The 144,179-nt window shown below is 36.0% G+C and overlaps 1 protein-coding gene across 1 annotated transcript; it reads left to right on the top strand.

The window, feature by feature from the left end:
* The first annotated feature begins 55,374 nt into the window (after positions 1-55,374).
* Positions 55,375-120,466, top strand: LOC121734173 (hemicentin-2-like). The gene is made up of 7 exons (XM_042124625.1): positions 55,375-55,455; positions 69,763-69,908; positions 83,903-84,039; positions 97,948-98,158; positions 102,244-102,343; positions 119,301-119,458; positions 120,012-120,466. Exons 2-7 carry the CDS (start codon positions 69,869-69,871, stop codon positions 120,272-120,274), a joined length of 909 nt encoding a protein of 302 aa, XP_041980559.1. The 5' UTR covers positions 55,375-55,455; positions 69,763-69,868; the 3' UTR covers positions 120,275-120,466.
* Positions 120,467-144,179: the final 23,713 nt, after the last annotated feature.

Genomic DNA, 144,179 nt, shown 5'->3' with positions numbered 1-144,179 from the left:
GTCGCCAAATTACTTGAACCAGGTGCTCCAAATTTTAATAAAATGTATTGCATAATTAGTCCCCGAGAAAATTGCGCTACATTAATGGTAAAAAAAATGTTATTTTTGTCCGAAATATAAAATACTTGTGAACAATACTTTTGCAACATGGAAAAGAATATGCCAAATAATGGTAGCAAGTTTTGAGCTCCTCTTGATTGCGTACAAACTTAAGTATACACAGCAAATTTTTGAGGTCCTCTTGAGGCTCTTGATTTCTTACAAACCTAAGTTTACCTAGCACTTACTTATAAAATGATTTTAATTGCCGCACTTACAGATGTAATGAATGGTTTGACAGAAAATATATAGAGCTGATACAAAAATAATAGTTAAAATAAAGTCTGAATGCGACCGTTAGTCAAGCCTAATAGTAAACATATCTATAGCATTGTATACCTATCGCTAAATGTATGACGCACTAATAACTAGATAACCGAATCTAGCTTTAATTTTGTAATCATTATATTGTTTTAATTAAAATACACACTATATTTAAACAGGTAACGAATGAATTGTTTACTAATTTAATTTAGATTGTAACCATAATATTGTAATACTCACTGAGCGTATCATTGTAGGCACGTGATGTTAAATAAATAATAAGCTTCCACACGCAACTTGCTCCATGTTGGCTTTTTCACTAGGCGTAAGAGACGTTTCAGTCTAGTGACATCCACTGCAAGTTTTGGGCTCTTTACATTGACTGAAAGACTAGCACGATCGCAACCTGTAATAACCAATTCAGTGCGACTTGCTTAAAACTTTTCTCTGTAGTAATGTAAGTACTATTTACACTTCTTTAGACCTATAAACACACACAACTCTATTTAGTCAGATATAGGTAACCTAACTTTGTAACAGCACGTGTTATCCACTCATCCGGCACTCGAATATGGCTAAACAAGCCATATTCATAATTTTAGATTTCGAATATAAATGTCGCTATATTCTCAGACCTCTGGTAAGTCTGAGGATATAATAAAAAAAAATAACTAAAAAAAAGAAACAAAGTTTTGTGAAAATCGGTCCAGTCGTTTTAAAGTTTGGTAACAAATCAAAGACTTCTATTTAAATAGAATTCTTTGTAACAAATACTGTATAACTAATACTTGACGTGACACGAAATTTTTATATGTTAAATTCAAATAGCGGAAATATTTTATTGATTTGTACCGCCCTATTAAGTTATGAAGACATATTTGGTTAGTTTGTATTATTTGTATAATTTTGGTTTGGTTCCGAAACTACTGCAGTGTGCGACAACCCTAATATTTACCTCGCGATGTGTCAGCAATAAACTTAAATGGCACAATTAGTAGTCTTTGACTGCAGCAACATATATCATTATGTAGCAGCATATATCATTATGTCAGTACGCGAATATTGCGGCCTCCTTTATATTAATTTAATTGGAATGTAATTATTTTAGTTTGACACAATTATAGTTGAGGAAGCTTGAACATTGCGGCTGTGAAGGTGATGTGAATTGTTTTACTGTGAAGAAATTGTATTTCCATTGTTATAGTTACAGTTCATTTTAGTAATTTTCCTAATGATTTTAATAGTACTAGTTTTTCAAATCACTATTTAAGAATAGAATAAACATGGCAACTGTATATTACATTTCAAACGGATTCAAATTAAACTTTTTGTGCGGAGTTTTCTAGGAAAGTTTTAGTTTCGATGAATCTTGGAACAAAGTTCGTCTCAGACCGAGGAAGTAGGATAAAAATAAAACTTATTTAGTTTTATATCGTAATGGTTATTGCTGTTTTCCGATATTAACTTTGCCGACTAGTTTTATCGTTATGTTATTGATTTATAACAAAATATCAATGATTAAGTGCGGCCTTCTTTGTGTTATGAAAGCGAAAGAATTTTGTCGAAGTAAGTAGGCCGGTCATATAAAATTATACTAATTTATAGCGTTATATTTATACCTTCTATACTGATTTATAGCGTTCAATATCAGCAGATATCACGTAGGTAGAATAGTAAAGTAGGTAGAAATTATGTAGGCTACACAAATAAAATTACAAGTACTCCGCTACGCCCATATACATTCCTAAAACAATTTCTGGGACAAACGGAAAAGCATGTTTCATACGCAATTTTAGTATTTAAATCGTACGACGCGACGTAAATAACTCAAGAAACATTACAAAAACACAAATTCTCGTGTGTAAAACGTTTACGCCTACGTCACGAAACGTGAAATTGCCCAGATATTGTTCCAGAAATACTCGGAAAAATCCTTACGGGGCCTAAAATATTTCTGTACATCGAGATCCGAGCCCCTTTGATGTTCGGCGAGCGAGTGCTCGTAGGCAGCCGGCTCCGCAATTAACCGCATTGACGTCCTCGAAGATTTTAACAAGTTCTCGAAGCGGCTCCTTCGTGTGAACTCCTTTTGAGCGCGATTCGAGTCCACAGTTTTGATTCCCCGGCACGGAAAGTAGATTCTTGACATCTGCCGCCGATGTGGGGTGTTCTAAAGTGACAGAAGGATCGATTGAACCTTCGCTCGGACTAAATTGTCTGCTAATTAGCTTAATAGATTAATGTTATTGGATTGATTGATGAATTATATTGTACGGATGTAGTCCTATTCAAGGACAAGTACAACACAATTCATTATAAGAAAATCTCATGTGTTTTTTCTTCGTAGGCTTTTAACGGAAAAAGAGGGCTTCTTTACTGTTTATATTTTATTTCCTATTTTTATTTTACGAAGAAACATTACAAGAAACTGCAATAAATAAGATTAAACGAAAATTTTAATAAAAAGTATAATATCCCGTACAAGGAAAATTTATCTTCATTTGGCAAATGAAAAAATGGCACCAGATGACCCGTCTTAATTTAATGTAAACGAAGGAGACACAATGAGTTCCGTACGAGGCTTTCAATTTGTCTTGTTCGTTTGTTTCCAGGGAATTTATTTTACAGTTCTCTTATTTTTTCGAAACTTTTTAATTTCTATAAAAGTTTCGTGCGTAAATAACCTGAAATCCCGCATACTTTCTTGAGGAAGATGTTTAAATACGAATTAATAATTTGTTACATTTTAATACTGTGTAATAAATACAAACACAGTATATCGACATAGGAAAAACTTTAGTTTTTTGGATCTGTCATCGGTTTAATACCCTATACCCAATATATAATTAAAACCGCAATTGAAAAAGTGTTTAATAAATAAATATAACTAGTAAAAACGCTAGTTTTAGCTTCCTTTTAACATACCTACTACATAATGTTCTTAAGTTTTCAGTCAAACTCATTTAACAAGAATTACATTGTGATAGATTTATGATAAATATTGAAATTCATTGTTTATTTAATACTTCTACCGAAGGGCTTACAATTATGTAAAAGTTCATAATCACTATGTAGGGCTAGAAGCGACTAGACATTTATCGATTGCGTTGTTTGTTTTGATATTCCGTTTCATTAGAGCTCCCTAAGCTAAATAGAGTAATTAGGTAGAAGTAATATCAAGTAACTAACAGCAAAATATTATTATAGAGTCCAAGGCTATCCTTAAAGGTACCGATCCGATTCCGATCATCTGCTCTGCTTTGTAGTGGCGGCATATCATAGACCAATATCGGTAAAAAAATCAAACTTATATCCTAGGTCATAGAGTGGCATTTTATTTGATTTTTTGTCGGTTGCGGTCGCTTGCTTAGTTGATCGGAAAGGTATCTTAAAGGACAGCCTTGGACTGTCTATATAGAGCCCAGGTCATAATGTGGCATTTTATATGAATTTTTTCTCTTGCGTTTGCTTGCGGCAAGGAACGGATAGCCACCTTTAGGTAAATTTATGAGACCACACGTCAATGGTTCTTACTCACGTGTCATGTAGGTATAATATCGTATGGCATTTCTTTTGAAAAATTAATAGTGATTAAATTAGTTTTACTCTAGAATCTCAGAGAGCTCACCTACGGTATTCGGTAGTTTATCACGTTGGCCGATCGCAGTTTACTGATTGTGCTTTATGGGCCCATCTGTCGATCTTGTACCCAACTGAGTAAGGGTCTGCCATAACACGTTCAAAATATATTAATTTTAAATTTCGCGAAAATACTGTCTGGTTTTTGGGGCTTTTGAGGATATCATGTATTCAAATGAATAACCTCATGTTAAAAAACTCGGCGACCGTAAATCTTACATATTTAAGGAGCTACTTAAAAAGACAAATTGCTCGTCCTTAATAGTTCATCCCGTAAATCTCCGGAGAGGAACAATGTAATAGTTGTAATGGGGCCGCGTGACATGTAGATTTAGTGCGCCCGATGCAGGTGCAAGCTCGCCGTTTTAAACTAGATCTGCCGTGTGGTTTACGATATTTTCGGGATTCTGGACTTAATGGAAATATTTTCGTGTGACCGTCTGTTATGTGCAATTGTATAGAGGTGTGAATCGTTGAAGTAACTCACACAACACGAACATAATATTACGTAGGTATAGTCTTTTTTTTAACGGGCTTTGGCCCACCACACGTCCCCACCACTCTAACTCCTGTGTCGCCAGGATCGACAGCGTTATCCAACAGCGAAAACCCTTTGATAATATGATCTCAAGGAGCCCTAGTGACATGCTATTGCTGTCTTGGGTTCCGCAAAAAAAATTAATGAGAAGATTAAGATAAGAGGCCTATGAAGTATCCAATTTTCCCTACCAATAAAGAGCGGGAGACAGCACAAATTTGCAGTGAAAGTCAAAGAACTAAAAACGTAGGTAGCTAGTAGTATACATAAATATATAGTATATAGGTCAACTCAAATAGAATAATCATGAAAATATTATTTTTCCGGGATAAAAAGTATCCTATGGCCTTTCCTCAAAGTTCTACGGAAAGTATCTCCATACCAAATTTCAGAAAAATCGATTCAGCGGTTTGGGCGTGAAGAGGTTATATATTATATCTTCAGCATTTATAATATTAGCACAGTCTATGGCACTTATGGGTTCTCATAGAATAAGAAATGATACTTTTTTACTCTATTTCCATTAAAATATAAAGAAATAAAATTTAAAGAAATAAGTTATTTTGTACTGAATTTTTCTTTAATCAATACTGTTCAATGGGTGTTTAATCTTTTGTAGTAAGACCGTTAATGTTTAAGAAATTAAAAAAGTATATTATGTGTCTATGCACTAATCTGGTAGAGGACAGAAATGTCTTAAGATTAATTATTATTCTTATAATATATAGCGCACCTAGCCCATAGAATTTAGGATACGCTTAACAAATCCATCCGGATCATTCGATAAGCCCTACACGACAAATTTCGCCTATAACAATGTTTGAGGTTTAGACAAAGCGCTACCTACACTATAAACCATTCAGAAACGTTTTACCTCTAAAAGAGGCTTTATTTGGACTACATAAGGATAAAGTTGAAGAAGTTCGAAGGTAAAACAACTGCGAACGGACCATACACTGTCCCACACGGTCTTACGCGAACAAAGCACCCCCGTACAAAGCAAATTGCCTACGGACAGTCGGTAGAGAAAAGCGTCATTGTACCGGCCGTTCCTTTTGAGCGATGTCCGCTTATCTCGTGCGATACTGCAACTTACACTTTATAAGAATTTCCTAAGAAAATACAGTTTAGCGTCGAGTTTTAAAATAATAATGTTGGGAAAGGCCGGAGTTGCCGGCCTAGATCTTGAGGAATAATGCCCAGTTTTTAAGGTTTTTTGACAGAAGCTTTTGTGTTCATTAGCTCTTTTGTTTGAAGAATGTTAGAAATGTAACCCATCGAAATTGGTAATTAATAGAAAGCTATAATAAATAATTGATCATGAAAATATCAATAAGTTGCACCATTAATTTGGGCAAAACAAATAAACACATTACTTACAAATGAATTAAGATAAAGTCCAAAACGCTCACAAATCATTATTTATCCTCTTACAAGGAGTTCGCCTACGATTTCTAATATGAGATAATTATTATATTAATGAAGCCCAAAGACGGTAAAAGAGTAAAAAAATATAAGATATTTTTTCGTAAAAAAGTATATGGGCCACTCACAAAAGATAAATTAACCTTGAGTTAAATGTTATGTAAAATATTTCATTTCATTTTATTTATAAAAATATTAGATGACGCCCGCAACTCCGTTGCGCCAAAATTCGTTTCTCGCGCAGTATTCGTTCAGTTTTCCGGTTACAAAAAATCCAATGTGCTTTCTCGGGGCTGAAAGTATCGCCATACTAAATTTCAGCAAAATCGGTTCAGTGGTTTGGGCATGAAGAGGTAACAGCAGACAGATACACTTTCGCATTTATAGTATTAGTATGGATATCGACGGTTAATTTTTACTCAGGTAAATTATTAAATATACTGTTATTTTCAAAGTTTTCTGATACTTCTTCAATCAATACTTTGTTTAGACTTACAGCGACTTTGAAAGTACATTTAATCTCTGAGAGATTTTCAACTTGGACCCTTGTTCAAGTTGATTTCATAATTGTTGAAGCTAGTTCGTGAGGCAACCGGTAGTCATTTACGGCCGTTCCCAATATTTGATCTATTTCTGGTTTTGCCCTACTAGAGATAGGAATAGCTCACATTAGACATTAGATACATATATTTTATGTCAATTGTGAGCTATTCCTATCTCTAGTAGGGCAAAACTAGAGATAGATCAAATATTGGGAACGGCCGTTAGAGATCTCGGCTAAAGGTGATTCCTCACTGGGAGCATTCGCTTGTATTGTAACATTTCAAAGGCGAGCATTACATCAGTGAGGGAGGAGAGCCGAGCATTACAATCAATAAATAGAAGTGTTTGATTACAATACGCACCTTTTAATGATATAGATTATAGTGTGTAAAATCTTGATACAACTTGTAACATCAACTAGCTATGGAATGCTCAAAGTCGAATGTTTCATTACACGCGAATGCTCGTCAGTCAGGGAGGTAGAATTGTTATCTAATGCTCAAAGTCGAATCTTTAATGTTAAATTATACGTGAATGCTAGCGGCGACGGAGCACCTTATGGACCCTGAAATTTCCAAAAACTTCTATTAAATAGAAGTCTTTGGAAATTTCATGTACAATTATTTATAAGTACTTTACACCACGCGTCGCCTAGATCGAAAGAGCTGAAGTGTTTGTAGAGTGAAATAGCATGTTCTTCGGCGTGATCATGAATATTCATCTACGTGTGTTTCCATTTGCGTAATGTATGTGATAATAGTTGCTCAGTGAAAAACATATACCTGACAGAGACGGTATGATAAATTATATACTTTTGTCCTTTTTCACACGAGAGTGCTCAGCTCCTCGAGACAGAATTCTAAATCACGCACATATTACTAAGCAAGGGTGCAATATTGTACCTGTGTTAAAATTAATAAATAATGAGTATTTTACATTTAAACTCATAGTTGTCGTAGCTATTAATATAATTAGCTACGAATAATAAAACTAAGGAATTGTAATTCCCATACTATTACCGTTTTAAATTTGGTTCCTTTTGATCTGTCATGTAACGTCAGCCTAGTACCGCTCAAGGTCACCTAAATATTGCAAATGTATTGAAATGTGTAGGTACCTAAGTTACACTTTTTTGACAAGTATTGTGGAGCATGTTTTTTGACGGAGTTACTTTTCCTTAGTTTTTATTATTCGTAGATAATTAGTATACCCATTAAGCTTCTTAATAATAATAACTAACTTAAAATGTATCTATATATTAATACGTGAGCCAAAAATTTTGTATCCCTTTTGACGAAAAATGGGGAAACGTAGGTGAATGAAATTTTGCACAGTTATAGTTTTTATGGTGAAGGAGTGTATCAAGCTAATATTATTTTGAAATTATGCTTTTATCATACATTATTTTCACAAATAAAACAATACACACACTGCAACACACACACTAGGAAAAATGACAGATTTTTGAGTGACAAGCCTATACATACGAATTATAATCTTTTATTTATGGTTGAAGTCTGTTGACATCAAGGTGACAAACTGAGATACTATTAGACAATGCTTACCTACACGGCCAATCTGAGATCAGCTGAGTCCCAGAGACTAGTATTAAAAAAATATATCATAAAGTCAATATTTTTTACAAAATATAGGTCTTAATGTCGAATTTCAACCATATAGTCAATATAATTAGTATACCTACGAATAATAAAAACTATAGTATACCCATTAAGCTTCTGAATAATAATAACTAACTTAAAATTTATAATTATAACTAGATGACCCGGTGAACTTCCTAATATTATAAAGCTTCCCTGGACTTCCACGATTGCTTCAAGAATGGCATTATTTTAAAATTAGCTAAATCAGTTTAGCCGTTCTCGAGTTTTCGACAAATATAATTTAAAACTAATCTTATATATAATATCACAGATACAATTAATGTAAATCATAATACTGCGAGTGCGGGGTAGAGTGGCAGAGTATAATATAAAATAGTGTATCGAACTGGCGCGAGTAATTGGAGCAGATTATGTAGGGCGCGCTAGATGCACTTCAAAATTAACATATTTTTTGTTAAGCGGCTCAAACGGAACAACTAGAACGAGATTATTTTTATTCAGTACATTTGTTCGGTTGGAAATCTGGTGAGGTTCAGGCACTCACAATATGTCTTCCCTCGCAGATTTCACCCGAACAAATGTTACCACAGTGCCCCCCATTGTAGCTCCCCCAAAATATGTCCATACTACTCTTATATATAAAATTTTCGTGTCACAATGTTAGGCCGCGTACTCAGTGGGTCTGAGAATCGGCTACTGGCTACTTTTTATATTGATAAGTGCATTTGTTGAATAAATAATAGTAAATTATTACAACTCGAGATTGACGGCGACCATTGTTTGTGCGACGGGATAGCGATGGACGTTGCCATGGTGACATACTTATTTAGTCACTTCAATAATACGGGCGAAATACTTTATATGGCAAAGAAACGTTTGCCGGGACAGCTAGTAATATTATAAATGCGAATGTGTTTCTGTCTGTCTGTCTCTGTTTCCTCTTCTCACCCAAACTGCTGAACTGGTTTTGCAGAATTTGGTATGGAGAAACTTTGAGTCCCGGGAAGGATATAGGATACTTTTATCCCGGATAAATGTACGGTTCCCACGCGATAAGTCAATTTTGGCGCAATGCAGTTGCGGGCGTCATCTCGTTACCTATTTTAACATGGTATCCTTACAATATTCAAATTAACTTTTGAGTAATGATAAGGATGTTGCCCACGTGGCAAAATCATAATGAAAGTAAGTACGTTTTTTCATAATAAAATTATGTAAGAAACACTTTGCCTCTTATTTATAAGTATGGATCTGTAAATATATTTTTTTTAACTCCTTTTGTCCTGCGATCTGTCCTTAGACATTGAGCTGGATTTTATGTAATTATGTTCTTGGCGTGTATGGAAAATATCCAATGATATGACCATTTTGTTAGTAGAACTCTGTTAAAGCATGTCTTGAGGGGCTCGTCTTTTGAGCCTTTTGAAGGTTCTATTTGGTTCTTTGCTCATTAGATTCTTAGCCAGGTGGTTGGGATGGTTTTCTATTCTTTTAGAGTATTTTTGTAGGCAGTTTTTTATTTCCTCCTTTACAGATTCTAGTAGAAAAATCTAGATGCCACACCAGCCACTGATTACTCTTTGTGGAAAGCAGCAAAAAATCTTAAAAGGCCTGTCTCTCACCAAGCAGCCATTAGAAAACCGGATGGTACCTGGGCTAAAAGCGACAAGGATAAAGCCGAAGCATTTGCAGAACACTTGTCAAAGGTATTCCTAATGTTGACTGCGGATCCACAAAGACGAACGATGTTACAAACGCACTTACACAAACTCACCAAAATGATCTACCAATCAATAAAATCACAATAAAGGAAGTAATCAGAACTATTAGAAAACTAGATGTTCATAAATCCCCAGGCTATGACTTAATTACGGCGAAAATCCTCAAAGAATTGCCAAATACAGGCTACAAATATCTTACCCAATTGTTCAACGCCTGCCTCTGGGGAAATTTTATTCCACCGCAATGGAAGGTAGCTGAAATAATCCTCATTCCAAAACCAGGAAAAGACGCAACTAAAGTCACATCTTACCGACCTATCAGTCTCCTTCCAACTCCCTCTAAAGTACTAGAAATTTTGTTTCTAAATCGCCTGGCTCCAAAAATCGCAGAAGTTAAACTGATCCCTGAACACCAATTTGGGTTTAGACCTGGTCACGGCACGATTGAACAGGTACACAGAATGGTAGAAAAAATCAACAACACATTTGAAGAAAAGAGGTGGTGTTCTGCCGCATTCTTAGACATCTCTCAGGCCTTTGATAGAGTCTGGCACGATGGACTGCTATTTAAAATCAGGAAGAACCTACCTATTAATTACTATCTCTTCATAAAAGCGTATCTAAGTGGAAGACACTTCTATGTAAGACAAGGCGATGGCGTTTCTAATTTGTACAAAATAGAGGCAGGGGTACCTCAAGGGAGTGTGATGGGTCCAACACTTTACCTGCTGTACACATCAGACTTACCACACACAGAACACGTCCTGACGGGAACATACGCTGACGACACCGCAATATTAGCAACCGACGCCGATACGCCAATATATCGCTGGATATTTTGTAATCTGCCAGAGTTTTCTAGCACCACGCTTTTCTTTTACTAGGTCTAGCATGTCTTTTGTGTAGTGTGTTTTGCGTCTTCATGCTTGGGAGTGGAGTAGCCGACCAGGCAGCTTTTTGAATGACGTCGTTAAAATGTTCAACTGCCTCGATCACGTCATCGTCTGATCTAAGCGGTATATTGAGGTTCAGAGAGTTTGTGACTTGTTGACGAAAATGTAGCCAGTTTGTCTTGTTATTATGCAGCTTACAGTTCTTTTCCATGTTTTTCACTGAGGAATTGACGTAGGCTATGACTGGTGAGTGGTCAGAGGAAAGCTCAAAGCAAGAATGACAACTTATTGAAGAGCTCGTTATCCCTTTGCAGATGAAGAAATCTACAAGGTCTGGTTTCTTATTTGTATCAGCCGGCCAATATGTTGTTTCCCCAGTAGAGGTGACTGTTAGCCTCATAGACTGCACTGATTTAAGAAGCTGTCGCCCTTTTGAAGTGGTAATACGAGCCCCCCAGTCTGTATGCTTTGCGTTAAAATCTCCACCAGCTATGAACCGAGGTCCTAGGGATTTGAAGAAAGCAGTATAATTTTTAACCAACTTCCAAAAAGGAGGAGGTTATATTATGTTCGGCTGTGGATATTTTTTTTTTTTTTTAATTTGTGTATGTTCAACGATTACTCCGCCGTTAGTGAAACGATTTTCGAAATTTTTGTTTTGTTGTATTAGGTTTCACTTCAATTTAGTACCATGTTCACAAAAATGGTGACCTGATGATGATGAGATCCATGAGTAACCTAGGGAACTCCTCGAAATTTATATGGATACATATGGTGATTTTGTTTTTAAAAGAAGAATCCTAAGCATATGCTACCAAAACGCAAGATTTTGCACCGAGGTATACTATGGTTCCGAAGATACTAAGAGAACTCCGGATTCCTTATAGATACAAGATTGGGGGTTTAGGCGTTGTTTTAAGAACTGAAAGCATATGCTACTATGCAAATTACATTCATCATCATCATCATCATTACCACGTCAGGGTCTGGTAACCCTGACGTGGTAATGATGTCACCAATGTCACCAACATTAAACATAACAAATTCAGCCTTAACTCCAGAGCGTAAGGCACACATTTGACATTACTTTGAGAAGTAAGCGTACAAGTAAGTACATGCATGTCTCCGAGGGATATACGTGGGAGAGCCATGATTCGGCACGAATGGGCCGGCTTGACCGGAGAAATACCACGTTCTCACAGAAAACCAGCGTGAAACAGCGCTTGCGCTGTGTTTCGCCGAGTGAGTGAGTTTACCGGAGGCCCAATCCCCTACCTAGTCCCTTCCCTTCCCATACCTACCCTCCCCTATTACCCTATTCCCTCTTAAAAGGCCGGCAACCCACCTGCAGCTCTTCTGATGCTGCGAGTGTACATGGGCGTCGGAAGTTGCTTGCCATCAGGTTACCCGTTTGCTCGTTTGCCCCCCTTATTTCATTAAAAAATAAATAAAGTGTGGGACGAAAAAAAACAGGCACTTCGCCGTTTCAAAAGAAAATTTGAAGTGTATAAAGGTGGCTTTCAGATCTTTACCGCGAGCGACCACGACTGACGAAAGTTCAAATGAAATGCCACTTTATGACATAGGCGATAGGTTTCATTTTACTCTACTTACCTACCTACTAGCTTACGCCACCGCCGGCGGCAGCGTGGGTCGCCACGCAAATGTCAGAAGAAAATGATACTTAAATTCTAAGTCATAAAGTAGCATTTTATTTGAGTATTGAGACAAAACATAAAGTAACGTTATCATTTACGTTAATTTATACCGGTATTAATTACCGCTACTTTTTAACATTTTAACGTAACCTGTAACGTTAAGAAATATCGTACCATATTTTTAACGGTATTCCGGTCCCTGCATAGATACCTTAGTAGGCAACCGCCCGCGCCATATACCACGCCCACCTGGGGCACAATTCTCAGGATGTGAGAAAAGTTCATCTTCGAATAAAATACCGAATTATGAGATTTTTACGAGCGTAACACAGTTTGTGTATTCTCAAAACTTCACATTCAAATATTAGATAGGAAAAATTATTTAATACTTTTTAGTTCATATTATTATAAGGATGTTATTATTGTTTTTACCTTGGAAGTCGGTTTTAATTTTTTGTTAAAAATAATAATTATACTTCATATTGTGTTTAGGTGGTATGTATAGTGCTGATATCAACAGAGGGCCTTTGTCGTCATTAATTATTATGTTAGTGGCTTGAATTTGTTAAGTCTGGAAAGAGTTTGTAGCATGGTGACGAATTTTTTCTTTTATAAGTATAGCCGAACCTCCGTGGGCAGTACCATCAGGGTGCAGTGTGTGGTACATCTTGTATCTTGGTATGTTAAAATATGTCTTTTTTGTGAAGTGTGTTTCGGACACGTTGTGTATGTCGATTTGGTTGGTCTCAATAAACATTTTTACTTCTAACGAGTGTTGTGGTAAGCCACTGGCATTCCAGAGGGCTATTTTGAGTCTGTCGATATGGATCTGTAAATATAGTACAGTATCGTTATTCTTTCAATTTCTGAGTAAAAACATTTTACATAGGATTTACATGCTTTCAACTAATGCAATACTGAGCCTCCAGTTAAGCTTCAGATTAAAACAATATACCTAATTCCGATTCTGTTAGACTTAGTTTCAGAAGTTGCAAATATAACCCTTATGGCTTTAACATAATCACTTTGTGAATATAATATCTTAGCCCGGAACGGGAACAACCCAAAAGGAGCTTTGCGGTCGAGATTGGCAAGTTAGTTTTGGCTCGTGAGGTGTTATTTGAACAGCTTACACCGCAAACATTTTAAGCCAATCTCGTGTTACCCAAAATATAATATCGGAGGAAAAATATTTTGTGAAACTTGTCACTTTCTGTTTGATGAAACGATACGCCGACACGTGAAATTGTTTGTTATTTATTTTGCCTGAAAAACAATTCAGATATTGAGGTTTATAGCAAAAATCATTATCAACCTCTAGGGATGGTAATCATTACCATCGCCTGAATATATTAATCATTTTCAACACTAACGGCCGCACTCAGACACGTTTAATGATGATTAAACTTGAATTTAATGACGAGTGTGACAGATAATATACGTGGCTTATGTAAAAATCTTTATTTAATTACATTTCAGTCAATATTCTGACGACCTCTGTGGCTCAATTGCTTGAGTGTGTGGCAGCTCAAGCCGGGGGTCGCGGGTTTGAATCCCGCCGACGGAACAAAAAGTTTTCAATGTTCCCGGGTCTGGATGTGTATTAAATATGTGTATGATATAATAAAAATCTTAAATATATGACGTATAGTATAAAAGTATTAAATATATTTCCGTTGTCTGGTACCTGTAACGCAAGTCCTTCAAGTACTTAGCACGGGGCCAGACTGACGTGGTGTGTAGCGTCCATAGATATTATTATTATTATTTGTCTCTGGGTGCAGTAATAAATATTTTAAAGGGAGGCCAAAATAAGAAGGTAGTTTTAAGGCTTTCAACTGTAAATACCAACATCAAAAAGGCTTACAAAAGTTTTCACATTAGGAACTATTTCCTTTGATATAAAGGAATAGCGTTGAAAACTGTTGCCGAATTAATTAGAATCAGTTTGTAAGATTCACACATTCATTAATTGGAATATGCTAGTGTTCACAGTCTTAATAAATAACTGGCCTTTAAAAATATAGTTTAATATAATCATTGTGTCGTACATACGGACGGCAGGCAAGTAGCAGACATTAAGTAAAATAATTATCCGACAGGTCTCCATACTTATCATGCTTTTATAATGTTACAAAAGTAAAGTGAGAATGTGTGTTTGTTACTTCTAAGGTTAAAAACTGCTGAACTGGTTTTGTTCAACGTAGTATTCGTTGAGGCTCTGGATTAACACAAACATATTTTATGAAACTTATAGCACCTTCTGCTTATAACAAAGCTTATAAAGCCGTATACAAAATATTAAATGAAGAGTAATAATTATATTTTGCTGCAACACAATATCTAAGAATATTAAAATACTCGATGAAAATAATATGAAAACGAATAAAAGTTGCATAAGTTCAGTTATACCTAATGAGTTATATTCGATTTAAAATAACGTTCATATTGGAGTCGAAAAAAGCTTTGAATCCACCGCAATTTCACCGCTAACTAGCTGCGAACTTCGAATCAAAATTGAAAAATTCTTTGTGAAAAATCACTTTACAAAGTTCGTGAAAGCGAAGTTCATAAGACTTTATTAGACCATTGGCAGGTGTGAAGCAGCTGTCGCCGATATTAATATCTCATGGATATCGTTCCCACCTTCTTGCCGAATTTTAATGATCGAGGCCTCTCTGTCAATAATTGATGACGGGATTAGGGATAGGTTCGAAACTAAATCATTTACTACACCAGCTGTCCCTCGGTTAAAACATTTCAATAAAAACTCTTGCAACATAATATATTATTAAGACCATCATCATAATATTAATACGCGAACGAAAAACTTTGTAACCCTTTTTACGAAAAATGGGGAAACGCAGGTGCATGAAATTTTGCACAGTTATAGTTTATATGGTGAAGGAGTGCATCGAACTAATATTATTTTGAAATTATGCTTTTATCATACATTTTTTTAACAAACTAGAGATCGCCCATTGGTCGAAATTCGACCTTACTTGCAACGACATTAGGACTACTACCTATGTTTTGTAAAAAATATTGACTTCATCATAGTTTTTTTCAATTCTTGTCTCTGGGACTCAGCTGATCTCAGACTGGCCGTTTAAGCATTGTCTAATAGTATCTAAAATTAAATAAAAAAAGAATAATCCATTTTCTTATCAACAATAATCTTTCTTCATCAAATCCTAGTAGTAGTGTCATAGTGTGTGTAACGTATTATTTGTTAAAAATATATATGATAAAAGCATAATTTTAAAATAATATTAGCTCGATGCACTCCTTCACCATATAAACTATAACTGTGCGAAATTTCATGCACCTACGTTTCCCCATTTTTCGTAAAAAGGGTTACAAAATTTGTCTCTCACGTATTAATATATAGATAAAACATTACACACACTACAACACACATACATGAGAAATGACAGATTTTTGAGTGACAAGCCTATACATACGAATTATACTCTTTTATTTATGGTTGAAGTCTGTTGACAACAAGTTGACAAATTGAAAATGGATTATAGTTTTTTTTTTATTGAATCTAAGATACTATTAGGCAATGCTTACACGGCCAGTCTGAGATCAGCTAAAGACCCAGCGACAAGAGTTGAAAAAAAATGATAAATTCAATATTTTTTACAAAATATAGGTAGTAGTTTGGTAGTAGTCCTAATGTCGTTGAAACTGAGGTCGAATTTCGACCATTGGGCGATCTCTAGTATAAATAAGTATGTCTATTTAAATGAACTGTTAATTTGTTTCTTCAATAAACCTTCATTTCATCACTAGTCACTACCCATGAAGGAGAACAATTCAATGGCCAGGTCAAGCGCGTATAAAACAAGTACCCTGTTGAATTAATTTGATTTCAAGATCACAGCTCAGTTAATCGATTGCATATAATATTTGTACTGTGCTACAAATACGTGGCACCATGGACTGCCGCGGTAAAGCTATTGCATATTAGCTATGTCCACACTGTGCCTTTTTTGTTCATCAAGGGCATGCGTTATAGCGCAGTCAACATCACACGTGAGGCATGCCCGCGACGCTATGCCACTTTTCTTTCCAACGCGAGTGGATTTTGACGCATTCAATTATTGAATATGCCAAACGAAAGTTGAATAAAAAATGATGACGAAAATTGAAGATGAAATTGCATAGTGTGGACATAGCTATTAGCTATGTCCACACTGTGCACTTTCATCTTCAATTTTCGTCATCAACTTTCATATTGGCGCATTCAATAGTTAAATGCGTCAAGGAACGCAACGCCAATATTGTCATTTTTGAAGTTTTGGATACGGTCACAGGGCATGCGTAGCGGGCATGCCTCACGTTCGCTGTTGACTGCGCTATAACGCATGCCCTTGACGAACAGAAAAAGGCCCAGTGTGGACAAAGCTATTTATCAACTTATGCAATTATAATTCGCATATTACGTCTAGTCGCCAAATACAAACAAAACCGTGCTAAAGTTTTTTTCGTTACGGACTATATTGATTCGATAGCCGCACTCAAAGTCCGTGATAAAAGCTATTACCCTAAAAATATAATACAATAGCATAGAGCTTATAATACAATATCGACTTGGAAGATACAGATTGACATCTTATATATAAAATTCTTGTGTCACAATGTTAGCCACCGTACTCCTCCGAACCGGCTTTACTGATTTTTACCAAATTTTATATGCATATCTAGTAGGTCTGAGAATCGGCTACTGGGTACTTTTTATATTGATAAGTGTATTTGTTGAATAAATAATAGTAAATTATTACAACTCGAGACTGACGGCGACCATTGTTTGTGCGACGGGATAGCGATGGACGTTGCCATGGTGATATACTTATTTAGTCACTTCAATAAAATAATATTATGGGCGAAATACTTTATATAGCAAAACAACGTTAGCCGGGACAGCTAGTAATAATATAATATTGACTTTTCCGCTGATCTCGTGGCGGCGTCTTAATAAAGAGTGTTTATCTCCGATCCCTTGGTGTGGGCCAGAGGGAATTGTGAGCGGAATAAGGGTGGGTGTCCCACTAAGCAGATTGGTGGCTACGTGACGAGAGCGCCAAATACTCATCGCCTTAATGATCTTACTTCTTGTTTCCCATAATGGAATTTAATTAACTACAGGATTCATTTCTACGCAATTTTCATTATGATACTTTGACAAGCTAACTATAGTAAAGTTGTAACACAGTTTATACTAGAATTAGACTTAAATAAAATGATAGTAGTTAAATTCTATAGTTAGTAGTAATAGCTATAAGTCTAATCGAATCTGATGGCAAAAAGTGAGAAAATAAATTGACGGATATTTTTTGAAAATTCGCCATCAAAATTTGCCATCAGAACCCGGTAGACTTATAGTTATATTGTTAAGCATTTTCCACGTAGCTGCTTGAAACTACACAACCTTGTCGCGCTGTCATTGTTATTACGAAAATAGGTTTATAGTCTACTGATAATGATTAAATTATAATAATATGAAACCTGACTTATATGAAGGTGTTCTAAAGCTTATTAGACTAACTTTCACATTTGGCATGAACTTTAAATATAATGTACAAGTTTATGACGTATTTTCACGACTACCCACGTATTTATTTTTAATCTATTTAAGCTGATTAGCTTTCATTTTCACGAGACCCTTACGAGAATTAAAATATAAAGCGAAACAAAATATATAAAGTATCTTATATTATACAATGTGACGAAATAAAACAAAGCTTTGAAATGCCGCATGAATTAAAAATATATTTGCGTGCTTAGCATAGGGATTTAAATCATGGTCACAGGCAATGTATCAAGAAAAAGGGAAGAAATTTTTTTAAACAAAAAAAAAAAAAAGGTGAACGGAGCGTTGCTCACAGTTCAAAAAAAAAAAAACAAATAAAAAAACGGTTTTCCAAGGCTTCTTGATTATTTTTTTATCGGAAAACCCCATAAATAGAGAGTAACATAGAATTACTAAGAATCGCTTCCAAAACAAATATTAATACAATACCCTTGTATGTAGGTATTTATTTTTTCTCTGAATACCCTATATACACACCACCCTGTATATGCACAGTATACCCTAAATTAATTGTTTATTGTACTCCTATGCCAAAGGTTGCTTGGTAGAAATTGCTCAATAGCAATAAAACCGCCTTTGTGTTCATGTGTCCTTGTTGAATGTATATTTATGTTTGTACTACAACTTTTTTGAAAGCAATAAAGTATATTCTATCTATCTATTTATTTTTCCTCTGAACTGTGAGCAACGCTCCGTCTACCTTATTTTTTTTTAAACATTTTTCTTCCCTTTTTTTGATACATTGCATGTGACCATGATTTAAATAGCAAATATAACAAAATGTAACAATTTTCCACAAAATCACATAATTAGCTCTTTATTACTTAATAAATCTCTAGGTAATCTCATGAATCATGATCCCGGTTCAGACATTATTGATAGTAAATAAATCTATAACGTTTATATACGCACTTAAACCTGTATTAGTGCTGGGGGAAGGTATTTTCATTAGAGTATTAAGTCAAACCGGGAGGCCGTAATCTGTTTACGAAATATCATGTTATATAACCAGCGCACCTCGGGATTACAGATATACGATCTACAAACACGTAGTGGAATAACAATTTACTGTTTATCATAAAACGTTGTATTCGAATTGATTATAATGCAAACCCAAAGACCTAGATAGATTGGTATTGAAAAATGGTGATCAAATAATGGTCACACTTAGGTGAAGAAGCAATGAATATCATCACAATAATATTTTACAGGCGAAACGTTAACGCCTCCATGGTCCAGTGGTTTAGAGCGTGGCTCTTGAGTCTTGACTCGGAGGTCGTGGGTTCGATTCCCGCGTTGGAAACATATTATTTCCAAGTTTGGTTAGGGCAAAGGCCTTTCCCAAAGTGGGCGATGACGCCCCCTTGTGGGGACCCAGAAAAAAAAATGGAGACGTTGTGTAGAGGCTGGGGGGGGTGATTTATTTCATCAAGATACATTTTAAATTGAAACAATGGGGGCGCTAAAATATAATTTGTTCTGAAAGTGGGCGGTAGACAAAATAAGTTTGGGAACCTCTGGCCGTTAGGGCAATACAGGATGATCACCTGCTTGTCTGACAAATAAGATGATTCATGCGTCGGGTTGGCATGTAAAAACCTGCGCTTAATCTCTCGCCAGTCGTGTCAGTCGTCCATCTCACTGGGTTATGAGACTAAATTAAGAGGGCGACTAACCCCAAAAATCAAACATCGTCCTTCTCTCTTCACACTCACACCCGTCTTTCATATGCCAGGTGAAACGTAACGATGCGGACTCACCGCCAAATTAGTTTTTTCTCAATAACTTGATAAATATACAACATCTTCAAAATCCGCTAGGTCGATCTCTCAATAAAAGAATTTTATACAATCTGTTAATGCAAGTTATGGCAAAAAATGAAAAATTCGTGAGAATTAGATGCATCTTTGTGATTTTTTTCTATCGAGAAAATTTTAAGATATCGTGTTTTTGCTCAGATCGAATTCTCGGAAATATAATGTAGTACCTAATTTTAGAAAATGAAACAATTCAGGGCTTATTTTCGAGTATAAAAATGAATTATAAAATCGACAATTTAGGGTTAGTCGCCCCCTTAATAGAGAGTGCTCTAATTGTGTACTTGCGCACACACTTGTAAACTATAAAATTACTCCTGCGTAACTGGCTTGGTTTCAATGAATCCGGCCACTGTCACCGGTGTGGGAGTTATTATTATACAGGCGAAAGTTTGTGAGTTTGTATGTTTGTTACTTCTTCATGTCTAAACGGTTGGAGCGATTTTAATAAAATTTGGTATGGTAACACAAAGGCTACTTTTTACTACGAGAAAATATCATAATCTATTTTCCCTAAAAAAACTGCCGGTAACACAGCGGGGTAGACAAATATTTGAAACAAGTGAGTTTTCATACCTTATTAGTTTAATGGCAGATATGAATTGCCAGCATTTCGCTCAAAAATTGTACAAAACGTTGGCCTTTGTGTCGACTATCATGCAATAGTTTTAGTTATATTTAAATGATTGACATATTCAACGCTAACTGAATTGCAAAATATAAATAGAACACTGCATGCTATTCCACGTTTAGGTTTAGACAGGTGTTTTGTGTCCTACAATAGACTTCATTTATATCTACATTCAGTTTTCCGAGCTGAAAAGCGGATTATAAAAATCTATTGAAGCTAAATAATTCATAATATTTTGTTTGCACTATATACGCATTATGTATTTTAGATAATCGTATTTTCTGCTGTTTTATTTACAGTTATAATTTATTTTAAGTCAATAATTAAACCAGTAGATAATTTTTATTTAAAAATAATGGTTATTACAAAAGTTAAGTCACTTTTTAATTAAAAAAGTAACGCAAACGATGTAAGGGTATAATAAGATAGCCTTCATTTAATTTTCATAAACTTAAGTCACATTTTATAATATCACTTCTTCTTTCAAACTGAGCGGAACTCGAATATCGTTAAAAATCACCGCTCAAGTTCGTTGAAAGATCTCGTTGAATAATTAATTCGTAGCCCACATTATACTTGGGGTGTGACAAAAAATTATGAACCATAACCGATGAGACAAAAGACCGACACAATGGAATGTATTTAAATGGAATGAAACAAAAACCTTGACTTTTGCATGCAAGATGCGTGGAGATTTAATGGGATGACATATATATTTTTTAATCAACATTGTAATTTACAGTAAAGAGGCATAGATAGAGATAAAAGAAGTACCTAAAATCATCATCACAATCAAGATGAAACAAATAAAAATCGTTTGTTGAGAATATGACCGAGCCTCTGCAATAAAAGAGAAAAATAGATACTTACACAGTAACATCTATTTTAAATCAGTGTTTATTTGATTAATTGTTATACAGTTGTTATTATTTCATGATTAGATGTTAGAGTATTAAAAGCACACGCGTCTATATAAGTCATCTTATATCACATACGCGGATTTACGTGCACATTGTATTCTGGTAGTAGTGAAATCAAAGTCATGAAAATCGTGCAGCGTAACATCAGCTGATTCTCTTTACTATTCTGTGACGTAAGAGTTCATTCTCTCTCGTATTAACATTGCATCCAAGTTCATCCAGCCATCCAAGTTCCTAATTACAAGTCTCTCCTAAAAATATAGGCCGTAAGCAGCACAATAGTTAATTAGGGCTGCAAAACGTGTGTTTCCATTATAGATTGGACGTTCCAAAGCTGTAATCACACAAAGGGCTTAGCCCATTGTTGGCGAGCTTTATGCCGCAGGTATCGACCTGCGGCACAAAGCTCGCCCATAATCTGAACATTCAATTGATATCTCATGTCCTTGACATTTAAGATTTAGTGGATTTAGTCTTAGTCTGGTAAATTAATGACTTCAATCCTTTTCAGCTACAATTTCTTATCAAATACTCAAATACGATGATTTCCAAATATAATATTTTTGCAGTTGCAGTTGCCTTCTTAAAACGTAGTAGTAAATTTCTAAAGAAATCGCTTAGGTTTAATCAATTCAATGTTGAGTTTCCAGGTAAGAATTTCGGACGCAATAATTTATTTATTAAAAGCTATAGGTACAGACTTATGGTTATTTTACAAATTTACATCTAAACACGCTTCGTGGAAAATTAAAGACAACTTCGAGGAGAAAATTAAAGTCAAATCTGAATGCCAATTGAACAAAAATAAGTAGAATTACATTCGCGGATTTCCATAAAACGTTACCTTCAAACATACTTCTTCAATCTCATTACGGTATTCAAATCAAGTAAAATCTGCTCCATCATGTAGCAAATAAGATCCAACGCAGACTAAAACTTTCTTGTGATTTCGTAAACGGCCTTTTTACAGACTTACATTCCATGGAAATTTATTTTTAGGGATACGACCCTTTTTAAATAAGACGATATTTGCGAGTCATTATTTCTACTTAAAGTACTTTTTACGTTATTGTTAATATCTTTTAGAGCGCTTACAAACGAACGGCACGTGTCGGCGGCACGTGTACAGTTTATCTCCTAATTAGTCCAAGTTCCTAAGTCAAAATTACTGCTTTCGACTTTTCCATCCACATCCTCTTTTTGAGCATTCATTTACTAGGCTAGTCAGTAATCCGTACGCTGCCGACGCTTACGTCCATTGCGTACGATACCGACCTGTGGACCTTTAGGAGGTACGTCAGAACTGGGGGCCTACCACAACCTCTCTACTAAGCGACACCGTTTGACAGATGAGCAATATTACTTTAACGTCAATCTAGCGATCTTAAAAAAGTTGATATTTCACAGCGGATCTAACAATGTTTTGCATTTTTTACTATTTTTTAGTAAATTATATTTGAAAAGTGATTACATTAATGTTATTATAATCTTACAACAAAGTGTTCTGGAAACATTATAGTTTTATGAACGGTCGTGGTAGGCCCCTGCAAGCGTCATAAACTGTCGACGGCTGCCGTCGACTGCCATCGACTGACGCCGACACGTGCCGTCGATTGTCGCCGACGCGTGCCGCCAACACGTGCCGTTCGTCTGTATGAAGCCTTAGGTAGGCGTCAATATTTTATTAATAACATGTTTTCCATAAACTTCTATTTCATATTTAATATTTTGACTGCGGCACAAAAAATTAAAAATAAATTGCCAATTCGAAGTTGAATATAATAAAAAGGTTATTAATAACTACAACAATATTAACCCTATAACTTTTATCAGGACGAGTGTGCGTCACCTTAACACGCATTCTTTACGATCCACGCTTTGAGCGGCAATAGGATTATATCTAATTCCCTGAATCTTTGTAAAAAACAATTTCCCGAGGATTGGCTACACATTTGAATGGTGTAATTGCATAAGTTTTGGTTCCAGGAATGTGAATTGTGAGTTTATTTTTAGGAAACCATCTATTGTTACTTTGCTAAATATTTTTAAGAGAATTTAAATTAAAATATTATGCTATAAGTATTTTTGTTTCATATTAAAAATATTCTAAAACATTATTATCTGTTTTAACTTGAAATAATAATATGCAATAGTTAATTTTCATCATTTATATTGAAGAAGAATAAAATTGATATATTGGTTTCGCAGAACTTAGCTGAGTACTTTCTGGGCTTGTCGATTTTTTATTATTGCTCGGACGAATTTAGCGTCAGGGGAGATATAAAAGGAAATGGAGCTAAGCCCTTCGGAAATCTTAGAAATTGGCCTTTATCCCGTGCGTGCGAGGACAATAGTCAGACAGGCCGATGGAACAGTATTGCGCGCCCGGGGGAACGGTTTTACGATTGGCCGCAGAGATTTATACCCCAATAACTCTCATTTTTAGGGTGTTTAATAATTTAATTAAACTGTCGCTTCATTACCTTGAGTCACGCGGTGGCCATCTTGGAAAAAAATCAATAGAGTTACGTTGTTACGTAGCGTCTTGTTTGACACTTTAACTTGATTGCTACGATTTAAATAAGTAAGATTGTAATAAACTGCCACATGCGGAGACGAGTAATAATTATTTAACTGTAATTAAATAATAATACATATTATATCTATGGACGCTTCACACCAGTCACCACGTCAGTCTGGCCCCGTGCTAAGCACCTGAAGGACTTGTGTTACGGGTACCATACAACGGAAAATATATATTTAATACTTTTATACTATACATATATTTAAGATTTTTATTACATAATACACATATTTAATACACATCCATGACTCAAGAACTTTGAAAACTTTTTGTTCCGTCGGCGGGATTCGAACCCGCGTCCCCCAGCTTGAGCTACCAACAGCCCACTAACTGAGCCACAGAGGTCGTCAAAGAGGTCGTAAATAAATAATTTAACACATTAATGTTCTCATACATTATCTGTCAAACTCTTCATTAATAAAGTTAAGTAAATTTGTCTCTGAGTGCGGCGGTAAGCGTAAAGATGATTTCGTTTTATAAGCTTATCGGGTCTGGGATATCAAAATATATTTAATCATGTTGATCATAAAAAGTAACAAAATATTCGCTTAACGTAAAAAGCAGGTCAAATAATTTAAAAATGTTAAGAACTTTGTAAATAACATTAAAGATAGGCCGTAGGCTGTAGACGTTATGAAAATGATAATTTAAAGTTTAATAATATAATAAATGTAAAGATTAATCTGAAGGTCATTTTAAAAGCTAGTCTCACATAATAAATAGAGATTAGGCCTGAAAAAACAACGTTATTAAAGTTAACAGCGAGTATTTTTTTTGGGCACTAAGCGTAGAAAGTATCACTTCTTTGCATAAAAATATCAAAAGTGTGAAATGTGATCATTATCTTATTTATTTGATCTTCTTAATTATTTGCGGAGAATACAAAATTTTATAGTACCTTATAACAAGCGCGTATTGTCCTTTTCCAAAAATTATAAACCAAACCACAAAACGAGCCACAAAACTTCCTACTTCTCCTAATTCTGTTATTTCGATTAACATAACCAACAATTAAAGTGCGCCAAAACGAAAATTGAATGAAAGAAGATGACGAAAATTGAAGATGAAAGCGCATAGTGTGGACATAGCTATAAGTTATGTCCTGTCACTGTGCACTTTCATCTTCAATTTTCGTCATCAACTTTCATATTGGCGCATTCAATAATTAAATGCGTCAAGGAACGCAACGCTAATATTGTATTTTTTTAAGTTTAGGATACGGTCAGAGGGCATGCGTTGCGGGAATGCCTCACGTTCGCTGTTGACTGTGCTATAACGCATGCCCTTGACGAACAGAAAAAGGCACAGTGTGGACAAAGCTATAGGTCAATTAATGTCTTCAATAAATGTCAAAAGTTGTTTACTAAACGAAGTAAGTCATCCATTTACACAATGGTTTATACGCGGTCGGATGCTGCCAAAACTTTACATACACTAAATTCGGCCGAGCAAGTTCGGGTGGAGTTATTGGTGCAGAATTACTAATAATGGGTCGCAGGTAAAATTGAAATTTCCGCGTATTGATTTCTCCCCATAAATTTCACACAAACTTTCAAAATTATGGGCGAACGTAAAACTTTGCGATGCCGCTGACGGATTATGTTCCTAATATTATATTAAATAAAACGTACATATACAATATTATGAAGTTAAAAGTACAGTTTTGTTGTAAGCTTCTGCTATTTCAGCTTTAATTTTAATGAGATAATAATATAGTGTTACGGTACATGGTATACGGACACGTGGTGCCATCTAGCGACAAACCAGCGAAACTTACCGAGGGAGCACAGGCAACATAAATCCCCTACTCAATACTAGATGGCATGAGGTGCGCAAGTACATACTCGAACCTTCTAGAAAGGTCCAATGTTTGTTTACGTGTTTACCGTTTATTTGTTTGCGTGTTTACGTGTTTTAATTTAGACCTTATGACTGAGTACATAAGGTCTAAATTAAATTTGCCAAAAAATTCAACTTACTGCACTTATCGTAAGGACGGCAGTTTTATTGTGGTACATGCTCGAGCCTCCTAGAAAGTTCCCACGGTTGTTTACTTGTTTACGTGAATCGGGAACTTTCTGGAATTCGTCTCGCCATATAAAAAGCCGCAGGCAGGCCCGGCGAGTCAGTTCGATCTGAGCGATCTTCGAGGCGACAACAAGTGATCAATAGTGAGTGAACCAGTGAAACCTGCGACTTGGCTACGACCTAGGACAGTGATAGTGCTTAGTGATTGGACCTAGTGTTTAGTGTTTGGACTTAGTGCTAAGTGTTGTGACCTAGTGTTTAGTGCAGTCTTCAAGAGAGTCACCAGGTTTTTCTCTCCAAATCCTCGAACCCTAGCACATAACAATAACATTAATAAAGATTCATGACTTCTAAATTATTATTAAGAGAAAGTATCTATCTACATGTCACACTTTAAAAGCATCTAACAATGTTCTTTTACCTTGATTAAAGCAATAATTTGTAGGAGCAATAGAACGCATTAGTAAAGCAAGCGCACACGTAGGATAAGTCAGTTTAAACTGTTTTGTCTTACAAAGACAAGTCTTCCAATTGAATCTTGTCTTGTCGATGGCACGCGTCAACGGCTGCCGTCGACAAGTGCCGTTCGTTTGTAAGAGGCCTAAAACATTGTCTTGAGAGTTTAAAGACCTGAATTTATTCTGTCTTTCAAGTGTCATTATAAAAGTACAGTGGCGTTGCTTCTAATAAGAATTTTTGGTGGGTAATCAATAGATTACCCTGCAAAAAGCCTTGTAATTTGCGAAAAAAAAAAAGATTTAGACTCTCGAATCGCTAGGTACTTCATATGTACGCAGTACGTATGTAGTACCCATTCCTATACGTACTAGGTACCGTTTCGATCAACGCGGCGACTGACAAAAATTCAAATAAAATGCCACTTTATGAACTAGGTTATAAGTTTCATTTCTTCCGATATTGGTCTAGCGACCCATGCTACCGCTGCTTTGTGTAGCCTAGGCCAACCAACAAAAATTCGAATAAAATACCACTTATTTTTTCGAATTTTTGTCGGTTGCGATCGCTGGCGGCAAGGATCCGGAAGCCAACTATGAGGCATTTTCTTTTAAGTGCACACATAATTCATAATTCATTTTTTTCATACCATATTACAGTATCAGTCTTAGTTGCTACTTTGGGTCCTACACTACGCACAGCCTATCTTGCAGGTCCCCAAATTATCTTCATCTATTTATTATTTAAGTCGCGTTTCAAGTGAGCGCTCGGCCTAAGGAAATAACAGTGTTAGACGTTAATATAAACAGCGATGACACCGGGCGATAGCATACATTAGCACTATCAGTGTCCCATTAGCACCGCTCTCGGGGCTGCAACAACAAATACTTGCCTGTTTCATTAACAACATAGATATTGCGGCAATATTAATTATAATAAGATACAATTATCAATTACTGGATTCCCTTCATTGTTGTAATTTGTTGGTAACGTGGAAATCGTATAATGGTTTGGGATAAACTCAAAATATTTTATACAAAATTGAATCAAAATCGGTTCAGTGGTTAATGCTTGAAGTTTATACATAGACAGAGAGACTAGAACGTGGCTTTTTAATAGTGTAAGAATTAGTTTAAGTTTCACAAACTGACAAACACTATCAATATAATATCCTTTATTAAACTTTAAACCTTTACCCATTAATAAATTTTGGTATTTGTAGCACTGCATCTATATAATTCGTATTATGCAGTGACATAAAAGTACATGAAACAAATACCTCAATGTGTAGTGTTTATTTGATTCCTCTTGCTGTAATTGTGTGACTTAAGATACCTACCATTCAGAACACGTGTAACATACAAACCAATATGAACCAATTACGTCGATTGGGGGAAAATTTGTTGGTAAACAAGCAAGTATTAGGGTTACATTCATTTAACTTGTACATAGAGTACACGCTTCTATGTCATCATAATAATAAGTTGTAATATAGCTATACTTTTGAAGTATCTCTTACCTCTAAAACCAATCTGTTGTATAATAGTTTACTTAATTAGGATCATAATATTAACAGGCTTTATATCTAAGCAATACGCGATAGAGGAATGAGCTACACCCATTCTCGTATTGATGTATCAATACTAAATCGTTTACGTATAAGCCGACGCGAAAACCATAATATATTACACTGCGGCGTTTAATGAGATAAACATTAAGCATTTAAGATATATTGAAATACGACTATTAATTTAATTAATTGTGCTACTCTTTAGCGTAGTATTGTCGAATTTGTAAGGTGCCTAATATTTTTTAATTTAACTAGATGACGACCGCAACTCGAACGCAACATATTTATAGCGCGGAAACCATACATTTTTCTGGGATAAAAAGTATCTCCATACCAAAGTGCAGCAAAATCGGTTTGGCCGTGAATAGGTAATAGACAGACAGACAGACGCAATTTCGCATTTATAATATTAGTATGGATACTGCATTACAGTCATAGCTTTCTTTGCGAATATGAGAACGTAATAATTACAGTTATAAGTGAACATCGGATTATATTCATTTGCAAAAATTTGCAAAATTATCATACTATTTTTATGGAATTAATGGAAATTTTGGAGGTACTTTTATTGATATACGTATTCTTTATTTAAGTATTTGCATTTATTTATTTACATAAGGGCAGTTCCATGTAAAAGTCTACCATAAACTAGAAAAATAAATACCTGATTTTGGTATTAAAAATACTTAATTATAGTCACAACATTATGGCACTATTAAGATTTTATAGAAGCAACAATTTCTAAACATTACTTTTCTATCAAAGCTGCCATTTATGAGATGATGTCGTGAGATCGGCTGAGTGTGGTTTTGTGTGATGAAGTTCTGACTTAGTTTTCACGTTATGTATTTTAAATTCTTGTCATATTTTGTTACACACTGATTGTTCAAACAACTAAATACCGATATAGCTTTTGAGATTCGAGAAAATTCATTTTTATAAAGATATAATAGGCTTGTAAGATCACAGTGTCGAGTTGTAGTGTCGGTCACATAAAAATCATTACTTTTGTCTATAACTACAGTAAAATTACTTTTACATCAACAAAATTAGAAACTTTCCTACGTGACGGCGTTACTCAAATGATACCGGCATTAAAAATTTGACATCTTTTTTTATAACACCTAAACTCTAAAAAATATATTTGTAGTGTCGGTCACATTATAAAGTCGATCATGCCCAAAAGTAGCGTTTTGTTTGTTATTTTTGCTGATAGATGGCGAAAACAGCTATAGAAAGCAGAGAGAGAAGCAGAAAGCTAAATTATTATTTTAAGAACCTGCCAGACCACCTCAAAGTCAAATAAAATCCAAAATTTTGCGATGTCTGGAAATGGGAAGCAATTGTCACAAAAATCTGGCAGTAGGATATGAGATTATTACAGATATTGCAAGAAAATAAGATAAAATCATTGATTTTTAAACTTTATTGAACGTAAGATAGACCTGCAGAACTCAAAACCTTTTCAAGTAATAGCGACCGAAACTCCATAGTGTCCGGTCGTTCTTACCTCTATAGGGCTCATTTAATGGAAAAATTTTAGCTTAAAAAAATTACGAAAGTCTGCCTATCGCTGCCTTTTGGGTTAGTATGTTAATAGTTTTTGAGAAGATTTCGTTATTTTTTGACTAATTATTAGTGATTTCGTTTTTGTGACGTTTAAGTTAAAAAAAAGCATTTTAATGAATTAACTAATTACTGATTAGCTTTTATATACTTTTGGAGTTCGTACTGTACGTGTTGAGATACATACATTTTAAAGTTTAATGTAAAACTACCGACTTTTACCTACACAAAGTGAGTGTAGTGTCGGTCACGTTTTGGGCTGTAGTGTCGGTCACAATTTCTTTTGCTATAACCATTTTATAATAGTTTGTTTCGTAACCATTTTATAATAGTTTGTTTCATGCACTTTCGATAAAAATTCAAAGTAGAGTTATTTAGCACACAGAGAGGAAGATTATTGGTGTTTACAAACACTCTCGGAAACGACTTCCTTTTGCATGTAGTGTCGGTCACGTTTATGTTTGACTAAATAAATGCTATTTGAAAACAACAGTGTATACCATTTTTTCTACATAAGTTAACTTGTTTTATCTGCTACAAAGCCATCTTAAAATTGATACTAACAACATGATAGTAACCATAATATATGACAAAATAAAACGTAAGTCGTATCAAATGTAGAGTCAGTCACATATGGAATTGCCCATAAAACACTTTTTATTCTGCTAAAATTCCAAACTTTAAACAAATCAAAACATTAAAGTGAATCGAGTCGTAAATTATTTATTTTTAATTACGAGTAAGCGCAGAAGTTTTTATGGCAATATTAAAATATTGCGTTTCAGCCAACGATTATTTAAATATGGAACACCTGCTCACCGACGACATTTTAATTTCTTTAATACTTACTTTTAAAAACAATATTACTCGAGTTTAATTTAAAATATTATTAAAACAACATTATTATTCATTGCGTAGTAAATGTTTAATTTGTAAGTAACTATATTTTTACAATATTTATTGTTTGTCGCATGGCATGTCATTTTATTCAAAGGTTTATTTGTTTTTGTAGCAATATTAACATGAGAGTAGATAATAATAAAATTGTATTGTTTCAATTATTGTGATATATTTTTTGATTATATTGTGTAGATGTTTATTGTATCTTATTAAATTTGCCAGACCAATATCTCGTTGATCACAATGGCATCACTAGTTTGCCAGCCATTTGGCAACCTCTAGTTGGGATTATATGAGAGTGGTATGTACGACGGGGCCTAACTGATTTACAATGTGACGTCATTACTGCTGTTTTGTATTAACGTGAGTTGATTGCTCTCGGATATTGGCAATGGAACCTACCCTTTGGCCATGACGTTTTCTTATCGCTTCTTTGTGTAACCGCCGATCAAAATGTATGACATAGCTTTCGATATAATAAAGTCGATATCAACTGATGCTATGTTAATTCCATACATTTTGATCGGCGGTTCTATAAAGAAGCGATAAAGAAAACGTCTTGGCTAGGGCCTCTGGTATAGGCTTCGTGGAATAATATTATTAATGCATGTAGACGCTCCTCTATCATAATTATATCATCAACATCAATATCGATTAGTATCTCGATGTAAGCAAATAGAGCGTATCGACTTAGTTATAATAGGTTATGTTAAGCGGTATTATTCTGTCTTTTACTAAGTTTCACTTTTTGTTTACGGTCACACTGAAAGACATTTGAAGATTACTTAATTTAGCTTGAATGAAGAGTTTGGTAGGAAATGTATAATGTTGTCAAAATCTTCATTAAATTAAGTAATCATTAAATTAAATAAATTAAAAACTCAATGATTTAGTGCCACTTTAACGAGTATTGTAATTTACCAGTGTCGGTAACGTTGTCAGTTTTATGGAAAACAGGTTACACAACTATGCTACGCAGAAGTGAATCTATAATGACCATGTGTGTAAGCAGTACACGAGACTTGCTTTTTCACTGGAGCTCTCTTCCTCGGTTCTCATACATTCAAACCTTTTGAAGTTACATAGAAAATTCCAGATATTTTCATTCCATTTAAACTTTAAAGGGAATTTTACTTCTCGATATCTAGTAGACACCGTGACACTTTATACGTAACTCAGTATGACTATGATTCTATCGGCAGGCGGGCGTTTTGCCAGGAACTTGGCACTTTATCGTGGAGTGGACACCCCAATGAAAGGAATTGCCTCATAATTGCCAGGCTAAGCAGCGAGAGGTTTGCCAATAACTTGTCTGAAATGTACTAAACGTTATCTTTTATCTCGCTGGATATTCTTTATTTGAAGTCAATTGAACGTTATGATAAATTATTTTATTCTTCCTCAGTGTTTGTATTGAGAACGGGATTCATTTTAGCATGTGCAAATTTTAGTTATGATTATTATAATATAACTAGCTGTCTCGGTGAACTTCGTGTCACTTTAAAACCTTCCTTGGACTTCTACGAATATTTTAAGACTAAAATTAGCCCAATCCGTTCAGCCGTTTTCGAGTTTTAGCGTTACTAACACAATTGAAAATCCATTTTTATATATATACAACAACATATATCTTTGAAAGATTTATATAGATATATCTTTGAAAGAAGCGACTCATATTATAATAATGATCGAACTTCACTTGGTAAGTTCGTTTGATCACTTATCATTATTTGAAATCAAGGAAATCTAGTAATACTATCTAAAAATATATTTAACGAAAAGCTCGCAAACTTTTAACACACACTAAACACACGAAGATTTACGCCCCGCAAGTTCGAAGTTTAAAAATATCGCCAACAATGTTGCGAAACTAAAATGGCGGACGTGATGAAAATACCGCCAATGCTACTAATTAGGTTATCTGAACCATCGAAAAAGATGTAGCCTGTCACCGCGTCTCATTAGTACGGCCTAATGACGCCGCCGCTGGAGCCCACTCGCAAGTCCTCGCACCTCGGCTTTGTTTACAGACGCCATATTCAATATAGTTTTTTGTTCGTAGTGGACCAAACAGCAGCCTGAGTTGTGCTATCGTAGTTTTTGAAGTCGATGGGTAGTAATGTAGGTACTACAGCTTTTTTAAATTATCTAGACTATGTTTTTGTAGTATCTTATTACTGGAACAAAATTTAAAACACGCTTTGGTTGACAAATAGACAATCTATTTAGTACTAAGTTATAGATGAAAGAAAATCATTATAATACTGCTTAAGGGGGCGACTTACCCTAAATTTTCGATTTTATAATTCATTCTTATACTTGAAAATAAGCCCCGAATTGTTTCATTTTCTAAACAAAGATACTACGTTATATTTTCGAGGATCCGACCTAGCGAAAACACGATATCTTAAAATTTTCTGGATGGAAAAAAATCACAAAAATGCATCTAATTTTCACGATTTTTCATATATAATTGCCATAACCGTGCAAAGTAAGTTAATATTTTAAGACATTGTATAAAATTCTATCATTGAGAAACTGATCTAGCGGATTTTAAAAACTTTGTATATTTATGGAGTTATCGAGAAAAAACTAATTTGGCAATGAATTCGCGTCGTCTTTTTTCACCTAGCATATGAAAGACGGGCGTCAGTGTGTTCAGAGAGAAGGGCGATGTTTGATTTTTTGCGTTAGGTCGCTCTCATAGTGCTTTAGATGACGTCCGCAACTCCGTTGCGTCAAAATTCGTTTATTCCACGGGAACTGTAAATTTTTTATAGATAAAAAGTATCCTTTGGGCTTTATCCTCTTCCGGGGCTCAAAGTATCTCAATACAGCAGCAAAATGGGTTAAGCTATTTGAGCGTGAAGATATAACAGATAGACAGACAAACACTTTGGCATTTATAATATTAGCCTAGATGGTTAAGTTTATGACCTTAAAAAATCATAACATTAAGCCCGGGCGCGCACTAGCGGCCAAGCCGCGGCGGCCATCGAGATAGATACCTTAGTATGAAACCGCTATAGACCACGCGCGCCTGGCCGCACGCTGTCAAGCGGCTACACCATACTTTCGATGGCCGCCGCGGCCTGGCCGCTAGTGCGTGCCCGGGCTTAAAGTAAATTTTCGACGGAAAATATTTTTATTTATTCATATGAATAGTATTATAAATTTGAATTCATTTAGCAATTTTCGTATGAGTGCATGTCATAAAAATGAAACAGTAAAAGTAAGATTATATTTTATGAATGTATCGTTTATTTTGCCGGTGCTGAATGAAGTATAAAATATTCAGTAATTTCGATCATATACTCTCAATCAGTGAATCCGAAATATAAATATATTATTTTTATGACGGATTGCTTAAAAAAATCTGTTTTATTTTTTAAGACAGACATTGAAAGTACCTGGTAAACATGCTTTAGGAATAATTTTATTTTAGGCAAAATCTATTTAAAACTACTTAAAATATTTAAAACTTGCCAAAACGATTACGTTTTTCTACCTGTATATAATATTACAAGTATTTTCTTGACTGAATAATTGAAACAGTTTATATTTTAATCACTTTATTTAAAATACTACCCTACGTTGTAACTAGTTACGATATGAGTTAGCCTAACCACCACAGAAATTGATACAGACAGAAGGAGCGTTATTATTTTGGTCGGTTTCTGTCTATTTACGGCGGTTCCCAATATTTGATCTATCTCTGGTTTTGCCCTACTAGAGATAGGAATAGCTCACATTAGACATTAGAGACATATATTTTATGTCAATTATGAGCTATTCCTATCTCTAGTAGGGCAAAACCAGAGATAGATCAAATATTGGGAGCGGCCGTTAATGTTATTCGTTATCTGTCTCGCTGGGCTTGGCATAACTCGATTAACGGCCGTTCCCAATATTTGATCTATCTCTGGTTTTGCCCTACTAGAGATAGGAATAGCTCACAATTGACATAAAATATATGTCTCTAATGTCTTATGTGAGTTATTCCTATCTCTAGTAGGGCAAAACCAGAGATAGATCAAATATTGGGAATGGCCGTTAATTACACAGATCCGCCATCTGTGTCAGAATTAATTCGGATGTACGACAACGTATAGAAATACAGCTCAAATGAAATAAAACCGTTTAAAATAACAATAAATGTGAATTAAAGAAGTAGGTTGCTATTAGTCTAATTCAGCAGAAGTCCGCATTTGTTCCGCAATGGCCCATTAGCCCGGGCTGGATTTACAAAACATTGCCCGTAAACTCTCCGGGATAAACTTTATTAAGAAAAACGCATGTGCTTAGGATATTCGCGTAGTATGAAATGTGTAATAACAATGTTTATTAAACGTACGAAACGTGATTTATGTTGAGACTTATTCGAAGGCGAATGAAATATTTTAGGGTTTCGGCCTTACAGAATTTCGCATGTAACTTTAATTGTATTACCAATTTATAAAAAAAATTACTAAGCTTAGACAATGCGCTCCTGTTATTATTTCAAGCACAATATTTGCGGAAATCATAGCAGAGTGCTAATCTCTTACCTCAGCTATTATTTCATAGCATGCGCTACGTGTTTTTTGTATCTACTTTTCTCTACTATGCTCAAAGGCTTGAAATAGCGTGTTACACATCTCGTAGCAGTGTGCAGCTGTAGATCCCGTAGCAGCAAGAGCGTACGCGCAATGCGCATCTAGTGTCAGAGGGATACGCATCAAGTAGCTAAGCAAGCTACGCATGTAATAGCAGCGACCTGTGGATGTCGTAGCAGCGTGCTATGTGTGTCGTAGCAGCGTTCTACGCAGCTCGTAGCAGCGTGCTAAGCATCTCTTAGTAGCGTGTGTTAGAAAATGAAATAAGAATATAGAATTGAGATTATAATAGTAACAATTAAACAAAGGAATAAAGAAATTACAATAATTTGAAAAGTAAAGTTATCAAAAATGTGGCAAATAACTAGGTTATTTAGCTGTACCTCGAAGAATATGAAAGTATTTGTTATCTGTGAAATATGCACCTCGAAGTAGATAAAAATGATTATTATCTGTGAAACATAAGGAAGTTTTGGTTCATTTAGATACTTATTTATCTAATTATCGACACTTAATGTTTATTTCAGTTAGTTGTTATTTATATTGTTGTTTCAATTAAAGATAATATGTTATAAATGTATTGTTCGAAATATCTGGGATATTTCGAACATAAATACTTAAATGAGAAATAAAACGTTTTGTGGACTATTATCTAATAACCAATAGAAATGTTATGGTTGGCTGATTGGATAAAGGGAATATTTCCGGTCAAATTAAAATAATATTAAATAATTAAAATATCATACAAGACATAATATTGACTTGTTTTTGATTGGTCAATGGGTTTAGCCAATAGATGGAAATATGGTCAAAGCCAAACCCGGGATATATAAGCCATAGAAAGTCGTAATTGGGTCACTTTTCCCTGGTGACCTGGAGACGACTGAACAGTGAGTTAAGTACTTTTCTATTGTAATTATTATCCGCCATATTTTATTGTATTTGTGTTGCTTTGTGTTTATTAGGTGGATAATATTACTTAAATGTTATTTGATTATTGGTTATGCCTTTGCTATTATTGTTAGTGACTTGATTGTTGTGTGTACTGTGTTTTGTATTGTAATTTATACTGTTGAAAAGAATATTTAGACCCACCGAGTTTCTTGCTGGTTCTTCTCGGTGGGAAGGTCACTGAACCAGTGGTAGGGCCTTGGACCGACAATAAACATATTCTATCGTCTATATATTTTTTATTTAACTACCCTCACTTCTGATGACCATGATCTTTAATGTTAATTATCAGTTAATTTTGATATTTCTAACCTTTGAGTAAGTAATTATTATATTATAGAGTCGTCCTATTTCTGTCACGTGCTACGCGTCTCGTAGCAGCGTGCTACGCATGTCGTAGCAATGTGCTACGCATGTCGTAGCAGCGTGCTACGCATCTCATAGCAGAGAGCTAAAAATTTAGTAGCTGCGTGTTACGGTTATCGGATTAAAGGCTTAAGTCTATTCATAAGATAAAAGTATTTATTTTATAATTAATGCTACTTGTCGCGAGGTCCGTTTTAACCCCTTAAGTAACATCGTGATTTTTTGTTACATAACTAACATCGTGGGGTAAAATTTTACCCCACATGAAAACTTGAAAAAATGACATAATGGTTAAAAAACTACTATATTTATGATCAATTTACATTAGCCTAGCACATTATAAATCTGTAAAAAACAAAAAACAACATTTGTTTAAGAAAATATCTTTGTTTTTCTAATTATGGAAAAAAGTAACTTTTTAACAGTTTTTACATTTGGATTGTAATCGCTCTTCTACAAAATTCTTAATTATAATAGTAAGAACGGTATAGCTTACCTTTCTTAAATATATTTGAGTTGGCTAATCTTCTCATAATTCTTGTAATGAAATAAACATAAAAAATGTCAACTACTTAGCTGCAACAAAAATGTTACAAAATTTTCTCCAAAAAAAAATTTTTTTTCCACACATTAGAAACATTCAATCCTATATAATTCTTCTATTTTTCATACTTTTATCACTTTCCAGCTCTGTTTCAGTGTCAGTTTCATGATTTCTGCGGTCCTACGGTGCGTCTTCTAAATAACACTAAAATTGGCCATGGAATCCCATAAATCTTGTTTTTCTTCAAAAACTTCATCATCTAGAATATTATCAACTAATTTCTGAGATAAAAAAATACTCATATGGCCTTAGTTATATAAATATAGACAAAACGAATTTTTAGGATAGTAAAAAAACTACATATTATTATTACGTATTGAACATCGTGGGGTAAAAACTTACCCCTAGGTCTGCACAGCTCAAACGGATGTCTTTTCGCCTACTACGAGTCCACTACCCTTTAAAATGTGCGCTTTACTGAGAATACTTAAAAGGCATTAAATGCAATTTCAATAGAAAAATATTATTGCAGTTTTTATGCGAGTGGGGTAGAAATTTACCCCACGATGTTACTTAAGGGTTAAAAGTGCTTATCAAAAAGAGGCGCATGCTACAAATTTCAGCTGGGTTTATCGCTCGGTAAATGGAAAAATCTATTAAAATTTTTGTTACCGTCACCTTTAAAAATCATAACTAAAATTGCTATTCGTATTAAACACCATTCACACCATTAATATTATGTTTAAAAAAAATTTACCGTATTATTTCGTATGTGGCAGAAAATTATTTTATTGAAAGCTCGTGGAAATAGTTATTGACGTTTTGATCCCATGATGGAAGGCGGATTGGTCTGTCATTAGGCTGCAGGTATTACGAATCGTTTGAGATAGGTGAGGCTCTGGTGCGGAATTTCAGCTGGGCGAAAAGCCTTTTAGTTTAATACGACTTTGATGTATTGACCTGCTACTATTTATTGTATATCTACTACTCTTTGACCTTGATTGTAAGGATCAAAATTAAACGATTTGTTTGTGTGAACCGATAAATAACTAAGTTTGTCTTATAGTGAAATATGCTTTATATTAAATTCTTTATAATTTCTAGAAATTGCCCGTTAACTATTATCACTTTAATTTATTGAATTTGCATACAATTTATTCATATTTATCCTTTAATATGGTAGTACGCATATATGCCATAATGGTGTTTTTTTATCCCAAAGAGTACATTTTTCGCGAGTGTAAATGCTGTTGTACAAAACAAGAAAAAAAATTACTTCCTATCCAACGCGCCTTTTGGTACAAGAGGAAAACGATAGTAATTTAGATATATCCAAAATCGAAATGCTTCCCTAGCAATGCCGGATCACAGACTTGTATTACTTTTAATTAGGTCCTGGTATACAAATTCCAGAACAAATAATTGACTCGTCCAGACAGTTTACAAACTTTCTGTAAATAACGATCAAAGCTGTCCATCATTATTCAGAATAATTATAAAATATGGAGAAACAATTTACTGTTTAAACACGAATTATAATGAAAAGTAATTTAATTTTAATTGTTATTTTAAATTTTTAAACCTTTGCTCTTTTGGCCTATGTATTTTTATACTGTTTGGTTTTTACAAAAGTAAATTAAAAAGTAAAAGCGAAGCAAAACATTAACATGTCACGAACGTATTACATACATTAACATTTATTTATCTATACGAATATTCTAGAAAAGTAATGTTTGTCTGTCTGTCTGTTAAAACTTAATTAAAACAAAAAGGGGGTCAATTTTGATAATATTTGACGCCTGTATAATGTATGTGAACTCTTGAAAGGATATAGGCTACGTTTTGTGGCGATAAAATACACGGTTCCCATAGCAATTTACTATGTAAATGGCCGGACAGGATTTGCTAAGTTTTGACGCTGATAAACGGCGAAAAACATAACATACTTTATTTTTGTGCGAAAATCGTACGAACGAAGTAGCGTTAATGGTCTGAGGTACAGTATAAACACTGTAAGTAAAATTAAATGAACAATGAACATGTTTAATTATTTACACATAATGAAGATAATTACTTTAGACGTTTGTACAGAACAATGTATGCAATTACGCGACGGCCAATTAGCATGAAAATACTCGCGAAGGGGAACTTTTGATATAAAGGAGGGAAAAAATTGAAGATCTCCGAGACTCATTAAAGAGTCTTTACAGCTACTGAAATGGCCGAGAAATGTTTACTACTTTGTCTTTGCTTGTCCGGTTTTGTGTACGGTTGTAAATTTAACGGTAGGCCGTTTCAGATTAAAACATTAATGTGGACGCAATTCTTCAGTTTATTATTATTACGTTTGTTTGATGTTATCTTTGAAGAGTACGACGATTGTTGGATTATGTCGGAATGACATCAAGATATTACACTAAACTTAAGTCATAGGAAGTTAGAGGGAGGGAGATCTCAAAGAGATGAAAAATAGCTATGTCGTTGAACTCAATTGGTTTTTTTCCCTCATGGATTTTCTATGGGTCGGCCAACAAGGATATGTTCGACTTTACACTGGTATTACCCAGTAACTTACGTACTGAATTTCCTCCTGGTCTTTATCCTGCTGCTGTTAAATTATAATTATAATATCCGCAATTTTGAACTCAATTGCTTTTCTTTTGAAATAGACTGATTAATAAGTATTTTTTGGTTTCACTCTCTATAAAGCTAGCATCATCGAGAGCGAAGCCCTGAAGGTATCACGCTGTAAGTGTTATGTCACGTCGGACATCAGCCGACGACGTGACGTCACGTGCGTGATTTATGTCCGGGACCGAACGGAAAAAATACTGTCAATGCCTCAGTCCGAGAACGTTCGCCACGAGGACACAACGGTCAATCAACGCGGTGTAGGCGAGGCTTTATGGAACTCACAAGATGAATCATCATCATCATCCATGTACTTTTACACACTATTTACACCACATCCGTCTGGTCCCTGGCTAAGAACCTGAAGGACTTGTATTACTGGTACCAAACAACGGAAATACACTAACACTTTCATAATATATGTAATTGATTGTACGTCGGTTCTTGGTGGAAATTCATATTGAACACTAATAAAACACAATTTTTCGTGCAATTTTTCCACTATATTAAGTTATTATTACAACTTTTAACAAATTATACGACCGGTTTCGAAACAAATTATCATCAGGTGTAAGATGTAAACTTACACCTGATGATGATTTGTTTCGAAACACAATTTTTCGTGCACTTTTTCCACTATATTAAGATATTATTACAACTTTTAACAAATTACACGACCGGTTTCGAAACACATTATCATCAGGTGTAAGGTGTAAACTTAACTGCACGAAAAATTGTGTTTGATTACTTTCATAATAGTACAGTTCCCAACAACATTTTTTTATTTGATTACTATCAAGCTAATTTAAACATTGTCCTACAAAAAGAACAACACATATTTTAGGATCATCAAATCAAAATATTTAATCATTTCTATCTCTGTTATCTACCACTTTCGAGAATGTTCGCAGAAGAACTTGTTGTTCGTCTTATCAAAATGAAGCTACTCACAAAAAATTACTTTGATTGTAATCAAATGAAAAAATCTTCTAGGGAATGTTCTAGGGCTATAATACAAAATATTAATTTAAGATATTTTCCAACGATACATAATATTTAATTTATATACATCCATTACCCAGAAAATTCCATAACCCAAATTACACAAAGAATTCTATCGGCGGGATTTGCCGACAACCTGCGATCGTCATGGTTTTCTGTTTATTACCTAGCCTAGTTGTAATGACCGACAAAGATTTTTTAAACTGAGTCAACGAGTAAAGGTATATAAAACGTAATTTAAGTGTTCTCCGAAACATAATATCTATAAAAAAACGTGCTACGAGGGCTCTTGTAAATAAAATGCAAACATATTAATCCGAGCTTTTAAAACATGCGTCGAATATTCTCAATTTTTAACAATTACGTTCGCATCCGAAGCACCTTAAATGTCAATTAAAAAGTTGAACAAATTGTTATGAAAAATATCTTTTAGCGATTTTCAATTGTTTTAAAAATAATCCAATTTCGCACGTTCCGATAGTTACACGCGAGGCTGCAGGCTGGTGGAGGCTGGTTCGCGATTAACATTCAGCGGAAAGCTGGTCTAATGCTTTCAATTGTGCAGAAAATTTTATTGCATTCAATGGATCTGCTGAGAATTCACTTAAGACTCTCCAACGTAACGTATTATTGTATACTGCCGGTATCGCTTTATGTGAATTTATTAAAGAAAATAATTTTTATACTGTATAATATAAAAAATATGTGAATACTCATATTATTTACGTCAAATCACATCGAGACGAGACGTAGCGACACGTTAATGAAATTGTTTTGTCGACATTGTAGGTACTTTGTTCATTAGTTACGCGCGGCGCTGTGTTGCAAAACTCTATACAGTTCCAAGTTAGAACTAGTGCGTTATTTTACTATACGGTTATTTCTGATAACTTTGAAGTATATCTTTACAATCCTTTTTAATATTCAAATAAATAAACAGAGTTTTTGCGTGATTCTAATAAAGTTAATTACCTACCGTTGCCCATGGACATTGGATACTCGCAACATCAGAAGAGTATTGATACATAGTTGGTATTAATAGTTTTTATTATTCGTAGTATTAATTATTGTTATTTTTTGACAAATTAATCATTCTAATATTGTATTTTTGTATTATTTATTTAATTCAAGTATTTTTGACATTCATCTATTTGTTATTTTTGCTCGAGAGTAAAAACAGAAAAATTACAAGAAACAGGACTTGGTCATTTTTATGAGCAATTTTCTTAATTTTCCTCCACAATCTTGTAAATGAAAATTAAGAGAGAAAGTTGTATAATTACGTGTCCATCTTCTAATTATGTTTTCTCAGAAATAAGAACAATAACGAACAAAGAAATTAGGTATGAAGTAAATTACAATGTCTTCAACAAAACTTTTTAAGTCCTACACTTAATAATCACCTTTGATATCACTGCTAGGTGCTAGCTACTTAATTACTTAAAGTGAGTATATAATATTTTATTCTCATCGTACTTTATTTGATAGTATGGTACGTCTAGCTGACACTGTCAGCTGTAATATGTATGAAAGAGTTCGTTCGCTTATCGCGTTTTCTTGAGATTTATTCCTTTTGTGCGAGTCATGATCAGAAGAGATTTTATCCGACTGCTCCAAAGTAAAAAGGAAGTAATTTTTGAGCGTATGTTTGTATTTTTTTTATTTATTATTTATAACTACATTTGAGATTTTGGGGTTTTCCGAACGATTTGTAAGATATTAAATATTTATGAAATTTAAAAATTACACATTTAATAAATTGTTTATACATAAAAAAATAAAATAAACTATCTAAAGGTTGGTTAAATATTGTAAAACTAAAGCAAAAAAAAATCTTTTGTGAGCTGAAATTATGTCAACATCGTTAGGTGGTAACTGAGGACTATCTACTTTTCCATTTTCCAGTTATGGGACTAGGCTCGATACATCCGTGCAATCGAGCGGTTTGGCCACAACACCACGAGATCACGTGTAAGAATAATAATAATAACTCCCACACCGGTTTCGGTGACCGTGGCCAGCTTCATTGAAGCCAGGCCAGTTAAGCGGGAGTAATTTTATAGTGCTCAAGTGTGTGCGTAGTACACAAGAGCACTCTCTATTCCTTTAACTCTCATAACCCAATGGGACGGACGACCGACACGACTGGTGAGAGATCAGGCACAGGACCGACTTTTTACATGCCCATCCGACGCATGGAACCTGCATTGTCCTAACCAAACTTGGAAATAACATTTTTCCAACGCTGGAATCGAGCTTACGACCTCCAAGTCAAGAGGCATGCTCTAAACCATTGGACCACGGAGGCGTTAAATCACAAGTAAATATTTTTTATATCTATGGACGCTTCACACCAAATATTTATTTAAATAGAGACAAATGTAACAAATGATTTAAATAGAGGCGCGGTCGAGCTGCCATTGCTTGCCAATCTCGTGGTGTAGCGGCCAAATCGTGCATTCGGGCGGACGCAAATAAATCGAGCCTAAGTTTGCGCCTAAACTATTTCTTTGTTAATGAAATGAAATAAAAATATTTATTTCCAACTAAATATATGTACTTTTTACCTAACGACAAGCCTTAACAATGTCATTAAGTGTTACGATAATTATCGTACCATCACACGTAATAGCTCGTACGTTGTGAATACAGATGCGAGTATTACATTATGATATTACATAATCGTTTTATGTTAGAGTACCGAGAGTTTAAGCCTTGTAAGCCGTCGGATAATCAATAGAGAGTGCGGTTTTCCGGTTTTATCAATATCATAATATTGCTATTATAATTTAATTTTGATTATGATTATTGCATTTTTAAAGAATAATTTTCAATTTTCTTCTTAAAAATTCGCAAATTTAAGGTACGAGTAGTTGAGCATGTCACACAGAGAGCAAGCCAATAGTGTCGCTATTGGTTTGTTTTCCCCACATTCTGAAATTGTTGCTAGAATAAGCAAATGATGTAAAAGCAGTCACTAGTACAGGTGTACAATTTTATAAACGTAACGCAAAACATAATATGAAAGGCGATAAAACAGCCATCGAAAGATCGATTGATCAGCCGAAATGACGGAATACATGAGGCGCGACACGAAAAATGGCTACAAAAATTGGCCGTTAAGCATAAAATTAAAACGTGGATCAGTGCGGCGTGCGGGCGCGGCGTGCGGACGTCGCAACACGCTAAATACCTGTCGTTTGTCACGCGCCATCTGCCGCCGACTGGCGGAGACTGCCGGTTTTAATTTATTAACCAATTTGCCGCGCGTTCCGAACCGCGCTCCAGTATTTTGTTTCTTTACTTAATAAATTCGACGTCATAATCCGTGAAAGAGTATTTTCGGAGCGGTGTAGACGAGACCGGTGTTTAATATAATTATATTAAAACCATTTTTCTTTTAAATCGGCGTTATTAAACTTAGCGAAAATTGTGTAACAAACAAGGATATTAATCGCAGAGCGAGACAAATTAGCAATTTCATTTCGCCAAAATGTGGGCCAGGATTTTTTATGTAGCCTTATATTAATATTTCGACGTAAATAAGGAGTCTGGAGGGGCGTGACGATATCGCCCTATCTCTAGCTTCTGCTCTACAAATTACTGATATCATAGATTTATCTAACAACCAAAAGTTGAATTATTGCCTCGATATTTTCCCAAGTCACAAGAAAAATAAGAAAATGTTATATTTTTGTAGTAAAATCTTTTGTTTGTTCGCTTTACATCTTAAATTTTGTATTTTACCGACCGAAATTCACAGTTTCACAGTTCGAATAAGAACAGAAGTTTACACGAGAAACATTTAATAGTTTGAACGCAAGGAATATAGGTGCTATACCTTTACAAAGGTTTGTAAAGTTGTCAACATTTTATATCCGCCTGACACGGATTTTTTCAGACGAAACCCCGAACAAACAGGATTTCGTCGTATATTACAGGAAATAAAGCGAAAGATATTGGGACACTTTAGACGTCGTGATACTTAGTGCATGCAATGTTTAATCATTTGAGATATTATTGTTAAATAAGTTACATATTATACCTAATTATGCAACATACCTTTTGTGGCGAGATTTAATTATATGCGTTAACTAAATGTTTTAAGATCCAAAAAATACATAGTAGTCACTTGTGTTTTGTTACTCAATGCAGATTTAATGCAGTTCCCGATATATAAACGAGATTTTGTCTAACAAATCTACGGTCAACATCTAGTAACATTTTAAATACAGAAACAACAAGCTACAAAATTACCTTGTCCGGTACATTTAAATTAAAAGTACAAGTTTTGTGACGTCATTAAACGCGATTTGGGTGAAGGCTGGGAGGCTGACGGATACACTCCTGTAATGCGTCACGCTCTTAAAAGATTACAACTGTTTTACGATCCCCCATTACAATGGCGAACTCTCCCCTCACAGATCCGACGAATTACACTATGAATACATTAGTGTTCTTGCTGATTTGTTCCATTTGAAATAGACTTCATGTTGATTTTATTAATCTTCTAGCTTACACGCACGGGTTTGCCAACCTGAACACTGACTATGATCCCTAAAACCTATACAATATTATAAATGCGTTGGCAATGGAGTTGCGGGCGTCATCTAAAGTTTTTTTAAATGAAATAAGGGAGCAAACGAGCGAAAGGGTCACCTGATGGAAAGAAACTTCCGTCGCCCATGGACACTTGCAGCATCAGAAGAGCTGCAGGTGCGTTGCCGGCCTTTTAAGAGGGAATAGGGTAGGGATGGGAAGGGAAGGGAAATGGGGAGGGTATGGAAGGGAATAGGGTAGGGGATTGGGTCCTTGGTGGTAAAGTTTTAAAGATCAAGGCATACGATAAAGGGACAAACAGCGAGTAGTGACTTTGTTTTATACTATGCAGTGTACACTGTACAGTACTGGAACTGAATAATATTATTAAAAGCTGAAAATTATTTTTATTTCAAGAATGCAATCAAAACGTTTAGCACACAAATTGAAAAATAAATAAAAGAGGAAATCGTGTAAAATGTGCAGATTACATAAAAAGTAACTTACTACTTAACCAAATTATGCAAGCCACAAATGGTTGGCCGACAAAGGAATAAAAATACAAATCGTAAAAACTAAACAATGGCCCCGTGTTACTTAGGACGAGTTTCCTCTGGCAGCGCGTGGAAAATTAACAGTTAGCGTAAGCATAACGCGACCGACGCGACTTTGTAGCCATTGAGTGCTTTTAGCTATTACGTTAACTCGTCCATTAACCGCATTCGGAATCGTCTTTTGTTGAGTTTCGTCGAATTGGCCGAGAGGTCGCGGTACATACACAATACTCTCAAGCGTCATTAAATTTCTAGTACGGGATATGAGAAAAATGTTCAAATAAACAACGTTTAAGGAGCCACTGAAAATATAATAGACTATTAGCATTGATTTGTTATGTTGGGGATTTGGACGTCGTTTGAGTATTTTTCTATTGTACTGTTATTTATTTAGTTAAAGGCACTACTTATGTTCTAATACCTATGCAAGGAAAGGAAATTTCGTGGCGTAGTAGATATAAAAGGGTGCTGTTCTATTTCAGGCGATTTGCGGCATTTACCAATAAGTAATTTTAAGATTTCATGTTTATATTACACGAGACTCGCTAATATAGATAAATTATAATATATATTGACTCTCGTCTGGTGAGGAAAAACATCATGAAGAAATCGCATAATCGGTAGACTATGTTGTAAGAATACAGTATATGCCCAAGGGTTATAATTTATAATAGCTCGCCCTAAGAACTCCACACACTGTTTAAAGAGTGGTTTTTTCGATGGGAGAACCTACCTTTCGCCTAGCGTCGCCCCCCCCCCCCCTAATGCCGCTACAGCTCCCACTTTACCTATTACTTTAAACCCATATAGGTACTATTATAATAGTGACAACTGATGTAAAACCCAAAAATTGAATTCAATAATGAGGATTGAATAAAATGTAGCGTTATAATCCCCGATAAAATTATAATTAATTAATATTAACGCGATACTTCGCAACGAACATTGTACGTACGATGTACGTGCTTTAATTATTTTAATAAACTCAAATTAACATTCGTCAGTGAATAAAATGTATCGATCAATGGTTCTTTGAATTTGTTATTTTAACGAATTTTCGGTAAGTATCTTTATTTGTATTTTTTCGAACAACTATTGCATAAAATTTTTCGTTAATAATTAAAACTAATGTTTTATTAATCTTCTACATGATCATCTATTGAAGTCAAAACATATTAAAAACATTAGCACAGCTTAATCTTTTTTACATACCTTACCGTTTCCTATTTTTTGCGGAACGAAGCATCAAGATTTGAGCTAAATAAAATCGAGTATAAAACAATATAAGATTTTCTGTAACATTCATTCCGTGGAAACTGTAAAGACAACTTTTTCCACAACTGCAGCGAACATAATTTAAGTAGGAAGACGAACTTGCCCCGGGCTCGCGGTCTCGACCAACTAATGAACGAAGATATTATTAACTTGAACCACAATATAAATACATATCGTCTTTTAGATGCAAATATGTGATAGCTGATTTCAATTAGATTTTGATGCAGAAAATTTCAAATAGTTTTTTTGGTGGTAACTCGTAAATGTCTTGAGCATTACAATACATTTTGATAACAAAAAACGACTTCCGCCACACTCAGAGACATTTAATTATGATTAAACTTCAATTTAACGAAGAGTTTGATAGACAATATTACTATTACACAAATCAATTACGTGATAATAAATTACGAGTAAACAACTTTTTTTTGACAATATTACTTGGATTTCGAATTTTTTGTTCAAGTTAAAAAATTATTATAAACAAAGTATTAAATTTTTTTAAACTTTTATGGCGTGATCTTGTTATGTATGTTTATATCAAGGGCTCCACGAAAATAACAATTTTACGAAAATTATTTAAACATTTTCTTTAAAGTACAACGAGGACGGAAGTTCGAAAAAATTGCGTTAGTTAACATTTATGTAATTTGTTGAAAAATTAACTTTAAGTTAAATTTCCAACGGCAGCAAATTCTTTGAAGTATTCGGAATACACCATAAGTTTTTGAAAATATTAAATTAACATTTAATACCTTTAAAAAAATTATCAGTGTTACGTGCTCGGTTTTGAAGCTGCGCGCGCTACCTAAAAATGCCGCGCGGAGGCTTACTTTCAGCGTTAAATTAAAATTATAAATAATAGAGATAGAATTCCGGGAGTTGGGATTTTTCTATGAAAATTTCCTCTTCTTTAAGAATCCTTTTTTGTATTATGTGTTGAGCGACATTGATTTCCAGTACACAGCAGAGTAACTTTACTGTATAATATTTATATTGTGCTTAACATAAACATGTTATATAAATAGGTCACTTTATCACTTATATTTTATAATTAACATTAGTTATTTTACTTGTACCCACGAGAGAAATACATCGCCTATTTTTACAACAAAATTACTCCACCTTAAAATTAAAAAAACATAATATAAACAATAAGTAATAACTAAGGGGCGATTATTTAAAAACTTATCGGACAAACTTTCTAGGGCTTAAAACATTAAGTAAATTGTTTAATTATTTAATCTTAAATTCATCATCAGAATCGCTTAGATTACGGTTTTATAATTTTCTAAGATCTTGCCGTAAAATTATATATTTCATAAGTGCTAAATAGTTTTATATGCAATAGAGTTAGTACCTTCTACTTTTACTCAAAATGTTAATATTCTGTAATATTAAGTTTACTTTGTTTTTCAGGTGGATAGTGGCGCACTTGCCAAATGTTTGTCGAGAAGCAGTAAACTTGCCTTCAGTGGCTGCTTAACATTTCGTTCACGAATGTCAAGAAATAACGCTCAAAGATATGTCTTTTGAGACACTACAGTTCTTGTGGATTTTATGCATTCACTGTAATATGAGAAGTGATATTATATTTAAAGTATAGTAGAGCATAAAAAGAGTAACAAGCTAAGTATTCTGAAATTATTTCATATAGATCACAGGATAATACATTTTTAAATGTTACTTAACGGTAACCGGAGCGATAGTTAAGTTAGATAATATTATCCATACTATCCATACTTACATACTTAATATTATAAATGCGAAAGTGTGTCTGTCTGTCTGTTACCTCTTCGCGCCTAAGCCGCTGAACCGATTTTGCTGAAATTTGGCATGGAGATACTTTGAGTCTCGGGAAAGGACATTGGATACTTTTTGTCCCGGAAAAATGTACGGTTCCCGCGCGATAAACGAGTTTTGGCGCAACGGAGTTGCGGGCGTCATCTAGTATTATATAATATATTTGATATTTCTTCAGAACATTCTAGAGTCTAGTGCAGCTTGCCGTATTTTTGCTAAATCCTCATCATTAAATTCGTCATCCCCATACGGGGAAGTCGAACGAAACTGGTCTGTTTCACTTATTCCACTTTATTTTAATAAATTTGTTACGAAATTATTATATGGACGACCGGTTTCGAAAAAAGCTGGTGTACTGCCTCATCATCAGGTATACTGCAGCTGTCAGCAGATATATTTTTTATTTAATTAGTCTGACTTGGCTGTCAAGTGTCAAGCGCATACACACGGTAAATAGTAACGCATAAAACAACAGGTCGGCCTGCGATCTGGTTGACTATATTCGATCGGCGTTACCGTGCCTTAAACCATGCCGAAATATTACAGCATATTAAATATTACTTACTTATATTGCTAAGTAATATTTAATTTGCTGTAATATTTCAGAGTACATCAAAGAACGACCCTATATTTCTTTACTAAACGGTTCCCTTATTACTTAACGGAGTGTACATTTTAATCGTCTTGCTATGTTTGCCCGTACACTTGAAATGTAAAGGTAATATCAACAAACAATAGTTGGCACGAGTCAGGGCCGTCGCTAGCCCTAAGGCGACGTGGCGTGACAGCGACAGGGCGCACGGGGCGCTCGGGGTAACAAGATAAGCGGCGGGCCTCACGCGACCGTCCGACATAATCTTCTAAGACTGCAACTTACAACGCTTATTGGCTTACAAAATTGCGTAGGAGAGGACTTTTTTAGCATTTTAAATGATATTTGTTATATTCGATGTCCTCTTTGGTCCTAACTATGAAGTGAGTTACATTTCAGAATTATACTGTTGCAGCCTATGTCCATTACTTAATGCCCTATACCAGCGATTACAAACGTGTAGATTTCCATAATTCGTGTATGATTGCTCATGATTGCAGTCAGTTTACAACTAACAACTAACAACTTAACAATCATGGTTATAATAATTACGGCCCTTCACATAATTTTGTGTAAGTCATAAATATAAAATTATGTATGCAGTTTTAATTTAATACTAAAAATTGCTATAAATGTTTGATCCACTATCTGCTGTATAGAGGTTATGAATTTTTAATTCATAACCTCTATACAGCACGCAATGAATAATAAAAGGTTTTTAAATTCATAACTGTATCAAAATATGGAACTTAATAATTAATTTTTAATAAAATATTATAACGGAACTCGCTGCACCGGAACCGTTTGGAACTGTAAAGTCAAACAGAACTCTTTACAGGTTATTACCGCTCCGACGTAAAGTTAAACAATTCTAATTATTACTTACAAAAGAGAACCTCCATTCTTGCTAGAACGTTTTAAAAATTAGAACCCACTGTTTAATTATTATTTTAATAACCTGCAGCTCTATAGCTTTAAAACATCTTTTGTGATTTTTTTATTGTAACTAACTGTCCCGGCAAACGTTTCTTTGCCATATAGAGTATTTCAGCCGTATTATTTTATTGAAGTGACTAAATAAGTATGTCACCATGGCAACGTCCATCGCTATCCCGTCGCACAAACAATGGTCGCCGTCAGTCTCGAGTTACAATAATTTACTATTATTTATTCAACAAATGCACTTATCAATATAAAAAGTACCCAGTAGCCGATTCTCAGACCCACTGAATATGCATATAAAATTTGGTTAAAATCAGTAAAGTCGTTTCGGAGGAGTACGCGGCCTAACATTGTGACACGAAAATTTTATATATTAGAAGACTAGGCGTTGCCAGAAACTCCTTTGCGTTGAAATTAATTTGTCGCCCCGGAAATTTTCCTCGATATCCATACTAATATTATAAATGCGAAAGTGTGTCTGTCTGTCTGTCTGTTACCTCTTCACGCTCGAACCGCTGAACCGATTTTGCTGAAATTTGGCATGGAAATACTTTGAGTCCCGAGAAAGGACATAGGATAGTTTTTATCCCGGAAAAATGTACGGTTCCCGCGCGATAAACGGATTTTGGCGCAACGGAGTTGCGGGTTTCATCTAGTATCCGATAAATGTAAGTCTGTCTGTCTGCTGCTTGAACCACTGGACTTAGGTATGGACACACTTTGAGCCCCGGGAAAGGAAATACGATAGTTATTGCCCTTGAAAAAATGTACGACAGTAAAAGAGTTTGCGAGCAACTTTCTCTTAAATAATTTACTCAGATGAAGTTTATTCAAAACGACCAAAACCCTTTAGAAATTCATAAAGATAAATTTCTCAGTTTCCTTTTATTTTATGAGTAATATCAATATAATTATATAGAAGGGATTTAAGATAAGCGAGCCGAATGTTTTTAAATTTATGATCGTAAAGTAATAGCCGCTTTGAGCCCAAGGATTCAAATTATAAAATGTCGCCCAGCTACAGGGAGTGAGGGTAAGATTTGAGGACTTTACGAGATAACAAGTACAGGGCGAAGGGACCGGCACCTTTACGGTATGTTTTTAATATAACTTTGAAAATGTCGACCGGAACTTTACGTTCGCCTTTCGAGTGCTTCAGGGTTGAGGGATATTTTGAATGTGTCCGCTTTACCGTATGATACAGAAACGAACGTTTTAAAGAAAATTTTATATTGTTTTCAAGTTTTCAATTGTGATTTTTAAGAGAATCGCTTAGTGAGAATAATGATTTTGATTAAATTAGTCCTTAAAAATGAAATATCCACTTTTTTAATACTTAGAAACTACTACTACTAAACAACAAATTTCACAGAATTTGGCCTGCATCGTCGTCCTTAAATTAATTTTAAGTTTAATACTTTGAGTCCCGGAAAAGAACACAGTATACTTTTCAGTCTGGAAAAAATGTACTGATCCCGCGCCATAAATGTATTTAGGCGCAACAGAGTAGCGGGTGTCATCTAGTTATTGATATATCCTGTACACTTCATTAGCTTTAGGGACCGCACAATTTCCTTCGATGAATAGATGTTATTATAGACCATGCTTAAGGCGTATGCCATATCCATAGGGCTCCTGTGTGTGCAAGACAACTCCTGGGTGATGCTGGTTACCAGGTTTGGACGAGTGTAATTAAGTTTAAAGAGGTTTTCACGCTCTATAAACGGGAGTTGGTTAATATCTCCAATGAGGATGACATCGTTGGCGCCTGTTAACTGATTCGCCATGACGATTGAGCCGAAATGGTTCAACACACCTCGTTATAAATATACATAATATTATTATAAAACAAAGTCGCTTTTTCCCTCATGTTCCCTTTAATCTTTAAAACTACGCAATTGATTTTGATGATTCTTTCAGTGATAGTCCATTTATCGAGGAAGGCTATAGGCTATATTTTATCACGCTAATACTAATAGGAGCGAATAAATAGAGGAAAATGTGGGAAAACCGGGGAAACTTATTTGAAAGGGCTAACTTGAACGCGCTAATCTCAGGAACTACTGGTCCGAATTGAAAAATTATTTCAGTGTTAGATAGCCCATTTATTGAGGAAGACTATAGGCTATATTTTATCACGCTAACACTAATAGCAATTTTTATGTTATTTGGTACAGATAAGAAGTAGACCACGTGAAGGATCACAGGCTATCGATTTTAATCATTTTTTCAGTGGCTATATATTTTATATCCATGCGACGCCGGGGCGGGTCGCTAGTTGGGTATAAACTGATCCCAAATTATGGTTTTATAATATGAATAGATGAAGCCTGCAACTCATTTGCGCTAAAATTCGTATATCGCGCGGGGAACCATACATTTTCGCGGGATAAAGATAGTACCTTATGTCCTTTCCCGGGACTTAAGGTATCTCCATTCTCCATGCCAAATTTTAGCAAAATCGGTTCAACGATTAGGGCGTGAAGAGGTGACAGACAGACAGATATACTTTCGCATAATACTAATACTATGAATGTGGATGGATTTACTCACGAAAAAAACATCTCTTTGAAAAATCCGTGTATCGTTCTAAACCGCACATACAGTTTTTTGTCGCTTACGTCCAAACCAAAAAGTGTGGAATCACGTGGCACGCTTGGAGCGCAGTTTTAACTCAGTTTGCCGACAATAGATACGCGCGAGAGATATGGGCTTCCTCCGATACGAGCGATTGAAATATTGTGAATTCATTTTATTCTATTGAAATGTTTGCTGAGATTGTGTCGTGAAATAGCGATGTTTGTGATTTCTGTATAACTGAGAGATCTCTCAGTGTGACAAAATGTGGAATTACTGATCAGTAATTCCACATTTTGTCACACACAACATAGAAGTAGTAAGTTTTAAAGTTAATAATCATAAAAAACGAACCTTTGTGGCATAGGCCATCTTAATTTTTTTTTCAAAATTTCCGCGCACGATAAAAGTGGTATATTTGGATAGAGTACACTTATACAAACAAAAAATGTTATATAATATGGTATCCTAAAGTATCACGTTTCCGAGATATTTGTAGGAAATATCTCGGAAATTTTGAAAAAAAAAATATGGCCGGCGGCTTTATATGCCAGGCTCCATACAAAAATGTTCAAACCCCTTTATGAAATGATAATAACTATTATGAAGCTCAGAGACATTTTATAATAAACTAAATTATACCGTAACAAATGGTATGAACTACATAGCCTTCGCTGTGTAAGTTTTTTTTTACTTTTGTATGGGATAATTCATGACACTACGAGCTAGGGCGCTTGCTCATACAAATCATAAAAAAAGAATTGATCTTCCAGCGCTGATACTTACACAACTCTATAAAAGGGACACATATTACCTACATGTCCTCTTCTCCTCCTCCACTTCTCCTAAATTTCTTCTGATTATTTTCGTTGCGGGTCCCGAGACAGATTTAGCTTGTCCCTTGGGCATCCCTGAGATCATATCAAAGGGTTTTCGTGGTTGGTTACCACTGTTGATCCTGGCGACACAGGAGTTTTTTTTTTTTTTATGAAATAAGGGGGCAAACGAGCAAACGGGTCACCTGATGGAAAGCAACTTCCGTCGCCCATGGACACTCGCAGCATCAGAAGAGCTGCAAGTGCGTTGCCGGCCTTTTAAGAGGGAATAGGGTAATAGGGGAGGGTAGGGAAGGGAAGGGAATAGTTGAGGGCAGGGAAGGGAATAGGGTAGGGGTTAGGGGATTGGGCCTCCGGTAAACTCACTCACTCGGCGAAACACAGCGCAAGCGCTGTTTCACGCCGGTTTTCTGTGAGAACGTGGTATTTATCCGGTCGAGCCGGCCCATTCGTGCCGAAGCATGGCTCTCCCACGTATATCAGTTACGTTGCAGTGGTGGCCCACCACACATTTGTGTGGTGGGCCTTTTGAACGTTTAAAAAAAATAAATGTTAGTATTATCACTTTCTTTTGTTATACTTTGTATTTAAGTGTGTTTAGACCTATAACGTCTAAACACACTGTGCCGAATTTCCGCGGCGGAAGTTCGGCTTGATTCCGCCTGCAATGTATTATAAATTACCGATGACATGCGTTTGACATTACTGACGTAATCATGCGGGATTTGCGTCACGGAACTTCGGCATAGTGTGTTTAGACACTAACTACATGACGTCCACAAGCGTTGCGCCGAGAGTCGTCTATCGCGCGAGATATTCCAGGATAAAAACTATCCTATGTCCCTTCCGGGGACTCAAAGTATCTGCAAACCCACTTTTATCAAAATCGGTTCAGCGGTTTAAGCGTGAAGAGGTAACAGACATACACTTTTTCGCATAAATAATATTCATATGAATTAATTTTATTTCTACGTTGAAAAGCCACTAAAAGCTTACCTAGGTATAAAACTAAACTTTTATAAACAGGTTGTTAGTACATAGTATGTTAATTAAAACATAGCGGGTTTTAGGCATCTGGAGCGCGCGAGAATTAATCCCATTTATAATAGACTCCCTCATTACGTCTGACATGCATCGTTACAAGCCCACAGGTGTGACCACTGCATTATGACACGAACCGCTCATGTTTTTACACTAATATTATATTATTACGATTTTCTGTTTGTCTTTTCCGTAGTTATAATTTTTAACCTCCAATTGTTACTTTGATTTTACTTTCATTGACTAATTTCCTTATTATTTTTTATGTTCAAACTCCTCATTATTCATTAACAATGAAACGATGTTCATACATAGTACCTAGATTATTATTTGAGCTAAAAAAGATAATCGTAAAGGGTAGCGTACAAAATAATGTTATCGTCCAAATTCCGCTTACGTAAGACACAATCTAAAAATCTTTCCCAACTTGGCAAAAGCTTATAAAATATAAATATTTGATTCCACCTTCACGCTGGCGGCCATGAAAGCGTTATCGTTTGATATTATTAAACGTTATAGTTAGCCGGCGAGATGATCCAGCCATATCGTTAAATTTATCTCGGCTACAACGCTTATAGCGGCAAATTTGACAGGGCGAAGGGCGCATGCGCGGGGGGCGGCTCGACAGTACCCGCCACTGTGTCCTAGCGCGGAGAACGCGCGACGTGTCCCCTAGTGTTAAACTGTGAAGTTCTGTGAAGTGTTTGCGTAAACTGGAATTGTTACTTGCCTAAGTAAGTTACCATGTTAATATTTGTTCAACAGAAAATTTTGTATTTTTTGGCACTTGCAGGTCCGATTTCAGCGTGAAAAATAGTTTAATTACAAAGTTGGAAAGGTTTGAAATTTTGATGGTAAACTTTTAAGCGTATGATGGAAGTAAGTAAATTGTACATTGTAAGTTGCAATTAAAGTCGTCACTTTTTATAGTGGAATATTGGACTTGTCAGAAACAAAGAGAAGAAGCGTCAAATCGACAAGTAGTCACTACGATAATTTTTTCATTTAATTAATAATTAAGACGTGAGTAACAATCATTAATAGCTATCCTCTTATAGTCATGCAGTATAATTAAAGTGTAGTAATTGCAGGTTACTTACTTAAAATAAGACGGGTATTTGCACCACCGAATTTTAGATTATTTTCATGAAAAAAATACTTAATATACTGAAGTATTTAAGAAGTATAAGAGCATACTGAACGTTTTTAATAATATAAAAGTATTAAAGCCGTCGAAATAATATGATCTAGTGAAAAACAATAGTCTGAAATATTATAAAAATATTTGCAAAAACTACCACGTTCTATTTTAAGTTATAATATTCCACGATTTCATGATGGCGGTCTAGAAAATAAACAAATTTAGGAAGAGCACTGAAAGTTACCCTAAAAGCTTGTTTTATAATTTCGTTGCCATAATATATTTAATGAAAGCGAGACCAAGCTGCAAAATATTGAGGCATTTTCTCAAAATATTCAGGTTGACATGAATTTAATTTATACCGTGATAGACATTTTAGGTACACTAGCTATTTTTGCACGACAAAATTATATTTTCAGAGAAGATAAAAATACATCTAACAAACATCTCTCTCTTAGCTTTATTTTTGGATTATAATGCGCAAATGAGAAAGACAATTTTCATATTGTATCACTTTAGTAAACTGTACTAAAAATTCTTGCTTAGGTGCCAAGAATATAATATTAAATAGCTTTATAAACTATTAACGTCAATTCACGATTTTATCATGATGTCATTAAAATAAGCAAATCAAATTTAGATTAAATTAACAAAAAATAGTTGGCGCATTAATGAATCGGCTATTTTTGGGTGTGAGTAAGTGGTAGTAGCCGAGCCTATTAAATCTCTATGCCATCTATGACTATGACAATGCTTGGTGACTTCCGGCTTATAATTTATATTTGTAAAACTAGCTGTCCCGGTGAACTTTGTGTCACTTTAAAACCTTCCCTGGACTTCTACAAATATTTTAAGACTAAAATTAGCCCAATCCGTTCAGTCGTTTTCGAGTTTTAGCGTTACTAACACAATTGAAAATCTATTTTTATATATACGTGGGAGAGCCATGCTTCGGCACGAATGGGCCGGCTCGACCGGAGAAATACCACGTTCTCACAGAAAACCGGCGTGAAACAGCGCTTGCGCTGTGTTTCGCCGAGTGAGTAAGTTTACCGGAGGCCCAATCCCCTACCCTATTCCCTTCCCTACCCTCCCTTATTCCCTTTCCCTCCCATGCCTATCCTCCCCTATTACCCTATTCCCTCTTAAAAGGCCGGCAACGCACCTGCAGCTCTTCTGATCCTGCGAGTGTCCATGGGCGACGGAAGTTGCTTTCCATCAGGTGACCCGTTTGCTCGTTTGCCCCATTATTTCATTAAAAAAAAAAACTAGCTGTCCCGGTGAACTTCGTGTCACTTTAAAACATTCCTAAAAAAATTCTACGAATATTTTAAGACTAAAATGAGTCCAATCCGATCAGCTGTTTTTGAGTTAAAACTCGGGTTAGTAACGCTAAAGCGTTACTAACACAATTGAAAATCTATTTTTATATATATAGACTAGCTGTTCTGGTGAACTTCGTGTCACTTTAAAACCTTCCCTGGACTTCTACAAATATTTTAAGACTAAAATCAGCCCAATCCGTTCAGCCGTTTTCGAGTTTTAGCGCGACTAACACATTTAGAAACCGGGCTTAAAACAAGGTGGTCTACCTTGTTTTAAGCCCGGTTTCTTCGTAGGTTTCACTTATGCTGAAAATTGAATGAAAAGACGTTTTTAACCCGTGTCTCTAAAAAGTTAACTGTTGAAAAAAAAAACTATACAATAATTAGTGTCTATTTACCTACTGTGACATTACGAGTAAGTAAACTACAAATAACTATGACTAGAAAGGTTAGGTGTGGCTAACTAGGTCATGAAATCTGAACGTAAGCCCTAAAATACTAATAATAGCTCCCACACCGGTTTCGGTGACGGTGGCCGGTTTCATTGAAACCAGGCCAGCTACGCAGGAGTAATTTTTATAGTGCCCAAGTGTGTGCGCTGTACACAAGAGCACTCTCTATTCCTTTACTCTCATAACCCAGTGGGACGGACGACCGATACGACTGGCGAGAGATCAGGCGCAGGACCGACTTTTTACGTGCCCATCCGACGCATGGATCATCTTACTTGTCAGACAATCAGGTGATCAGCCTGCATTGTCCTAACCAAACTTGGAAATAACATGTTTCCAACGCGATAATCGATACCACTAGACCACGGAGGCGTTAAAATACTAATACAAACCTAACAAGACACCTAACGGAATTCGAAATTCAACTATTGTTCTAACTTGAAATATTAAAAAAAGTAAAGAAAATGAGAATTTAAATTTAAAAAATACATCTGATTGCGCAAAGTTTATTTAGCTTTAAATAGCATAAGATCACCAGGAACACCTAGGTTATACAATAATAGAGTTTTTCACTTAGCTTTGTGCTGCCTGAGACAATAAACAAAACATTTACCTGGAATTGAAACAAAGAGAAATTAATATCAAAACTATATTAAATAGTAAATATAGAGCAATAATCTAAATTAAAATAGGTTTTTTTGCATGTTTTTTTATATATATCTTTCACCAACCAATCAGCAACGCTGTTAAATAGATAAACTCCAGCAAAAATCCTCAAAAACCGGTCAATAATTATATCATCCAAATATTTTAATGTCTCTAAATCTCTCGTGCTCTACAATACCACGACAATAGTCATAAGTCCACTAGCTACTAGCTGATAAACATTTCTAAACAAAAAGAGCTTATCTCAGAACAAGCTCGCTAAAATAAATAGACTGTAGAATACTCGTAGTAAATTCACACTTCGGAGTAGATAAAACTGATCGAACAACTGAAAGTTTCGAACAATGCGCTGAATTGCGATTGCAAGTGTTTTTGTAGTGGGTAACTAGCGTCCGCCTCCGAGGATATATTTTCTATAAATTATAGTAATAGTACTTAATATTGCTCTTATGTTTTAAAAGTAAAATGCAATGTTCAATTTTATCTGAAATAATAATATAGATACTCTTGTGATCGAAGGAAAAAGAGTCAGTGAATAATATCACAATATTTTTTTGTGATTTAAAAATTACACTACTTTGCAATATTTTAAATACTTGTTATTGTAATACGTAATATACATATTTAAATAGAACTAAGTTTCCTGAAGTCTTAATTTATTCATCGCGCACGTAAGTGTGGCCGCACACTCACGTTTTACGTATTCGAATTCCTTCCGTACCGAGAAAAACGAACGTACGTGCGGCAGTTCATGTATTTTCTACTGCTTCCATGCATTCGGATTTCGGAATACGGAGAACGAATTCGGAAATCGCATACGGAAAATGTGGTCGGCCTTAACCGTACAAAATGTTTTCGTAATAATAAAACTGTTTTCTTTCTCCGGGATTTAAAGTATAATATTCTGAATACTATATTTAAAAATTTGTTAGGTAGTTTTAAAGTTAAGGGGTAACAAACAGAAACACGGTTTAAATACTATTAATATTATGAGTTCAAATATTCAATTTCCTTTTATCTTAAACCGAGTTTACCCTCTGGCTTTAAGATGCCATTGAGGCACATCTAGCTCACAGCTAGCGCAGCACGTTGTAGCATAAGCGGTCTTTTATGACCACTCCACAGCTTGTGTCTATACGCCGCAGCACTTACCATCAAGTGGCCGGCAAGCTTTTCCTTTTGAAGCGCCATTAAGTATAATAATTGAGGAGTTTTCTTTAAAATATAATAATGCACATGACTTCGTACGTTAATCTCACAGGACCGTTTCATTATAAGTAACTTTCTTTCATCGAATATATGCTATATCTGTGCTTTCATCAGTATCGGCCTAGTAGTTTTGGGATATTTAATACTCAGACACAGCTGCTAGTAAAACATAGGATTATCATTATATTTTCATATGCATCAATTCTATTTGAATAGTTTTGAAATCGAATTCAGACCGTAATGCGCGATAATACTCTTTGATATTGAAATAACCGGAATAGCTATCCATTTGGTTTTGCAAATAGATAATTAGAATCAATCACAGTCGATTCCCTATTTAGACTTTATTTAAAACTAACTTTTGCCCGCGGCTTCGCTCGCGTCAGGAAGTATTATTATTATTGATTATGTATCAAAGTCTCAGCCCGATCGGTTTAATATTGACGAAGTTTCACACAAATTTTCATCCCCTATTTTACCCCTTGGTGGTAAAATTGATCAAAATCCTATCTTAGCGGATGCCTACGTCACAACATCTACCTGCGTGCCAAATTTCAGCCCGATCCGTCCAGTAGTTTGGGTTGTGCGTTGATAGATCATTATATCAGTCAGTCAGTTTGAGTTTAAATATAATATATTTAGATATATTATTATCATTTGTTGCTTATGATATTAATAATATTTTGAATTTTACATACCTCTCCACCATGTACAATATTATTATAAAATGTGAGCATGATGAACTTACAGATTAACGCATAGACGGTTAAATTTGGAATGAATTGAAATGATATTTTGAATATTGGTCTTACGAGAAGATAATATTATTATCTTAAAGGTACAAAGAATCGTACATCGAAAGCCGGCTACATGAAGCGGCAGCAGACGACGTGTCGTCGCGACACTACTGATTTCTATGTATTTCTATGAATAAGAGTCGCTAGCTTCGTGTCGCTAGCTGCGGAGGGTGTTTCATAGAAATACATAGAAACCAGAGGTCGTCTGCAGTTGTCGCGTGTCGCTCGGTTCCAACTTGTACCTTTAAAGCTGGCACGTACTACGACGTTTGCCACGCGATAATTTTACCGACCTACAAAAATTTAAATAAAATGTCACTTTACGACATACGCTATAGGTTTCATTTTGCTCTACGCCACTAAAAAGCAGCGGCGGCATGGGTTGCTAGACCAATGTTGGTAGATAATGAAAGCTATAGCACAGCTATAGCATATGACCTATGTCATTTTATTTGAATTTTTGTGGGTCGGTAAAATAATCGCGCGGCAAAAAGTCGTAGTGCGCGCCAGCTCTACCCATCAATTCCCAAGCGGCAGCAGGGTGCCGCATCAATTGAAAATCTATTGTGTCTGCGATATCCACGATGGAGGTGTTAATGACATCTACTCGACAAGGATTCAAAATTCTACCTCAAAGTTTGAATGTTAGGCAAAATACGCGAGAAAAAGGCATAAATTAAAAGCTACACTAACAGCGGGTAATTTATTTTCATTCTATTTCCTATTTGTATTGAAACAATGTCCTTATACATTTTCTGGACGTTTTGTTTCTATTCAAAACTAGAATATAGGAACAAACCGTTATAAATCTCGTGATATCGGGGTGAGGAGGTCCTGATGTAATCTACAACGAACAATTATTTAGTGCTGTGTTCTACCGCGATATGACAATTTGTGTTATTTATAGCTCTAAAGCGGTTGTAATACAGTTGTTTAACTGACTAACAATGGCTTAATTATTACAGGTTTTTAATGTTATTCATCTCTGGCTGTACATTGGCGGTTATACGCCGAGATTACAAGCAATTGTATGTAAATGACAGGGTGACCGCGCCGTTGTTTCAATAAATCGTGACATACTATTGCTTGTGATCTCGCGGTGTAGCGGCCAAACCGCTAATTTGTGCGGTTAAATTTAGCCTTTATATTGTTTATTTGGTTTTTATTGGATTTCAGCTATTGTTCCGATTACAAAATTGCTTATATTATAAATGACAACATTAGCTATTGTTAACGGCGTCTAGATTTTAGAATTTATGATCAAGAATGAAGTCTATAGATTTAAGGTATGGCATGACCACTTCTGTGGTCTTCAACCAGTGTGATACCGAAGAAAAAAGTACTCATTTTTACAAACTCTTCTAAAAATAAAAATAAAATGTACCTGTGTATTCTTATTTTTAACGCGTAATACGCGCAAAATTTAGTTTTTATCAGAATTAAAATGTTCAATTAGTTTATGAAATGACTGATGTATGAAAACTGGCCAAGTTAAATCTAATCTACTTTTGAGATCTCATCTAATTTAAATAACAGCAATTGTTATCAATAAAGCAAAGAAATATACTTTATTATATTTTGTTCATAATGTTATTTGGTTCCTATAAAATATACATACTGCGATTTTCCATAAAACTTGGCACTCATTTAGATCTCCATTCTTTTTACGGCGAAGTCCTTAGACAAGCATAATGTTTGTATTGAACTTGGTTCTCCTTTTTTACATTTATGTTTTTGGCGGGATAAAATTATTAATTTTTTGTTTCTATTTTTGAGACAACTATTTATGAAACATAAACGTTGACGTATCGCGTGCATTTTTTAGTCTCTACTTGTGCCCGTATTGCTGCACTTAGGAGATGAAAAGTCATCGGAGCATGTTTGTCAGCGATGCAGAAATGGCTGGCTGTAGCAAATACAACTCGCAATAGATACAAATTACTACCTATTTAGGGCAGTATTTGGGTAAATATATACCGGTGGCAGGGACCAGTGTAGCCCCGACGTTCAGAGAATATTTGAAAAAAAAAAATATTCTGAATAAAAGTATTTTGAGTTTGAGTTTGAAAAAAAAGCCTACTTATGTGATATGGTCGTGAGACCTTCGCGAAACTGATTCGATTTCGATGGTCTTACACCAATAGGCAAAAACTGATAGGATTTTAATTACGTGTCTGATTCGAAGTCGATTTTGATTCAGTTTCAATCGCGATCCGAATCCCGGAATAAACTCGAATTAATATGTTAATCAGACATCAAACATCTCAATCCTGGCCCCTTAGACAAAGTATCTTTCGTTAAAAACGATGACGAAATTCGTTATCAAAATGTACGCGGTTTGACATAAGTCATCGCTAAATGACATTTCGCTTACGAATACTAATGTCAAATCCCATTCATTTTGATAACGAATTTCGTCATCGTTTTTAACGAAAGGGACTTTGTCTAAGGGGCCTGATTTGTTATCGAATCGAGACGGATAAATTAGGATGTTACAACCTGCATGCGTTAGTGTAGATGGGAGAAGTACTAAATCCAAAGTCTAAGATCGAGTTGATTCGATTCTCGGTTGTGTCGTGAGTGTTTCAACACGGTGTCGCATTCACATGTCTGTCGGTGAGTTTAAACGGCGGATGAATCCAAACAGTTACATCTAAAGTAGTTACGAAAATTGGGCTTCCCTGTAAGCAGTATCGTGTAACCTAGAGGGCGATCATTATGTAAAAGATTCATCAATATTATTATGTAAATAAAAAGTAACTATAAATGGAATAAAGGCGGCAAACATTTGCCACATCATTAAAGAATGGCAGAAAATTGCTATGGATAAACATAATGATGTTTTCGAAAATTGGATACAGTTTAAAATAATTACAAATACAGAAATTGCCGCTTTTGAATAAATAATAATTTTTGTATGCCATTTTTAGTTATTTCAATATTTTAATTTCAGTTATTTCTGCGTAGATTTTAATTAAAATGCTAAAGTGCGTGAGAATTGTCTGTAAAGCCGAAATCAACTGTCGCTTCCAGGAATACGTTCTGTACAGATGTTTGTAACTGTATTCCTTTTATTTCGTATTTTCATATGAAATTGAATTCCAAAAACTTGTGATGTTATGGCATTTATATTTTAAATTTTCTAATACTTACCTGGATGATTTTGTTTTAGTCTATAATATTACTAAGCTGCTAAAAATAAAATGTCTCTGTTCCGATGTTAGAATTTACAACGAGCTTTAAGTATGGAGAACATATAAACGCACGGGTATAAAATATATAGCCACTGAAAAAATTATTAAAATCGATATGCCTATGCCTATGATCCTTCACGTGGTCTATTTCTTATCTGTGCCAAATAACATAAACATTGCTCCAGTAGTTCGCGAGATAAGCCCTTTCAAATAATTTCCTCCGTTTTTTCCACATTCTCCTATTAGTCTTAGCGTGATAAAATATAGCCTATAGCCTTCCTCAACAATTGGACTATCTAACACTGAAAAAAAATATTTAAAATCGGACCAGTAGTCCCTGAGATGAGCGCGTTCAAGTTAGCCCTTTGAAATAATTTTCCCCGGTTTTCCACATTTTCCTCTATTTCTTCGCTCTTATTAGTCTTAGCGTGATAAAGGGGCTATCTAAACACTGAAAGAAGAAGAAATCCGTTGCGTACTTTTAAAGATTAAAGGGAACAAAGGGACATGAGGGAAAAAAGCGACTTTGTTTTATAATATGTATAGATAGACAGCCCTCTTCAGAGAGTTTAAAATAATTATAGTAGTTTAAAATAAAAATATAATCGTGAAAATGTGTCAAGTCAAGCTATGGCTAATTATGCCACTGTCCTAAGTAGTCTTTTAAACAGATTGAATATCTTACGAAATAACAGACAGACATAAAGCAAGAAAAGTATGGAATTGACACTACAAATCGTTGCTAGCCACTCTTATAAGCCAGCAAATCTTTAAGAACTCCTTGTATCAAAAGTGCCTAATACATACGTCTTCTTTATTGTCTCACACAATTGGTATCATCATGGTGACTGTAAGAATTCAATTCGAAAATGTTGCAAAAAATTTCCTTATTTGCTTTTCGTACTTACCTACTCGATGATTTCGTACTTTCCTACGGATTCAAGGAAAATATTTCAATAATCTTTGATCAAGCCAGATAATGATGGTGTATTTTCCCTCTCAAAATATACTTATTATATTAGTTGAATATAAAAAAACCAAATATCTATTTAGTCATAATTCGTACACGTCTTTTTATTTTTATCGTTGGTTTTCTTGATTTCAATAAACATGTTACCGTGGACCGCAACTGATTTTGATGATATTTGGACTTTAAGGCCCGTAAAAGGACATAGTATAGTTATTAATTATTATAAACAAAATGTACGGTTTAAGCGTGATTTACTAATTTCGGCGTAACGTATTTGCGGTCGTCAACTAGTCTACTGTATACGTGTACACTGTACAGCAGCTGTACCTTAGAGTTTTTCAGAAATAGATGAACCAATTATACGGAGTTAAAGTATTCGGGCCAGTGAGCACTGCGGAATAGCGCACCAAAACCTAGATATTTGAATTTGTACAAAGTGGTTATCGATTGACTTAAGTAAATATTCGAGTTTCAAATAATTCGATGCGAGTAAGTATGGTCTGCAGACATGTTTTCATAGTGTTTCTTGAACATTAACCTTTTTGCTAATAAAAATATACTTACACAGTGAATATAATATTTATAGAAAAGAAAAGAAAGAAAGAAAATAGTTTATTGACCATAATGTTCATGTACAAGGGTTTTACAATTGACAGTCCCTCAAACTAGGCAAGGCTTGTCCAATGGGGGAGTTTAAAAGAGTACAGGTATGTGTTTTGCGGCTAACAACAACAGAAAACAACAAAAGCAAAAACAATTTAAATAAAGAAAACAAATGAAATAACCTCAGAAATAACAAAAAACAATTATTTTCTTAAAACTAAAATAATATGCATTTTTGATGTGTAATATTATAATATTATTATAGTGAGCGCGAGCGTGTGTGTGTGCGTGTGTGTGTGTGTGTGTAATGTGTATAGATGGTGTCTTTCTCTAATGAATTGGAAATATCATCTGACAGAAAAGAATAGCAACTATAAATTAGCTTTATTTGTTTTGTCAATATTCAAATTAGTAAGTAAGAAGCAATACAATATACGCTTCATCCTTACTAAATAATGCGATAATAATTGGCTTACCAATTTATTCAAAGATTCGTCAATTAATTCTATAAAGCAAAGCAGCAGCAGAGTCTTATTTCTTAAAAGGTTAAACAATGTACGTAAAAGCTAAAAATTATACAATAATTCAGCTTCAGCGAAAGAAAATTCAGCGTATTTTCTATTAGTTCGTTGTTGACGCACTTCGCTGACTATACAGTATCGATTTCAGTTGTTGGAGTTTCATTAAAAGTATTGACATAAGAGCCATCATTTTAGTGAAATGTAGGTTATAAATATTTGTACACCCATGGCCCGGTGTATTTATCATACAAAAGTTTGGCTGAAACCGCCACATGACGTAGAGTCAGCACATTAAACGCCAATGCCTTTTTCCCGGGGACGGTTTATGGGGTAATTTTTTGTCTCTTTTTGCTATTGGTGTCTTTGTTTTTATTTTGCACGCGTTCGTATGTAAATCTGTAGTGAACTGTGTTGTATAAACACAGAATACTAGCTATTTCACATTTTTTACTCGGTTTCAATTCACTTAAAAGTACACAAAGTTTTGTATGGGCCACTATAATACAACCAATTTAAATGTAACGTGCATTAAGGAAATAATTTATTTTGGTCACTTTTCAGGTCATCAAATTGGTCGACTTTTATTTTTGTTTAGTGTTTCATGAAATGAAACGAGCTGTAATAAAAATTTATAGCACCTATCAATGGCGGGGCAATATTCATTAGTTAGACTATATTAATGAATACTAATTCCCCAGCATATTATAATTATGGCCACCTATGAAAAAATGATTTCATTAAAAAAACAAGAGGTCGAATTTCACTTCATTACGAATACAGATTGAGAACTTTTTATAAAATTACAACTATTTCAAGCTCTCCAAAAAATGCCCTTATTTTGAATAAGGAAAATTTAACATGTCCGAAACTCCGTTGAGTACAAATTCGTTTATAACGCGGGAACCGAAAATTTTTTCGGTACAAAAGTATGCTAGTACTTATGTCCCTTCCCCGGACTAAAAACTATATCCATACCCATTCAAATCGGTTCAGTGGCTTATGCATGAAAAGGTGACAGACAAGCAGACACACTTTATATAAGTACACATTTTATATAAGTATGGCTATAATGTAATATCAAGGGGCCATTTGAATCGATTTAGATTCAATAGCTATGGTAATTTGAATATAATGAAATCGATTTTGGAATTTTTAAAACGACGGGAAATCGTATAATATGAATACCCTTAGAGCCGCCGCAGACTACAGACTTTTAGTCGGCCGATAGTTTGACCAAATTCGGGTTTCACAGTACATTTTCGGCCGATACAAATCGTTTAGCGTGCGCACTTTCATACATCTTCGTACTGATTACGCTTTCGATCAAACAATCAACCGACTAAAAGTCTGCAGTCTCTTAGTCTTCCATTGGGAGAAGATTGGATTTTCTGTGGCCACTATTTGGGGAGGTCGGCTGTCAACAGAATAAGCTGACACGTACGGATTAAACCTTGTATTGACGTCAAAGGCACTCAATGTTTCGGCTTTTTATGAGTCGCCTTATTGAGTGGAGAGTATTCAGTACTCAGAAGGAAAAAGAAACTATTTGTATAGATTTGTTTTTGAATAGCTATTCATATAATCACCACATTACACTACTATTAATTTATTTTCTTATCTGTATGATTCTGATCCAAACTTATAACAAATTATTATAAAAAATCACAATACGTCTTAAAACTCTAATAATCTAGAGATAATTTTAAATTTTATAAAAAAAAATATTAAGTACACTTATTTTTTCGTCTCAAAAAATTGATAACTAATTAAAAAATATATATTTAAGATAACGAAAATGGGTTTAGATAATTAGATCAAATTGTTGGAAGTTTGAACGCCGTAGCCATAACTTTAAAACAACGTATAGGGGTAAAGTCTATTACACGAAATTAAGTTAACAACTTGATGACAGAATACGGAATTGAAATCATGGAATTTAATTTAAGAGTCACTTAATTGAGGAAAACTTTCAATATAATACAGATTGACTTTCGTAACGAGGGCCATTTATAAATAGATATCATAGCAACACCCTTCCTTTTAATTTAAACAAAAACAAAGGAACCTAAAATTGACTTTTTAATAAATACACAGCTTTATTTCATTTGTTACATAAAATAGTTAATGGAATCAGGCGTTACTTTGCGGAAATCCATAGTTTAAATTTAGTTTGTTATTATTTTTAGCAATATTCCGCGAAAACAACTTCCACCTTTAAGTAAATGAGTGAGTGTACGCATAGACATGCGTACAGCACCTCCCTCCTCCCACACTGCCTATGCGTACACTCGCATGCAAGAACTTGCAAACACCACCACCACACAAGCAATAATGTTGGCAAATCCGTGCAAGGCCCCTCACCACCATGCAGGTTGAAAACCTCGACGCGCGTTTCGCCCCAACACCTCTACGAACAACGTCCGTTAAGTTAACTTAACGGACGTTGTTCGTAGAGTCCACATCCTGAGGATACTCCGGTGTTGGGGCGAAACGCGCGTCGAGGTTTTCAACCTGCATGGTGGTGAGGGGCCTTGCACGGATTTGCCAACATTATTGCTTGTGTGGTGGTGGTGTTTGCAAGTTCTTGCATGCGAGTGTACGCATAGGCAGTGTGGGAGGAGGGAGGTGCTGTACGCATGTCTATGCGTACACTCACTCATTTACTTAAAGGTGGAAGTTGTTTTCGCGGAATATTGCTAAAAATAATAACAAACTAAATTTAAATGTTACATAAAAGGTAAATTAAATTTCTTGATGTAAATATGATGCTAAACAACAAAATGGTCCAAAAATTACTGGATACTGGGCCTACATAGATGACACTTTTTTGTGCGTTGGGGTAATGCGTTCACGCATCCCCGGGGCCTGGGGAGGACCACCGAGGTATGCGGGACTCCCCGGGGCGGACGTAAGATCCGCACCCGGGACTACCCACTAAAACCCCAACGGTGATCCTGCTCCTGAAGGTGGAACTACGGGAAACGCGTGATACACGACCGCAGCCCCACCACCAACACAGATAACACTTGCTTATATATCGTCCTTTATATGTACGTCTATTGCAATACGGAGCGCCACAATATTCCGTCAGTTGCGGTATAATATCGAGACGAATATCGTAACAGACGAAGCGCCGTGAATAATAGATAAGTCTGCCAATACCGCGCCGGATAAAACAGGAGGATAATATTTAAACTCGATAAAAGTAATGGTACACCACGCTAAAAGCCTCCCCTACCCCCTCTAGCGCAGTAATTTCCAAAGTGGTCCTGGTGGACCCCCAGGGGTCCACGCGAGACTCAGCGGGGGTCTGCGTTGGGCCTGACAAGAAAAGGGGGTACACAATCGTAAGACTGGGTCCATGAAAAGAACTAAAAATATTTATTTTATCTGAAAGCTGTAGATAATTTGATAAGAAGCAAAACGACTGTTACTTAAAATAATACCAAGTTTCATAGATTAGTATTGTACCTCTACAATACTGGGGCGGGAGAGTACTGCGGGGGTCCACTGGATTCACCAAATTTTAAAAGGGGTCTACGAAACAAAGGAGTTTGGGAATCTCTGCTCTAGCGTTACCTAATTCTATTTTGGATTTTATATGTAGAAATTCCGGCCCTGTTTGGGCCGTCACAAAATTTTATTCGTCACTTTGTTTTTAATCTACATTTTTATGCCGGCACTAATTTTAGACGGTGGAAATATTCGGTACAAATTCCAATGTTTTACTGGGCACATTGAATTTTAAAATATTAAAAATTTTATGCTTAAAATTATTTTGTATTTTGTTACTGGCTAGCGTTTTGATAATCAATGGGTCTTAGGTTCCCCATCTCTCAATCTAATACCACAAAATATGTAAGATCGATTCACTGACTACTCGAGTACGAGTTGGATAACGATGACATTGGTCATCGTTATCCAACTCGTACTCGACTCGTGTCATTGGACAATAATCGATCTTTGTATAGTGATGTCTCCCAGAGCAAAGAATTTTATTCTAATTAATTCAACGAGAATACGCGCGAGGTAACCTGCAATTATAGTGACATTTGAGGTATAATAATACTCTGGACTAGTCCTGGCCAGACCAGGCATGACGCTTGTTATTAATAATTCTGAGAGTAAAAAACCTTATTTATAATCTCAATTTTTTGTTACAGGTAATCAAAGAACGCACCAAAAACATGCGATGAACAGTGTGTGATGAACATAGTGTTTGTGTGTAGACTGTCATGTGTTTTCGGACGCATAATGTAAACTAGCAACATGTGGGCCGCGGAGCTCAGTTGTATCTTCATATTGTTCGGTGAGTTAATATTATCTATTGTAGAGCTAGGCCATATCGTTGCTTCGCTCGTATTGCGTTGTTGCGTCGTCGCAACGCGACGGAACAACAACATAATATTATGCCACACCTGCCCTGTTTGTAACGCTGTGACGACGATATAATTCGGAAATGATGATCGTGCTGAAACAATACTAAATGAATGGCTGCGGGGCCACGACAGTCAATTAGAGCTCCGACAGATCTTCATATTTTCTTCTCCATCGATCCATTGAAATTACGTACGAACGCAACGCCTTATTATTATTAGGCTCGTTTTATTATGGAGCCGCGCTACTGTCGCGCGGCTGCCGCGCGGCTGCCGCGCGGCTCACGACGTAATGGGCAGGCAGCCTAATGCGTTGCGTTCGGACATAATTTCAATGGATCGATGCAGGCAGTCTTAATGTAGGCATATTAGAAAAGTTTAATGTGGTAGTTGCTTAGAAGCAGCGTTAAGTTTGCGACGACGCACCGCAATACAACGAAACAGTGTGGCTTCGCTCTAACCGGTTATTATTGAACCCTTTGAAATCCATATCTGATGGAAGTCTTATTGAAATGGAGACAAAACCTTTGTTGGTAAATTCCTATCTGTATATTACGTTTTGACGCACACGCAATCTAAATAAATAGACTTTATCGAATCAATTTATGTTTTTGTATTTAATAGATATCCAATATGGAATATTGGAAAATAATATTCAACTTTTGCAGCAGCGATAGAAGTAGTCATGTTGTTTATTAGGACTGCGATTACAGATATTATATTGTTGTTAAATGATACTGTTATTATACTAATATTACATGGTACCAACAGAACTTACATATTAACGTGTATAACGTGTTACTAGAAGCAGATATTTAGATATTATTATAAACAGTATGCAACAAATTTCGTCGTAATTATTAAGCGGTGTTTTGATCTGTAACGTTTTATTTTCCTAAAACCTTCCATGGACTTCCACGAATATTGCAAGACTAAAATTTGTCAAATCGGTTCAGCCGTTCTGGAGTTTTAGCGAGACTAACAAAACTTATATTTCCTTGTGAGGAATCGTGTGGCAACACAACTTATACTGTCGTAGCACCCTCTACGTCGCTGACTCTACGCCATTTCTACACTCAGTTTCTCTTTTTTCCACTGTTTCGGCATGACAAAGACCACTCCAAAATATAGCAGGGTTTTAGTGAATTTGAAATGACAAAAAAACGTGTGAATAAAGCTATCTGTATAACGTTCGGCGCACGCCCGCGACGGATCCGCTCTCTTCAGGGATTTGCAATCTAAATCCCTATGATTCAACTACGAGGGTCTAGTGATGAATATTAATTTTATACTTCGGATAAACTTTAGAATACGAAATCCGACGTACGCAGTTATTAAAACATGGCAATTTAATAACGTCTAGATTAATAAGGGATTCGATTTCGTTTTGATGTTAATTAAATATTATAAAATTAATAAACTTTCAGAAATTAATTTATGTAGTCTGTACGCACGCCTATTTTATTATGAATATGGAGCTAACTCAGTTATATGTGTTTCGTATATTTACAAAAAAATTGTAATTATTTTTTTACAACTAAATTACGTTCGTTGTTCCAAAACGGTCGTAACGAACGATATATCTTTTGTGGAATGAATTCCGATACAATTACAAACCGTGACAGGCGCCATTACGAAAGAATAAATAGACTGCAGAATGAAAAAAGGTAACGCTTGTAAAAGCAAGGAAATAAAAAATAATGGTATGACTGAAACAAAGTACGTTTTTATCGCGGCCAGGGATCTTCCTAATGGACGACATTTGGGATGAACTCGGTTAAAATTGTCCAATGAAAAAAAGAAAAAAACGACTCTGGCAAATTACCACGATAACCCTTCTCAACGATTTGTTTATTTGTTTATTTTGTGCTCATTGGTTTTTAAATTCTCATAAAGCATGATTTATCTCGCGTACTTTTGATACGTCGCGTCGGAAGATTTATTGCAAGTGGAAGGCTACAATTTTATTACGTGGTTTTTGGCTTGTCCTGTTTTTCCGTAAATAATAGTTTTCGATAGTTAGGTGTGTTTTCTTTTATAAATTAAATTATGTACTTAATAAATAAATTATCCTTTATAGTTTTCTGTGCGTCGTTTGCCATTTCCTAAAATTATATTGATAAAGTTTAAATAAAGTAAGTAAGCATTAGTATTTAGAGAAACCAACTTTAATATTTGTTGTTTTAGGCCTCTAGTATTATATATATTTTGCACATTTTTACTTTGCTACTTACATACTATTCTTATACTTGTAAAAATAGTTATAGTAACTGTATTACTCAAATTAAAACTTTGATTCAAGTCTTAAACTTAAATTAATGAATATACCTGCAAGAACTATGATAACTAACATAATTTACGAGTACATAGGTGTAATAAATCAGAATCTTGTCAGTTTAAATTAAAGAGCCTATGTCAAAGAAATTAATAATATATCCAGGCTTGCATTTGGTTAACCTTTTTAACATTTGATAGTACGTACGAAAGATATATTTCATAAACATGCCTTTAAATATGAATTAACTGTTACAATAATAAATTTATAATTATTATTGTAACAGTTAATTAATATTGAAAGGCAAGCATGGTTAACAATTATTATTAATTTCTTTGACATATGCTCTAAAGTCTAAACTGCTGTTAGTGTGCTGTTATCAGCACTACTATATAGGCTTTACAGAAACAACTCACATAATATAAGATGTTTGAGCCTACACAAGAACCAATAAACAATTACTAACAAATGTAAATCTACAGTGAAATTACCAATCACGTTTAGGTATGGTTCATATTCAACCAATAAGACCAAGCTATTAAAAACCAGTAGGTACACACGCTTATTGTATAATTTGATATTTTTACCGATTACATTACGAGTGTAATGTAGCGAGTGTGCGATGGGTTATAAAATGTGTATATGAATATTGAATAATAATAATTGTTTAAAAAAACAAAAACATGCTTTTTTAATATATTTTTAATTTAAACAATTAATTGCATTGTCATTGGCCCTTAATACGTATGCAAAGTTTCGAATTTATTAGACTATAACTGGAGATAGGTATTGTGCTCAAAGATTCCGTTACATACATACAGCCCAAACTAATAAAAGCGTGTTCAAAATGCAGCCCTCCCCGCTGCGCCCCGTATAATGTGCGCGAAGCTTTACGCTAGAATCAGTAGCTCACAATATTAAAACATAGAAAGTATCGTTATTTCTCCGAACTAATACACAACATGGTCCATAGGCCGCGGCCACACTTGACCTAATTTTTCCTTCTAGTTTAATATTACCATTTTCTATTTCAATATCAATATAGAGACCGTACATATTTGCGCCGGGTACGCGGGAGCCTCTAAGTGAAATTCCTCGGAGACCCCATCCTTCTCAACTATTACGGCTTCGGGCTATGTCATTAATAGTTACCGAACTTAAACTCCTATTAACGACACTATTCATCATCAACACACCGGTCGTAATAATAATTTTAATGCATTTTGAGCTAGAAATGCCGGTTGCTGCAAAATTAAGTATTAAATAAACTACTACACTTGTCTTTTTTGCTTTAAAATTAAAATTAATGCCATTTTAAAACGCCTGAATATCTCATGATTGTAATGAGAATTTTAATAGCTACTAATAACCTAAGAATTTGGCTGTCAGGAGACGAACCAAGATTTTATTTTTCAGTAAATAAATAAGGAAAATGCAATGTAAAAGTACGACGTTTACAGGCAGTAAATATACCGAGTCACTTCACAAGTCTACACATGTATTATTTGCATTAACATATTGCTATTTTTAATCATGCCTCTCGGCTGGAATGGTTAGAAAATTATTAACTACATTGTTCGTAAATTTCGCTAGAGAAATTTTAATATTCATTCTCTATTAGAAATAATAACTATGCGGCGTACCGCGGCGTTATTGGCGGTGCTGTATAATCGGCCTTCTTTTACTACTGACAAAAGTACGCAGTGCTGCCTACGAATAATAAAAACTATTATTATTCGTAGATTCATGCACATAGTTTTCAACAAACAGTAGTTCTATTCAATAACAGTAGTAACTTACTAAGTCTTGAAGCGCCCTCTCTTGTATCAGCGCATTGGTCGTAGATCTGAGGACAATTAATAAACATAATATAATGTAAGTAATGATAAAAATCATTATCTGCCATAACCCGCGGCGTTCTAGGTATATGAATCATTTAAAATAGTACTAAAAAATTACTCGGACTGTTTTCCTTTAGTTGTGATCTAGTTCGTATTTTTACGTGAAATGGTTTTAGTCGAAATAATAATGACGATATTGTTTTTTAAAATACATAGGCTTGATTAAAATTGATGTAATACATTTTGTTAGTGTCCTAATAAAATTTTCAGTGCAGAAGAGAGAAAAGAATGTCAGGGAAAGTTGAGTATGAGTGAAAGATAATCCAGAGAAATATTTGGGGGCTTAACAAGTCTACTCACGCCTACAGTTACTTATAGTCTATGGGCCTAGCCTAGTAGACAAGTGGCAAGCGATTATCGTAAACGCTAACAAAATAAATGCGATTTGACATAAGCTACGAATAATAAAAACTAAGGAATCGTAACTCCCATACTATTACCGTTTTAAATTTGGTTCCTTTTGATCTGTCATGTAACGTCAGCCTAGTACCGCTCAAGGTCACCTAAATATTGCAAATGTATTGAAATGTGTACCTAAGGTACACTTTTTTGACAAGTATTGTGGAGCATGTTTTTTGACGGAGTTACTTTTCCTTAGTTTTTATAATTCGTAGGACATAAGTCATCGGTTCGCTAGCGAATACTAATGTCAAATCCCAAACATTTTGTGCCGTTGACTTTGGCGTTTACGATAATGCTTGCCGCTTGTCTAGACCCTCTGGTCTATACGTTCTTCTGAACAAGGTCTTAAAGCAATCTTCTTAAAAAAATCTTCCTAAACCATGGACGCAAGTTACTAATGTCCTCCACATTGGCCGTAAATTGGCAAATACCAGCAATAAACACTAAGCCCTCAGTTGATGTAGTATCAAATAAACGACGTTGTCATATTCTCGGCCATTTGTGAGGCCACAAAGGCAGGCCACCTAATTTAAGCGCCTGTCTGGCTCGCTGCATCATTTATTTTGATGTTCGAATTTAAAGTCAGATACTGCTCGCTTTGAATATTTCCTAATGCGCTTACTATTAGTCTCCCGAACTGTTACTAGTTTTAATACAATGGGATTTTTTTCACAACGTTGAAACTTGGAACGTGATTTGATTCTTTTGTCTGAGAATCGAAGATTGGTGTTGTAGAATTGGGCATTTGATAGGCTTTCGTTGTAAACACTCATTAATACAATTGTCTTCGTTTTAAATTTTTCTATTGAATAAAATGCGCAATAAGTTAAAACACGGTTTAAATTAATATTGTTATTTAAATCACAATTAAAAAAGGTTAATCTACTAAAATATGGCAATAACGTTAATTGTACGTAATATTCCGTGGCATAAGCCTTAAACGAAGCATAAGATGTCCCACGTCCCGGGGCGACCATTGGCACTGCAGAATTTACTCTGCGGCGGCACTTATATAAAGTAGGTCGTCAGATCATTTGATAATCTTTAACATAAATAGGTCAAGCCCCGACTTTAAAGCCGCGGAAGTTCTCAGAACCGCTAAGAAAAATTTCAATAATTCAACTCCATGGGCCACACAAAGAAATCAATAAAAATGCCATAAAATTGTCGCGGACCGCACAAAACCGACATGACACGACCGACGCGATACTTCACGTTCCATAAAGACGTCTTTAAAACTTCACACTCACGTTTGTAAGGGTCAATTCAGACCGCAACGCGACGCGTAGATGCATTTGTAAATTTGTATTGAATTGACAGATTCGCAAGACGTCTCATGCAATTGAAATCTGTCAAATCCATACAAAAGAAGATGAGAAAAAATATATGGAACCTGGGACCATCCACCAATGGCATTGAAATATGTGTCGTCGGATAGGTCTCTTAAATTGGAACAACAATTGCTAAGATACATTTGTTGTTAAAGCTGTCCGTCCCGAGTTATGAGACTTGTAAGTTCAGATATAAAGGTTACGTTCAACCAAGGCTAGCCAAGCTACTTGATAACCCAAGCTATTTTATTAGTTTCTACTCTGAAAGTCTGCCTTCCTGTTATATTTTAAGCACTTGCTTTTTTCATGCAGAGGGTATTTTTGTTGCATCCACTTTGTGGCGTATATTATGACCTTGTGCATGTGTGAAGTGGTTTATAATTAGATTATAAAAAAGTCTCATAAATCTAAATAAAACATAGTGATTGTGTACAGGCGATAAATGAAAAAGGTATTCCTATAGAACGATTTGTATTCAATAACCAAGATAATTAATTGCTACTTCACTGCTACTTCACATGCTGGCCCCGTTGGAAGCGAAGATTCCAAAACAGGTAGCGGGCAGAGTCGGTTGTAGGCGCGCCGTAGAGTCCCTGAGGTCGTCTGGATGTCTGCTACTCGCGCGATGCCATCTGAGCCAGGGTAGAGGTGGATCACACGTCCAAGCAGCCAGCGGTTCGGAGGCAATCGATCGTCTCTGCAGAGGTGGTGGTCCGGCCCGTCTTTCCTTAAATCCTTAAGCTTTGAAGACTCTGTTTTAATCCAACTAATAACAATGGTAGAGTCACACCAGAATACCACCCGGTCAATGACCCTGTACAAACTGAGCGCCTTATTCACCTTTTTTGTAAGTCGTGCCGACAGTAGAGCTCCACAGAGCTCTAACCGAGGTATAGTAGTCTTTCGAGCTGACTGAACTCTACTCTTAGCGGCAGCTAAATGAACAGAGAATGTCTGATCACCAGAGAGTGTGCGAACATATATGCATGCACTGTACGCTTGACCAGATGCATCACAAAATGAATGAAGTTCAATTTTTGCCGAATTCCCTAACATACGTCTAGGTATTTTAAAATTGTTTAAGTCTGGCAACGCTTTAAGAAATTTTGCCCATTCTAATTGAATTTCTGGAGGTAGTGGGTCCTCCCAGCCTATTTTACACTCCCAGACCTTTTTTAAAATAAGTTTTGCCTGTAATATATATGGATTTATAAGCCCCAAAGGGTCGAAAATCTGAGCTAGCGTGGACAAGATTGTCCGCTTCGTCGGCATGGACTGACTATGTGAAATGTCAGAAGTTGTGAAATACAATTGATCATTATCACATGCCCAACGCAAGCCTAAAGCCTTTGTACTATTATCATGAAATTGGATTGATTCGTTCGCTCCAATTGCACCTTGAATTATATTTAAAATTTGCGGGCTATTAGACCGCCATTTCCTTAGTTTAAATTTTGCGGATTCTAATTCTTTTATTACACCCTTTGCTATATCTACCGTCTGACTTATGGAGTCAGCACCCGAAATGTAGTCATCTATATAAAAATCATTCGCAATGGCTTTGCTAACTTGAGGGTCATTGCACTCCTCAGCAAGCTTTCGTAAGCACCTTGTGGCTAAGAAGGGAGCCGATGCTGTGCCATATGTGACAGTATTCAAGGTATATTTTGTTATTGGGTCGTTCGTGTTAAAACGCCATAATATATGTTGCAGATGACGCTGCGAAGGACAAATTAATATTTGCCTATACATTTTTTCAATGTCCCCACAAAGAACATACTTATGCAATCTAAATCGGATTAGAATCGAGAATAAATCATCTTGGACAGTTGCCCCTACCATCTGTAAATCATTTAAGGATTTCCCATTTGATGTGGGATTTGAAGCGTTGAATACAACTCTTAGTTTTGTACTAGTGCTCTCCTCATTGCACACAGCATGATGAGGCATGAAATATGGTGTGGGCCTAGTAATATCATGACCTACCTCACTCATGTGACCCATGTCATAGTATTCTTTAATAAAGGTTTTGTACCTTTCCTGTAAAATCGGCTGTCGCGCCATCTTTCGTTCTACTGCTAAGAACTGAGCCCTAGCAGAAATGTATGAGTCCCCCAGTGTATCTGGATCCTCTTTAAAAGGTATTTTTACCACAAACCTGCCCTCACTATCTCGCCTTGTATTGGCAACAAAATCTTGTTCGCACTGTTTCTGTTCAGGAGTTAAACTCTCAGGTCTATTAATTGTTTCAGACTCGAAAAATTTAGACATCTCAAAGTGGAGTTGATTCTCACACAAATGATGGCAGTGGACGGTGAAGTGCTTAGGGATACCTTGATAACTCGGTACAGAACCTGAGACCAACCATCCCAGCTTCGTATCGCTAAGTGTGGGCTTGTGCTTACCCAAAGAAATGTTGTTATTCAATAAAACATTCCAGAATATATCAGCACCTAGCAGCATTTCGATTTTTTCAGGGGTGTGGAACATCGGGTCAGCTAAATTCAATTCAGAGGGGATTTGGAATGATGAGACATCAATTATCATAGTAGGTAAGTTTTGAGTTATGTGAGGGACTATAAAACAACTGACATTCGCATTGTATGGATACATGCGTGAAGCAATATTTATTTCACAACGTTTAGTTATACGTGAAGACTGATAATTTAATCCTTCTACCGACGCAGCAGTAGAATAAAATGGCAATTGCAATTTAGTGCATAAGCTTTCTGTTATGAAGCTTGCCGTGCTTCCATTGTCAAGCAAAGCCCGCACATGGTGTTCCTTCCCATACTTGTCTTTAACCTTTAGCAGAGCCGTCGAAAGCAAAACAACTTTACCTCCTGTATTCGACAGCAACGAGAAGCAAACCTACTAGTACTAGTATTAGCGTTGCTCTGCTGCAGAGAGGTAATAAACGTTTTATGTTGTTTAGGTTTGAGGTTTGTCTCACCCATAGCCTCCAGCATGTCCGCACGAGATTTCAAAAATTCATAAAAATCTTTAAGGGTCGGAAGAACTTTCATTTTGTTTCTCTCTTCCTCCCATTCCCTATTTGTGCTAGGGTCCAATTTAGCAGCTACAAAATGAATAATGAGTATGTCCCACTGATCTGTAGGCAGCTTCAGGGTATTCAGAGCCCTGAGATTTCGATTAGTACTATCAATTATGCCCCGCAAAGCCTGGGCTGATTCCTTGTAAATTGGTTGCATATTAAACAAATTAGTGATGTGACTGTTAACTAACACTCGATCATTATTAAACCTATCACACAGCAAGTCCCAAGCCACTTCATAGTTTTCCGAGGAAAATTCAAGAGAACGTATGACTAAAGCCGCTGTATCCTTTAATGCAGCCCTCAAATAATGAAACTTATTGATATTTGGTATTGTGTTATTGTTTTGTATAAGAGAGGTAAATGTGTCATGAAACTCAAGCCAATCTTGATACTGACCAGAAAATGTAGGCAACTTAATAGTGGGTAATTTCAGACCTGTTGGTGCGGCAAGTACTGTACCCGTCTCGCTGCCCGTAGTGTTGCTCGTAGCATTAGCCTCTGCATGGCGGCCGCTCAGCTCGCGTGCAGTTGCCAATGTTTCGAAATAAGTGAGTTCGAACTCCTCCCGCTCCGTGAACTGATGCTCTGGAATTTGGGAGATAATTTCGATTTCAGATTGGATGAGATCAAATTCTGTGTACAATTCCTCTATTTTAGATAATCTCAAATTTAACTCACAAATCTTTACAACTGAAAGAGATGACTCTAATGTTTCTAAATATTTTTTAAAATGTGTTAATTTTTGTTTACAAATACCTCGCTTCCTGATAAGTTTCCTTTCATTTTCCTCCACAGTAAGCTTACTAGAATCCTCACATGAAACTGACATATTTGGAACCAATAATAATGCAGCCAACAAAAATCAAAACAATACTTAAATGCGAGTGATGACGATGACCGATGTTGATGAGGTGCCCGATGTAGCAGCAAGATATGAACACGAAGCTTGTAGACTTGTTGCAGTCTCACTCCGCACAAAGGTGCAGTCTCGCACGTATGCCACACAACTGGAATTAGCAGTTACCCAGTGTATAATATTTGTTACAGCAATTGACATGCAAACTTTATACTGCAGATGCTGTCTCGACAAAGAAATGCAATTAATGCAATATTTATAATAAATTAGATTGAACTTACAAAATACTCAATGATTTTAATGAAACAATATTGAAATTTGTGCTAAACCACTCAATAATAACTAAGTAACCTAATTTGTATTATGGAAAGGTATTTTGTATTGTTTACCCTTTAAATTAGAATGTAGAACCAATATGTGCTTAGTGCATAAACTAGGCACAAAATATGCAACGTGTTTATCAGTATTTAAATCCAAAACTGAACCAATCTAGTACTCAGTTCTAGGTGTTAGGATTGGAATATGTATATGGAATGGATAAGTGAATGAACATCGGAATAAATGGAACAAACTGACCAAATTAACTGCGTGATGGGCCTCCGCCGCTTGTTGCCACGCGGTGTATCAGTGTCCTGGTGCCTCCGAGTCGTACGTTGTAGATGTGCGCCTGCACAGCGTGGTGGGCCTCCGCCGCTTGTTGCCACGCGGTGTCTCAGCGTCCCGGTGCCTCCGAGTCGTGCGTTGTGGATGTGGATATGCGCCTGCACAGCGTGGTGGGCCTCCGCCGCTTGTTGCCACGCGGTGTCTCAGCGTCCCGGTGCCTCCGAGTCGTGCGTTGTGGATGTGGATATGCGCCTGCACAGCGTGGTGGGCCTCCGCCGCTTGTTGCCACGCGGTGTCTCAGCGTCCCGGTGCCTCCGAGTCGTGCGTTGTGGATGTGGATATGCGCCTGCACAGCGTGGTGGGCCTCCGCCGCTTGTTGCCACGCGGTGTCTCAGCGTCCCGGTGCACCTCTTTTCTTCACGCCACTTTATTCCATTTAGCTGGACTGGTGCGGTTGTGATCGTCGGCAACGTGATGGGCCTCCGCCGCTTATTGCCCGTCGCCTCCACGCCCTCGAAGTAGATAGTGGAATTTGAACAAAATGGCGTGCTTGCTTCCGCCACGCCGCGCCTTCGTGTATAACTCGCGTGTGAAACCTTGTACAGGCGATAAATGAAAAAGGTATTCCTATAGAACGATTTGTATTCAATAACCAAGATAATTAATTAGGAACTTGACAAAATATATTTTTGGAAAGAGAGAGAGTTCACACGCGGCGCTCTGGCTGGCACAAGTACCAGCCAGAGCGCGGAAACGAAAAGGTCAATGTCAAAATGCGAGACACAGATGATGGCGCCTACGCCGGGCGGAAGCGCGGTGTTGCCACTTCACATATTATTTTAACTTAAGTTTGCTGCTACTTCACATGCTGGCCCCGTTGGAAGCGAAGATTCCAAAACAGGTAGCGGGCAGAGTCGGTTGTAGGCGCGCCGTAGAGTCCCTGAGGTCGTCTGGATGTCTGCTACTCGCGCGATGCCATCTGAGCCAGGGTAGAGGTGGATCACACGTCCAAGCAGCCAGCGGTTCGGAGGCAATCGATCGTCCTTGACCAACACCATCTCGCCTAGATGAAGTTGACTGTGATCACCTTTCCATTTTTGGCGGCATTGCAGCTCAGCAAAGTATTCTTTGTAGAATCGTTTCCAGAAGTGGCCCTTTAATGTGCTTATTCTTTCATATCTAGTCTGTAGGTGTAATGGCCTCTGATCATCTATTTGCTCTGGAATATTGGTCATTGTTCTTCCGATCAGGAAATGGGACGGTGTAAGTGGGATTAGGTCAGTGGGATCGGAAGAAAGAGGAGTTATGGGCCTAGAATTGAGTATGCCTTCTATCCCTACTAATAGAGTGTACATTTCTTCGTATGTTAAATTGGTAAGTGTTAAAACCCTTTTTAGATGATGCTTAATCGACTTTGCTGCTACTTCACAGATTGTTGTTTCTCATAATGATTGTTTGTCCAGTGACCTTTTTGCTATTGAAGGATGGTCCCAATTTGCCCAATGTTCTTTAGAAAATATGCACCTAGGCGTCGCGTTGCGGTCTGAATTGACTCTTCACTCTCACTTCTATGGAACGTAAAGTGTCGCGTCGCGTCGCTGCCACGACGTAGTGTGGCCTCACCCTTACAATTATGTATCCTACGAAAATATTCATAATTCGAATTAAATAATGTCAGCTTCATATTTTATTATTTATGAAAGTTGTTAATTTTTAGTACGTCAAACAGAAAATAAAATTAATTAGTGTCAGCTGATTTAAAATAATAAATGAATTTAATACGTTTCAAAGAATTCGCTCGTACAGTTTTAATCATAATTATTAAGTCTAAAATGTTATTGCGGGGACATTGTAGATTTTACGATAAATTAAAAAATTATGTTCCGCAGACATGAAATGTTTGGGGCGGAAAGCCGTTACGAGCGACATTAACGTCGAATTACTGAAATAGCCACGACGGACGGACGTGCACAGATTTACACAATACACAAGTTCAATATAACACATAGTTTATTTTATACATTAACTTTAGTTAGTTTAGGCGCTTTGCAGACGACGGGGCGGGGCGGGCCGGTCAATTTCGCTGCGTACGGCCGTCGATGTCTGCTGCTGCCCGCGTCGTCTGCACAGCGCCTTACAGTTCACTATTAATTTTATACATTAACTTTAGATAATAGACTAGTGTGCTAAAAACAAAATGTCATTGATGAGATAACGTGGCGTTAAATATATTATTTTAAATCAAATTAAACTTAATTACAAAAGAATTCATAACTAAATATCTTCTTCAGGAAATTCTTAGTTGCTGATCAACTTTTCCTTCAATTCCTACAATCAAGTACTTGGTTGTTGGTAAAAGGAAAAATTGATCAGCAACTACCTGACCTGTGTTTTTAACATTTGATTTTGGATACTCTCTTAATCGCATATTCCAAATAAGGATATAATTAAGTATTAATTATTTTAATGAACTAAAATTTTAGTGTTTTACTGCAATAAATTACTTAATAAAGCCAATAAGAAGTGTAATCTATTTTGTCGTCGTAATTAATTCTGTAGACTCTATATTGACGGTCGCTACAAATTAAACCGAAACAAACTTTCACGAAGACATAAAACCAATCTCTCGAAAAGATTTAATTAAATATGCAAAGCAGAGAGAGAAGTTGGAGTTATAATATTCAATAGCGTTAGGGTTTATCTTTTATGCGATGAAAATATTGACGTAGTTAGGGAACAGGTGAGTGGAGATAATATGCGCGACCATACTTTGTTTTATGAGGTTTTACCGCCTCAAAGGCTTCTTTTGTAAAGTTTTTTGTGTATCCGTAATGTACGTTAGAGTTATTTTTTGTAACATGACGTTTAAAATTATAATCTTATATCTTTAAACGAGAAATTCTTGTATATAAATATATAATTGGAATCTCGAAATCGGCTCCAACGATTTTCATGAAATTTAGTATATAGGGGATCATTTTTAGAAAATGTCATTTAATTCGTGTTTTATCGAATACCGAGCAAAGCTCGGTCAAATAGCTAGTTTATTATTAAGGCAACATTTAGGGCTAAAAACTAAATGTTGCCGTCTTGTTAAGAGAAAATTCGTTAAAATAGCGGGAAACGTAAAAAATCGATTAAAAAATTTTGAATGTCATTTCTTGGGATTCAAAGTATCTTCACATAAAAAATCGGTTTAAAGTTTTGAGCGTGAGATATATTATCATGAGCGTATCATGATACGCCCCGAGGATCGCGATCATTTTGCGTCCACACTAGCGATCATATACGCTTCGATGCTACGCGACGGAGGATCGGAGATCAGATCGCGAATACAATACAGATGTGGACAAAGCCTAACGTAACTAATTTTGAATGTATATTACATTCAAAATTTCATTAAAATCGGTTGAGCCGTTTTGGAGGAGTTCGCGCACAAACACCGTGACACGAGAATTTTATTTATTAGACTTGTATTATAACTAATTGAATGTCCTGCAGGTGTGACAGCCGGCGCCGGCGGCTGGGAGCCGCTGGGCCAGCCGTACTTCGACAACAGCACCAAGCGCGAGGCCACCGCCGCCGTGGGCCAGCCCGCCTACCTGCACTGCCGAGTGCGCAACCTGGCCGACAGAGCGGTATGTCATAACTCATAACAATCATTCAAATATATTTATTTAGAACTAGCTGTCCCGGCAAATTATAACTTATAAATCAAGTATTTCGCCCATATTATTTTATTCAAGTGACTAAATAAGTATGTTACCATGACAACGTTCATCGCTATCCCGTCACACAAACAATGGTTGCCGTCAGACTCGTGTTGTAATAATTTACTATTCAACAAATGCACTTATCAACATAAAAAGTATCCAGTAGCCGATTCTCAGACCCACTGAATATGCATATAAAATTTGGTTAAAATCAGTCAAGCCGTTTCGAAGGAGTACGCGGCCTAACATTGTGACACGAGAATTTTATAATATATAAGAAGAAGAAGATTAATTTCAAACAAAATATATTCTGAACGTCAAAGACTTGACGTACAAAATATATTTTACCGGCGGTGCAGCGCTGCGCCGGTCCTGGAACTCCCGGCGCGGCGTAAAAAACTTGCGATTTTCTAAACTTTAAAGACGCGTAACCTTAAAGACGTCTTAGATAAATCTGAAAAATAAAACTGCTTTGATTTCACATTATTTATAAATATTACATTTCACATAAATATAATTATTATTTATTACTCTTTGTTAAAGTGATAAATTCTTCCAGAAAAATAAATGTTTTTTTAGTAAAAACTTAATTATAATAAAACCGGTATCCTACATGTAGCTTATCTTGCGTGAATACTGAATAGGGGCATAAAAAGTGGTCGGAATTTTCTGACCCTAGTTCTGATGGGAGAGCCATGCTTCGGCACAAATGGGCCGGCTCAACCGGAGAAATACCACGTTCTCACAGAAAACCGACGTGAAACAGCGCTTGCGCTGTGTTTCGCCGAGTGAGTTTACCGGAGGCCCAATCTCCTACCCTGTTCCCTTCTCTATCCTCCCCTATTCCCTTCCCTTCCCTTCCCATCCCTACCCTCCCCTATTATCCTATTCCCTCTTAAAAGGCCGACGACGCACCTGTAGCTCTTCTGATGCTGCGAGTGTCCATGGCCGACGGAAGTTGCTTTCCATCAGGTGACCCGTTTGCTCGTTTGCCCCCTTATTTCATTAAAAAAAAATACTTGATGTTATCGGTAGTTAAGGATTCAGTTTTATAAATATAACATATAATCATATGAAACCTATATATAAAATATTACGAGCGCAACCAAAACAATTGAGCTCCTTGTTGGCAAGGGGGTGCGGAAAGTAAGTGTAAACTATTTATTTGGTAGATAAATAAATTATGACAAGCTACTCAGAGAATGATATAAATTCAACGAGAAATTTCGATAATGTCAACGAAAATGAATTGAAGGGAGTCGATTCGAAGTCCCGCGACCGCTGGAAGGTTAAAAACAGATGAAAAAAATGTTATGTTACGTAATATGGGACCCTGAAGGATAAAAGGTTACGCATATAAAATACATGCTAGGTAGGTTCTATGGTATGGTATGTAGGTTTTATCAAATAAATTAATTCATGTTATGTCAGCCCATCGAGACAGATCACAACCAACAAACGTCGTTTCGCCATCTATATGATATCATAACTTTCGATTTATAATTTTAATTATTATTGGACGTATACTTATTATAATAACTAGCTATTTGACCGAGCTTTGCTCGGTATTCGATAAAACACGAATTAAATGACATTTTCTAAAAATGATTCCTAGCTAGATCGATTTATCGCCCCCGAAACCCCCTATATACTAAATGTCATGAAAATCGTTGGAGCCGATTCCGAGATTCCAATTGCTCGTTTGAAGATATAAGATTATTATTAGCAATATTTTGTGTCGGCCAAAACTTTACACCGAAACAAGATTAAGCTATTTAGTGAAAATGGCCCGCTGACAGGCGTCAAAAATCCTAAATGGATTTTGTAAAGAATACTACTAAGTACAGTGGCCTACATGAATAATTAAGTAGGCCGTTTATAAGTTACTACACAATATCCACTTTCAACAGTGGATGTAAATGAAAAAGAATAAAAATGTAATATTATATTATTCGACGTGGAAAATCTTATTCGCGATATTATTTTCTAATCTAATACTCGTATTTAGTAAATACAAGTATTAGATTAGAAAATAATATCGCGAAGAAGACTATTTACTCGATGGATATGCTGACTCAGCTAAAGTTCCTGGAAATCTAGGAATACCGTTAGGATTTTCAATGAATCCCCTTTCTATATTTATTTAACTCATAATACTTCATACACAAACTCAGTAATTGCTTGATAATATCTAGTAATATGGAAGTTAATATAATTTACTCTTATTTGCTTTACATTTGAGAGTGCAAATTCAAATAAAAAAAATATCCCCTTGCGAAAAGTAGAACAAAAACCAAATCGTTCAGGCATTAAGGAAAATTGTGAATACATTTCAAACAAATTAAATGAATAAATGAAAATAAATGACTTCCCTTCAATTTAATTACTCCTCATAAACTTTGTACGCTAAAACTACCCTAAAGTACAATTTCTCTTCAAAACTATAACAATTTGAATAATTAATTATACTTCATTGATGTTATTCAAAGTTTGCGTGACCAATCTGGCAATCCCGGGCCTGACTATAACGCGTCAAACGCCTTATACTAACCGCCCCTCGGCACGATCAAATTATTTAGGACTAAAAGGTTTTAACGCCAAAATAAGTGATTCTAATGCTAATTTAATGCCAATATTTTGGCGTTAGGAGTCGTTATTTAGTATTTTTATTTCAGTAATAAGAAGGCATAAAAACTATTATTTAAAGCATTAATTTTAGCGCTAATGACATTTTATTTATCGTATTGATTGACAATATAAATGATGCCAATGACTAAAACAAATTTGAGTAGTAGTTGATGCTAGGTTTCTTATAATATGCAAGCAAAGAAAAACTCGCAGAAAGCAAGAAAAAAGCTATTGAAAATCTGGATGTATTAATGATATATTAAAAAACCCAAGCAAAATAATTAAAAACATAATATTGTAAGATTGCGATGTGCGGCCCATCGAGAAAAGTAACTATTGTTAAAGTAACTACTGCCTCCCCTCGATATTATGAGAGATGCGAAAATAACAGTAGTTCTTGTACAGTACTCTCAAATTTATAATGCGCATGCAAATCTTCGCTAATTGTCGTAATCACGAAAACACCCGAATCTACGAAACGTAAGAGCCCCAAACAATGCACTTGCATTTTGCACCTTGTTCAAAGGAAATATAAGTAAATATCATATAGCCGGTGGCTGTCCGCTGTCGCCGATCCGTCAATAAGTGCTATAACTCACCGAGAAGCCATCGCGGCGCTACCATGGTAACGTCCAAGCAACGTCAGGGACAGGCGCGGCGCCTCTACGTCACTGCAAAGCGGCGTTTTTCTTATAGTTAAGCTACTAGGTTTCAAACAGCGCTTGCAGCGACGTCTCCAGGCACTCAAGAAATACGACCGTTACCGAAAAATTACGAAAATTTCTATGCACATTATCACTTTGGGAGCATTGTACGCTTTTATTAATATTGTCTTCTTTGTACTTTTACTTGAAGGAAAGTACGTGTTTGCATGTTACATTACTGATACTTGTCATATATTATACTTATTACATATTGTGATAGACTACAATATATTTTGTATTAGATGTCCCGCGCGGCTTCGCCCGCGTAAATTAGGAATTTCACAGAAACCGTACATTTCGAATAAAAATAGCTATAAATACTCCTTTCGCGTGGTCTACTCTATACAAAGTGCCAAATATTGCTATAAAAATTTCTCCAGTAGTTCATGAGATAAACCCTTTCTAATACTTTCCCCATTTTTATCACATTTTCCTGAGTTTCTTCGGTCGTATTAGTCTCAGCGTTATAATATAATATAGCTTATAGCCTTACTCGATAAATGAGATATCTAACACTGAAATAAGTTTTTAAATTGGACCTGTAGTTCCTGAGATTAGCGCATTCAAGCAAACGTACTCTTCAGGTTTATAATATTAAGTATAGATTTTTTTTAAATTATCGCTTGACAAACTCGAGCCTCGATCTTAAAGACTATGAAAAGGCTCATAATCATGGTACGATGCATGGTATAATATTATGATAGTGATGATGATGATGATGAATGTAATTTGCATAGTAGCATATGCTTTTCGTTCTTAAAACAACGCCGAAACTCTCAAACTTGTATCTATAAAGAATCAGGAGTTCTCTCAGCACCTTCCGAACCACGGTATACCAGGTATACCTCGGTGTAAAATCTTACTTGTTTGTAGCATATGCTTAGAATACTTCTCACGAAACCGAAGTCACCACATGTTTCCCCATAAATTTTGAGGAGTTCCCTCGATTATTACTTATGGATCCTTCATCAGATCACCACTTTTATGAATATAATACCAAATTGGGATGATACCCTACATACCAAAAGAAAAATTTTGAAAATCGGTTAACAAGCGGTGGAGTAATCGTTGAACATAAGAAAACGAACATAACACCTCCCCCATTTTTAAAGTCGGTTAAAATTGTAGCCTATGTGTTATTCTGATGTATAAGCTATATTATTGTAAAGTTTCATTAAAATCCGTTCAGTAGTTTTGCGTGAAAGAGTAACAAACATCCATACATCCACACAACCATACATCCATACATCCAAACAAACTTTCGCCTTTATAATACTAGTAGGATTCACACAAATCACATGTGAGGAATTGTCGTAGGATTTCCTCGAGTCGAATATGCATTGTCTTCAATAAAATGTATGATAATAAAAATATATAGCGGTTCGAGATACATTTTTCATTGACAACGAAAATATAAAATGTCATCTTTTAAATATTTTGTAGAGTATCATGTAGGTAGGTCAGTTAAACTGTAGAAGAAATAGTGCCCCGTTTCCTTCACGCCAACCAACTGGCTCACTAATACACCCAGCCAGTACTACGCTTATGCGCACGTCCAACCTTGAAAATCGTCACTGCACTACAATTTTGATTGAAAAATTGACAACTTGACAAAGTGATAACCATATATTATAATTTATAAGTTTATGGTGATAACTATCCACTGGTGTACATTAAAGTATCAATGTTACAATAATATTATTATCTATTACGTTTTGTTTTTATTTTGATAGGTAACTAATAAGTTACGAATAAATATTTGTCTTATCAAAAATGTGCGCGTATAATGCTTAAAAACAATACTCTTAAAAGTAATCTATGCTTTCAATGTTTCTCTCGAAAGCGTTAATCCTATCGTATAATCCTGAAAGACCTGAATAATCGCATTAGCTAGCATCCGTAACGTGGGTACTTTTAATTCGCACCTTTCGAAAAATATATTATCGGCTTCGTTGCACCGAAATTAGTTTAGTATTAATAGAACCGTGCATTTTCTGTGAATGAAAACTATTCTATGTCCTAATTACCTTTGGACTCAAAGTATAGATCAGACAAGATTTGGAATAGATAATAATAATAATATCTATGGACGCTTCACACCACGTCAGTCTAGCCCCGTGCTAAGTACCTGAAGGGCTTGTGTTACAGGTACCAGACAACGGAAATATATTTAATACTTTTATACTATAGGTACATATATTTAAGATTTATATTATATGATACACATATTTAATACACATCCAAGACCCAGGAACTTTTTGTTCCATCGGCGGGATTCGAACCCGCGACCGCCGGCTTGAGCTACCAACAGCCCACCAACTGAGCCACGGAGGTCGTTAAATCAAATCAAGCTTCCACACTTTCCACAATTGTTTAAAAACGTTAAAAGGAGACCAATAAATATTATTCTGGTGTTGTATATAACAAAAAAATGGCAAAAAATATATACATCTAATTGAGGTAGGTATCTGTGACAAATTAAAGAATATAACAAGATAACAACGTTATATTTCCTGTAACAAATATTGCAAATATGAAATAATCAAATAAATATCGCCAAATCATTTTCGACACTAACATTTTTAAAGGCAAGTTCATCTAATTTTTTCCTGAAATCTATCACTGGAATCAATACATTTTGCACTGGCGTTTTAACGAGGTGAAATTTAGAGGAGCCCGAAATAAAATCCTTAAAAGCTAGAATTTATGAGTATAGACAATTTCCTACGTGGTTCTCGTGAGGCAGCTGAATAGTTGATAAATTGTTCTGAGCTCCGCTACTGAATAAGTGCTCTAATGAACAATTTGGAAACCCGTTTCCTTGATTTTGTATTATGTGCCCCTTCATATAAACGCGTACCAAATTAGAAATGTACAATGTTAAAAAATCAAAAGGTTTGTCATTTGAATTTTTAACATTTTGTTAGTAAAAAAATATTATGAATGATAGTTGTATTGCTACTGGTGATCATTCTGTGTGTAAATTTTTACTAAAGGTCCTTGTTTCGTCCATCCATGTTGATGATTTCATATTAAAAATATTATAATAACTACGACAGTTACCATAATTATAGCTATATTTACAAAGTTCTCTATTAATTATTGATTATATTATTATAGCTATAATAATCCATACTAATATTATAAATGCGAAAGTGTGTCTGTCTGTCTGTCTGTCCGTCTGTCTGTCTGTCTGTTACCTCTTCACTACCAAACCGCTGAACCGATTTGAATGAAATTTGGCGTGGAGATACCTTGAGTCCCGAGAAAGAACATAAGATACTTTTCATTCCAGAAAAATGCACGGTTTCCGCGCGATAAATGAGTTTTGGCGCAACGGAGTTGCGGGCTTCATCTAGTTATCTATAAATGCGCCATTTTATTTAATCATAGACAATCTACAAAATATATGAACCAGCTTTTCCTTTACTCAATTGCTTATATTCTATTTGTCCACCGTGAGCCAACATGTAAATTGTAGAGTGTATAATATTCCATACGAAATAGATGTATAGAGGGCCTTGGCGCTTACACCTCTATGGCACTTTTGTAAGAAATCGTTGAAATAGAATAAACGTTATGAGGAAACTACTCCCAACTTGGTATTACGATGCCAAGAATTCAGATTTAGCGTTAGCGTTATTGTACGAATTGTGTATAATGTGTGCCATTTGTTCGGCGAGAGTACAATAACTCAGTGGTATCGGGGTCTGTGGAACTAGTGTGTTTAACATATTATGTATGTATGTGTTGTGACAATATGAATCAGCAAATCTGTAGATTTCGTAGTAAAACTACTAATTAAAAATATAATTTTATGTGTCTTTACAAGGGTGTAAATTTATGCACACGAAGGTCTACCAGAAACTATCCTTGATCATTGGATACATTTTTATATTTGCATGTTTCACACACAGAATCAGCCGCTATAAGGAAAAAAAAAGGATCAAAATGTTTTATTCCAATTACTTACCCCGGTATTGCTTGAGTCAATTTATTTTCTCACTTTTTGCCATCATATTCTGGCAGACCTATACTATTTCTTAGAGATCATTGCTCATCCTGCTAATGAGCAATAATCTCTGCTTATTCTAGTAGAGTAAGCAATGATATGACAATTTTTATAAATGTGAATACCAACAAACTATAAAACCTGCTGTTAGAAACAAACAAGGATAATTTTGAAAATTATAACTTTGACTCCTTGACTAAAATCCAAAAATGAATTGGTACAAAAGTGGTCAAGTTGAAGTTGCACCCACAACCCATTGTAGTATCAAAATCGTTCTCAGAAACAACTCTCAAAATTGATAGAATAGGATGGAATGATTTATTGCATAAATGTGGTACAATGTGATACAGAGTGCTATATAACTAGATACCCATAACATCTACTGTTTCAAAAGTTACACATACGCAAACTAACAAGTACGTATGAAAATCAGATCAGTAGATTTGGCTGCCAAAAACAATAACCTGTGACCTCGCCTTCGGGTAAAAAGTAGCCATATCTAAATTCTATACATAGCAGCTGTATATCAAGTTGTTCGATGCCCTACATTTGGCGGTGATAAATAATTCTTGTGAATTTCGGCGTTAATAATTACTTTGTTTACGCGATACATGCGACAAACACCGAATCCATCACATGAATAGGAGAGTACTTTATCCATACTAATATTATGTAATAGACAAATCATTATAATATTATATGTAATCTAAGTGAGGAATGGAATAAGAGGACATTGGCTGCCTATATTCATAGGAGAAGTCAAGTCGGGTCACCGACTTGACTTCTCATCAAAAAAATCACAAAATTTATTTAATTTTTATAGACCCGCCGTTAGGCCGTTAACGACTTGGAGACCCCCATTTTTTTCCCTGACCCCTGGGCCACTTTGAGAATCGCATTGCTAAACCGTTAAACTGATGCTCACCAAGTTTGGGATAAATATAATAATTTTTACCGTGAAAATTGTGTGGTGAGTTTTTGATTAATTAACTTACAGTAAATCTTAAATTATTAATAGTAAGTTTATGATAATATTATACTATCTCAACTAATGATTATAATAAACATTGTGTAACAATAAATTTTTGTGCAATATACATTATACAGTAGCACCCATTATCACTTTATATTGATACATATAAAAATCAAATGAGTTTATACGTTTACAATATAAATTGATCCTCGTTTAATCCGAGGAAGTCAAAGCAAAAGAAAAGACTGCAGTCCCGTCACCGAGCTCCGAACGCGTTAAGAAACTTTAAAATCCTAGTTCGAACGCAGAATACAAATTCTCAAGTTCGATACCGACACATTTTAATGGATTCCCGGTAAAGTATAGGATTTACTTTATTGCGTTACTCGACGGCGCTTTATTCCCGACTTTCATTAACAATCCAAGAGTTCAGTTGGAGTTTGCTATTTGCTATATTATAATTTCTGTATTTCGAAATGTTTGGATATTCCAATGTTTTTGAACGTTACATCAGATCTCGACGTGATTGGTGACGACGTGGCGTGAGACAACAAAACCTTTTGTAAATAATAAATGTGCCTTAAATTCTTTCCCGACTGTGGCAAAAGGGTTATGGTTTGACTGTTTTTTTTATTAATTTGTAATATTTACTTAAAATTTTTATTCTTATAGTTTTCCATACATTATAAACAGCAAAAATTCGCCCTTCTCTTAAATTGTCTTTTGGCGTAGTCGCAAAATTACATTTTAATTTTACATTCTACTTGTCACATTGTACAGCTTATAATATCGTTATTAGCGTATTAAAAAGCTTATTTAAATATTATTTTACATAGTTACATAACAATAGGATTTCATCACTTTCCACACAAAGCTGTAATGCTATTAACCTAATTTGTTTACTTGCCATCATTAATATTTCGAGCAACAAAGAACTAATTTCGAAATTATATCGCATTTCACCACGAAAGTCTTTTCTGGATTAAGTTGATAAAAGTCAATAGTTTCATTAAAATAATGCGTCCCTTTGTTGCGACGAACGATTACAGAGTAACTAATAATTTCGCTGTAAACGCTTCCGAATTGGAATGAAATTGCTCGATTATAGAACTGACAGTATTCAGAACGGAACTTCGTTTTAATACCTCGATCGTGGGAATGGCAGACACAACAGTTTTTCAATTGTATGCGACTGCCGGATGCCGCTTGAGGATTGATGGGTTAAGGAACCGTACATTTTCGGGGACAAAATAGTTTTATCCAAGGAAATCAATATAGTTCCTGTACCTTATCGTGTGTTCTTACTGAATTGAATCCAAATAAAGCGTGAAGAGGTAACAGAGTACAGACTGAAAGACATAATATACTTTCGTAATAAAATGCTAGCAATGATACTGTATCTTATATATAAAATTCTCAGGTCACAATGTTAGTTACCGTACTCCTACGAAACGGCCTTACTCATTTTTACCAAAATTTATATGCATATTGCATATTCAGTAGGCCCGAGAAGCGGCTACTGGGTACTTTTATATTGATAATTGAATTTTTTGAACAAATAATAGGACATTATTACAACTCGAGGCTGACGGCGACCATTGTTTGTGCGACGGGATAGCGATGGACGTTGTCATGGTGACATACTTATTTAGTCACTTCAATAAAATAATACGGGCGAAATACTTAATACGGCAAAGAAACGTTTGCCGGGACAGCTAGTAATAAGTATATAAAATTAAAACTAAGTAATTAACACTTAACTAATAATAATACTATTATTAGTTATAGTAACAAGGTTAATATAACTAATAATAATATTAAAATTACGCCCATCATGTTCCTGTCTAAATAAAAGGATAATCATTATTGAAGTAAGTCATGGGAAGCCAAATATTGCCTATGAATACCTGAATACCTACAAACTAGTCTTCGACTTATAATATTAATGTCAAAATCAATAATGTGTGACATTCAGTACCTACCAGCTTAGTAATGATTTAGTAACGTTCTTGTAGATAAGTACTCATAAAAATACGCAGTTTATCTGACTACTGGACTACTAATATAATTATATTCTGTGCTACTGGGAAACCTAAAACTGGCGGTAATGATTACGGTCCTTTGTATTTTTTTTTTATGAAATAAGGGGGCAAACTAGCAAACGGGTCACGATGGAAAGCAACTTCCGTCGCCCATGGACACTCGCAGCATCAGAAGAGCTGCAGGTGCGTTGCCGGCCTTTTAAGAGGGAATAGGGGAGGGTAGGGAAGGGAATAGGGTAGGGGATTGGGCCTCCGGTAAACTCACTCACTCGGCGAAACACAGCGCAAGCGCTGTTTCACGCCGGTTTTCTGTGAGAACGTGGTATTTCTCCGGTCGAGCCGGCCCATTCGTGCCGAAGCATAGCTCTCCCACGTAAAATTATTATTTGTTTCATTGCGACGCTTAAACTATTACTTTATTAGATTTAAGATGTTGATACGTGTATTGTTCTTGCTTTTTTTACAAGACTGCAAGACTATGAGGAAACTTGGTCTTTCCAAGACAAATTCATATCATCACTATTATATGCTATATAAATAATTATGAAATCGTGTTAAAAAAAAGTTTTTCATAACTGTTTTAACTTATTTTGGTACATGTACAGGTACAGTAGTAGCAGCACAGACTCAACATCGCCGAACTAAAACCAAATCGCGTTCCAAACTTCCGAATTCAAATTCTTTCGGTCCACCAGTTCCAAAAACATAGTTAATTCTTCACTTTGTTAAATCAGGGCGTGCAAGTAAAACGTGTTTACTTACCCTAACGAAGTCGGCTTTGTAACTCGACTTGGCAAATACCTCCGTCAAACCACCATTAGGCTACAAAGACCACAGATCCCCCCAAATCTTTGTTACTTTGGTCTGTCCCATGTTTGTGATTAGATGTGATTAGTATGTTACGTGTTTCGTTCGTTTGGATTTTTGCCCAACTACAGCGGAGGATTATGTTTTTGTAAATGGAAATGTATGTTTTTTTGGTACGTTCTAAACGTGTATTTATTTATATTTAAACTTAAGTTAGTATTTAATTTGTATTTTTTGTGAGACTGACCTTAGGTTTAGTTTACATGAGGCATGATAGTCTTAGACGATTGTAAAAAAGACAAACATAAAATTTTATTTGTTTGCAAGTACGCATCTTCGTTGGTTTCGCCACCAAGAATTCTCATAAACAAAAACTAAACATTAGACTTATAAATCTCGTAATAATTAATATTGAGTACAAAAATAATTATTATCTTAATTTGTGTCGAAAGTCGAAACAGTATCTTATTGTCTTATTTCACTTAAGTCCAGCAAAAATAACTGATGCAAAAATACAAAGAACAACTTTCATTGTTGCAAATCAAAAGCAATTGCAGTTGTTGCATTCAGATTTCGTCGGGATTTTTGCGAAAATATCATTTCGCAGGGCATTCTTCCAAGAAAACAGTTTCTTATAATTGAAGGAAACTTTTCTTAGTTTTAATTCAACGCTGACAAAGCGAGTAACAGCTAATTAATACAGCTTGACCCATATACGTCGCTGCACTGGACAGTGGACACTCGCCTCTTTCGGATTTTAATAGATGGTACAATAATACCCGTTTGTACCAAAATGAGCACTCGGTATCCACAATGTCCCTTATATACAATACAAACAAGGCTTTTCGACGTATCATGCAATGTATCAGCAACCTTGTACAAGTTGTGTCAATATTTTTATAAGTAACAGCAAACTACGTTTCATTGTATTGAGAGTTGCGATGCAATTCGATGCACCTGCCGAACGGAATAACGTAGTATGTACATACTTACTATATTATAAATACAAAGGTGTGTCTATCTGTCTGTTACCTCTTCACGCCCAAACCGCTGAACCGATTTTGCTAAAATTTGATAAGGTGGTTGAGTCCCGGGAAAAGACTAGATATTTTTTATCTCGTAATAATGTACGGTTTCAGCGCGATATTTTGGCGCAACGGAGTTGCGGGCGTCATCAAGTTCTACATAATATCTTGCGTGTCGGCGACGCGCAATAACGCAATAAGTTGAAAAGTCGCAGAATGTCATTCACTCATCACTCATGTCGTTCCATCAAAAATGGTTTCCGATGCTTTAGCCCGGCCGCACATTGTCCGAATTCTGATCAGATATAGTTGAATTTAGCCAGACCGCCACCCCGCACACTATCCGAAATATCCTTCCGGCGAGTTCGAGCTCACTCTCCAATGTAAGAGACAGCGCGGACGTTCAACTGTTTCTGATCAGAAATTTCTGACATTGTGAGGCCGGGCTTAAGAGGCGTTTCGTAAGGTATGTAATTGACAATTGTAAAACATTGACTCGTCGACGCTGCGGTGTTATACGTAGTTCAAGGAAGAGTTTAATTATACAGAAGTAATATTATAATTAATAGCGGGGCTTCAACACAAACAAATTTTATTTTTAACTTTAAAACAAAAAACGTTGCCAGATCTTGTTAAAGTATTAAAATTCTTTCTTAACATTTAGCTCCTCGAAGGAAAATGTCCCACTTGCTATTTTTGGACATGGAGGCCTGTTCTATTATTAACAGGAATATAATTTTAGGTTCATACGTAACCTTACTTAAGCAGGGTTAAAAATAAGGGCGTGTTAAGTATAATAATATAGCTATAACCGAAATTTATTTCGAGCATATTAATAACTTATAACAAGATGATTTCCTTCACACTGCCACGAACGGGTAAAATAGAATCCTGCTGGAACCACATATTTTCACGTGGTTTCCAAAAATCGTTCCGTAGACTTATTTATGAATCTTATTAAAATCAGTAGTTTCTGAACCTACGATATATTTTTAAAACTTGACAAAGTTTTTCTATTTCAAAAAGCCGTAAAGCAATTATTAAGACAATTTGGTCTTAATGTGTTCCCAGCTCAATGTTCATTCGTGGAAACTTGGCGTCTGGCACGTGGAATGGTCTAATAAAAGAACTCGCGACGAAGATCGATCACGTGTTCCTAATTGTTGTAGATGGTTTTTGAAGCTAAACGCTCCGTTTTAATGATATTTATATTTTTGCTCTGAGGATAGGTTCACACATAAACGAAATCGGACTACACGCAGGCAGCAGCGCGTTGCAGCTGAAATATCTTGCTAAGTCTATCTTTTGAAGTTAATCAAGTTTTGAGTATTGTACAATAATTATTTTGTATGATATTGACAAAACAAAAATATAATTTACTAGATGACACCTGCAACTGCATTGCACCGAAATAAATTTATGGCGCCGGAACCGAACATTCTTCCAGGATAAAAAAGTATCCTACTTATGTCCTTCTGCGAGACTCAAAATATCTTCATACCAAATTTCAGCAAAATCGGTTCAGTGGTTTGGGGGTCAAGAGGTAATAGACAGACATACAGACTGACACACATTCGCATTTATAATCTTAGTATGGATATGGATGATGACATTGATATTTATTTATTTGTTTTTATTGCAGGTATCATGGATAAGGAAGCGTGACCTACACATACTGACAGTGGGGGTGCACACGTACAGCAGCGACGCGCGGTTCGCGGCGCTGCACGCAGACGGCTCCGACGAGTGGACGCTGCGAGTGTCGCCCGCGCAGCCGCGCGATTCCGGCGTCTACGAGTGCCAAGTGTCCACCGAGCCTAAGATCAGTCTGTCCTTCAGGCTGACTGTTGTTGGTACGTTTATTAGTAGTCATTTCAATAGGTAGTTGTAGTGTAGTAGTATAATAGTGCACGCAGATGACTCGGACGAATGGACGCTACGAGTGTCGCTCGCGCAGCCGCGCGACTCCGGCGTCTACGAGTGCCAAGTGTCCACCGAGCCTAAGATCAGTCTGTCCTGCAGGCTGACTGTTGATGGTACGTTTATTAGTAGCCACTTCAATAGGTAGTTACATTTTCCTAGTGTATGTAATAGTACCCTCAACTCTTAGTGAACGCAGTTGGTGCCGCCCGCTTTCTTTCAGGCAAACTGTTTTCGATACGTTTCTGAGCCGTAAATTCAATAAATAGTTACGGTGCATGCTAGTATGATGGCGATTTTCTGGTGGTATTAATGTCCTTGCCCTATGGGCAAATCAATATTTATTAAAATCGGTGCAGGACTTGGAGCCTTTGTTAAAATAGCTTATAACGATGGCACATCTTGGGAGTAGGATGGCTGCTTGCAAGGCTATTTGTACATTATTTTATGACTTACAATTATGTATGTATGTTGACATTATATATATAATTTTAAGTTACAACATTGCAAGCCTTATTTTAAAAGATTAATTTTTTCTCACATTTTTGGTAAAAAAGTGTGCCCCGTGCGAGTTTCTTACGCCGGTTCTTCTCGCCGGGCTAGTTCCCGAACCGGTGGTAGGCATCATGTAGACGTTCAGAGAACATTTGCAAAAATTTATTCTGAATAAAAAAGTTTGTGTTTGAGTTTATATTACGGACTTAACAATATTGTTGAAATAGAATTCAACAAAGGACATTGACAGGGTTTGGCCCAAGTGGTGCCCACACGTGGGAGTAGTGCCAACTAGTTCTCCTTGGACTACAATACATTAAAAAAAATATTTTAAAAAATCAGTCCCAGGAGTTATTAATTTGAATACATCTTATTTTTAAGGTTTTTCTGGTGTTTAAGGTCTTTTTTGTTTAATTAGTTACATTTTCACGCTCAAAAATGCACACCTAACTCATTCCTGTCACATGTATGGCATAACTCCTTAAACCGGTCTTTTGTTGGCTCCGCTCCGATAACAAATACCTACCATGTGCATAATATTATGGTTTTTGGGGTGGGCTAAGCATCTCGACGCGATAAGGTAAGGTAAGGACGCGATATGCTTTATTCCTAGACAGAATTGTAATCGATGACGATGATGACGACTAGTATCTTATTTGTTTTATTGTTATCTTATCCTGTGGCTGAAATGATGATGATGATAATGATTGTAATGTAAATGTTGTATAGTATTTTTATAATGATACTATTACAGTACAATAAGTAATCGTCACTTCCACAGCTGTTATTTTAAATATCGATTGATGAATAATATTGATTTACATTAATATATTATGTAAAACTATAGAAGTGGACGTCCTGTGACTGATATGATGATGTAAAACTGAAGTAATAATAATTATGCAATAGTTGCTTTTTATTGTCAAATTAATTTTTCGTAAATAAATAATTTACTACAAACAAAAAAAAATCTTGACCCCTGGGATAGATTTTTGAGCGCTTTGGTTTACAGTTTAGGGTTGGCCTGAGGAACAAAATGCACCATGGCTTCATTGTGGGCAGCACTTGGGCCAACTTCCATATAAGGGTTCACAATGTCCTTTATAAACTAAATTGGGAAAAGAAATTAATGTTGTACAGATTAAACAATAAATAATTGCAAAATCTTCTTTTTAGCTCATTGACAGCGCGGTTTTGTCTGATTTCCTAATCTAATCAACACAAATGAACATAACAGGAAAAAGTTTTTCCGGCATTATCACTGTAATAATATTATCATTCCAATATCTAAGTAATTTCCTAATATAAATTTTCGTGATTAAATTGAAAGTATCAAAATTTTATATCGCAGCAATTTCCACCATCTTTATAATGGTAACAAAAATGATAAATTAATATCATTATTATCGCAATATACTTTCATTTCATTGAATGAACTTTGATGACAAGCCATTAATTCAGCTATTTATATTTCAAGTCATATTTAATGTATCCAGCCATTATAGTTGAGGATAACTAATGATATTTAGATCAAACTAAATGCGTTTATTGAGATATAACATTGGTTATGTTATGATGCCTCTTTGCGTTGGCTCGTGTTAGACAAATACAAAGAATTGCGATTTAAGGGTCACATTCATCTATGATTTCCCAATAAGATGACGACTTTGTACACTTAGGGGCTGTTTCACCACTTCCTGATAAGTGCTGGATAGGCTATCAACCACTTAACTTGACAGATAGAGTATGAAAAATCTGTCAAAATAAGTTGTGGACAGCCTATCCAGCACTTTATTTACTCTTAAACTTTTCATCTTAGGTACGATGTGCATAATATTGTGAAATATTGATGCTTTATATTTTACTAGCTGTTCCGGAGAACTTTGTGTCACATTTCCCGGACTTCAAGGATTATTTTAATACTAAAATTAGCAAAATCGGTCCAGCCGTTATCGAGTTATAGCGTTACTAACATTATTGGAAATCCATTTTATATATATATAGACTAGCTGTTCCAGTGAACTTCGTGTCACTTTAAAACCTTCCCTGGACTTCTACGAATATTTTAAGACTAAAATCAGCCCAATCCGTTCAGCTGTTTTTGAGTTTTAGCGCGACTAACACATTTGTGAATCCATTTTTATATATAAGACTAACTGTCCCGGTGAACTTCGTGCCACTTTAAAACCTTCCCTGGACTTCTACGAATATTTTAAGACTAAAATCAGCCCAATCCGTTCAGCCATTTTCGAGTTTTAGCGCGACTAACACATTTGAAAATCCATTTTTATATATAAGATTACAGACAGCATAGGCTAGAAAAAATATATTTTATTATATAAAAATGTCGGCCAATATTGTGGCCATCCTACGCGCTTTCTACGAAGGCCTCACGTGGCCTCGCTATTCCCTTGTCTTGTATACGTCATGTTCGTTAGGTAGACAATTAATTACATAATTATTTATCCATGTATAGATTAATTATTATCTGCGTACAATATTACTATCTCAATGGATGTTTTCCGGCGGGAAATTATTAGAACAGTGTTTATCAAAGTTGCAAAGTAGATAATGATGAAGCAAATTTTTGTTTGATTCTAATAGCTAGTTTTTGCGTTTAAGTTAACAGAATATTCTTGCTAACAGATTCTTACATACTGCACATAAACTGCGCAAAACATTAAGATCGCTCGGCGAAACTGTTTATAATCAAGCCAATCATTATAAGCCACCGCCTGTACAAGGTGCTGAGTTTGTATCATGTATACTATTTAGATGCTAATAAAGTCTATGAGCCACCAATAGCGACTCGTCTGATCACTGATATTCAAAATTCAAATGGCGTATAAAATCCTACGCGTGCAATTGCCCAGCTCACATCGCGCCTCACCAAACACACCTAAAAATCATACATTATAGTATTGGATCCGACCGTAAAATCCTGCAGGAATCGTTTTTTTCGATCAAATATATTTTAAAATAATCTTTAGAACGTATAGAATGGATTAATGTTGGATTGCCTTGTCAAAAGTAGCCACAAGTACCTCTAATTAAGTTGAATGTTCATCAAATAAATGCATAATTTGCATGTATATTTTTTTTCAGTAAATTTTACATCACTGGAAAGAAAATGACGAGAGAAAATAAGGTATAAATGGTTGCCAGCTCTAAGTCGGCCGCAACCTAGGGTTGCCAGCCCGTAAACAGACATAGTTCATTAATCAAACATTTTTTATTTATTTAAAGTAGGTATAAACATACTCGATTCGAACGTGAACTATGTTGCCTACCACCGGTTCAGAACTAACTAACCGACGTAAGGAACTCGCACGGGCCACCTTTTATCAAAAAATGTAAAATGTATCTTTAAATAAGTTTCATTATGCTTATTAGCATTACGGCAACTCACCTGCAGCTCTTCTAATGCTGCGAGTGTCCATAGGCGACGGTAGTTGCTTTCCATCAGGTGATCCTTTTGTTAGTTTACCCCCTTTTATTATAAAAATATCTTTTTCTTTCACAGTGTCAAAGGCTGAAATCCTATCTGGGCCCGAGCTCTTCGTGAGGGCGGGCTCCGACATCAACCTCACATGCGTCGCTAAATACGCCCCTGACCCGCCGAGGTGAGTACACCACAAAATTTAATTATTTACCTACTATACGGCTAAATATACGGCGGAAATTATAAGCACCTCTCATTTTCAGAATATTTAAGCTTACTTAAAAACGGCAATTTACAGTTGTACTGTTTCACGCTTACAAAGGTATTATAATATTTTGTGCCACCGATGAAATTGATTCATTCACAGATCACAAACTTACATTATTTGGTTGCGTTATATCCGACCGAATAACGTAATTTTGCGATCCGGCGATAGATTACGAATAACATTGACTTGAGATAACCCAGCCAAATGACATGGATTCTTAACTTACCATTAATAATAAATTTCCTGCTAGTACTTAAAGTAACAGCTGATTTAACAGGAAGTCATATTTTAGAGAAATTTTTATCTATCATCTACCTACATCATGACCAAAGCCGTAGGCATGAATTAGTAATAATAATCGGCCAAGTGCGAGTCGGACTCGCGCACGAAGGGTTCCGTACCGTTATAGAGAAAAAATAGGCCAAAAATTATGTTTTTTGTATGGGAGCTCCCCTGAATTATTTATTTTATTTAAAAATTATTATTAATTATTAAAGTACACACATATTTAAGGCCTTTGTAAAAATTTCAAGTGCCTACCTCTTATAATTGTTGATTACGAGCAAAAAAGGCCAAAAAATCCAGTTTGTTGTATGGGAGCCCCCCTTAAATATTGATATCATTTTGTTTTTGGTATTTTTTGTTATAGCGGCAACAGATATACACAATCTGTGAAAATTTCAGAAGTCTAGCTGTAGCGGTTTTTGAGATACAGCCTGGCGACAGACAGACAGTCAGACAGACGGACAGACGGACAGACAACGAAGTCTTAGTGATAACCCTACCCCTTTTTACCCTTTTGGTATGAAACCCTAAAAAAGATAAGAAGACGAAACACAAATATGAATAGATTTAATATAATTTTTAATAAAGTACCCGTGTAAATAATATACTTAATAATCCATATTGTACCGGAGCTAATATAGCGGGCCCAAATGGTTTAGATACTTTGCCGATCAAATTACTCTAGGGACGCGGTATGTCGATGCCGGAATATACGGCCGGATGTTTAGTGATGTCTCAAATATCAAGATAGAGTGTGTCCTTGATTACTGAATACATCAGCGTATCCTTTGGGTAAGGTTTTACCCTTGATATCCTATATTTACCTCCGATTCTGGGTAAGAAATGGGTATACGTAAGAGCTATCAGGACTTGGTATTCTTGGTATTTGGCTGATCTTTCGTAATTTATACCTTACGGTAACAGGGAACCTGTTGTAGGAAATTATAGATTAAGTATTAAAAATTAAGGGTAGAATGATCATTGGATATATTATTATCATGTACAAGATGTTAGTGTAAACACCGTTATCCTTGAAACCATCAAATGAGCCCGTCAAAATGAACAACTTTTTCTATGAAAACAATGCTGGGAACTCAAAAAAATCCGACTTCCTACCCATACGGATGCCCGGATCGGCAATTATCAGCATATATTGTATGGGTAGGAAGACGGATTTTTTTGAGTTCCCAGCATTGTTCTCATAGAAAAAGTTGTTCATTTTGACGGGCTCATATTAAGATGGTTTTAAGGATAGCGGTGTTTACACTAACACACTGTATATTCTGTGTTCATAATATAAAAATAAATCTACATCTTTCTGTCTGTCTTCACTGAAACCAACGTAATAAAATTAACGTCTTAATTGAACAAATTCGAGACATTTGCGGCTTTTTCGCGGCGGACTTTTCTAAATCCCAACGTTATTGGCTATCCTAAGTGCCTGCGATGAACAATATTCACGTATAGCTAATAAATCATTATGACTGACGTTCGGTCTCTGTTTCAGTTAAAAAGTTACTTGATGAAATCTAGACGTTTTCCCTTAGCAATATAAACAATTTTCAACTCTTTGCTAATTAGTTTATGTCGTCGCTTACAACTTTCCCCCTCGAGTTACCGCGCGACGTTTGATGTTTTAATAAATAATTGAAAATCCAATTTAAACTTACTAACAGGGTAATATTATAGTCGATGTAATAAATAGCAGTGCTGAGTTTAGATCAAGTTTAACAACTTAGACCTAACTTGATATTTAGATGTTTAGGCTAAGACCGCACAAGGGTTTAAGGTACCTAAAGGGTAATTATTATGTAGAATCTTGCTAGGATATTATAAGTGGACAATGATTGATGAAAGTTTTAAAATGAAATAAAATTAGCGAGTTGACAAAGTTAGCTTCGAAGACTAAATGGATACAATGAGATTCATTAAGAATATTTCTAACGCAATGTATTATAAAATGAAGTTGTAAAGATATAAAAAACCCAATCTAAATAAAATACATAACTCAAAGGTGACTGACTGACTGACAGTGATACATCAACGCATAACACAAACCACTGGACGGATCGGGCTGAAATTTGGCGTGTAGGTAGATGTTATGACATAGGCATCCGCTAAGAAAGAATTTGGTCAATTCTACTCCAAAGGGGATAAAATAGGGAAAGAAAGTTTGTATGAAACTTTGTCAATCTTAAACTGATCGGGCTGAGACTTTGCATCCATAAAGTTATTATGAAATAGGCATCCTCTAAGAAAGCGTTTTGATAAATTCCACCCCTAAGGGGATAAAATAGGGGATGAAATTTTTAAATAGCTTCTTAGATTTTCGACTGATTGAAATGAAATTAATGATTGGAGCTACTATAATGAAGTCGTTCGCTTAATTAGGGTCCCGTTTTTACCCATTGAAAGTACAAGGAACCACAAAAAGGGGAAAACTATATATATTTGTTATTATACTGTGTTAACGCAGACGAAGTCGCAGGCAACAGCTAGTACAATACAACGTGAAATTTTAGTGGTTGTTTTCCCGCAGCAGAACGATTTACCTATAGTAGTGTGGGATGTGGCCGCGACAAAGGAAGATCTTCCGACCGAGCGAGGTGTTATGCTCGGTCAGGCCGAAGCCCACGTGACACATTTCAGCTGTCGTATATATGCCGACGCGCTCAGAAAACTTCGGTAGCGCGATGCAGGAATGTTAAGCGGATTGTGGGTACCGCCACATCACTCCCCCCCCCGAAGACCGGAGGTCGAATCTTGAAATCTTGTCGCTTGAGTCGCCAGTGCCAGTGTGTTCCAGTGAGTCGGAACTGTTGCAGTGAGTCCCAGTGAGTCGGAACTGTTAGCTGCTGCACGGGGTCCAGTGAGTCGGATAAGCTGCCGTGCGGGGCCGCTGCTACGTGCTGACCAGGAGAGATGGGCTCTACTTGCTGACCGGTCGGTGTAGTGTATTGAGAAAGCTCGATGATGCCGATGCGGAGTCGCCCAGGCCGCGGTACGTTGCGGCTAGTGGACGATGTAACCGATGAGGCGATGCTGGCTGGCGCGGTGCGGAGGGAGGGGGGAGTGATGATGATGAAGGAGGCATGTTCTGTCGAGGGTTACCAATGTGGGATATGTGTGTGAAGGCCAAAGGAAGATCTTCCGACCGAGCGAGGTGTTATGCTCGGTCAGGCCGAAGCCCACGTGATACATTTCAGCTATCGTATATATACCGACGCGCTCAGAAAACTTCTATAGCGCGATGCAGGAATGTTAGGCGAATTGTGGGTACCGCCACAGTAGCACTATAGAATAATGCAAGTTTATTTTTGAAAATAAAAAATATTTGTATGTCGTACTATGGCAACTTTAGCCGATAGGCGCGAGCGGCTATGACCCGGCCGAATTTTTTTATGATTTGCATAAAAAAACTTCATTAATCTATAACTGTACTGCAGTATAAACATAATATAAATCCAGCCCAAATGACAGCGCAACTTACCGCTATCTTAATAAAATATAGTTTCATACTAATACTTGTGATCCCGCGGTGTAGTGGCTGAACTCGTTGGCGCGAACGCATATAAATCAAATCGCTTGAAACAACCCAAAGAAGTATTAAAAATGCATTGTTTACATTATTTGTACTTTTCTGTATAAACCATAAACCTATAATGCTAAGTCTATGGTATAAACTATATCAATAAGACAATCATACTCAAACCTCTCGGGAGTGCACTGTAATAGCAAACAAGTTTTGTACAAACAATTATCGTTTTTTCATCGTGTCTATTCGACAGCTATGGGCCACTACACCGTTTCACACTTCAATTCAACATGTTATTTATTTGATTGCTTGTTTCATACCCTAGAGATTTTCATGTTTTCATGTAAAATGTTAGCATTTACTTGGCAATTGTTTGGTCGTTACGTGTATTATGTAACAACGTATCTATTTTGTATTGCTTCAAAATGGGATAGGTAAAACACTTTTGAAATACATTTTGTTAGATTAGAGTTTGTAGAAATAAATTATATTGTACTAGATGGAGCCCGCAACTCCATTGAGCCAAAATTAATTTATAGCACGAAAGCTGTACACTTTTCCGGGTTAAAAAGTATCCTATATCCTTTCCCTGGACTCAAAGTATCTCCATACCAAATTTTAACAGAATAGGTTTAGCGATTTGGGTGTGAAGAGGAAACAGACAGGGAGCTAGACAGAAAGACAAACACATTTTTGCATTTATAAAGTAAGCATGGATTGCGATGAATAAAAAATCTTTGAAGGGAAGAGTTTTAAGTCGGTAATAGAATAGTAATTCATTTTCATTTCAGTTATAAAACCAAAAACAAAAGCTTTTAAGCTATGAACTAAACTAATACTTGAATATTATTATACGTAATCAACTAAATTGTACTAGAACTAAATTAAAAAATAACTAAAATAAAATAAAAAATTATTATTCCGAATGTGTTAAGAACAACCGAACAATCGGAATCGGAATCGAATCGGAATCATATTCGGAATCCTAATCTTTTTTTTGACGTGGATTAAACTTTAAGAAGTATCCACACTAACATTATGAATGAGCAAGGGTACCTGTCTTTTAATACCTCTCAACTCCTAAACCGCTAAACCGATTTTGCAAAAATTTTATAAAGATAACTTTATATCACGGAAATTATTAAATAATAATAATATCTATGGACGCTTGACACCACGTCAGTCTTGCCCCATGGTAAATACCTGAAGGACTTGTGTTACGGGCACCAGACAACGGAAATATATTTAATACTTTACATCTGTATATATAAAACTCAAAGGGGACTGACTGACATGGTGATCTATCAACGCACAGCCATAACCACTGGACTGATCAGGCTAAAATTTGGCATGTAGGTAGATGTTATGACGTAGGCATCCGCTAAGAAAGGATTTTGATCAATTCTACCCCCAAGAAGTCAAAATAGAGGATGAAAGTTTGTATATAATAATACTTGCTAACGCGAGGGAAGCCGCGGGCAAAGCTCGTATTACATATATTTAAGATTTTCATATATACACATATATCTTAATACTCATCAATGACCCAGGAACTTTAAAAACTTTTTGTTCCGTCGGCGGGATTCGAACTCGCGACCCCCGGCTTGAGCTACCAACACGCTCATCCACTGAGCCACGGAGGTCGATTTTGGTTCACGCGTGAAGTTAATTTTGTCTCACTGTCATTTACATTGAAATATTTTTAACATTTAGGTAAATGCCATAATTACTGCAAAAATAATATATCGCAGTAAATAAATAAATAGTATTTATATTTATTCGTAATATTTATATTAAAAATACTACCGAATTCTTGAAAGTTCCTAGTGAATAATGCCGACGTTTTCAATATTCAAAGCATCTTAACTACAGCTAGGTAATGTTAAACTTGAGTTAGTTACTATATCAAGTTTATTTTGTATTGTTGCCAATAATATGCGATAGTTTCTGAGCATAATTATTATTTTTAAGATTTGTCAAATTCTAGTAATTAATTTATTAATTCACCAACGGAATAATATTAATAATTATGTAGTAAAATTTCAAAATATAGAGTCTGTAGATTTTGATACTCTCACAACTACAGGATATCTATCTTCTATCTAATCTAAATATATATAACTCAAAGGTGACTTACGGCCGTTCCCAATATTTGATCTATCTCTGGTTTTGCCCTACTAGAGATAGGAATAGCTCACATTAGACATTAGAGCCATATAATTTATGTCAATTGTGAGCTATTCCTATCTCTAGTAGGGCAAAACCAGAGATAGATCAAATATTGGGAACGGCCGTTACTGACTGACATAGTGATCTATCAACGCACAGCCCAAATCACTGGACGGATCGGGCTGAAATTTTGCATGCAGGTAGATATTATAACGCAGGCATCCGCTAAGAAAGGATTTTGATAAATTCTACCCCTAAGGGAAAAATATATAATATTAAGGGGATAAGGGGATGAAACGTTGTGTATAATAATATTTCCTAACGCGAGCGAAGCCGCGGGCAAAAGCTAGTATAGGTACAAAGTTTAATGCATCATTTTAAATAATGAAACTTCAGTGTTGTACATTTAAATAAAGCATTGACGTTGCATTCACGCATTCAGCGGAGTGAGTACAAAGGGATCCGTAAAAGGTTGCTCAGACCTCTCAGCAAATGAAATTCTATTTTATGGCCCTTTTTACGAACTGCCATAAACATGATATGTTTCTTCACTTATAAAAGGGTCTACTGAGCCCTAAGTGAGAGATTCTTTACATATCAACCGTTGAGCGCCGCCGTGTGTGTAAGGGACCTTTAATTTGAATATTGATGGGGTCATGACAGAAATTTTTGCAGTTTCTCCATTCATACCTCATGCATTATGTATGAATGTTTAAGTGTTTTAGTAGTTTATTGCCACTTTGTACGTTAGTACGTAATAAATGTTAAAAGGTTTTCACATTGAATATTTTACGGTTATGTTCTTATAACGACGAGTATTATATAAACATAATATAGAATGCAACGTAACACAACGCTATGTAATAAAGAGTTTGTCGTAGCTGTATGCTACGTTACGTAGTACGCGCCGTAGCACGACGATACGTCTCGTAGAACTGTTCATTGCTGTATGCTACGTTACGTAGTACGCGCCGTAGAACGACGATACGTCTCGTAGAACTGTTCATTGATGTATGCTACGTTACGTAGTACGCGCCGTAGAACGACGATACGTCTCGTAGAACTGTTCATTGCTGTATGCTACGTTACGTAGTACGCGGCATAGCACGACTCTACGTCTCGTAGAACTCGTCGCAGCTGTATGCTACGTTACGTAGTACGCGGCATAGCACGACTCTACGTCTCGTAGAACTCGTCGCAGCTGTATGCTACGTTACGTAGTACGCGGCATAGCACGACTCTACGTCTCGTAGAACTCGTCGCAGCTGTATGCTACGTTACGTAGTACGCGGCATAGCACGACTCTACGTCTCGTAGAACTCGTCGCAGCTGTATGCTACGTTACGTAGTACGCGGCATAGCACGACTCTACGTCTCGTAGAACTCGTCACAGCTGTATGCTACGTTACGTAGTACGCGGCATAGCACGACTCTACGTCTCGTAGAACTCGTCGTAGCTGTATGCTACGTTACGTAGTACGCGCCGTAGCACGACGCTACGTCTCGTAGAACTCGTCATAGCTGTATGTTACGTTACGTAGTAAGCGGCATAGCACGACTCTACGTCTCGTAGAACTCGTCGTAGCTGTATGCTACGTTACGTAGTACGCGCCGTAGCACGACTCTACGTCTCGTAGAACTCGTCGTAGCTGTATGCTACGTTACGTAGTACGCGGCATAGCACGACTCTACGTCTCGTAGAACTCGTCGCAGCTGTATGCTACGTTACGTAGTACGCGCCGTAGCATGACGCTACGTCTCGTAGAACTCGTCGCAGCTGTATGCTACGTTACGTAGTACGCGCCGTAGCACGACGCTACGTCTCGTAGAACTCGTCATAGCTGTATGTTACGTTACGTAGTACGCGGCATAGCACGACTCTACGTCTCGTAGAACTCGTCGTAGCTGTATGCTACGTTACGTAGTACGCGCCGTAGCATGACTCTACGTCTCGTAGAACTCGTCGTAGCTGTATGCTACGTTACGTAGTACGCGGCATAGTACGACTCTACGTCTCGTAGAACTCGTCGCAGCTGTATGCTACGTTACGTAGTACGCGCCGTAGCATGACTCTACGTCTCGTAGAACTCGTCGTAGCTGTATGCTACGTTACGTAGTACGCGGCATAGTACGACTCTACGTCTCGTAGAACTCGTCGTAGCTGTATGCTACGTTACGTAGTACGCGGCATAGTACGACTCTACGTCTCGTAGAACTCGTCGCAGCTGTATGCTACGTTACGTAGTACGCGGCATAGCACGACTCTACGTCTCGTAGAACTCGTCGCAGCTGTATGCTACGTTACGTAGTACGCGCCGTAGCACGACGCTACGTCTCGTAGAACTCGTCGCAGCTGTATGCTACGTTACGTAGTACGCGCCGTAGCACGACGCTACGTCTCGTAGAACTCGTCATAGCTGTATGTTACGTTACGTAGTAAGCGGCATAGCACGACTCTACGTCTCGTAGAACTCGTCGCAGCTGTATGCTACTAGTTGTACGCTGTAGAAGTCTTATCAAGACGGAGTTTGTTGAAGCTGTACGCTACGTATGAGAATTCAATGTGCCATGTCACTACCTAACGTATTAAGTAAAATAATATAGTTTTAACTGCCGCGTAAATGAAGACTGCACCATCTGCACAACTTTGTTAAATTTTGAACACTAAAACATAAAAAAAGTTCAAACAAATAATATCTAAATAATTCCGAGTCACAACATCATAATTCGAAAAAATATTTTTAAACTTTTGAAAATGTTATTGCTTTCATCAGATAATACAAGCACTGATAGAAATGCGAATCAATGTTTGGCACAACTTGATTAATTAGTTTGTGCATGTTCGGCTGAGTGGTGACAAGCTTCACGCTAAATGTTTGTTCTCATTAATCGAGCTATGTACAGCGTATAGCGTACACCACTTTCGCGCTATCCGGTTCAGGTGAAATCACCGATTGTTGATTGTATGCATTTTTCCAAAAGTATACAAACAGGAAATGACAAATGACAACAAACGATATTTATTTGGTAAATAAAGGTTTAAAATACTGTTTTAAACCTTTATTTACCAAATAAATATCTACTTACACTATATACTTAATATATATATATACTTATACTATATACTTAATATATACTTTTACAAATTTTACAGCCTGGAAAACAGCTGCAATTATTCCCATCCATAAGGATGGTGCTAAAGATGATCCCAGTAACTTCCGCCCTATCTCTCTTTTGGGAAACATATATATTAAGTGCATGTCTTAGGTACGTTGTAATGATGTAATACGCAACAATGTATTCCTTGTGCATCAGTGAATGTGTATATAAACTCCCCCACAGGACAGGCTTCGCCTAGCGTGGGGGCCAGAACTATTGGTTACTGTAAACTGTTATCTATGAAAATAAAATTTTTTTTTTTTTTTTATTTTATTTTGTTTATTTATACAATTATATATATGCTAATTTTATACAATGTATAAGTAATATACATGTTTTTCTCAATTACTCTCTTTGTTATTATTATTTTCTATTGTATTTCTTAAACTTGTAAAGTATTAGTAAACAATAGACGTACAATAATGTAATGAAACTTCAAATACAGAAGTTGAAAGGAAAAGGAAATCGAATGTAAAGTTGAATGTAAGTTCAGAATAAATGAATACAAAGTTCTGAATCTCACAGCTTCAAGGAAATGTTATTTCACGATTTATTCTCAACCGATTAAGATGTTTTGACTGATTTAACAATGTTAGAAAAAGTTTGAAGTTAAGTATTATTTAAAGTTTACATTGATATTTACGTGGAATATTTTCCACAAAATGTCATTTGTGTCTTCGTGCATAAAAATGCATGGGAACCGTAATTTTTTTTTGAGCAAAAAGTAGCCTACTGTTTTCACCCTGGTTAATTATATATTTTGTATGTAGTCGCATTTCTATCAGTGCTTGTATTATCTGATGAAAGCAATAGCAACATCAAAATATTTTTTCGAATTATGATGTTGTGACTCGGAATTATTTAAATATTATTTGTTTGAACTTTTTTTATGTTTTGGTGTTCAAAATTTAACAAAGTTGTTCAGATGGTGCAGTCTAAATTTACGCAGCAGTTAAAACTATATTATTTTACTTAATACGTTAGGTAGTGACATGCCACAATGAATTCACATACGTAGCATACAGCTTCAACAAACTCTACCGTCTTGATATGACTCCTACACAGTACTACATATTGAGTTTCTTTATTAAAATCGCATAAAATATAAAAGTTACAAAATGTTAAATATTTAATTGTCTTATAACGGATTGAAGAGAATTTAAAATGAGAAATGCTTTAAGAACATCAAAAATTCACTTTGAAGATGCGCCGGAATGTCGAAAGTTGGTAGCAAATAAGAAGCATACTTCAGCGGAGGAGTGAGGAGCTTAATAGAAAGTATATAGCTCATACCCCGAGGAATATACTCGCATTTGCTGGCATAGTGATAAATCATTTTGTTATATTTTGTTTTGAATCAATTTACAAAGTTTTGCGCTTGCTTTGTTGTTTTGAATAATAGTGCATAAATGCGGATTTTATTTAAGAGCGGGCTGCCAAATTTTGCGGTTGACTTAAATGAAATTGATATTCATATAGTCAGTCATTGTATATTTATCGATTATTTGCCTAACGAAAAACACGATTCACTTATTTTGACTCGATAGTTATATTTTTCGAAATTATGAATCTTTCTGGGCTTTTCAACAAATACCTGTTACACTTATTGAGTTACTATCATAAAATAACTTGCACTACAGCTACAAGCACACACTTTATAAAATAAAGGCTTAAAGGAAATAGTATTGTATTTAATTTTTAAGTAATCATCAAATACAGTTTTGGGACTTATGACCTTTACTATCGTGCTATAATGCGGGAACCGTTGTTACGCGATATTGTTCAATAGGTGCGTTTCCGGCCTTTTAAGAGGGAATAGGGTAATAGGAGAGGGTAGGGAAGGGAAAAGGGTAAGGGATTGGGCCTCCGTTAAACTCACTCACTCGGCGAAACACAGCGCAAGCGCTTCATCAATCATCGCAACCGTTGTTGCGCTGCAGCTAATAAGCTGCAGCGCAAAGTACAATCCTCGCGGGCACGATTCATAGATTCATTATATCACGATTGGAGGATAGCGGGGTGTGTAGGCGGAGCTAGCTTGCTTTGATATTGTGGTAGCAGGCTCTTAAATAGTATTTAAATATCAGTATGTAACAAATAGTATATGTATAAAGATGTTTTTCAGAAGTAGCTGTAACCTGTATGTTACTTACTACAAAAATAGAAAAAGTATTCCTTCCTGACCTCATATAACTTCAACACGTTTTGCTCTTAATTACGTGATATATAGTCTAGGGCTAATCATCTTGGTAAAAGTATCAACTTATAACAAACACTAGGTTTCATGAAGAAACCTAGTGCGCTGTGAATAAATGACATTTTACGTACTCTCGCCCAACTGTGTCAATAGCGCTCGTTCCGCAGAAAGAAAACGTTAAGGGAAAACTTCCATACATGAGAATTCATTTTATGATTTTTTTCTATGGCCGTTCATGGTTAATTACTTTAGAGATCAATGTCAAACTACCCCGCTCAGATACGAATATTCATTACTGTAAAATGTAATTCAATGAATATTTTGACACAAATCCCATCTGTGACTTTATCTGTGAAACTCTTCAAATGTCTTTGTGTGCTGCCGTTGAAGGTCATGTAAAATAGTTTTTTTGGAGTAGCGCGTCAAAGTATAATTGTCCGTATGAAACTACAAATAGCTACTGCAATATGTAAATAGCCCCCGGTCATACTGAAAACAGACCACATGATAGGAATTCAATAATTCTTGCAAATACAACAATAGCACCTATTTATGTGAATTAAGTACTCTAATTTCCCTGTGAAATGGATGACTGATACAAAGTAGGACCGACGTATTATGTAATAATAGCTCCCATACCGGTATCGGTCACGGTGGCCGGTTTCATTTAATCATTTTTTACTAAACAATCAGTTGATCAGCTCAAACAAAAAACCTACTCAGGCTCTCTTGATACTGCCAAGTTATATTATTATCTATATATTAATACGTGAGAGAAAAACTTTGTAACCCTTTTACGAAAAATGGGGAAACGTAGGTGCATTAAATTTCGCACAGTTATAGTTTATATGGTGAAGGAGTGCATCGAGCTAATATTATTTTAAAATTATGCTTTTATCATATATATTTTTAACAAATAAAACGTTACATACACTACGACACTACTACTAGGAAAAATGACAGATTTTTGAGTGACAACTGACAAGCCTATACATACGAATTATACTCTTTTATTTATGATTGAAGTCTGTTGACAACAAGTTGACAATGGATCATTGTTTTTATTTAATTTTAGATTAGACAATGCTTTATGCTTAAATGGTCAGTCTGAGATCTACTGAGTCCCAGAGACAAGAATTGAAAAAAACTATGATGAATTAGTCAATATTTTTTTACAAAATATAGGTAGTAATCCTAATGTCGTTGCAAGTAAGGCCAAATTTCGACCATTGGGCGATCTCTAGTTTATTATAAACCAGTCTTACAGACTATTAAATTAATATCCATAATTTTCCTTCTATTAAGCATTTACGGTAATTCTCAAGCATGTTGACTTGTAGGTTAAGCCATAATAATAGTATAGATAGCAAGGTTTTACAAACATACAGCTTAAAACATCCACAAGCCTAACTAACGTAGTTAATCGATCGATGTAGCCGACAAGTATTAGAGTGGAGACCACGTTTCGGCAAACGAAGTATAGAAAGCCCTGCGGCTTGATAAACGCTCTTTTCAAGAAAATGGCGGGCAGCGAATTGCTGAGCACTGCCCAAAATCGAGGAAGTTAGCGCTCGTTGAGGGACGTCGTTCACGTTCAAGTGGACGAAGAAAAACGTATGTTGATGATAATGTTAGTGTTAGTCCACAATACTTAAAATACCTTGTAAAGCAGTCCAAAAAAAGGAAACTCATATCGTTTTAATGAAATCGAATCAACAAAATGAACTGTTCCGATTCATCCAGAATTATCTTTGCTTTAGATACTTGAAAAAGCAATGACGTCGTAAATGCGGATACGAGTTCTAAATCTAGGGCAAGTGCGGATATTTGAGTTGGCATTGGCAGCGAATGGGGAATTAGCCCGCATTTCATTGTTTTGGCATTTTAAAATTTATCGGAGATTGTTTGTAAATTCCTGTTAGCAAAAGTTTTTTTGTTTCTTGTACGATTTTCTGTTGCATATATTGTACAATGTATAGAGTGAAATTTAACTACATTTTCTGGTACATACAATAGAATATTAATCGTTATCTTGGGGTGCAGCAGTGCCGCGCTTTAGACGAAGCATTATGTTACACTACACTATGACGTTAATTTTAAAATATAGCATATCAGGGTACAAAATTTATATCTATACATATAAATAAAATTGGAGTGTCTGCTTGTAATATTGAAAGAACCGTTTTTTACTACATGCATATTATGAATCTATAAACGATATATACACCAAAACAATATTTTTTACATTTTGTTTTGTCTGTATGTCTGTCTATCTGTCTGTCTGTCTGTTTGTTATCTCTGAAACGGCTGGAGCTATTTTGCCGGGACTTTTTTTGGTAGATAGCTGATGTAGTAAGGTGTAGCTTAGGCTACTTTTTAACCGACTTCCAAAAAGGATGAGGTTATATTTTCCTTTTTTCATATTTGTTAGCGGACTATCCATCTTTTTTATTATACCATGTTGACGCGGACGAAGTCACGGGAAACAGCTAGTATGTATATAAAACTCAAAGGTGACTGACTGACATGGTGATCTATCAACGCACAGCCAAAACCACTGGATGGATCGGGCTGAAATTTGGCATGCAGGTAGATGTTATGACGTAGTTACCGCTAAGAAAGGATTTTGATCGCTAAGAAAGGGTTAAAATAGGGGATGTAAGTTTGTATATAATAATACTTACTAACGCGAGCGAAGCCTCGGGCACTAAGCTCGTACAATATAAAAGCAATGACAAAATTATAAGGTCACCTTGTCGTATTGGGTAGGAAATAACAAAATAACAAAGTAAACATGCAGGTTAAGGCGTTATTTAGGTTAAAGAATTTAATATAAATTTATCATAAAGTTATATTATATTATGCTCGGGAAAATACTCATTTTCTAAAATATTTTAGCCGCTCATCCTTCAAAGCGGTGGAAGTTAATGTAATTATGAAAAATATTTACAATAGATCTCACATTTCCACGAAGCAGGAAAACTTAGGAAAATTAATGGCGGTACAAGCACGCCTGGACTTTGTTGATGGCGATTTTATAAATATCGTGGACAAAACGAAATAAAAATCGTTTCAGAAAAACCTCCAGTATAAAACTAAAGTCTAAACATACTCGAGAAACCCCACTAGTTAAGAAGTTTCTTGAGAAACAATGGAAGTTTTTGTAAGCAGTTAATAGTTGAACTTTTAAGTACTTAATAAAACTAACGTGAGTAGAAAAATTTCTATTCAACTGTTCGAAAAAGTCTTGTTAGTCGTTAGCCGTAAGTAATTTCTTTTGACCCTACTCGCTTTACTTTGTTAACTGGCACTTGCTCAATTTTATTGGTATAGTTAACGGCCACAGATTTTTAATTAGTATTCTAAATAATATGTATTATATAATCTAAAATTACGTTTAGGTATAAAACATATGAATGAAATATCAATTTTATAATTAAATCTATAAAAATATCATCAGTTGATTGCTTGTAATCCTTGAAAAATATAAATATTTTAGAAAAAAAATTTATTTAATGACAATATCAAATCACAGATAGTTCTATTATAAATTTTACGATTTTTAATATTATTACTTAATTGTAATTGTAACCTTTTAAGCTCTAGAATTTATGCTCAGTATAACTAAATAAGCTCGAGTTAAGCTTTAAGCTTATCTCGAAGCTTGCTTAGTTCAAGTCTTAGAGTTTCAGAAACGCCTGCCGTCGATTTGCATATTTTCCGAACATTAAGAACCCGTAATATTGCTTTTATATTATGCACGATAAAATATGTAACTACAGGTTCAGTTGGGTCGTCACAATGTTAGAAAATTTCTATACGACATTGTGTTAAATAATAATGATTTAATTTTAATTGTCAATTCAGATAATTGACAATTAAAATTAAATTAATTATTGAAGTGGGAGAGCCATGCTTCGGCACGAATGGGTCGGCTCGATCGGAGAGATACCACGTCCTCACAGAAAACCGGCGTGAAAAAGCGCTTCCGCTGTGTTTCGCCGAGTAAGTTTACCGGAGGCCCAATCGCCTACCCTTTTCCTTTCCCTACCCTCCCCTATTTCCTCCGTACCCTCCCCTATTCCCTTCCCTACCCTCCCCGATTACCCCTTAGAAGGCCGGCAACGCACCTGCAGCTCTTCTGATGCTGCGAGTGTCCATGGGCGACGGAAGTTGCTTTCCATCAGGTGACCCGTTTGCTCGTTTGCCCCCTTATAAAAAAAAAGACGTTTATCACGTAAATATGTGTCTCAAAAACAACCACTGTGTGGGTAGTAGTTTCGCTTTTCGGCCGAAGGCCTGGGGTTTAAATTCCGCCGAAGTAACAAAATATTTCAATTTTCCTAGGTTAAGGATAAGTTTGAGCATGATAAAATCTTATATTTGTGTATCATATTTTAATCTTTAAGTAATAAATAATACCTGCATATAGATGTTTAAGAAGATAACGATACGTCCATTGACCATGGCACACGTTAAGTTTTTTTACGCTACTTCTTATATTAAAGAGAAACCATTGCGATACGTGATTGCTGACTATGATTAATGATTGTATTAGAGAACATAATATTTACGCTATATTTTCCTTGGAAGGATTAGAGGATTATAGGAGAAGAGAGGGTTGGGGTAGTGTTTATGATAATAAATGTTTTTTCCATAAACTTATAAGTTTTTTCTTCACGTGATATTTACCGATTTTTGTTGACAAACACCGTAAATTTATAATATACGTAAACGTAAATACAAGCAGTAGCACGTCTATGGTTTTTTTAATGAAATAAGGGGACAAACGAGTAAACGGGTCACCTGATGGAAAGCAACTTCCGTCGCCCATGGACACTCGCAGCACCAGAAGAGCTGCAGTTGGCGGCCTCTTATGAGGGAACAGGGTAATAGGGGAGGGTAGGGAAGGGAATAGGGAAGGGTAGGGAAGGGAAAGGGTAGGGGATTGGGCCTCCGGTAAACTCACTCACTCGGCGAAACATAGCACAAGCGCTGTTACACGCCAGTTTTCTGTGAGCCCGTGGTATTTATCTGGTCAGGCCGGCCCATTCGTGCCGAAGCAAGGCTCTCCCAAGTCAATATTCACCCTCCTCAGTATTAACCCTCCGTACACCTCGTGGATAAAAGTTGCACCCACGTGGGGTTTCCCAAACGGCAAACCCCAAGACTTAAGTGGATAAGCAATGTGTAATTTATTTTAATTAAATAACTTTTTTGTCTATTTTAAAGTAATATAAAACGTTACTAAGTAAAAATTTGTAAAAATGTTATAAAATTTTTGTACGTCTTCTGGAGTTTGTCAAGTCTCACGTGGTGCACGAAGGGCTAAAGTTCGTATAGTCACTAAGCTTTATATTATAAAATGTTATTTGTATACAAATATAATTTATTTCAAATTCAGTGCAATAATTAAAACTATTACAAAAAACTCTATACAAAGTATTATGACTTAGTTTTGCATTTCAATACATCCTGTATTGAAATCTAATCAGAAAAATAGTGACGTGTCATTTTTTCAACAGTTTCATCTACTGGTACCGTGGCGAGCAGGTGGTGAACTATGCTCAGCGCGGCGGCATCAGCGTGGAGACGGAGCAGAGGACGCGCACCAGCCGCCTGCTCATCGCGCGCGCCATGCCGCACGACTCCGGCAACTACACCTGCGCGCCCAGCAGCTCAGGTGTGTAGTAGGACTATGCTTAGACGCAGACGGAGCAAAGGACGCGTACCAGCCCCCAGCTCGTCGCACGCGCCATGCCGCACGACTCCGGCAACTACACCTGCGCGCCTAGCAGCTCAGGTGTGTCTCTGGGATGTTATCACCTAAAGATAGTCCTTAGGTGATACCATCCCAGAGATAGGCGCTTACGACTAGTGAAGCAACATATTACGTAAAGCACTCACGACTAGTCTTTGTAGCACACGTACGTGTTAATACATAAATCATCCACATGGAGTCGTTGTGCGCTCGAGTTTAACATTGTTGATATGTTTGTGTAAAAGGTTTTTTGATCTGGTTTAGTGATAACTTGGTGATATGCACATCCCTCAGGTGTTAATGCTCACATAACACACTCCTACAAGAGTCCTACTGGACTTTGAATAGCTACTACTGGACCTTGGTATACAAAAATAATGCCAACTTTTTATCCGTTAAATATTTTACGCATTCTAAATATTCACCCATCATTGTATACCAAATGTACGCTACAACGAGAAATATATCTGTTCAGAATCCGCGTCCGTGATAGTCCACGTACTGAGCGGGGAGCGGCCGGCGGCGATGCAGAGCTCCAGCTCCGTGCCCCGGCAGATGCGACCGGCGGTCATCACCGGCCTGGCCGCCACCACCATCCGCCGGCCCTGGCTGCCCCTCTCCATCACCATAGCGGTCTACTGCTTCACTTCCCTCTGCATCGTATACTCATTATTCCTAGTCAACATCGGCATGCATCTCTTCTTCGGCGACTTCGCGGTAATCCGCCACGATAGATGACCAAATTTAGGGTAGACGCAGTTTGGAAATTTTAATAATGCTTGTATGTAACGATTAAATTTAATGTTACTTATGTAATTGTGTATTAAATACAACGATATGTAGATAATAATAAACGTTAAGTTTCTTTGTGTTAAGATTCATCGTTATTTATGAAATAACGATAAAATTGTGTAACGGATACCTACTGTAATTAAAACCAGCTGTTGTGTTAAAACATTTACGAATTAAATTGAAATTTTCCACGTTTAAATATTAGCTTTTACTGAGTTAATATAAAAATGTTAAGTCTTTAATGTAACGATTAAAGTTTCATTAGTTATCAACATTTGCGTATAACACCTATCAAATATTTAAAATTGTGAAATTGAAAAATAGGGCCCTAAAATCTACATATTTCTATTTTAATTAAACTTTAATCCAGTTCAAAAGCTATCAGACAGTAGGCAGCATCTGAGTAGTATTCTCTTAATCTATAACGTCAAATGTAGTACAAAGCAAGAATCCTAGAACGCGTTAGACCTTGGACATTTTATCAGAATTCCTTTGAGTACTTTTATCACACCGAAACTGAATTGAAACCATGTCGAAGCGAAGTTAATGTTGGATTAATGTAGCAGAGTCTGGTTTCGAATTATTACAAAGAAACGCGGTCTGCATCGAAGTAGTTTCATTGTAATCACGTCAATGGGTTATCCATATGCATACTTAGTATATACTATAATATTATAAATGCGAAAGTCTGTATATATATATATATATATATATATATATATATATATATATATATATATATATATATATATATATATATATATCTCGCTTCGGTCGCTTCGGTCGCTTTAATTATGTTTTAACTAGATGATGCCCGCAACTCCGTTGCGCCAAAATTAGTTAATCGCGAGGGAACCGTGCATTCCTATTCGCTCATAGCTTTAGACGATAACCGTCTCCTGTTTCGCTTTTTCCAGTTAACTACGCCAATCTTAATCCTGCAGCGAGATTAAGAGAGAATCGATTTCGATCGAGACTTAATCTGCGCCGTGCTCTGAGCCTCTATTTGTTTGGTGTTCTATTTGCTTTTCATCACATTCCTAGTAATGAAGACAAAAGTGGATGAACATGGTGCTTAACATTTTGAAAAGTTTCGTTTTTTGCATACATTTAGGACCGGAAAAATTATTTGAATCAAAAAAAAATATGGACTCTATGTATAGCCAGATGAAGTAGGTAAATTACAAGGTTCAAATAGAGAAGATGCGATGTTTTTATTTTTGTTTATTTTTAAAAAAACTCCATGTAGAATGGACCACAAGTGTATTAAAAAATTAAAACACTGAAATTTACTGCAAATAATGCTTTTTAAAATTGACAATTTAAATTATGTATGTATGACGTCATCACTGTTTGACAATTATTGACAATGGCCCCACCTGATCGTACCTCTCAAAAAGTTGTCATGCCCCGCGTTCCATTTAGCGTGAAAAACGATCAAAACGCTCAAAATGGAGGCATTTTGATCGTTTTTAACGCTAAATGGAACGAGGGGATAGCATGTATGACGTCACTGAACGCTGATTAATGTTTTGAAATCCGTTCAAGGTGTTTCAAGTTACTTTTAATTTTGTAAAAAAAACAATATTTTATAAAATATTAATCTTGCAGTTCTCTTCTTTTAAATTTTTTCAACGTTTTAATAGCAAAATTTTAATAAATATTATATTTGCATGTTCCTTAAAAAGAGCAATTGACCTTATGTTTTAAAATGTCAGTTACCTACTTCATCCACTTACTTCTTTAATTGTTAAATAGCTTCTCATATCTCGCAAGGATTATCTCGTATCCTTAGAGCCTTGCGCCTGAAGCTTTATGAAATATTTATGGAGTCACGACACAGAATAAGAGATACGTCTAAGAGCTCTCGTACAGACGTTTTTGTTCTTAAAAAGTTTCCTGTATACGTGTAATATAAACATTAGTAAAAGATGCTTGCGTCCCTTTGTTCCTTTTTCTCGTTTTGCTGTACTGTTTTTAGAGTGACTTTATATTGCAAGGCTATTCGCTGATTGAATATTAAAGTAAATGTATTCAGTAAGACAATTAATAATACTTCCAATAAATCCATAGCATTATTTTTTTTTTGAAGAAAGGGAATTCCTATACTTTAATTATTTAAAAAAAACTTGATAGCAAATCCCAAAATAATATTAATTTCCGATTATGAAATTCCGGCTGTGTGAGGCCAGCCTTAAAGGAGCCACTTTACGGGACTATCGATGGAATTTCAATCCAAATAAAGATTTCGGCGTAAATATGAAACAAAAATACCAACACAGAAACCACAACTACGCATACAGTGAATTCAGATTGGATGGCGATGCGATATTATTGCGGAAAAAAAAAGAAACGGGTTATTCCAATCGAAATTGCGCGGTATCAGAATTTTGTTTATGAGAGTGCATTAAATTGTTTCTGGTATAGCCGAAGCTGTTCGTTGTTTACAAATAGCTCGAATAAAACGATATATTGATTCACTGGTCCCAGTCACTTAAGCCACGGTTTTAGAGTGGACTGCAAACACTCGCGTGTCCCACTATTCCGTGCTCTATTAAGCTGTTGTGAATACCTTTGCTCCAAAAGAAATACTAGTGGAACATTACATTAATTTCAATTTACCTTCTAATCCGCATTGCTTTTTATGCTGGCTTTACAATGGTTCACAGTAATAATAAACACTTTTCATGCACTTATTCCACTTTTATTAATTTACTTTATTACATTTTACACGACCGATTTCGATAAAATCATCATCAAGTTTATATGTATATTCATTTAATCGAAACTGGTCGTGTGAAACATAATTGTTACAAAATAAATTAATACTTAAAAGTGGAATAAGTGCCTGAAAAGTGTATGTTCTGTGAAACATGAATTTCCACCAAGAAGTTATCAGTACATTCAAAATCATTCACAATGGTAGTCTAGCTTTTATTTTTAAGAGTACGACTTATAAAGCCTATATTTTGAGCCTATATTTGTCAGTCTTAAAAACAGTTTTACAAATGTGATATCTCTTATAAATGGTTCATTTTAACGTTCATAATATTAATCCGTAATCATCCCTACGTATTCATAGTATATGAAATTTTAATTATTTTAATCGAGAAATGAGTGCTTTGCAGTGGCGGAGATTTCGACGATGCCAGTGAAATAATTATGAAAATAAATTTTCATTGAAAACCTTGACGCTTAACGATTAATTATTTTATCTGCATAGCCTATTGTATTCAGCTTTTCTCGAATAACTTAATTTATTTTGAAATCTTTACCATACAAATATTTTGCCGTCTTCCACGCAAGTAAAGTTTTTCTAAAATACTCTGTAACTTTGTAAATATAGTTTAAACGTGTATATACCATTATGTATATAGTCGTAGGGCTTGTTAAAATTATTAATGTAAAATATTATACTAGATTATAGGATTTTAACAATTTCTTTTCGGTTGTTACAAATAAAAAATATAGTCGAAATTAAAGTTATTAGAGTAATCAAAAACTTATTGATCATTATGTTTCAAAATTTTATAAAAATATTTATTTTGGGCACAATCAAATGTTTCAATACTACAAATTTCATCGTAATAATTGTTTTGATTTAAAATATTATTAGATATTCAATTAGTAATCTAAAACTTAAAAAAATATATCATTTTTGTTGCGATTACTTCTACTGTTATTCATGAATGTATTCATAATGATTGTTATACAAAAACATGAAAGAATTTTATAGGACCAACCTATATTATTATTTCTATCTTTTTGTTATGAAATATTCATAGAGTGATGAAAAATAACCGGTCGCTAAAACGGTTATCTTCGTTTAGAACATGCCAGAATCGGCACATTTTGAAATATAGTTAACAAAGGTTGTGTAATAACTATCATGCTTAGATGTAACTATGTTACTTAATGTTTGTAAGTTAATTATAGTAATAAATAATTAATGACAATGATGATCTTTTCATTTTTGGTGACCTTAACAAAAAATAATCCACGTGTGCAGACCAGTCTATTCAAATTAAAATTCAAAATATCTTATGAGTTATGACAAATAAAATAAAAGAGAAATATAATAGAAAATAATAATTATTATAAAAGACCAAGTAAGAACATTAAGAAAGTATACGATTAAAATGTTCCTTGTTGCCTACCTGTATCGCCTTCTAAACAGGATCCTTACAATGAAATGTAATGGTCCTGCCAATACTACAATGTAACTAATTTCTATCATAATTTAAAGACAAGACCTGAGAAAGTCATGCTTCGGCATAATTTTTTCGCAATTAGGGCAATCCGCCACGACCTCACTGAAAACCGCGCACTGTAAAACTCTGGAATGAACTACCAGCAGTATTTCCGGACCGATACGACCTGCAAACCTTCAAGAAAAGAGCGTATTCCCTCTTAAAAGGCCGGCAACGCACCTGCAGCTCTTCTGATGTTGTGAGTGTCCATGGGCGACGGTAGTTGCTTACCATCAAGTGACCCGTTTGCTCGTTTGCTCCCTTATTTAATAAAAAAAAACTGGTGCAAAATCCTTTTATTTCGCCGAGTTAATGAGGGTGCCAGAGAAACGCGAAAGTTCTGATGCCTAATTGTTTTAAACACTAACGGATTTCGTCGCGGTGCACTATTCTTATTACATACGGTTCCAGCACTTTCTAGCGTCCATAAATCAAAATGCTAAGTTGTTTAAGCCATTATTTTTAAAGGATTTAAAGGATTTAAGCTTAATGCTTAAATCCTGACTGGTGGACGACGATCTCAGTTTAGTTGCAGGCTCATGTTGGATGCGAGTAGCAGGAGATCGGTCATCTTGGCGTTCATTGAGAGAGGCCTATGTCCAGCAGTAGACGACGGCTGATATGATGATGATGATGATGAAGCATCAACTATCGCCAACAACAAAAAGGACACCTGTCCTCTTGTACCTACAGTCGCTAGGAAGAAGCCAAGACGTCGGTAGTAAGAAGAGGACTCTACGACACAATACGTGCTCAAAATATAAATAGAAATACTTAAGGATATCTTAGGGATAAAATGAAAGATTATTATATTTTGCAATAAACCTAATTGTCTGTTTTTCTATAGAAAGAAATCCTTCCTAAAGTGGCCAAAGTAGGTACGTTTGCTGTTGAGAGCTGGTGATCCTACTGCTGTAGGGTCTTTCCAAGCAAAAGAAGGGATATGAATAGGGCTCAGCCCTCAGGTAAGGGAAATAGGGAAAAAGGCAAGTCACTACGCTGTGGTATCCAAATTGTGGTCTCTATTCGATAACCGACTTCGACTCTAATAGCTATTATTGTAATAGAAATTAATAATTCCTATTTCACAAGATACATGGTGTCTTCGCCGACTTAGTTAGCTACAGCACTTAAGCAAACAGAATATGCTGATGATGACTTTAGTGAGGCTTCATCTTAAAGCGATGCTGTTGAATGAATTCTTAATTAAAATTAATTTCTCCCTGAAGTATAAGGCTTCTTAGGTATTGAGAAAGAGAATAAATAATGAGTGAGCTGAACCAGTAACTTGTAGTACTGAGACCTAACAGAGGTATAGAAGACTAGAAGGAAACTTAATATAGAGCTAGCCTTCAAAGCTTATAATATTATATCTATATATATCCATATATATCTATGGAAGCTTCACACCACGTCAGTCTGGCCCCTTGGTAAGTACCTTAAGGACTTGTGTTACGGGTACCAGATAACGGAAATATATTTAATGCTTTTATACTATACAATATACATATATTAAATATTTTTATTATATGATACACAATATATTTAATACACATCCATGACCCAGGAACTTTGTAATGTAAACCAGGGTGAAATAAAACGTGAAGTAACTATTTGAACACTATCACTTTAATCACACTTCACAAAAATAATTGGGCAGAGTTTCTGCTTAACAATTTGACTCGATACAAAAATCAGCAAAATGAGCGAGTACAGGGTATTTAAGGCTTGCTCCCCACCAGCGAGGCATGGCTGGCTGGCGTTGGCGAGTGGTGGGGGCCTCGGCAAGGCATGGCATTGGCTGGCTTATCTGGCTTGCTGTGATTGGCGGAGACCCTTGTTTACACTCGGCCATCCTGAAACAGTTGCTCCCGCAATGGGGAGAACGCCGCAATTAATACCAAATCAACTAGCTTTCTAATAGATCAATCAGGTCTTCCGTTTCTAATTGCTCATCAGAGCTGCTGGCAGAGTCAGATATAGGAGCCACGCTTCTGTAGGGTCTCAATGAATCTGCAGCTACTAATCCAGTGAAACTTTTGTATCCCCTTAGCCCTTTTATGCTGCGAATCCTATATCTGTCATTACCAACCACTTTTACAATTTTATAAGGGCCAGAATATAAGTCATCTAACTTGGTATTCACTTTAGACGCACTACTGGTGGGAGCTTGTTTCCAGAGCACTAGATCCCCCTTCCTATAAATACGAGCGGGTTTACGCCTCTTATCAAAGTTACGCTTCATACGCTCTGACGCTTTCTTAATTCGTGCACTTGCCTTCTCTCGCCTAGCTGCCGCTGGCTCGACAGGCCAGTCCGGAATTTCAACGTCACACCGTGATCGACCGCTACGAGCAAACATGAGGTCATATGGTTTGTAACCTGTGCTGGAATTTAGGGAGTTGTTGATACCCCAGACTATATCCGGTAAACAATTGACCCAGTTAGGAGATGCTTCGCTCGAATCTGTAACCCGTAATGCGTCGAGTATGGTACGATTTGTCCGCTCTACCTGCCCGTTGGCTCTGGGGCATGCAATGGCATTTAAAATATGTTTAAATTGTTTATCAGTAGCAAATTTCTTAAAATATCTACTAGTAAATGCTTTTCCATGATCGGTTACGACACGATTTGGATAACCAAACAGGCTAAAAATTCTTTTAAGAACTCTAATTGTTTCCACTGAATTCACCGTTCGTACAGGTTCTGAAATTACAAACTTCGAAAAGGCATCAGTGATGACCAACAAATAAGTGTAACCCTTTTTTGACCTACAGAAAGGACCTAGATGATCAACATGAATCATTCGCATCGGCTCAGTAGGCTTAGGTATGGGATTTAATAAACCTTGTTTTTTTCCATGTTCTCCCTTACCGTATGCACAATGTAAACATGAAGAAACGTATTTGCGAATGAATCGTGTCATTTTAGGGAACCAGTAACCGTTCTTTATGAGTGCCATACACCTATCTAACCCTACATGACCTACGTCATCGTGATGCATTTGAACTATTCGCCATCTTGCCATATCAGGTACTACCAAACGATTTCCATTAGACGTTTTCCTATAGAGCCCATCATCCACAATAACGTAGTTATTAGAAATGCTTGTATCCGCAGAATTTGCTTTCAGCTGTTCAATAATTTGCTTCAGTCTGTAGTCCTGATATTGTACGGTATAAAACCAGTCGCAGACTTCGAGACGATTGACATTCATTACATCACACGGATTTCTACTCAGCGCATCTACGTGTTGCATGCGTTCTCCAGGCCTATATTCGACACTAATATCATAGTCCTGAATGAGCATCCACCATCTGGCGATGCGGGGAAGGATATCACGTTTCGTCATGGTCGCTCTTACAGCGGTACAGTCCGTAACGACTTTCACACGCTTTCCTACCACATAGACCCTAAATCTACGAAGTGATTCGACTACCGCGAGCGTCTCTAACTCGTAACTATGATAATTGCTTTCTTCTTTACTCGTTACGCGACTAAAATACATGACAGGGCGCAGTGTACCATCGCTCTGTCTCTGCAATAATATACCTGCTATGCCTAATTTGCATGCGTCCGTGTGAACTTCGGTTGGCAGCGCGGGGTCATATAAAGCGAGGGTAGGCCTGGTCCATAAACATTTTTTTAATTCCTCAAAGCTATTTATTTGTTCGGGGCCCCAAACCCAGGTTGCATTTTTCTTTGTCATTTCGGTCAATGGTCGAGCAATAAGAGCAAAATTTTTTATAAACTTCCTAAAATAACTGCACAATCCAATAAATTGGCGTATTTCGTGTACACTAGTAGGGACTTTAAACTGTGAAACCGCTGCCAACTTCAATTCACTCGGCTGAATACCGTCCGGGGAGATTTCGTACCCTAAATACGTAATTTTATTTTGTAAAAATGAACATTTCGCCATATTCAACTTTAAATTCTCATCAAGAAATTTTTTTAGAACTACCTCCAAAATTTTTAAACCCGACTCAACGTCAATAGACGGTAGAAGTAAATCGTCTAAGAATGCTAGTATATCGTACACGGATTCGCCGTTTTTCGAATTATGAACGTTAATCGAACTGACAATTTTGTTTATAAGTCGCATAAAAACAGATGGGGCATTAGCCAAACCAAAAGGGACACGCACGTACTCGTACTGACCTTCGTTTGTGATAAAAGCAGTTTTATGTGTATCTTCGGCTTGTATTTGAAGCTGATGATAGCCTTGTGCTAAGTCGAGACTTGTAAAAAAATTCTTTCCAGCAAGTTTAGAAATTTGGTCGTCGATATTTGGTAATGGATACCTATCCTTTATGGTGATAGCATTAAGGGCACGATAATCTACGCAAAGTCTAAAATCACCATTTTTCTTTTTAACTAAAATGACTGGCGATGCATAATTGGAATCGGATTCTTTTATAATTCCAGCGTCAAGTAAATCGGAAACTTTGGACCTGACTACTGCCTGTTCGCTTTGTGATAATCTATACGGATGGCGATAAATAGGCTGATCTGATGTTAATCTTATTTTCATTTTTAGCAAATCTGTACAACCTAAATCACTAGTGCCAGATGCGAAACAATTATTGTAACGATGTAATAAAGTTAATAACTTATCACGATCTTTTTCATTTATTGGCCCTGACTTAATATCGGAAACATTTACTCCACCAATAGTAGCATCGGTTGCAAGACTGGTACTTAATATATAACTGGCTAATGGCAAAGGTAAGGCAGATATGGCAGATTGACTAACCTGAATGTTTGGCTGTGGCTCGCTTTGTGGCTCATGGTTGTCGGCTCTCGTCATCACCTCACCCTGGCGCCAGGTGATGTTGCTGGTACCCGTGTTGACCACCTTCATGTATCCGTCGGCTCCACGCAGCAATGTAGCCGGCAGTGAATAGGAAACACCTTGCAACTCGAAGTGACGGGGCGTGGTGACGACGTCGTTCGTGTCTCCATTACCTACTATCTTGACTTTTATAATGGAGGTTCCAGGCTGTAAACATTCATCTTCAGCACAGATCACTGGAAACCGTTCACGCTCCTGAATTGTATTTATGTGTTTGGTAAAATCTATGTCCTCCTCTTGTTTAAGCGTTGCAGTGCCGTTGCTGATAACTAACGACATACCATTCCCATTTATAACAGGCTGGCCAATCAACAAATTAATTCCTTGCATGTCGACATTTGCTAGGTGTGCCGTGCATTTCAATGGTATGGCATCAACTTCCAGCTCAAAGGTCACTTCTCCTTGACTAGTCACAAAACCACCTGAAAATCCCTTTAAAACTGTGCTCGTTGGACTAATTTCCAAATTTAGTAGTCGTGCCATATTTGTAGTCAATACATTTACCTGGCTTCCGGTGTCTAGATAGGCCTTAATGAAAATATTATTGACCTTGACAACCTTTTTGTAAATATCGCTATAATTCTGTAATATCTTGATTTCCCTGATTGACTGAGATACGCCAGGTGTTATTAGCTTCGCAGCAGAGGCACTGGTACATCGAGTGGCTATGTGACCTTGAGCACCACATTTAAAACATGTACGCTGATCAGGCTGAGGGCAGTTACGAAGAATGTGGCCGGTCTTTTTGCAGCGCGGACAGGGGTCTACATCTGGATTAATAGTAACACTTTTCTTTTCCGATGAATTCTTGTTGTCTCGATTGAAAATTCGTGAATCGGAAAATTGTGGAGATTTATAGTCGTCTAAGGCACATAGGAAGCCCTCATACAATTCATCCGGTCTCTCACACTGATATGCCCGTGCATTAGCTTGAAGAGATGCGGGTAGGCCACGAATAATGCATGAGACGGTTGCACTATCCGATAACTTACACCGAAAACACAATGCAACTTTTTCCTGGTAATACTTTGTCATGGTTTCTGAGGGTAGTTTTCGTCGTTGCATCATCTCTTCTAACAAATTTCCGTAATCACGATAACGAGGAAAAGCTCTTACCAGCATCAGCTTCCAGTCTTCCCAACTGTAATCGTAATCTTCTAGTCTATTATACCACTTCCTGGCTTGACCTCTTAATTTGTCTTGAAGGTAAAACGCTTTTGTTTTATCGTCCCATCCGTGTATCTCGCCTAGCTGTTCAATTTTCCTAATCCAAGCCACTACTGTGCAGTCCTCGTTGTCGGGGTCAAACTCCGGAATTAACGAAGCAGCTCGATGTTCTCTCGTTTTAGCAGACGTGGGTAATTCTGCATTGAGGTCACGAAAAGCTCTCTGCACCTCATGCTCGAGAAGATTTTTGAGCATTTTTCTGGCGGAAGGCGGTGAGTCTTCATGTGGGTCGGGGATGTCATCTCGTAGTGGCGATGAATCACTCCACCCTGGCGGCCGAACCAAATGCCGATCTTCCTCTTGAGGTCGATTTCTTTTCATCCCTTCTTCTGATTGTAAACCAGGGTGAAATAAAACGTGAAGTAACTATTTGAACACTATCACTTTAATCACACTTCACAAAAATAATTGGGCAGAGTTTCTGCTTAACAATTTGACTCGATACAAAAATCAGCAAAATGAGCGAGTACAGGGTATTTAAGGCTTGCTCCCCACCAGCGAGGCATGGCTGGCTGGCGTTGGCGAGTGGTGGGGGCCTCGGCAAGGCATGGCATTGGCTGGCTTATCTGGCTTGCTGTGATTGGCGGAGACCCTTGTTTACAGTAAACTTTTTTGTTCCGTCGGCGGAATTCGAACCCGCGACCCCGGCTTGAGCTACCAACAGCCCACCAACTGAGCCACAGAGGTCGTCGCACACAAATTAATAGGTATATAATATTAATAGGACTATAATAAATAACAAATATTACAGTTAGATAAGAGCAAGACCAGACTTAGCAAATGGACACATTTTTGCCTTCTGCGCTACAATTCATAGTAATATTATAAATTTTAAAGTTGTTTCCATCGTGTGACTCTTTATGCCTAAGCCAATTAAGCACTTGCGCTCTTACTACAAAAGATTTAAACACCTGTTCAATAGATGTTTAAATCTTTTGTGTTAAATACCGCGAATGTTCAGTATTACTTTGAGTACCGGGAAAAACAAAGGATTTTTTTTATCCCGGAAGATAATATATTATGACGGGATACGTATTTTGATGCAACGAAGTCGACGAACTACATCAATACTTTATAACACGCTTTTATAAACTTAGGCAGTATGTATGTAACGGAACCTTTGAGCAACGATTTTTACCTATCTGTTGCAGTCAGAGCCAATGACAATGCAATAATTTGTAAACTATTGCATTGTCATTGGCTTGGCAAAAAAAATCGAATAATTATAATAAAAGATTTTTTTTAACTATTATTGAATAAGTATTTACTATCAGCTAGCATTTAGAAAAATATCTACAATAAAGCCTAAAATCTTTGCGATGAGACATTCCAGCAAATTGTTATTTAAGTAGGTCCTAACGTACAAGCTGTTTATACTGGCCATAAAGGCTACTGCCGGCACTTTAGACGCCTTTATGTAGCTCATATACTGCTGTATGTTAGTGGACACAGAACTGTCTTTTACGACCACTGGGATTGACTTCGGAAGGAAAAATTACTGATAAAAAATTTAAATGATATGATTTTACTAATGGGATGTGAAAGAACTATATTAATTGTTTTTTATTTTGTAAATTCACTTTCGAAATCTTGTCAGGTAAAACATTTAAGTTACTTTACAGCCCTTCTGGCTTGAAGCCCGCGAAATATATGCTAAGTCTAATTTTATGATGTAATTAAGATTAATGTTAATAATACGTATAGAATATATTATGTTATACCACTTTCATTCGTCACCAAAAGTGAAATTATGGTTTCAAAACTAAAAATAACAGAGGTCGGCCTTAAAACGATACTAAAACACATACAGAGACTCATTAAATTTTTCTCCGCCAACAATGCACTGTTCAAATCTCGTCATTAGAGCAAGGACAAAAGAAATCATTATATGAAGTAAGCCCTGAACCTCGGGTGAGCCAGAATGGGGACAAAATTAAGCAAAGATGATACGAGAAAAACGACCCCGTCGTAATTTGATGTTTTGTCATAATATTTTCAATTTTTAATCTCCACTGAATACTCATTGTGGACCTCGTTAACTTACACAGAACGCGACTCTATTTTCAGAATTTTTTGATTAGTGACGAGTAAAGGCTACGTATTGTTTAGTTTGTTTTTTGAAGAAACATTATTACTGCAGCTCAATTTTAGGATCAGTGTACACCAAGACGTGATGCAACGCAACGTGGTGCTGCCGCTGCTACTATCTCGTAGCTTCATTTACTTCACAAAATATATCTTGTGTAAGTAAAAAGGTAAGTTTTTAATCACTTACCACGTCGCCTGTCTCCATGTGAACACCCCAATTACCAAGGTGTGAACAAAAAATATAGATACTAATATTATGATACTGGACCTATTCTGATAAAATTCAGGACAGATTAGACTGGAGCCCGCGGAGAATAATGCAGGACTGTATCTAGTTCTACAAAAATTAGTAACAGCTGATAATATCAACACTGACGTGTCTATAGACCGCACTCGATTGATGTACGACTGATTAACATCAGCTGTCGCCTACGATACATTGAATATGTTAATACATTATTAAAACAATTACTTATTATTATCTTTTATTCAAACTAAAGAAAATGTCCACACTGTAAAATTAAAAGTTCATTAAAGATCGATATATACCTCTACATAATGTTAATTTTGCATAATGTTTTGTCTTTTTATTGAGAAACGTGGAGATAATATTTTATTCTAGATCTATAACGTTAGTATATGCAGTGTTTTTCTTTTCATTAATAAGAGGTAAATGTTTATATCAACATTTATCTCCTTTTTGGACAAGTGTTTTTTATGTAAAATAGAGTTTACCGCGATGCTATTGAGTATTGTCGAAATGTGATCATGAAGTTTCACTCTTAACACGCCCAAAGATACTTAACTTTAAGTTATAATCACACAAATTGTAAGGCTTCGAAACACGGTCGATGTTTGGCCCTCAGAGCCTTTTTCCAGAGTCACTTGACAAACAGCTTATAAATAACTTAAGGAAAAAGGCTTCATTTTAGTGCCTAACGTAGCATAAACTCGTAAAACTTATTAATTACGGAGTTCTTTCGCTTTGTAAACTGTTGAGACCACTCTACTTTGAGCTGAGTAAAGCCACCTAAAACCTTAAAGTATTCTCCGTAGTAAAATATATTAAATTAACAAATAAAAAAAATACCCAATAATAAAGTTCAAAAATCATTATGCAAAATGTTAAAGAGTACAAATTACTGGTAGTTGCGACCTTTCGTGAAATATCAATATAATATAAATCCAAATTTTTCAGCTGGAGGGGGCTAAATGCTGGCAAGGATTAATTTTTTTTGGAACACTCTCAATCATTTCAAACAAAGAAACCAACTCAAAATCTGTTTATCCGTCGGTGACACAATGCCACAGGACAAATACAGATAGACGACAAACTTTAACACCCCTATTTTTGGTTAAAAAAAGATCTTGCTCAGATATCGCCCACATGGCTTTTAACGAACCATACAACCGTAATTGTTTTTTGTAATTTAATTTCATTCCTATTGTTGCGATAGTATGAAATTGTGTGTACGTTCATACAATAACGTGATGTTAATGCGTGTTAGACACGCACTTGTTCTTTTCTACGTGAAGCACTTTTTTTATTTCAGATAGTTTATAAACCTTGAGCGGACCGATCATACAAGAGATCTGGGTACTTATACAACTAGCATTCGATAATTTCAGCGCCACCGTGATTCATTGGTTTAGTCCTCTTTACGCGGAGGTTGTGGATTCCAGCGTTGGAAATATTATTTCCAAGTTTGGTTAGGACAATACAGGCCAGCTACGCAGAAGTAATTTTATAGTGCCCAAGTGTGTGCGCAGTACACAAGAGCACTCTCTATTCCTTTACTTTCATAACCCCGTGGGAAGGAAGACCGACACGACCGGCGAGAGGTCAGCCGCATGACCGACTTTTTACATGCCCATCCGACGCAAGGATCATCTTACTTGTCAGACAATCATAATATGATCAGCCTGCATTGTTCTAACTAAACTTGGAAATAACATGTTTCCAACGCGAGAATTGAACCCACGACCTCCGAGTGAAGAGCCGCGCTCTATACCACAAAATCACGGAGGCGTCGAATGCTAGTTGTCTAAGTACCTGGTTTTCATAGGCTTTGATAACATCTAGTTCGAATAAATCGAAGAATAATAATAGGTTGCCGATATAGAATTCCGATGAAAAAGATTGGTAAATCTTTTTCATCGGAATTCTATAATATTATTTACGAAAAGATGGTATAAAACTATCATCGGATGGTTCAACGGAATTGAAGGTACTCGTAAGCTAAAAATCGTGACGTAAATATTTTTATCCCCGTCCTAATTGATATTAAAGACTCGAATTTATTCACGGTTCAGTCTATAAAGAAGAATAACTTATGTAGCGAAAACTAAAAACTATGTTAATTTGGGAGGAGAGATACTTTTTAGGTAGATATTTATAGTTGGGGAGGGGAAGAAGGGATTTCGGGAGCAGCTCGAGCGTGTCAGATTAAGCTTGTGTTGGCTTCCAACATGTATCTAGTTATCAGGGTACAGGAATCAGATTTCTCACGTGGTGGGTTAATTTGTTTTTTGTTTAAATATTGATATGTCATCGGATCTGTCAGATTAGGATATGTTTAGTATACCCCAAAGAAGCTTCCATATAAAGCACTGACGATTCAAAGGATAAGTAGGGACATTTTAAAATATAAAAAAATAAAGCTTCATATTTTCCTAACTATGCTTCACAGATATTTTATTTTGCACTAAACTTAGTAATGGAGTCCTTGTTGTGTAAAATATTTTTATAACTGACATAAATAAGCAATTTTCTAAATATATTTTCTTTTTCAAAACTTTAAAATGGCTGCAGTTTCTGAATCCACCACCAAAATAAAAAACACTTTTATTATTTTTTTATCAGCTTTACCTAATGTAAAACCTACTAGGTCTCCATGACGCTCGAGTGACTACAAAAATAGCACCCTCCTCTCCCCTACTATTATGACTTTGTACACTTCAATTTACAATACAATACTTACTGTCAATTTAAAAATTAATATTTTTAAATTGATGTTCGACAACATTTTGAAATTTAAATTTAAAGCTCGTGGATTCATGTAGTATTATGTTAAATACTTATACATTTATCAAGATTAAATAAACACCACATTTTAAAGTAAGCGCATTGTGGTGTTGTATTGAAGTCTTAATTACCAAAAAGGTTTAATTTAAGCTTAGCTTCGTAAATCAAACCAACTAGATAAGACTGCCTTTGATCAAAGCGAAGGATCTCTTTAAACAACGCCTAGACTCTGAGTCAGCAAATCAAATGTGTAATGATTGCTACGATCGAAACTGCTAAAATCCAGTTTAGGATTGTAATTATTAAATTATTAATTGAAACATTTTAATTTGAGTACATTTATCTGTTACTAGATGACGCCCGCAACTCCGTTGCGCCAATATTCGCTTATTGCGTAGGAACCGCACAGTTTTTCAGGATCAAAAGTATCCTATGTACAAATAGAATGACTTTCGCATTTATGATACACTAGCTGTTGCCCGCGACTTCATCCGCGTTAACATAGTATAATAACAAAGATGGATAGTTTTCTCCTTTTTGTTTTTGTGGTTCCTTATACAAAGGGTAAAAACGGTATTTAAGCAAACGTCAAACGCAAACCTCAATAAACTTTCATGTTTCTAACTCAAGAAATGACAGACTTTCATTTAAACTTTCAACCCCTATTTCACCCTCTTGGGGGTAGAATTTTCAGAAACGCTTAAATACGTATCCATACATTTTTAATCAGTAACCCAAAAATAAAGTTTTATGTTTCTAACTCAAGAAATGACGGACTTTTATTAAAACTTTCAACCCTTATTTCACCCCCTTCGGGGTAAAATTTTCGAAATTCCTTCCTTAGTGGGTGTCTACTTAATAAAACAACCCTACTCACCAAATTTCGTGGCTGTAACTTTTACAGTTTTTGCTCAGCGACGATGAATCAGTCAGTCAGTCAGGACATGTAATTTTATAAGTATAGATAATATTAGTATGGATTAACCTTATAGTTAAAAACATTTTAACTTTAAAATAGCATACAGATGTCTTATACAGTTCGATGATGAGCCCTATATATTATTATGCATTAGGTAGTCTATACGATATAAACTCGTGATTAAAATACCCCAAGAAAAAAAATGTTTTAAAATTCCACTGTCCCGTCAGAATTCAGATACAGAGAAAAACTCAGCACTTCAAAAGAGCTGCGAAGTGCCGCGTACAACATACATAATCGAAACGCCTCGACCCAGTAGTTTTATCGTCGTATTGACGGAATCGACAGTCCCGACACGAACCAACAACAAAGGCGATTTTTTTCACTTTTTTTTTATGAAATAAGGGGGCAAACGAGCAAACGGGTCACCTGATGGAAAGCAACTTCCGTCGCCCATGGACACTCGCAGCATCAGAAGAGCTGCAAGTGCGTTGCCGGCCTGCATAGGGTAATAGGGGAGGGTAGGGAAGGGAAGGGAATAGTTGAGGGTAGGGAAGGGAATAGGGTAGGGGTTAGGGGATTGGGCCTCCGGTAAACTCACTCACTCGGCGAAACACAGCGCAAGCGTTGTTTCACGCCGGTTTTCTGTGAGAACGTAGTATTTATCCGGTCGAGCCGGCCCATTCGTGCCGAAGCATGGCTCTCCCAGGTATAAACTGTTTTACCGAGCCAAAGACATAGGCTTAATTAAAGAGATCGGGTCAGTGATTCGCTTATTTCTAGGCGAGTAATAATGCTACGGAGTCAAGTATTAATTAGTGTTGTTACTTGATAAATAATGAACTTCTTTTGTGCGATTTCATTTTTTCTATTTAAATATTTCTTTTCATGTAGAATAATAATTATTGACAACATATTTTATTGGAATCATAACGAAGAAGATGTTGAAGAAGTAGAAGATAATATTATAGTACCTATTTATCATAATCCACAAGAACTACCTGACTAAAAAAAACACTTGTCTGTTCAATCCTAAACTTGGCAAAAACTACGCAGCGGCGCATGGCGTAGCACTCCTTAATACGAGTATTATAGTAATATTATAATAAATGGAGACTGTATGGCCGGAAAAAATTGTTAAAAAATGGATTTTATATATAGCCAGATAATGAAGTATGTAAGTTACACGATTTGATCAAATTATAAGAGAAATTAAATAGTATTGTCCTTATATTATAAAATGGCTATCTGGTTTATCCACTCACGTCGAGTTATTATACTTCTATGATTTCGATCAACTTAATAAAAACTTTATATTTGGTACACTATATAAATAAAGGTATAATACTACCAATTTATGGGGAGTAAAATGAGTCTCTATTTTCTACTACATTTCTGCATAGGAACGTTATAAAATACAGCAAAAATTTAAAGTCTTTTACGCGAGGAATTGCTCTGACTGCCGACACAATGATGTTATAGTAAAATATTCATGCAAGAGAGGCTGTATTTACAAGGAACTTCAAGCCCCTAGTTACTCGGCAAGAACATTTTAAATACAAAGGTATTAGGTCCTTTGATATAAAACATGAATATTCTTCCTTTGAAATAAATCTCGTTTCGTTTTAGGTTATTTCAATGTCTCCTTTCTGAACGAATTCGAACTATAACTTACTAACTAGGTTAAAAAACACTGTTTTTTCAGACTTTACAGTTATAGAGGGTGTAATAAAACTAAGTGAAATTAGGGTGACAGGACAGACTTTAGGCTGTGTACGTGTTCCTTGTAAAGAGTTCACTGTGCTGTCACTGTCACTGTGCAAGCGCTCTAGAGTCACGAGTTACCCCATACAAAAATGAAAAAATATCTAGTCTTTCAGCGCTGCTACTTTCACAGTGAACTCTCTACAAGGAACACATACCCACCCTAAAGTATTATCACTTAGTTTTGTTATATCTTGTTTGTTTTGATCTTGTCTGTCAAATGACTTATAATGTTAAAGCACAGAATATATATCAGTAGTACCAAGTTAAAATAGAAACGTCACATAGTCATAATTTAATAGTTATACATTATAGTCACCTGTAATCATACAATGTTTTGTCGGCTGTATAGGCAGTGAGAATCTTGTATCAGGTCAAATAATAATTATAACAAATTTTTACGCACGTAACAGAAATTCAAAATCCTTTGACAAAAATTATTTTATTTCCTTTCTCTCGAAACGTTTACCGATAGCCAAAACAAATAAACTTTCTCCAACTCGGAAACAAAAAGCTTTGTCATAATTCAATTGGGACATTGGAATTCCGATAGTTGTTGACGGTTTGTTGACATGTAGCCTGGGGCTTATCTAAGTGATGACATCAGGTGACCGATGGTCGTACGGTCCTCGTGAGAGTCCCACGGTGGGTTGACGTCGGACCGTTCGCGATCATTTATCAAGTCATCGATTATCTTGGGGTTTGACAAGTTTTTGTGTCACTGTCTCCTTAGGATTATATCATGATGATTGTTTACAATAAGAGCAAACAGCAGGTATTTTTTTTTTATTATTATCATTGTTAAATTATTTTTATTTAAGTTTCTGTAGATTATCGTTATTGTTAATTTTATACTCATAAATTGACGTTATTGTTAATAAGTGTTGTGTATAGAGACAAAATTCAAAAAAATTAAAGAAAAAATTAATACATAGATAAGGTAACATGTATTCCTTTACTAATTAAAATAATATTTTTAAGCTACAAAAAAAATAAGAGCAGATTTGCAAACATTTTTTAAATTTATATCGTGGCATACCTACCTTTTTTTTTCTAAAAAGTTTTTATTCTATTATTATTTTGTTAAGACCTACTTACTTTTTATATTCCTTCAACGTTTACTTTAGATACTGTTATCTAATTGTTATCAGTGCCGTAAATAGCCTTTTTTGCGCCCTGTGCCGTGTGCGAGATTCTATAACTGCGCCCCTGTTTTTTAGATATTATAGGTACCCGAGCAATGCTACGTTTAGGCCCCTCTGGTCTGGCCATTCTTGCCATTATAATAATTCGCAGTTAGACATTTTGTAAACAACGCATAAAAGTTGCACTTTTTTGGCAAAACGCTCCGTTCCTCTAGTTTCTAATGGCGCTTCCGTTGTATTTGTCATGGGCCATGGCGGGTCCCAGGGGCAAGTTCGCTTTTGTATTTTACTGTTCTAACTTCGCAAAACTGATGTCTTTTTTATAAATTGGAAAAAAACCTCTTCGCTATACATGTCAAACGGTTTCTTTGTAATGTTTTTGTTCTGCTGGGATTTCGAAGAATCGAGAAACTGAAGCTTTTGTTTCTTCACCTATAATACGATATGTTAGTGAAACACAATATTGGTTGGTTCGTACAGGTGTAGCATCAGCTATTGAAAAACATACATGTATATCTCCTGTAGGTATATAATTATAGAATAGAATATGGGGCGTTTCTCATAGAAACATACAAGTCGAAAGTAACTCTTTCAGCGCCGCAGTGAAAGCACATTAAACTCTATATAAGGCACGCATTCACATTACACACCCTAAACTTTTCCGTGGGAGAGCCATGCTTCGGCACGAATGGGCCGGCTCGACGGAATAAATACTACGGGCTCACAGAAAACCGGCGTGAAACAGCGCTTGCGCTGTGTTTCGCCGAGCGAGTGAGTTTACCGGAGGCCCAATCCCGTACCCGTACCTTCCCTACTCTCTCCTATTCCTTCCCTACCCTCTCCTATTCCCTTCTCTACCCTCCCATATTACCCTATTCCCTCTTAAAACGCCGGCAACACACCTGCAGCTCTTCTGATGCTGCGAGTGTCCATGGGCAACGGAAGTTGCTTTCCATCAGGTGACCTGTTTGCTCGTTTGCCCCCTTATTTCTTAAAAAAAAAAAAAAAAAAAACAATGGTTACTTAGTTTTGTTACTGTATCCTGTAAAACTACTTTTTTTCCGGTCTATACTGTCCCACTGGTGGGCCTTCGCCTCTCCCAAGTCTTCCATTGTGCTCGATCCTGCGCCACCGCTGGCTGGTATGCTTTCTGATAAAACTATTGATGATAATTGTAAAATGTCTAGGAAAGTATTACCATGAAATTTGAAAACAGTTTCCAGATCTAGAGGTATGTTTAAGGTAATACAAGTTTACACATCTATGTTGAAGATAATGCAAACCAAATATATAACGAGAGACAGCACGTACAGTGTACACGCAATAGGGTGAGTATAGCTGCGTCACGGCACTCATTTGTCACGGTATAGACGAGCATGACCCGCTCTGTCCTCCCACGTGCTCATAAATTCCCGAGACATCCCATATTGATGTGATCATACACTTTGGGTTCTAAATTGCAAAATCTTGTAAGTCATCTTGTAATGTAATAGGGAACGTGCAGGAATTACAATATGCGATAGCACAAGTCAAGTAAACAACTTGACATGTGCTATCAAAAATATCATAATATAATATGTATATCATAATATAATAAACAAAACAAAAACAAATGTTAAAATATGAAGCTGAAAAGACCTGCCCATAATCGTCATCGATTGTGCCTACTGGAGACAGCTGGCGCAATCATGGTTATCCATAAGGCATAACCAAATCAAAAGTAAAAGACTTATAATGTAACCTGACTACACAATTAATAATATTAATATCTATGTTAAACTAGCCAATAACATCCATTAACTAAAATTGGTTAAGTAGTTTAGGCACCAGTGTGGATCATAATTTACATGCTTAAACTATCAAAATCATTATCTAATTATCTTCCTCTTCCGAAACGGCTTTACTGATTTTAACCAAATTTTATATATGGTCTGTGTACTTATTATATTGATAAGTGCATTTGTTGAATAAATAATAGTAAATTATTACAACTCGAGACTGGCGGCGACCATAGTTTGTGCGACGGGATAGCGATGGGCGTTGCCATGGTGACATACTTATATAGTGACTTCAATAAAATAATAAGTGAAATACTTTATATGGCAAAGAAACATTTGCCGGGACAGCCAGTATTCTATAAAAGTAGCTTAGCTTTAGACGGAAAAAAAACTGCTAAAATAGTATTTTCCTCATTTCACGAATTTTTCCTGAGTTATATTAAACAAAAGACGTCAGCTTTGGGAAATCAATTAAAAAGCAACAAAAAATAAGCTTAAATATTAAAGCTTAATCATAAAACCGAGTGACATCGTTTTACAATTGAATGACGAAGAAAAGCCTCCCAGGAGGTCTATAAAATCATAACATGGAAGTCTTAACTTAACGAAATCTCTAGAGATGGATATACGTTAGAATTTTTACTCAAGACTTTTTATAAAAGATGTACCTTCTATCTACTTACCTGTTAATTACTTACCTACCTATTTGGCATTTTATATTCTTATTTTTAAGTTAAAAATTACAATAACAAACTCGGTGACACAAGACACGTAGATTTTGACCTATACATAATATTATATTATATAATAATAATATTATACATTATAACGCCTCCGTGGTCAAGTGGTTTAGAGTGTGGCTCTTGACTCGGAGGTAATGGGTTCGATTGCCGCGTTGGAACATGTTATTTCAAGTTTGGTTAGGACAATGCAGGCTGATCACCTGATTGTCTGACAAGTAAGATGATCCATGCGTCGGATGGGCATGTAAAAACTCGGTCTGATCTCTCGCCAGTCGTGTCGGACTTCCGTCCCACTGGGTTATGAGAGTAAAGGAATAGAGAGTGCTCTTGTGTACTGCGCACACACTTGGGCACTATAAAATTACTCCTGCGTAACTGGGCTGGTTTCAATGAAACCGGCCACCGTCACCGAAACCGGTGTGGGAGTTATTATTATTATTATACATATTATACAATATACAGTGTGACTTTTTTATTTATAAAGATGCCAAACCTAAGTTTTAATGATTACTTTTTAAATTTGCTCAAACAAAACCTCTTACACGAAATACATTTACTGTAAAACGTAATTACAATGGCTGCTAACATGTACTCGGGGTAATTAATTTTGTATACGAAGATTATTCTAATTACAAGCGAACCAATTTGGTCTCTTACGGTGCACCTAATAGCCTCATAAATAATGAAGCTAATCTCAAATAACCTTACATGGTGTACGACGTCGGTAGATTGCAGGTGCTTTATTATGTATAATGGATTTTATGATATAACTAGCTGATTCGGCATATTATATTATTGTTTTGCCGTTAAACGAAAACGCTACCATGATAGTGCGTTCTACAGAGCTTAACAGAACAAAGTGATTTAGGGTGTGTATGAGAAAATTCATGATGCTGGGGCGCTTATCCATACAAATCACAAAAATACTCTTTCAGCGCTGCTAATTTCACTATGAATTTTATGTACGGACACATGTAACACTCCTTAAAGTAGCACTTTGTTTTGATACACCCTGCATATATGACCATGTGTGACAAAAAAATCGCATCCGTGGTCAGTGGTTAAGAGTGTGGCTTTTGACTCGGAGGTCGTGGGTTCTATTCCCGCGTTGGAAACATGTTAATTCCAAGTTTGGTTTGATTGCGATCCATGCGTCAGATGGGCATGTAAAAAGTCGGTCATGGCGCCTGATTTCTCGCCAGTCGTGTCGGTCTTCCATTCCATTGGGTTATGAGAAGTAAAAGGAATTGAGAGTGCTCTTGTGTATTGCGCACACACTCGAACACTATTAAATTACTCCTGCGTAACTGGCCCGATTTCAATGAAACCGGCCACCGGTGTGGGAGTTATTATTATGTGTGGATGTAAGAAAATTATATTTCCTTAGAATAGTAGAAAATATTAACAGTCAATCGGAGCTACATAACCAACAGATGAAAAAATAGTTACTACATAGCTACACTGTTTAAAAACGCGCTATTAAACGCTGAACTTTATCAGGGTCCCTATTTTCTATATAAGGCTAACCCCACACAACCGGCGGTTTAGCGAGTGTGTAATCACGTGATGTAATAACTATTTCTCCCGATATTTACGGCAATGGTCGGCCGCGGTCACTATATGATTTCCTGCCAACCGCTTTTTATTTCCTCGCGCCCTCAGTAAATTGTTACTCGTATCCTGTTCTGTGGGATTTACGATATTTTTATATACTTTCGAGATTTCTGGGAGTAATTCCGGTGATTTGATAAGGAATTGATTGAAGTGCCAAGTCGTGGGATTATTATATACTAGATGACGCCCGCAACTCCGTTGCACCAAAACTCGTTTATCGCGCGGGAACCGTACATTTTCCTGGGACAAAAAGTATCCTATGTCCTTTCCCGGGACTCAAGGTATCTTCGTACCAAATTTAAGCAGAATCGGTTCAGCGGTTTGGGCGTGAAGACGTAACAGACAGACAGACACACTTTCGCATTTATAATATTAGTATGGATTATGTTGGGGTAATGTCTTGTAACTTATTATTTTTAATCTGCTCAGATAATATATATATA

This window comes from Aricia agestis, chromosome 15 (genome assembly GCF_905147365.1).
Source record: "Aricia agestis chromosome 15, ilAriAges1.1, whole genome shotgun sequence".
NCBI classification, from domain to species: domain Eukaryota; kingdom Metazoa; phylum Arthropoda; class Insecta; order Lepidoptera; family Lycaenidae; genus Aricia; species Aricia agestis.
The sequence above is the reverse complement of the archived record's forward strand: the minus strand, read 5'-3'. Positions and strand labels throughout refer to the sequence as shown.

Excerpts from the sequence above, each read along its gene's own strand:
- LOC121734173 (XM_042124625.1), top strand. The coding sequence starts at position 69,869 with ATGTGGGCCGCGGAGCTCAGTTGTATCTTCATATTGTTCG. Across the intron at positions 84,040-97,947 it reads GCAACCTGGCCGACAGAGCG|GTATCATGGATAAGGAAGCG; the intron begins GTATGTCATAAC and ends TTTTTATTGCAG. Across the intron at positions 98,159-102,243 it reads CTTCAGGCTGACTGTTGTTG|TGTCAAAGGCTGAAATCCTA; the intron begins GTACGTTTATTA and ends TTTCTTTCACAG.